Source organism: Phragmites australis, chromosome 8 (genome assembly GCF_958298935.1).
Source record: "Phragmites australis chromosome 8, lpPhrAust1.1, whole genome shotgun sequence".
Classification (NCBI taxonomy): Eukaryota; Viridiplantae; Streptophyta; class Magnoliopsida; order Poales; family Poaceae; genus Phragmites; species Phragmites australis.
Window position 1 is genome coordinate 8,678,216 of NC_084928.1, and position 143,303 is coordinate 8,821,518.

General features: G+C 43.0%; 8 protein-coding genes and 3 long non-coding RNA genes across 23 annotated transcripts; 4 read left to right on the forward strand and 7 right to left on the reverse strand.

The window, feature by feature from the left end:
• The first annotated feature begins 7,256 nt into the window (after positions 1-7,256).
• On the forward strand, positions 7,257-12,027 carry LOC133926534 (uncharacterized). 2 transcript variants are annotated; one of them, XM_062372518.1, is made up of 3 exons: positions 7,257-7,524; positions 11,026-11,399; positions 11,473-12,027. In XM_062372518.1, exons 2-3 carry the CDS (start codon positions 11,061-11,063, stop codon positions 12,025-12,027), a joined length of 894 nt encoding a protein of 297 aa, XP_062228502.1. In that variant the 5' UTR covers positions 7,257-7,524; positions 11,026-11,060. The 2 variants fall into 2 exon arrangements, with proteins under 2 accessions (XP_062228502.1, XP_062228501.1); XM_062372517.1 differs by lacking the exon at positions 7,257-7,524 and having other exon boundaries at positions 10,745-11,399.
• Positions 12,028-12,279: 252 nt separating this feature from the next.
• On the reverse strand, positions 12,280-15,808 carry LOC133926533 (protein MAIN-LIKE 1-like). Its single transcript, XM_062372515.1, has 6 exons — positions 15,544-15,808; positions 14,821-14,919; positions 14,401-14,741; positions 13,549-14,325; positions 13,227-13,470; positions 12,280-13,151 (listed from the first exon to the last, which is right to left on the reverse strand). Exons 2-6 carry the CDS (start codon positions 14,902-14,904, stop codon positions 12,294-12,296), a joined length of 2,304 nt encoding a protein of 767 aa, XP_062228499.1. The 5' UTR covers positions 14,905-14,919; positions 15,544-15,808; the 3' UTR covers positions 12,280-12,293.
• A 260-nt stretch (positions 15,809-16,068) lies between these two features.
• Positions 16,069-20,048, forward strand: LOC133926535 (protein mago nashi homolog 2-like). Its single transcript, XM_062372519.1, has 3 exons — positions 16,069-16,402; positions 16,792-16,968; positions 19,618-20,048. Exons 1-3 carry the CDS (start codon positions 16,160-16,162, stop codon positions 19,681-19,683), a joined length of 486 nt encoding a protein of 161 aa, XP_062228503.1. The 5' UTR covers positions 16,069-16,159; the 3' UTR covers positions 19,684-20,048.
• A 2,709-nt stretch (positions 20,049-22,757) lies between these two features.
• Positions 22,758-40,660, reverse strand: LOC133926536 (uncharacterized). Of its 2 annotated transcripts, none has more exons than XM_062372521.1 (24): positions 39,926-40,660; positions 39,715-39,839; positions 39,526-39,620; positions 39,268-39,450; positions 30,944-31,031; positions 30,324-30,375; positions 29,487-29,552; positions 28,677-28,831; positions 28,518-28,588; positions 28,161-28,361; positions 28,027-28,068; positions 26,815-26,922; positions 26,501-26,590; positions 26,289-26,364; positions 25,795-25,891; positions 25,658-25,727; positions 25,362-25,538; positions 24,888-25,010; positions 24,192-24,275; positions 23,864-24,048; positions 23,615-23,753; positions 23,446-23,505; positions 23,282-23,353; positions 22,758-23,190 (listed from the first exon to the last, which is right to left on the reverse strand). In XM_062372521.1, exons 1-24 carry the CDS (start codon positions 40,366-40,368, stop codon positions 23,077-23,079), a joined length of 2,916 nt encoding a protein of 971 aa, XP_062228505.1. In that variant the 5' UTR covers positions 40,369-40,660; the 3' UTR covers positions 22,758-23,076. The 2 variants fall into 2 exon arrangements, with proteins under 2 accessions (XP_062228505.1, XP_062228504.1); XM_062372520.1 differs by having other exon boundaries at positions 23,443-23,505.
• A 550-nt stretch (positions 40,661-41,210) lies between these two features.
• LOC133926538 (uncharacterized) lies at positions 41,211-47,951 on the forward strand. Its single transcript, XR_009911114.1, has 2 exons — positions 41,211-42,883; positions 47,574-47,951. It is a non-coding gene; the product is annotated as an uncharacterized LOC133926538 (long non-coding RNA).
• Positions 47,952-52,941: 4,990 nt separating this feature from the next.
• Positions 52,942-55,259, reverse strand: LOC133926537 (pentatricopeptide repeat-containing protein OGR1, mitochondrial). Its single transcript, XM_062372522.1, has one exon. It carries the CDS (start codon positions 55,208-55,210, stop codon positions 53,408-53,410), a length of 1,803 nt encoding a protein of 600 aa, XP_062228506.1. The 5' UTR covers positions 55,211-55,259; the 3' UTR covers positions 52,942-53,407.
• An 11,913-nt stretch (positions 55,260-67,172) lies between these two features.
• Positions 67,173-70,592, reverse strand: LOC133926540 (UMP-CMP kinase 1-like). Of its 4 annotated transcripts, none has more exons than XM_062372525.1 (11): positions 70,394-70,514; positions 69,849-70,181; positions 69,715-69,768; positions 69,133-69,187; positions 68,834-68,951; positions 68,553-68,709; positions 68,326-68,406; positions 68,119-68,226; positions 67,813-67,872; positions 67,606-67,680; positions 67,173-67,514 (listed from the first exon to the last, which is right to left on the reverse strand). In XM_062372525.1, the coding sequence occupies exons 3-10, from the start codon at positions 69,730-69,732 to the stop codon at positions 67,654-67,656; spliced, it is 624 nt and encodes a 207-aa protein (XP_062228509.1). In that variant the 5' UTR covers positions 69,733-69,768; positions 69,849-70,181; positions 70,394-70,514; the 3' UTR covers positions 67,173-67,514; positions 67,606-67,653. The 4 variants fall into 4 exon arrangements, with proteins under 4 accessions (XP_062228509.1, XP_062228510.1, XP_062228507.1 ...); XM_062372526.1 differs by having other exon boundaries at positions 70,359-70,499; XM_062372523.1 differs by lacking the exon at positions 69,849-70,181 and having other exon boundaries at positions 70,359-70,592.
• Positions 70,593-71,293: 701 nt separating this feature from the next.
• Positions 71,294-72,874, reverse strand: LOC133926542 (uncharacterized). Its single transcript, XR_009911117.1, has 3 exons — positions 72,788-72,874; positions 72,608-72,691; positions 71,294-72,520 (listed from the first exon to the last, which is right to left on the reverse strand). It is a non-coding gene; the product is annotated as an uncharacterized LOC133926542 (long non-coding RNA).
• Positions 72,875-72,971: 97 nt separating this feature from the next.
• On the reverse strand, positions 72,972-74,680 carry LOC133926541 (uncharacterized). 2 transcript variants are annotated; one of them, XR_009911115.1, is made up of 6 exons: positions 74,556-74,680; positions 74,395-74,476; positions 74,146-74,278; positions 73,309-73,988; positions 73,138-73,193; positions 72,972-73,050 (listed from the first exon to the last, which is right to left on the reverse strand). It is a non-coding gene; the product is annotated as an uncharacterized LOC133926541 (long non-coding RNA). The 2 variants fall into 2 exon arrangements; XR_009911116.1 differs by having other exon boundaries at positions 73,294-73,988.
• Positions 74,681-74,755: 75 nt separating this feature from the next.
• On the reverse strand, positions 74,756-84,466 carry LOC133926543 (uncharacterized). Of its 7 annotated transcripts, XR_009911121.1 has the most exons (9): positions 84,245-84,463; positions 84,045-84,120; positions 83,336-83,659; positions 82,756-83,205; positions 82,521-82,574; positions 82,330-82,437; positions 82,158-82,229; positions 74,996-75,573; positions 74,772-74,893 (listed from the first exon to the last, which is right to left on the reverse strand). XR_009911121.1 is itself a non-coding variant. In XM_062372528.1 (3 exons), exons 1-3 carry the CDS (start codon positions 75,562-75,564, stop codon positions 74,787-74,789), a joined length of 525 nt encoding a protein of 174 aa, XP_062228512.1. In that variant the 5' UTR covers positions 75,565-75,571; the 3' UTR covers positions 74,772-74,786. The 7 variants fall into 7 exon arrangements, 1 of the variants encoding a protein (XP_062228512.1); XR_009911120.1 differs by having other exon boundaries at positions 74,756-74,893; positions 82,756-83,659; positions 84,245-84,466; XR_009911119.1 differs by lacking the exon at positions 83,336-83,659 and having other exon boundaries at positions 74,775-74,893; positions 82,756-82,807; positions 84,245-84,432.
• Positions 84,467-93,503: 9,037 nt separating this feature from the next.
• On the forward strand, positions 93,504-94,930 carry LOC133927578 (uncharacterized protein At3g28850-like). The gene has a single exon (XM_062374038.1). The coding sequence runs from the start codon at positions 93,504-93,506 to the stop codon at positions 94,662-94,664; it is 1,161 nt and encodes a 386-aa protein (XP_062230022.1). The 3' UTR covers positions 94,665-94,930.
• The last annotated feature ends 48,373 nt before the right edge of the window (positions 94,931-143,303 follow it).

A 143,303-nucleotide genomic window follows, 5' to 3' on the forward strand; every position in this document is an offset into this window, starting at 1 on the left:
GTTGCAAAAGAACCATAACTGAAATAAGATATTTCATTTCTTCACATTCCTAGAGCTTGTTTGACATTTTGCTTCTTTTGTCCCCTTGGATCTTGTTGTCATGCTGCTCTGTGATGGCAGTTCAACTTCAGGCTGTGAAGTCCCCTTTGCCTTCTTGGACCTCTTCAGTGGTCTGCTACACTTATGAACTAGTAATTCAAACTGTGATGAGAGATGCAAGTTATTGTACTGGATCATACATGACAAATGCAGTTTATTATACCTCTCTAGCTCTCTCAAGAATGTTTCTTTTCCTATCAGTAGTATTCATTGGGCAACTCCTTATATTGTGATATATTTTCTGGAACATGCTACATCTCCCTTTAATGCTCACTCTTGAGATATTGGTGCCCTTTCTTGACTCCCCTAATTCCCTTCTTTTTTCTTTCCTTGGTCTGCCAAGCATCTTCACATAGGCAGGAGGATCGGGCTGATGGTGATCAGTTTATGGCCACTGCATCATGCCTTCCATTGGCATCATACAATGGTCCTTGATCCTATTGTACTGCCCAATTGAGTAACACTATGCTAAATAGTCCTCTAGCTGCTTAGAACTAACACCAAATAATTCAGTAATAGCATGTGGACAAGGAATACTTGCCAATTGCCAATACCTGCATGAGCACGTCCTTTTCTCAAAGTCAAATGTATACCTTTTGTCTTTCTCTTTGACTTCAAAGCTATCTTCTCCATTCCAAATGGCTTGACACTGTCCAGCTTGGTCAATGTATTTGTTGAGCTTCTTCAATACGTTTGGGCAGGTTCTAGATGACCATCTCACTAACTTGCTTCTATTATGCTGAATCCTCACATAAACCATAGTCATGATGCCCTCAAGCAAGGAGATGATTGTCTATGCTTTGATGTCCAGTATCCAATTGTTGAATCTTTCACATATATTGTTATCTACACTGTCACAGTTGGACCCTATCCTAAATCAGGCTCTACTCCATTTCATAGGTTCCTTGCTCATCATGTCCTTTGCATCATATGGAGTAAGTTAGGCTAACAGAGCTCTGTAGAAGTTAAAGTATAGGGTGCATGAAGTCTTGGCACATTTACAGAAAGGCTTTTGGAAGGTTTGATCCATGTATTTCTTCCTCTAGTTTGCATACATGTGCCTGGTGCACATTCTATGCTCCACCTGTGGCAACATCTCACCAACTGCACTTTTAAGTCTCTACAAAAGGTAGAAGCATAGTATGGTCACAACTTAGAGCATATGTATGGTTACAACATGCATATGCAACAAGAATTACCTTTTGTTGGTTAGAGATTAGAACATAACCATATCCTCTAGAAGGTATCTCCAAGTCTTTCTGCATAAATTCCAAAAACCATAACCATGTATCTTTGGTCTCTTTTTCTACCATAGCTCATGATACAAGATATATCTGAATATTTGAATCGCTGCCTAGTGCACACAACAATTCACCATTGCAAGTCGCCTTAAAGAAGCAACCATCTAATCATATCACTTTTCTGCAACCAGTTATGAATCCTCTCTTGCAAGCATCAAAGAAAACATATATCCTCTGGACAACAGGACAACTGTACTCTGGATCCAAGCACACTGCAAGAGTGCTACTAGGATTACTCCTAAGAATTTCAACCTGGTACTCAAACACCTCGACATATTCACCTTTGATAGCCTCGTATATCCTCAGCATCACAATTCCCTTGGACAGGGACACATCAACAAACAACTCAAGTTGAATAGTTTACTTGATGCTCCGTAGCTTCCAAGATGGATTACTGAAAGGATCTAATGGCCCTAGAGGAGGGGTGAATAAGGCACTAATTTAAAACTAAACCAACTACTGATTTCTAGAATAAGAAGCAACCTTAGCCTAAAAAACAACTAGACGATATAACAAGCTAGAAAGATAAGAACACACATGCAAGCATATAAAACATAAGTAAAGTGCGGAATTAAAAATTTCATGAAGGAAATGCTAGAAGCTAAATGCGGAATGTAATAAGAGTAGGGAAAGAGGACACCGAATTTTTTCCGATGTATCGAAGAGTTGGCACTCTCCACTAATTCTTATTGGAGCATCCACACAAGGATGTCGCTCCCCCTTGAGTTACCGAGACTCAAGTGCTCACTAGTGATTGCCACTTCTTCATCTTCGGATTGACGGGCATCAAACCAAGTACATGAGCTTCCGGAGGCTCCCACAAGACCTCCAAGAGCTCACCGAGAACACATCCAATCTCCACGACCGGCTAGGTGTAGCCAACCAACAAGAGTAACAAGCTAATTGGTTCACTTGATCCCAATCAAACCTAAAACAACAGCTAGATGCACACTCACTATTCTTGAAGCACTAATGGAGTCCTTAATCTTCAATTAAGAACTTGCAAATTACTTTAAGTGCTCTCCCTTACCTTTAGATGACACACAATATGTATGAACACTTCTGGGTTGCAAGAGAGACGAATGAAATCAAGTGAAGAGGTATATATAGGCTATAGGTCCAAATCTAGCCGTTGCCTAACCACTCACTTTTTTTAAACACCGGATGGTCCGGTGCACACGTCTCTGTTAACACCGGACAATCCGGTGAGTTAACTTTTTCAGACTGCTGATTTGATAGTTGTTAGTAGCCATTGTAAAATGCTCCGTTGTTCTTCCATATAGCATCACTGGATAGTCCGATGAGCTATACTCTATTTCCTCGAAAATACGAAGCTTCTGTTAAATAGTCCGGTGATGACTCCTTTAAGTCACCGGACAAGCCAGTCAGTTCAACTCTGATTTTCTTCAGAAATATCGAGCTTCTGTTAAATGGTTCGGTGTATGAACCCTTTAGATCACCGGACAATCCGACGCTTATAACTTCAATTTTCTCTGAAAAATAATTCTTCTGTTAAATGCTCCGGTGTATAGTTCCTTCCGTGACCGGACAGTCCGGTGAGTTCAATTTGAAGTTTTCTCAGAAATGACAGATAGTCTGGTGAGTAAAAATTCTTCTTACACCAGACAATCCGGTGAGAACAAACTTCCTCGAACTTGTCCAATTCAATCGACTTTGAGTTCTAACTTCTCAATTCCCCACTTATGAATTTATTTGAGCTACCTAGTACTAGATTTTTGCAAGTGTACATCCAACTATGTCTAGACTCAACTAGGTCAAGCTATAACACTTATCCCCCTTTATAGTACGGTCAAAAGACAAAAGACAACCTATAACTACTCCAAGTGTCCTTCATCACCTTGTGACACTTAGAACTAAAAGGTCCTTAATCTTGACATAAAAGTCCTTTGATCGATCAATAGAATCCATGAGGGATCAAGAAAACCATTCAATCATTGTGAATTAAAGAATTTGAATTCCTTCAAAACATACGCATTAGTCACACTGATATAGTTGTCATTAGTCACCGAAATACTTACCATTTACCTAGGAGCTTAGATGCTACAGTTAGCCCTGATGATATTCTCATACTTGTCCGCAATCCTCCTACCAGTTACTAATTTGTTATCTCTCCTCTTTGGGCATATGTGCACATCATGAAAAAATTTCACCTAAAACTAGTCACAAATTGCTTCTCTTGGCACCATATATGACCCAGGGACAACCCTTCCATGAGCATAGTGCTTTGATCCTATCCCTCTCATCATTGATGAATTTGAAGTGCTTCCTCATAATCTTCTTATGATGTGTCTTCATCTCCCTACACATAGTCATTGTCCTCTGATTCACTATCTTCTTCAACTCCAAAACCTCCATTATCTTCATGACCAAGAGATTCACTTCCTTTACTATCTGATGCATTGCCTTGTTGATCACTAGCAGATCCTATGGACTTGTACATTGAACTCTTCTCAGGTGATCTGTAAAATCCCCCAAACATCTGAAGATCTCTACGATTTTGCACCTTAGATGGACTGCTCGGAATAACAGACTTCATCTTTGGATCACTGCACATAACACTAGCAGGCTCAACACCTGACATAACCACCACATCATCACCTGGAGCACATTTGAATATCTCCACATATATGTCAGCAACTCTACCCTCAATTGTGCAATTAGACATATAAGTGCAGGTCTTGTCATCACTGAGATTCCTCAAACCAGAGCTCAAATAAGCACCAGGAAAAAGCCAGTGAAAAATAGCTTTATCTTCTTCAGTCAGAGCAATATCATCTGCAAGATAGCCTTTGAGCTCCAGCAAAGAAATCTTGTCCATCTCCAAGTATGACATATCAGTACGACCTCCGACATAATACAAAGAATGTCCATCGAAATTAAACTCCTCCCCCATAGTGAAATCTTATTGAAACAATGTCTAGATTATCCATTGCGTCTGAGAAAATACAGAGCCTAGGTCAATACATTGAAAATCTGTAAACCCTAAACGAAAAAACACAATATTTTTAGTTATTCGCAACATGTGGTCTTACATACTGTCATCCAAGGCACTAATCACAAACAACATCATGAAAGTCCTTGATGTCGACTAGAGGGGGGTGAATAGTCATTTCTGAAAATTAAAACTCAGCAGCAGATTAAACAGTGTCCAGAGACTCCAAGCAGGTCCGGATGCTCCGAGCACCGGAGTATCCGAATTAACTCGGATTATCCGGAGTACATAGAACCTTCGAAAACAAAGTAAGCTTAAGAGATTTTACTAGAGATTATGAGCTATCACAGTATTTCTAAGATGGATATTTTCTACTGAACAATAAAGGTACAATTAAATACTCACAAGCAATATAATTGAGGCAATTCCTTAAATAGCAATTTGAATGAATAACTTGCAAGAATTTAAATGGAGACAAGATTTAAATTCGAAGTTCGGCCACCTCACAAAGAAGTGACTACGTCTCCGTTGAGGAGCTCACAAAGAGCCGGATCTTTTCCAACCCTATCCTCTCTCAAGCGACCACAAAGATCGAGCTAGGGTTCTTACTCAAATCGAGGGTAATACAAACTCCCCATGTCACTCCACAGGGATTGGGTGCTATACGGGTGACATCTTGCCGTCTAGAAGCACAAAGCTTTAAGAGAAAAGATTGCAATTTGCAGCTAGGCAAGAACTCAAATGCTCAAAGGATTTCTTTTGCTCTCTTGCTCAAAATCTCACTCCCCAAACCAAACTCTCAAAACTTTGCAAAGATTGGACACTAGAGAGGTTGGGAAGTCTATTGAATGCACTAGAGAGAATAAATGAGTTGGTGGTTCAGCAAGCATTAAATGAGAGGGGGTGAAGAGGTATTTGTACTCTTTTCACAAAAAACTAGCCGTTACTATGCAAACCAGGCAGACTCGGAGTCTTCGGGTTCACCTGGAGTCTCCGGGTTGCACAAAAAACCGCGCACCTAACCTGTCAGAACTAGCCGTTACACTGACCCGAAGTATCCGGGTTCATCCGGAGTCTCTGGGTAACACTTAGAGAAAAATCGGCTGGAACTCAAGTTCGGAGGATGCCCGAAAGATCCGGAAGCATCAGACCTCGGAGACTCCAAACCAACTCGGAGATTTCGGGTAAAAAACTTAGCTAACCGAGAGCCTGTCTCGGAGTCTCACTCGGAGACTCCGGGACTTTAACAACATCCGGAGTATCTGAATGAACTCGGAGACTCCGAGATTTAAAAATAAATTGTAATCGAGAGCTCACGGAGACTCACTTGGAGTATCCGGGCCATCCCAGAGACTCCGGGCACAGAAATAAAGTCTAACTGAGAGCTCTTCTCGAAGTCTTACTCGGAGACTTCGGAACACCTATAGAGTTTGGAGTTTCCGGACCAATCCGGAGACTCTGGAACTAGATAAAACTGCCCTTTGATCCCGGTGTTCGTGAGTGATGGTGTTTCTCAAAAATTGATTTTCATAAAGCACTTTGAGCACTGAGACACTACCAAAACTAAAAAAGCAACTCTCTTAACAGTACGACATTCCTAAGACTCAAGATTCAAATTAAAAAACAGTAGAATTCTAAGAGTCTATTCATGTCACTTCTTCTTTCCTTTTGAGATGTATGGACATCTTTTATCCTTTTTCAACGAGACTAAAACCTATTCATATACTTGATAAAACTGTTAGTCCCTTAATCGTTTGTCATCAATTATCTAAAACCCACAAAAGACCTAGATGCATTTTCACATCATCATACCCAGATTTACGGATTTCAGATGAAGGAACCATATAAAACCTCTTCAAACAACAGAATCATCCACAAATACATGGCTATACATAAACATAAACAAATGCTCCGATCACATTCATCATTTGACCTAGATCACGAACCCAAGTTGACCGTACATAAACATAAACAAGGGGGACAGGAACGCACCTCTACTTACCCGTCGTTGCCGATCAACTTCTACGGCCACCGATCATTGCCAGCTTGATCCACCACAAGGAGAGGAGTGAGAGGAGGAGAAGCCGAGAAAAGGGGAAAAACACAGCGGACAAATCCCTAACCTGCAGGAGGGTGGGGGACGCGGGGTATTATGCACCGATTCGAGCGCTTCACGTCGGCGTGCTGACTTGGATAGGAGGGCGAAAACCAACTTCCATGTCAGCTAAACCGGATTTCAAAATAGCATAGGGTTAAAAATGATAAAAAATAATAATCTCGGGGGTTAAATAAACGGTTTTAAATTTCCGAAGGTTATTCGAACAACAAATATAGTTTAGTTGAGTAATTTGGACTTTTCTCTTATTATTAAAATGAGTCGAGGTGAGAAGGTTGGAGGACTTAGAGAGGATAGCAAAGTGGATAAATAATTCAAATTTAAGAGTTTTTATTAGACGAGAGAAGATCAGAGCACAGCAACTACAGAACGAGTCGACGTAAGAACCGATTCACGTTTTATACCGTAGAGACTAGCAACTACAGAAATAGGCCCCTGATCCGGCCCAACTAGCCCAATCAAAGCTCAACTTGACACGTAAGGGAAACGAGTCCAGCAAAAGGAGGCAAATTTGGGAATTTAGACAACATACGCGACCGTATTTGCGAAAATAGACAACATGTCGACGTATTTGCAAATCTAGCACTCGTATTCGGTATCTCAAATACCGAAATTTGAATTTCGGAAACTGAAAATCCGAATGGGCCGTATTCGGCACCTCAGTTGCCGAATACACCCTGTACTCTGCTGTATTCGGCAACTGAGGTGCCGAATACAGCCCACAGTGCCGTATTCGGCACCTCAGTTGCCGAATTCAGTACATCATGTCACTTTCACGTCTTGTCGATGCTTTCGGTGTGTGCGTACCAGCGGGATGCTGCTTTTGCGCTTAATAAAAGCCCTGGCTCGCAGAAGAGAGAAGGGAGAAGAGAAGAGAGCAGCAAAGGAGAGAAGGGAGAAGAGAAGAGAGCAGCAAAGGAGAGAAGGGAGAAGAAAAGAGAGCAGCAGTGGAGAGAAGAGAGTAGCAACGGAGCAACGCTAGGAGAAGCAGCTCGAGCAGAGGGGGCAGCCGGAGAGGATCAACGCGAGCAGCAGCCGCGCTCAATTTCCTTAAGGTAAGTTTTTAGATTACGTAGTTAATTAGTAATTATAATTAGATTTTTCTTAGTTCGTTCAGAAGTATATTAATCATTTTGTCAGTATATTGTTAAATTCATTCAAGTACATTTGATTAATTATATTATTTTGGTAAATTAGAGTATTTAAATTAATGATTTAGTTGGGTTATATAATTTTTATTAGTAAGTGTGATTAGATTCTTTACTTAATATAGTAACATGAATTTACGGGATTTAATCTAGGTAATTAGTTTTATTAAAGTAATATAATTACGTAGTTAATTAGTAATTATAATTAGAATTTTCTTAGTTCGTTCAGAAGTATATTAGTCATTTCGTCAGTATATTGTTAAATTCATTCAAGTACATTTGATTAATTATATTATTTTGGTAAATTAGAGTATTTAAATTAATGATTTAGTTGGGTTATATAAGTTTTATTAGTAAGTGTGATTAGATTCTTTACTTAATATAGTAACATGAATTTACGTGATTTAATCTAGGTAATTAGTTTTATTAAAGTAATATAATTAATTAATTAACTTGATTAATTAGTTTAATCACTTAGGTTTGGTAGAACCGTAGAAGATAGTGTCCAGTAGCAACAAAGATGCATATTAGTTGTATATTGCACTATTTAATTAGTATTATTTTTGTACTTATTATTTATTACATGTATATTTATTTAGGAGATACGGTATGATTTTCCATATTTATTATGGAGAACGTCCTACAGTTTTGCACGGGAGACTTGTAACAATTCAGAACTGCCAGCACATAGAGAGTTCGGTTGAGGTACCTATTGATCTAGATGGCCTGGAATCACATATTATGCGCCTTTTGCGTGTGAACCAGCAGTCCTATACTGTTGTCTTAGAGGGTGTACGGCCGCGGCTTGTTCCAAATAGCTCGGTCATTGTCCATACGTTGTTCGAGATGAGTAGGAACAACGCATGGGCTTTGTACTCACGCAAGGCATTGGAGGAGAACTTTGATATGGCGGTGTACGTAAACATAGTGTCACGACTGGTGCAAGGTGATGCAGTGACCACTGTGGAAGGCTCAAGCCAGGAGGTGATGCATGAAGAGGATGGAGGGCATGTCGGGGAGGGCAGTTCCAGTAGAGAGGGAGGTAGAGTGGACCCTGGTGAGGTCGATGCAGGATGCATGGATAATGAAGACGGTGGTAGCGGGGATGAAGAAGCTGCTGACAATGATGACCCGGTCCCGGCGATCCAGTACTTTCGTGGTACTGGGCTCCTGGAGTGTGTCGTCGTTGAGTATAACACCTTATCTAACTGGGGATACCAGAATAGCGACATTCAGGTCGGGCAACAGTTTCATAACAGAGGGGAGGTCATCCACTTTATTAGCAACTATGCTGTAATAACAAGAAGGGACCACAAGTGCGCCCAGTCTAACCCTACGGAGTATGAGGTCAAGTGTACGAAGCACCCGAATTGCCCTTACTTCGTACGAGCACATCAGCCGAAATATGAGAACTATTTTGTGATTAGTAGACACACCCCACATACATGCAGCGAAGAGGCTATTAGGAATGTGAGCCACGCCGTTGATGCGAGGTTCGTAGCCCAACTCCTCATCACGCTTATTGGCACAGAAATTTGTTTGTCGCCAAAATCGATTATGGGGGAGGTGCACACTAAGACTGGCATGCTTATCAATTACCACACCGCGTGGCGAGCGAAGCAGAAGGCGTTGAAGATGCTGTTTGGAAGCTTCGAAGAATCATACAACAATGCTCCGAGACTGCTGCAGAAGATTGCCATGACGAATCCAGGGACTCAGTGGGCCATGGCGGATGAGCCGATGAGGCTAGATGATGGGTCATATAGCACCACTGACCGATACCTCATTAGGTTATTCTGGTCCTTTGGACAATGCATCGAAGCATTCAGGCATTGTAGGCCGGTTGTATGCGTGGATGCCACATTTCTAAGCGGCAAGTTCCATGGTACCCTTATGACAGCAATGGCGGCGGATGCAAATAATCAGATCATTCCTCTCGCCTTTGCAATGGTTGAGAGTGAAAACAATGATAGTTGGCTGTGGTTCCTCACCTTGGTAAGGACACGTGTCGTGGGAAATAGGGAACGAGTTTGCGTCATCTCAGACCGCAACAAGGGTCTTCTGCATGCGTTGGACGTGCTGCATGATAGCACAAACTGCTCCATTGCATGGCCTGATGTGGAGAGAAGATGGTGCATGCGACACTTGGGTGCGAACCTGTACACAAGGTACCGCAGCAAGTCGCTTGTAAAGATATTCAAAGGGCTATGTCTTCAGAACCAGCAGGCGAAGTTCAATGAGATATGGAGAGAGTTAAATGAGACCACTCGCAAGATGATGGCAGACCAGCAAGCAGGGGAGGATCAACTGCGGGCGCAAATGGTTGGGGGCCAAACTATCGTTAGTCGTTCACGTGGTACATTTAGCCAGTGGATAGCGGGGAAGCCGGCGGAGCGTTGGGCCCTTATCCATGACACTCATGGTGCCAGGTTAGCGCATAGAATTGTAATGATCATATTGTACCGATTCTTATGCAAATAGCCATTCTAAAATTATTGTATCCCATGTTAGGTACTCCATCATGACAACGAACATAGCGGAGGCGTTCAACAATGTCTTGAAGGGAGTACGGGGCCTCCCGTTGTGTGCCATTATTGAGCTCACATTCTACAGAACGGCGGACTACTTTCGAGACCGTGGTAATGCTGCTATGAAGTGCAGCACACGGTTTTCACCTAAGGTGGAGCAAATCATATCAAGAAGGAGGAGCAAGGCACACTTTCATCGGTCGAGGATCTACGACTTGGCCAACAATGACTTTGAGGTCATGTGCCGCCGTAGGTATGCTTCAGGGTATAGCGCCGGGGACACCGTGCAGCAATGTCAACTTGGACCTAACGAGGTGAAGTGCACATGCAATAAGCCAAAACTGCACCATATCCCGTGCTCGCATGTCTTAGCCGCTTGCAGGGACATAGGTGGCAATGACGGATCACAGTACGTATCACCGTACTTCACGATCGATGCATTGAAGAGCACATGGCTTCCAAAGATGCGGTCCTTTAACATCGGAACCAACTACAAATCGATCGAGGGCCCTAAGTGGCTACCTTATCCACGAGCACGACGCACAGATCCTGGAAGGCCTAGATCTACGAGGCTGCAAGGTGACATGGATGAAGCAGATGCTATTGATGGCCTTCGCAGGTGCAAACTTTGCAAACAACCTGGACATGACAGGAGGACTTGCCCGACCCGTCAGTAAACTATCAGCCCACTGTCAAACTGAACTGTCTTAGAGACTTTGTATTGTAAAATGTTATTCACCTGTTAGTTGTACTACTTATTGTGCATTATGTGGTTTGCACTGTACCCCTTTAGACAAGAAATGACCATTGTATTGTAAATGTAATTTTATTTATTTATTTCGTGTTTCTTAAATATTCATGGATCCGTGTTTTGATGCAGAGACAGAGCGTAGGTAGTCAGTGAGCAAGAAATCTATGGCGGGATCCTCTAGTACAGGCTTTCCATGGACACCTGCAACGATCGCTATAGCACTTAATGCCTCCTTACAGGTTGTGCGCGAAGGAAACGATGATCCGTTAAAGGAGAACAACATAATTCAAGCCGTGGCGAAATTGCATGCAAGACCCATATGTTCTAGGTTAACCGCGCCACTCCAATGTGTAACCACCGAGGACCTTAGGGCCCTCTTGTATCACCGGCGTCAAATGTATCTGAGGGTCCGCGAACTGGCCGACCATCCTTCTGTGATAGGTTTCTCTAGGAGACAAAGAACGATAGTAATGTCGCCAGACCAGTATGCATCCCATATTCAGGTATGTCATATAAACATTTGGTCACCCTACTTATCTTATTTCCATTGATTCGAATGGTCCTCTTCTGCGTCAGGCTTTCCCGGAAGACGAACAGTTGATCAACAAAGAAATCTCACACTTCTTGACGATGTGTATGCTCTTCGGCGGGGGTGTGATGCCTGGTTCGCGTAGAAGACGACGACAGTCAGCGAATCAAAGGGGTACAGAGGCGACCTCTACGAATCATCCAGATAATGACGAGGACGAAGACGATGACGATTTCATGCCCCCCATGCCTAGACGTTCGAACAGAAATACAGGAGAAAGTTCTAGGAACACTGCAAGAAGACGTTCACGCACAACATCGAGATGCCATACAACTGATAGGGAAATAGGACGTGGTACCACCTCAGAGAAACCTCAAGATGATGACGACGACGACGATTTCATGCCACAACGACCCCGCCCTCCGAGGCTTCCATCTCCGGAGGACACCGATGACCCTGAAAATGATGATGGATTTGCTCGTACTCATTTTTACAACTTCCCAGAACCACCTCGGAGACGACAACCATCTTACCCGGATAGCTTTGACCATCGCACCTGGAATTCTTACGCTAATTTGCGTCGCCACTTTCCTTCGCCCTAAGCATCTATTGTAACCCTATATATTTTATTCCCTTAAGGCATGATATTATGTTCTTTAGGCGTATCGTACATGATAATGTTTGTTGTTGTTCGCTCTTTATGTGTAACCTCTGTACCGGGTTCCATGCTACTTATGCTTTACAACTACTATTGTTTCCTCTGTACTGAGAATTTCTTAAATTAACAATACAGTGAATAAGACATAATAGGGATGACCTCGACATTAAAATCAATAATACATGTGTCATGACAAATTGTCCTGGCTACTCAACGGCGACGATGCCTCACACAATCTCCAGGCGTGTAAGCGTCTGGCGGGTGTGTGGCTCTCATCCCAGCAGCCTGCGCAGGCCCCTGCCTTGCGTGCCCTTGGTCATCTTCATCATCATCTGCCTGCCCTGTGGGAACCCCACCGAACGTGTATCCCGCCCCGCTTACTCGGCTCTGCATGTACCATGCCGAAGGATCCTCGTGCGGAAGTGTGGACGGCCCTAGAACGTGCTCCGATGGAGTCCAGTGTGCCGAAGGCTCGCCATGCTGGTACCAATGTGAACTTCCAGGTTCATTGAGATCATAGGAGGACTGTCCGCCGAGTAGATCAGTGAAGGTGGCGGTCGCATGCATTGCAGCACCCCAGTCAAAAGCATTAGGGTCGCTCCAGCAAGGGGTCTGCTGCGTGTAGTCAACGACGTCCTCCTGATGAGTAGATGCTGCAGCCGGAGGTGTCATCGTAGCCGGAGGTGCTAGTGAACCCAGTGTAACCTGCTCGGGCGCAGGAGGCTGCGTGCACTCCTCGGCCTCAGCACCGGAACATGAGACATGACGCGCCGAAGCTGAAGATGTATGTCGTGATTCTGACCGGACGGGTTCCTCACGAGCACTGGATGACCTCCTGCTGTGGGAGGACCGCCTGCTGTGGGAGGCACGAGACGGGTCCATGGCATGTTGGTCGTACCCCCTCCATTGCGGGGCACACCCACCTAGACCACGTATAGCGTTTAGGAAGCGGGATCCTCTTGTCCTCATGTACTCCCGGAGAGGGTTACGATCCCTCTGCGATGATGACCTGCTTGGTTCCCCAAAAGGTTGATCCGCTTGCGTATGCATCTCATACGCCTCTTCAGTCTGTATAAGATGAGGGACATGTCAGTAATACACAGATTTTCCAAAGAAAACCAATATAAGTAACGCATCACTTACCACAACATGAAGTAGGCGGGCACGATCCTCGGGGAAGGGTCTGGGGCCCGGCTGTACAGGTCCGCTGAGTAAGGTGGCACGCGTGCGCGGACGGTACCAAGCAAGGTAGTCCCAGTACGTGGCCTCGTCGTATTGTCCAGCAGTAATGATGACATCCACCGCAGCTGATTCTGTCCACCTCCGTATGTACTCGGCATTCTTGGATGCCCAGTCCTGCGTGCCTCCGCCCCCCTTTGAGCTCCACCTGTACGTGACATAAACAGTTATAATTTGTTAACATGGATAACCAATGTACTAAGGCAACATACAATAACACACTTACTCATGCGCCCGTCCGGCGTCTCGTGGTGCTGGAACAGGCACCACCTGTCGGTACCCGAACTGCCTCTGTACACGTTCTGGAGAATATACTTCCACGCAGTTCATGTACAACAAGAAGCATGTGGTCAACCATAAGTCTGCGTCACGGCTACAAGAGGATGCCAGGAGTCCACCATCTGCAATTTCTTTTACTCGTGCCATACGCCATGGATCCCAATCCACTAGATCAGCGCTAAGGATGTCCAGGTCACTTATCACCCTGGAGTAGTTACCATGGTCTTGCTGCTGACTCCATCTTAGCCTGGTATGAATCCACCGATACCCCATCGTTGGCCTTATGTCATCTGCAATGCCATCAGAGATGTGAACTGGGTAGTAGCACTTGAGCACCCAAGGTCTGGAAATCGGGAGGTACTCCCAACTCCATAACTGTAAGAGATGTAAGCACCCTGTAATGGTTGCCTTCCTCTTTGTTCGCTGGGTTGCATCACACAATCCTCTGTAGGTTGCAGCCAACATTGCAGATCCCCAGCTGTAAGATGTAGGCTCATAAGGATGTGACGCGAGGTGGGCTGCTAACCATACAATATGTGGGACGACATAATCGCCTGCCGTGTTGCAGAACATGATGCCTCCGAGCAGGACGTATAAGTACACCTCATAGTGTTGCATAAGTGTATTCTCGTCCGCATCCAATGGGCATGGACCGAACTGTGTCAGCCCATGAACCCAGGACATGGAGAGGCCAGCATCCTTCCCGTCGTATTGCACACCAAACCTATAAGATGCAGATGGTCAATGACGCTTTAATAGCACTGTAATATTTTAAATGCATTACATAACAAATAATTACCTATCTGCAACATAACCCTTCCACTGCTCCCTTGCGGGTCGCGAAACTATTAACGGGGCACCCCTTATTGGCAGCCCGGTCAGCATGGCCACGTCCCGCAGTGTTACTGCCATCTCACCAAAAGGAAAGTGGAAAGTGTGTGTCTCAGGACGCCAGCGGTCGACGAGACCTGTGAGCAGTGCCTCATCAATTGCCGGGAGAGGTGTCCTACCACCGACCTCCATGGGAGCTCCGTCCATCATGAGAGCGAAAGGTAGTAGTCCCGCCCGTGCGAGTGGCTCGTGGAATCGAGGGTCCAACTCCTTAATCTTGTGCACACTCCGGGCTCGTAACGGACCCAACTGCATGAGTTATCCAATACATGTACAGCGTTAGTTCAAAATTCTCGTACCAATGAAATAGCACATATAAACGTGGTACCTGTTGTCCTGTGAATATTATCCTTCCCCTATGGTTCTCGTCGTACCGCTGCTGAAGAAGCTCGGAAAGACCACCATGAGCCATGATAATGATTTAAGGCTTCATGGTTCAACAAATAGGTGAACAACAAATTAGAATATATTACAAGCTTCATAATATTGTATCTGCTAAACAAAGGTACACGTAATTTTTTCTAATTTTACCGAATAAGGACATTCATATAATTATACTAAGGACACAATCTAATTACAATGTTAAAAGAAATTCATGATATCAAACTAATTAAATAATATAATTATATAGACTAATCAAATTCATATAATCAAACTAAGCATCGTAAATAATTAATCTAAGTACTCTAATTTATCAAATAATTTAATTCATTTAATCTAATTAAATAAACTAAGTACTCTAATTAATTAATCTAAGTAATCTAATAACGTAATTAAATAATCTAATTTGTATAATCTAAGTACTCTAATTAAATAAACTAAGTACTCTAATTAAACTCTAAGTACTCTAATAACGTAATTAAATAATCTAATTTATATAATCAAAGTACTCTAATTTATCAAATTAATATAATTAAAAAAATGTAATTGAACGGATTAAACAATCTACTCTTGAAAAACTAATCTACTTCGAAACGGACTAACCAAATAAGCTAATTACTCTAAATAATATTACTAACCTAAGTATTAAATAGGTAATATAAGGACTAACCGGTACGAAAGCTAATTAAGTGCTTGCGTTGCTCCTCTTCTGCTGATGCTTCTCGCGTTCCTCTGCTCCCTTCTCTTCTCCCTTCTCTGCTCTGCTGCTGCTGCGACCTCAATTTATTCAGCAGACCAGCGATCTCTCCGCGTGTGGCGCCAAAAAAACACATGCATGCACCGGCCGAAAGCATCACGGGAGGGAAGGGAAAATTGATTGATGTGACGTAAAAGAGATTGATGCGACGCAGCAAAAAGCGGTGGCAAATCGGTCGGCCGGCGTATTCGGCAACTGAGGTGCCGAATACGGCACTGTGGGCCGTATTCGGCACCTCAGTTGCCGAATACAGGGAGTGCCGTATTCGGCACCTCAGTTGCCGAATACGGTGTTTTCGGATTTTTAGTTTCCGAAATTCAAATTTCGGTATTTGAGATACCGAATACGAGTGCTAGATTTGCAAATACGTCGACATGTTGTCTATTTTCGCAAATACGGTCACGTATGTTGTCTAAATTCCCAAATTTGCCGCAAAAGGAGAAGAGTCGAGAGGAGCCGAGCAGCCGAAGCGAGCACGTTGCGGCTGGGCGGGCACCCCTCTCCAAAAGCAATCGTGCGTGCAACAGCAATGGCGACGGGCGGCGGCGGCGCGGGGGAGAACGGCGGTGGAGAGGGTGAGTTCTACTTGCGTTACTACGTGGGGCACAAGGGAAAGTTCGGGCACGAGTTCCTCGAGTTCGAGTTCCGCCCCGACGGCAAGCTCCGGTACGCCAACAACTCCAACTACAAGAACGACACGATGATCCGGAAGGAGGTCTTCGTCTCACCCTCCGTCCTCCGCGAGGCCCGCCGCATCATCCAGGAGTCAGAGGTGACGTCCGCTTAGGGTTTCGTCCCCCGCCGCCGCCCCCCCCCCCCTCTCCTCGATTCGATATGAATTGCGTTTTTTTCTTTCTGGTTGCGCTCTTTCCCCAGTAGCTAAGCTGTGAACTGGTTCAATAAAATTGAGCATTTTTGTTTCTTTGCAGAACTGCTGTTTTATTAGTTCAATCACTGATATTCAGTCAGGCATTATAACAATACTTAGCAGCTGCCCTTTCAGAGATCAACTATTTCCTTGCAATGTTAGCATGCACGATCTTTCAGTTATATCACTTTTAAGGATGTTTGATTTTGTGGGTGATTGGAAGTTATAGCATACCATTTTGTGTTGGGCTATGGAAAACAGGGTTTACTTACAAAGGAAGGCCTTGACCGCAGATTATGAAGGAGGACGACAACAACTGGCCCGAGCCCGACCGCATTGGCAGGCAGGAGCTCGAGATCGTCATGGGCAACGAGCACATCTCCTTCACCACCTCCAAGATCGGATCCCTCGTCGACGTCCAGACCAGCAAGGACCCTGAGGGCCTCCGCATCTTCTACTACCTCGTCCAGGTTGGTTTGTCCTTAACTTGATGCCCTTTGCAAATACTTGACTCCATTGTTGTTTTTGTTTGTTGTTGTGATCTAGAATTTACAATTTTATATGCTGCTAATCTCTAATTGATGATGCGCATATACCTTTTCACTGTAAAATAAATTAGTTGATGTGGCTGATGGCCTGATGCTAGAACGAGATGTTTCTTTTGTTTGTCCCGGAGAGCACATGATTTCTTAAACCACACAGAACAAGCGACGGGTTACAAATGTGTATGTTTGTGGCACAATCTTGTGGTGGCATTCAGAATTGTGATCTTGAATGTAGCATAGCCGAGCATAGGGTTCATATGTTTTAGTCTTGAAATCCTTTCTATTGTTTTGTCATCTATTTTTGCTGGCGTTGAGCACTCCTTGTCCTGAAGTGAAATCATGTGGAGCGTAGCAGTATTTGCTTCATTGAATTGATTAGCTGCTGAAGTTATTTGAGATTGTGGGCTTTGCGATAAATTCCTTTGCTCACATGTTCAGTCATGACATTCTACTGGCACAATCTAGTGGTGGCATTCAGAATTGTGATCTTGAATGTAGCATAGCCGAGCATAGGGTTTATATGTTTTAGTCTTGAAATCCTTTCTATTGTTTTGTCATCTATTTTCGCTGGCGTTGAGCACTCCTTGTCCTGAAGTGAAATCATGTGGAACATAGCAATATTTGCTTCATTGAATTGATTAGCTGCTGAAGTTATTTGAGATTGTGGGCATTGCGATAAATTCCTTTGCTCACATGTTTGAAGCAGTGGTGACTAGTGAGCACGAGAGGAGGGCTTAAATCAGTTCAATGATTCTGTCGTAAGAAACAAGTCTATGAATATTTTAAATGACTCTTATTTCTTTGGGGGAACAAGATATACATCTTAACAGTCATAAGATAATGCATTTATACTAAATGAATAAAACTGTAGAAAGTAAAGGCTGAACAAGAACAGAGTACTCCCTGAGGCGGACTGTATCTTGGCAACCATTAGCATGCCATACAGCCAGCAATCTGTGCTGATTACCTGAGATTTTTTTACTGTTTGGATGCCTGTATTTTGTTTAGAGTTTTAAGAGTAAAACATGTTCTCTTTTTCTTTTTTTAATAAAAAAGCTTGTTTCAGAAAACTGTGAACTGTTTGGATATGAATATTTGGTGGTTTAGAAATTGTTGTATCTTAGTGCCATGAGTTTTTTTCCTCGCATTTTGGGAAAACCACTCGGAAACCTTTTTTTCCCTGAGCCAAGTGGCTGTGTTATCCACACTCTGTTACGGTGTGATTGGTTGCCCGCATGGATGGATCCTGGCTCGGCGGATACCTATAATCTAAGGGAGAAGCGTGTTTGATTGCCTGCATGCACTGTTCTAGCATGATCCGGCAGATGCAAATGTACACGTGCAGCCTAGCCCAGGAGGGAAGCTCGATTCCCTCCACAAAGTGTGGATGCAGGCTCCCTCCGCAGCCTGGCCCGACGGATGCAGGCTCCTGCATTCACTTATGCAGGCAGGTCCACTTGTTAGTGTCATAAAATCATGTTCATACGAGCAACCAATCACAATTTTAACTCTTGCATCTGCTCATACAACCTCAGATTCATTCAACCAAACATAAATTCAGCTTAATCTGTCCAAACAGATACAACGAATCAAACACTCTTCTTTTCAACAAATATGGTTTCGCTCAACTTGCTTCCATTCAGCCTGTATATATGGTCCATGCAGACAAGACCTCATGCGGGCAACCAATCGCACCCTTAGTCACACTCTAAGCCTTTGGTATCCTTGAAAATTGAAATAACTGTCATTAATTAAGATACTATCTATCTGCTCTTCATCGACATACTCTGAATCGTATCCCCTAGTTCACTACCTGGGATCCTGCAAAATGTACACCAGATACAGGGGAAAAGACGGACATTGGTTCTATTGTTTTTTGAGTACCAAGTTCTCTTCAGAAACTTAGCCACTTTGCCATTCCTAACCTAACAACCAATTTAGTTTTGAAAGCGAGATTATTCTATTGCTGTAAATCAGTAGAGTTGATGGATGTATTACTGTTTCTTTGAAATTTGGCCAGATGCTCTGATTTTTGAACTGTAGACTTGATTGAGCTCGTAACAGCTTAAGCATTATTTACATTTCAATACTTGCTTGAGGAAAAGAAATCAGGTTAGGTAAACAGCTACTGGTTTTGTTGGATCTGAAATTTACCAGTAGGATATGTAAAGGACTTAGAACTGTGATGTGAGTAGCAAAGATTAAATATTCATTATGCTTCTGCTAATGACCATGCTATTTTCTTCACTGGTTTTGTTACGCTTCTCCTGGAAAATGACCAAGTCACCAAATACATCCCTCTGGTGTAGATGTGCTTATATCGATACATCCTTAAACCTCTGTTGGGCTTGCTTAGTGGATCTTTTTATGGTTGACTACATAATAAATTTTGGATCAGTCATGGGACTGTAGTTTGAACATGGCCCAAAAGTATGTAATGAGCTGGAGGTGTTAACCCATCCTTGCTATCTGGTCAAAATTCATTTGAGAACTTGTAATTTTTGTCGCGTGCATCACATGTCAGTGTAAATGAGATATATTCCTAATCTTCCCCCCAATGTTTTTTGTCTGCAGGATCTGAAGTGTTTTGTGTTTTCACTTATCAACCTCCACTTTAAGATCAAGCCTATCCAGTCTTGACCTCCATTCCATCACCTATTTGTGTTGTGATACTGCAAGTGTTAGGGAATCCTGCATCATGTAAGATCCTCTTGAGTTTCTCTTCATGCACTCAGGTTAGTGTGGAACACTGGGTGGAACCTTTTGAGTTTGCCTGGGATTGTTGTTTGATTGTGCAAACTGCGAGTAAGGTTATCTATGCTTATTAGTTTTCTGTTCGGTGGACTTCTTTTCATCAGTTAATTAAGGGGAAGAGAAGGGAGGGACCAACAGGAATCCCGGTCTTTGTATCTGTTCTGTGGAGTTCGTTTGAGAACATGTGACTATGCTTGTTGCTTTTATCGAACCCCAAATACTATTTGCTTGTGATAGCTTTCTTTTCGTCAGATCTCACATCTAAAGTTCAATGATCCAGACCATTTAGCGAAAGTCATCAACTCAGCCAGACCATTTCTACAAGAAAAATGGACTATTTACCTTGAAGTTTCTATGATTTTTCTGTGAAATTCATGTGTTCCAAATAGGCACTCAGCGGGACAGGTAGAGAAATCAATGGAGTGGATCTATAATTGTTATAACCTTTTCCAACTGTGGAAAAATGTTTCTATACTTTATTACAAGGAGGACATTCTTCAGCCTTACAAGGAGGACATGCTTCAGCCTATAACCCTCACAAGAATTTTCCTGTGAGATAGTTGTGGGCCTGCATGAAGGCAGGGAACGTAGAAAGGAGCGGTAGCAATGTTTCGAGGACAACGAATTTTGGGATGAGGCCGTGAATGAGTTAGACCAGGGCACATTCAGTAACAGGTTGATCACAATCGGTGAGGGTATTAGCAAGGGTTTGCAACTTGTCAGTAAGCATAGGCAGAAAGATCGTCTTGGCTGAGTGTGGAATTTTGCCTCAAGATGGACGGCGCGACTTGGTTTGTTGCCGGAGAAGATGTCGTGGAGGTGTGTCCAAATGCTATACACGGTGGTGGTGAGCTTCATCACCATGTCGAGGAGCTCGTTGGAGATTGTGGCATAGAGTCACATGAGAACCGCCAGGTTCTCTTTGACCCAATCGGTATCATCGTGATGAGGTTCATTCTTGTTAATGTGGTTGTGCACGTTGAATCTACCGAGCACAACCAAGATGTGTGCACGCCACTTTGTATAATTGTTGGACTGAATGTCGAGGGTGAATGGCACAAGAGATTTGGTGTTAATGTTGTGGATGATGTGAGAGATCGGTATGGTGGTGGATGTGCTAGTGGAAGAGGAGAACAACGCGTGCAATGTGGGTGTGCTCAGGGTTGAACAAGTAGGGGAGGTGTTGACCATGGTGAAGAGGGAGGTAGGGTTATGAGATCTAGGCTACTGATACCATGTGTCATAATGAGAATGCAATTACTTGTTGTATCAATCATGAGCAAGTATTGTATATATAGATTACAGGAGCGCAGAGCGCTAGTCAAAACATAGTTCAGTTGAGGTTGTTGATGATGCTGGGCATGCAGTGGTGGAGCAAACGAACGGGGCATGTGCAATGTTTTGAGGACAATTAATTTTGGGCTGAGGCCGTGAATGAGTTGATGGATGAGGGTGTGTTCAGGAACAAGTTGATCACAATTGGCGAGGGCATTGGCAAGGGTAAGCAACTTGTGGCAGTATGCAGTAAACAAAGGCAAAAAGATCGACTTGGCTAAATGCGTGGATTTCTGCCTCAAGATGGACGACACGACTTGGTTTGTTGCCAAAGAAGATGTTGTGGAGGTGTGTCTAGATGCCATATGCGGTGGTGGTGGACTTCATCACCATGTCGAGGAGCTTGTTGGAGCTTGTGGCATAGAGCCACATGAGTTCTCCTTGACCCAATCAGGATCATCGTGACGAGGTTCATTCTCGTCAATGTGGTAGCGCAAGTTGAATCTACCGAGCACAAGCAGAAAGAGTGTGTGCCACTTTGTATAATTGTTGGACTTAATGTCGAGGATGAATGGCACAAGAGATTTGATGTTATTATTGTGAATAGTGTGAGAGATCCACATGGTGGTGGATGCGTTGGTGAAAGAGGAGAACAACAAGGGATAGGTTGGTGTGCTCAGGGTTGAAATAGGGGAGCCGTTGGCCATGGTGAAGAGGGGAGGTAGGGTTTTGGGATCTAGGCTGCTGATACCATATGTGATAATGGGAATGCAATTGCTTGTTGTATTAATCATCAACAGGTGCTCTATATATAGATTACATGTGCGCTGAGCACTAGTCAAAACAGAATTCAGTTCAGGTTGTTGATGATGCCGTGCATGCAGTGGTGGAGCTAAGAACACGGCGACGTGCGCGGCCTGGTCACCTCGGTGAACTTTGAGCATGCAGTGGTGATCGTTGAGCGCCTGTAGATGCGGTCAGTAGCGTTGGAATAGGTCTTTAACAGTCCAAACAACAAAAAGGTTTAGATCTTGTGTCACTTTACTCAGCAGTCCAATAACTCACGTGCAACAGTCGTATAGGACCGCCATGTACACATGACAGACAGGCACTAACGACACCAACCCGGTTATCACGTCACCGCCTTCGATCCGCTGCAGAATCGTGCCGGTGAAACGTGTCAAATTACCGCGCAGACTGGTTCAACTCGTGAGCTATGCCCATGCGTGTATATTGCGCAGAAACACTTGCCGGAAGCTGCGTAGAGAGAGAGAGAGAGAGAGAGAGAGAGAGAGCATGCACACTGCACTACAAGCACAGAGGCAACATGGACAAGCTACTCGTCGGAGCATGACCATCTGGGACTGACGCGAGGAAGCCGAAGCGAACCAGCCAGCATCCGGGTAGAACTGACTGCACGGCTGATGTCTCCTTTGAGCGAAAGCTGATGCCAGCCCTCACGGGCATCGCTCAACTCATTTCTCAGCAGGGGTTTGTTTTCCTTCGGAGGTGTGATGCTCTGATGGTTTATTGAATGTTTCCATATGCTGGGAAACAGCTATGGTGTAAAATGAAGAAATGGCGCTGTAATAGCAGATTGCTTGCCTCTCTCGACGAGATCCTAGAGCAGTTGTAAACGGTTCATTATCCAACCATGTGTAAGACTAGTAAAAAACAATATGAAATTTATTGTAAATTAGTACGCTGTTAATAGCTCTGGGTCAAAATTTCTGGGGCTATTTACAGCTCGATCATGCTCGGCTGGAAGCCAGTAACATTACAACAGGAGGCAATACCAGGAAAAATTGGCATCTGATCAGGCATTTTGCTCTTGATACATGACAACAGCACTGCTTAAATAGGCTCTAGGTAAAAAAAAAAGGGGGGGGGGGGGGGGGATCACTACCAGAATATGGAGCCACTGCTGCTGATTTCCTATGACTAAATAGGCGCTCATTTAAGTTACGCATGATACAATGTGGAGAAACTTGCTACCGGAGTATGTTAGTTGCAGAACCCGAATGGTAACTTGCTTCTGTTGCCACCTTCCCCATACTGTTCGTTCCATTTTCTTAGCTCGTTCATGCTTGTAGCGTCAAAAGCAACAGATGGGCTTACCTGTACAGGGGAAACAACCAAAAAAAGAATTATATATCCGGGAGAGAACAGCGCAGTGGAAACAACCAGATATGAATGAAATATATAATACCTTGGCTTTTGCTTGGACAAAGTCATCCAATTTCAGTGGCCTTATAGAAGTTTTCATGCTACTCGCATCTCCCTAAGAAAAGATGCAACCGTATGAGCCCCATTCATGGTGATGAACAAGCTTAAGAATGCAAGTACTGGTATCTAAAAGCAAGAACAAACCACCATCTTTTCTTCTTCCAGAAGTTCATGAACTGGCCTATATGCTGCAGCTATGCATAGGTTCTGCAGAGAAGGCACCAAGTGAGTCCATACACGAACAAGAAAATAATGGCCAGTGAACCTTTCAGGATGAAAGGGGGAAGAATATGTATGGAGGGCTTAAGCATAATACCTTCAAGTCACTCCCAGAGTAACCTTCCGTCGCATTAGCAAGATCATCAAATCTAAAGTCAGATTCTAGTTTTTCTTTCACTAGTAAAATCTTTAGAATTTTCATTCGGTTCTGTGCATCCGGAAGATCAACATATATCCTATAGATCAATTGGATAATTGTCGTTTTATCAAGTCGACTAAGCAGTCCAATCTTAAAATATATTTTTGGAATGAAGAAGCAAAAAAAAAAAAAAAGAAGATTTTTTACCTCCTAGGCAAACGCCGTATTACTGCATCATCTAGATCAAATGGACGGTTTGTTGCCCCAAGAATAAGGATCCTTTGGTTCTCTTTGGACCTTAGACCATCCCAAGTTGCCATAAATTCATTCCGCATCCTTCTTGTTCCTTCGTGCTCACCCGCACCACCTCTTGCACCAAGTAAGCTGTCGACCTGTCATTTATAAAATTGAAGTTGCAATAGAATCAGGAGATTCTGGATGACCTAGGAAGTGGTAATTAAGTACCATTGAAACACTAAGGGTCCTCCATAATATCAATAACCATTCAACTGTGTTCAATTTAAGAAAAACATACCTCATCCACAAATATTATAACAGGGGCTAGTCGACTAGCAAAGGAGAAAAGTGCCTTGGTGAGCTTCTCAGCGTCTCCAAACCACTGTTAAGCAAGTGAATAGAGGTGAGTAATATCTTAGTAAACTCAAGTTCTATGATGAGAAGTTCATGAACATGAAAAATTCATATATGTGGCTTCATATTTCATGTAAAGAGACTGGTACACTCGCAAAAAACAGTGGGGTTGAAACTGTACATGACAGCACTGCCTGCAACTGATATTGGTCTAGGAGCCAGAGGAGATTACCCCTATAGCAGCAGCATACTTCACAAAAGATTAAGGCTATCTCCAGCAGCTACCTCAAATTTTTAACCTCAAAAACACTATTACAGCATCCTCTATCACTATTACAGCATCCCTTATTTTTTCATCTCCAGCAGCTACCCCATTTCCTACCTTCTACTCCTCTTTTTCTCTGGATACCTCATTACGATTACGTGCTTGATGAAGGGTGGTAAAAACTAAAAAGGCTAACCATGCAAGTATCTGTAAATTGCCAAAAAAAAAACATGAAACTGCACAAGACTGTATAGAACTCTATGGTGACATAAAGGACACTTCAGATAATATAGAAATGATTCATAATTACCATTCAGTTCAGCTGTCATGATAACATGACTCCAGTACAAATAAGGGAAAGTCTAATAGAAATACCTTCGATGTGAGAGTGGAACCAGTTATGCTTATAAAATTTGCTCCAGCTTCAGTTGCAAGTGCCTTAGCCAAAAGTGTTTTTCCTGTTCCTGGAGGCCCAAAAAGCAATATACCTTTGCAGGGCTGAACAAAAGTCCAAAAGAAAATGTCATGGTAATTGGTAAACATACAAAAGTGACTGTTAAGAAAATTTCACATAACATAACAATAAGGGAGTTCATCTACCAAAGCAAAACTGAAGATTTAGATTTTGCTTCAGAGATCTGATTCTTTTTTTAAAAAAAAATCATAAGTCTCCTAAGACTTGTTTACTAATGGGCGTAGCAACTTGGTTCATACAGTTCAGTTCAGTCATACAGCATAAAATGTATTCAAATTACCATCTCTGGGACTAAAGGCTTTGTTGTTATATGACAGAATTCAGAAGCCTAAAATGATATTGGTAAGCATAGTAAAGAAAATAGAAAAGCATACCCTTAACAAATTCCCACGCGAAAAAAGCTCTGGCCTCCTCATTGGGAGAATAACAAGTTCATCCAGTGTCTTCTTGACATCCTCGAGAGCACCAATATCATCAAATTTAACTCCAATTTCACTGGGAGGTACAACTGCTGAAATGAAATTGCGCTCATACTCATCTTTTGCCGAAATCTGCAGTAAAGACACCTTTTAACGTTGGACAATAACAAATTACAAGACTTGTCAGGGCGAACAAAATCTTCCCATTGATAGAAAAGCTGACTTTATAAAACACCTAAAACTAATAATACCTTCATGTTTTCAGATGGCTTCTTATTGGAAGCATCCTGCTCCTTCAGCCTCCCAATGGCTAGGTCCAGACTTGAAAAAAAGATTGGTTAGTGCCCAGCTAAGAAAGATGGCTGAATGCCATGACCACTGAGACTACCTTTCACGGGGAATGATCAGCCTGTCATCCTTTATGGAAGGATGAACTGCCAACGACAAATAGTGACTCCTAGCCCATCCAACAACCTTCTTTGCTCCTGCAATTGACAATACAAATACATAAGGTAAGCACTGGTCCTGCTTCTGGCTACACCTTCGGATTGGTGAGAGGAGTTGCATTCACTAGGAAGGAGAATAAATCTTTGATTTAGCATGAAGACCAATCTTAAGGGGCTGCAACTTCAAAATAATTGGGCTTATGCCCAATGACTGAGCACTGATTGGGTACTCGTTTGATGCAGTTCTGTTGTCCCCAGCGTGCACAGAGGGAATAACATTTCATTACCTCAACAAGCTCAATGCTTTAAGTTAAAAGATTGATTGGATCCGTCAAATAGAATGCATGCCACCAAAATAGTAAATAAAAACTCCACCAAGTCTTCAGAGTAAAATATAGCATAGGCATCATAATATGGATCCAGATACCAGCCTTACTTTGTTTTGTCAAAACAATGCCCTCTGACTTCACATGCAAAAGATCCTCACATGATAGCTCATGTTCTTCGAGCACCTGCATTTACCAATCATGATGAAAGCAAGTACTTGAGAAAGCAATATTCAAGCATATTATATATGTAAGCCAAGCAAAGAAACTCAACCGCAAGGACTAAAATTGGTAATTAAAACTAAAGAAGCAATTCCAATACCCTGTGCAACTCTACGAGGTTATGCCTTGAAATGATTATTTTTCTGTCCTCCTCGATCTGGTTATTGAAAACTCTCAGTTGCTCATCATCCTAAACATTGATGAGATAAATATAAGTATAAACACAGATAAAGAGACTAAGGCATTATCCTCGCAAGGGAGAGCTTGCAGTAAGTTATTGAGCAATGAGCACCAACTATTATTGATGCAACAACAGATAACTGAGATAAGAGATGTCAGCAGGAGAGAGAAGTCAACACTTGGTTTCACATATTAACACTTTGGAAACAGGTACATATAGGATGGTCAGCTTACCTTTGGAAGAGGAATAAAGATTCTATTTTTGAAAAGCTTTGATATGTTATTGGACCTTGAAGGTTTCTGCCCTTTTAGGCCCCCTACGAGTCGCTTCAAGGATGACGACTGAAAATATACATATCAGATTAATAGACAGTTTAGGCACTGCTGTTGCAATCCACCAAGGATAAAACAAACTCTATAATATAGCGATACAAAGAAAAGAGCTACTCAGACCAGTCTAAATTTTAAAAGAATCGGACCATAGAAAGTTGCAAAACAAAGCATGGAAGCACGCATAATCAAAGGATCCTTTTTTTTTACCCATTTTGCTTTTCTGGCAAAACTACAGTTCAGAAATTGCCAGGGCAAGCCATCGAGAAGCACTTATTGCTTTTAAGGTTGCATTTGGCATTACAGTGGCTTTTCAAAAGCACTTACTTTGCTCTTGTTTCAATATGAACTAACTGGTAACTCTTTTAATAGCTGTAACAGCATCAATTTGCTAGAATATGTAAATATTCTTTGTACTAACCACACCTCAGCACCATGCAGCGCAACAACAGCAAATTGGCAGAAGCAATCCTGCCTTAGGGAACTAGAAAGACCAGCCAACCTGTGGCAGCTAGGACAATTCATTTCCAGGCTAGGAAGAACCAGGCCCTGCCTGCTAGTGGACCTACAATGATAAAAGCTCAGCTTGGCCTAGCCCAGGGTGGAAGCATACTGCATACATGGGCATTACTTTTCTATTCTTTTCCAAAAACAAGCATGCCTTAGGCAAAGCATAAAGAATGTCGAGTTTAGAAACCAATCTGCATTAGCACTAAATTATCTAGTGGTTGTTTACTGTCATATATATCCCTTTATACCAATAATGTGACCACAAAACACAATGAACAGAGCTTATGGGACTATTCAGCAGATAAGGTTAGTAACACAAACGTGATGGCATTGTACTAATTTCATTCCCAATTTGAGTCACTATTGCTGCTAATATTAGGAAAATGTTTTAGTTTCCGCCAATGGGATAGCTACAAGTGGAAGCAATAGATGGAAAAAAAAATAGAAGAGACTTAGTCGCATGCTATGTTTTAGAAGAGACTTAGTCGCAAAAGATGAGACAAATATACAGCTGACTAGAAAAATAAACAGACTTAGTCGCGCGTTTCCTGGAACAGTTGCAACAGGGAAGAATCAGAAAACATAACAGGTTAGTAAGAAAATTACCAGTGGAGACAGGCGAGAGAGATTATGGAACAACAGTGTCTTCTGTATTTATGCAGAATCAAATATAAGGACCAATAATAAATATCAATAACTGAATGCAATCATGTAGGACTATGGGAGTTTATATGGCTTACCGGTTCTTTATCCTTGGGTGCTGCTGCTGCTGCCTCCACTACATTCTGCCCACATATCAAAACTAAAGGTCCAGTAAGCTGGTCAAGCATTTCCTCTACCTTTTCGACAAACTCTCTGCGATTTGATCTTGGAGCTGCCCTAGAGAGCCACTGGGAACTGTCTGGAAAGTAAACAATGGCTGGTTGTAGAGATGGCAGTACCTATTTTTGTAAACAAAAGCATCCCATTATAGGCAAGTTTATTGAGCGGATGACATGGGAGTAGGCTGAGTGGTCAAAGCTATGGAAACAGATGCAGAGATAGGAAATGTCAACACAGTACAAGTTATGTACAATTAGTATTGTTCGACAAAATACCTCAAAAAGTGCTTCAATTGCGATATGCCAATCTTCTGCCTGAATATCATTGTCATGGACGACATCCTGAGCTAGAAGTACAAAAAAATGTAATGTTAAAATTCAAGAGTTTTTCCAAACTGAATATCACACTTTGGATGCTTGGGACTAGAAGCATACTGTCAACCCAGTAAACTGCTGGTTTATCAAGTTGCTCTTTGTTTGCTTCATCTTTTTTACCATCACCCAGATTTTCCACAGGAGGGTCAAATATAACAGCCACTTGATCACCATTGATCTCATATACTTCTCCACGCTGTCCATTTGATAAAGCTCTGCAATTTAAACAGATAGAAGAATGTTCAATTACTAAACATTGATAAGAATGGTGTATTTTATGAATGTTTGGATATAACACTGCCTCCCCATTGGCAAAGGATAAGCATGCAATATAAGGAATTTCAAACATGAGATCAAATCATTCATCAGAAACAATGTTGAAAATCAGGCTAAACATGTGTAAATAAGATTCCGCTGCTACGTATCACCTATGAAACTAAGAACTCTAAGCACACAAACACTTCAACAACAGTTCCACAATGTTCAATGCACCCATTGCTTATGACAAGGTACAATCTCACCTTGAAAAGTCTAACAACTCATGTTAAAGTTACATACCTTACTTTGCTCATGCTCAAGTCCTTAACAACCTCCCAAGTCCCAACAGTCACCAGTATTGGTGATTAATGCCATGATAATGTGCTAAAAAAAGGTTGCATAATTTTAATTTTAAAGTATTTTTCGTCCATATTGCCATTTATTTTGATGATAAAAGTCAAAGCTAAATGTACTTGTGAAGGTAACTAAAAAAGTACTAATTATCTCAGGGCATATAAAGCTGAATTGCCATGGCAATAAAATGGAACGAAGCATGCCACAAAAGTCAAAACCTTGTAGCCCTATTTTAAATAAGAAAGACTATTCACCCACCTGCCACTAATAAATGTATAGACATTCTGTGAGCCATCTTGAGTAGGTATTTTCCCCAAAATGATCCTGTGATATGAAATACATGATATGCATCATGATTAGTGCAAGAAGCTCAACTAGTACCACAGCCCGTAAGACCAAAACCATGTTAAGGGGAAAAAAAAGCCGGATGAATAACATGCAGTACACACATGTGGCAACATGCCATCCTGACACCAGGAAACATTTATTCACCAATTTTACCAGCGTTACTGGGCATGCACACATAAACAACTAAGGACACTAACAGGCATGGGTTCCTATAGACACAAAAGATGACAAAGGTGCATGCACCTGCTCATCCTGCATACCCACATCTACGGTCACCCATGTTTCTGCCTGAGCCTGCTGCTCACAATGTCTCCACATGCATACACACACATCTCACATAAACACAGTCCATGCATTGAAATACCTATCGGATGGAAAATTTTGAGTTTATACAAGCTTACTTTATTACATATTACTATATTTATTTCAGGTGCCATAGATCCATTAATCAATGTATGTGAAATTTCTACCAGCAGCTTGCAGAAAGAGAATCACCTTTCGTACTAGACAACTAAGCTACATGAACAGGGTTACTGTACACCTAAGAAGAGAAACTCATCACATCATATAAAACTCAAGTACTTAACAATAATTTGCACGAGCAACCTTATTTGCCAAGGGGTAGCAAATGAAGTGAGTTGCCAAAACCATGTGGCTAATCAAACCCAATGAAATGCAATGCATAGGAATTCCAAAAGACATGGCCCATAAAACCAAAATGAGGAAAGTACAACTCCCAACAAGTACCTATGATCTGCTTCAAAAACTACTGACGCTCCAACATACTTGACCCTATCTCCTGAAAACAATAATCAGAAAAGTCTAAGAAGGCCATGCCTTCATTCAGAGTCCAGTAAGTTATGTAAGCACTAAAAAGGTCTAGCTTGAATTTCATGTTCAAAAACTAAGACAACAGACAGCTGCATTATATCTAATCATAAAATAAAATTCAATGCAAAAAATAAAACTTGGAAAGTGCAGGGAATAGTAAAATGTGACTGGGTATGTGCAGAGCTGCTTGTATGGGCTAACAAACTTTATCTAAAGCACAGAGCATTGGAAACGTATGAAACAAAGCCCGGACTTAATTTCCATGGCATGACATATTAGGTCACAGCGCTACAACAGAAATTAGCCTACCAAGTCCACTGAGTAGCTCCACCAGGAAAAATAAATACTTGTCAACTATGATCAAAGGCATCAATATCGCAAGATTAGCACATAACAAAGCACAAATACAGTAGTAAATTTTCTGCGGACCGCCAAATGCTTGTTCAAATTAAGGGAAACAGTTCATTGTTAAGAGTAATGTTACCCTTTTGGGAGAAACACTCAATACCAACAAAGAAAAAGTTAGGTCACGTTACCCTTTTGGAGAGGCTTCTCTTCTTCGGACGACTCAGCAGTGCCAGAGGATTCTGCTGCTGAAGAACTTTCCTGTACACCGACAACTCTCTAGAAGCACAAGTAGTGAAGGCACAAGTGTTAAGGCAGAAAGAGAAGAAAACAAAAGATGTGATGTCTTTTCTTCTTTGGTCTTGGTCGTTCAATCATCCTTTGTTCTAATGAATGCTTCAAATATATTAGTTTGGAATGTAAGAGGGCTTAACATGGTCGCCCGTCATGATGCAGTTCAGGATGTTGTTCTTTCTTCAAAGGTGGACATCGTTTGTTTTCAAGAGACCAAATTGTCTGTTGTTTCTTCTCGTTTGCTGTTGTCAGTTCTTGGTTCAGATTTCGATCAACATGTTGCTTTGCCTATGATGGCCTTTTGAAACCTTTGTCTGCTCGTGGTTTGCAGCATCGAGACTCATTATATGCCCATGATGTTGTGCTTTTCCTTAAGCTGGTTGCTGAAGACTTGGAGTTGATCAAAGGAATTCTTCAGATTTTTAGGGACATCTCGGGTCTTAAGACTAACCTTCGTAAATGTTCTGTAACTCGTATTCATTGTAAGGAATTGGAGTTGGTATTGTTCAGGACTTCTTGCCTTGTCAGTTAAAGATTTCCCTTGTCGTTACTTGGGTCTTCCTTTATCCGTCCGAAAGTTATCTAAAGCGGAGTTTTACCCTCTTGTTGATAAAGTGGCTGACCATCTCCCTAGTTAGAAAGCCTCTTTGATGAACCGAGCTGGGCGCTTAACTATGGTTCGCTCCGTTTTGTCGACTACCCCTATTTATCAGATGATTGCTATGGATTTACCTAGATGGGTTCTTAAGGCAATTGATAAGTTGTGATGGGGTTTTCTTTGGCAAGGTCAAGATCATACTAATGGTGGAAATTGTTTAGTTTCTTGGAAACGTGTTTGTCGGCCTCTTATGTATGGTGGCCTTGGAATTCAGGACCTTCCAACTCTTGGTTGGGCTCTTCGCATGCGATGGCTCTGGCTTCAGAAAACGGAACCCTCTAAACCATGGGCTGGACTGCAAGTTCAGGTTCATCCAAATTCTAGAGCATTATTCTCTATTGTCATGGTGACCTTAATTGGAGATGGCTTTAACACCTGTTTTTGGCTGGACCGTTGGCTTCATGGTCGGTCCCTTGGTGAGATTGCTCCACATCTTTCTGCTTTAATACCACGCAGAATTGTTAAGCAAAGGACTGTGGTTGAGGCCCTTATCGGGCTCACTTGGGTTTTGGATATCAAAGGCTTTCTCTCGGTCCATGCTATTACGGAGTATCTCCAAATCTAGGACTTGCTTGATGGTGTTTCGATGCAGCAAGATGTGCAAGATCAACATGTTTGATAGCTTTCTAGTTCTGGAATTTACCCTAGTAAGTCGGCTTATAATGCCTTCTTCGTGGACTCTATTAGGTTTGCGCCCTGGAAGTGTCTTTGAAGGTCATGGGCACCGCTGCGCTGCAAAGTCTTTCCTTTGGCTCGCCATTCTCAACCATTGTTGGACTGCGAACAGATTGGCCAAGCGTGGCCTCCCCCATCCTGCTTCTTGTCCTCTTTGTGATCAAGGCAATGAGACTATCCAGCACCTCCTGATCTCTTGTGTGTTCTCTAGGCAAGTTTGGTTCGGGTTCTCTCTCAGGTTGGTTTGCCAGCTCTTGCTCCTCAACTAGGCTGGTCATCGTTTGCTAGCTGGTGGTGTTTCGCGCTGAGGCAGGTCAATAAGAATCAAAGGAAGGGTTCAAAATTCCCTAATCATTCTTGTGGCTTGGGAAATTTGGAAGCTATGGAATGACTGTGTATTCAATAGGGCATCTCCCGTTATTGCTTTGGTGGAACAAGCTGTGGCTGTGCAAGGGCCGCTCTGGTGCACTGCCGATGCTAAGGAGCTCCAAGTTCTCTTAGCTAGTTCATTGGTTGTGTTGGGTATGTTTTTTTGGCTCTTTTTTAGCCCTTTTCTTTGTGTTTGTTCTTGTTCTCTGTTTTTTTTTTCTGTTCCTGTTCTCAGGGTGTTGTTCGTTTCTTTTTGCGAGTGTTTTGTGTGTTGTACTTTATCTTTTTTTTCTTATCCTATTAACGAAATGACACGTAGCTCTCCTACGCGTTTGAAAAATAAAATAAAAAAATCAGGAAATAACAGTTCAACATGGAATCGCGTTTGTAGTAGAAAAAAATGGAAACAAGTCCATCGCATAAGGCTGGCTTGAACAAAATTTCAATGCTACACTAAATTAATATTAGCTTTTACTAGTATTGTGTTGGTTGTCTAGAGGTCTCTCGCTCTTACAAATTAAAGAGTGAATTGCATAAAACTACAAGTATTATGTCATTTGTAACACAAAACTACAAGTATTATGCCTAGTAACACAAAACTACAAGTATTATGCATCAATTTCACACAAAACCTGATTTTAATTGAATTCATTCAAAAAATGGTCTTATGTTTCTCCAAAAATCCTAGAACTTTTTGTACATTAATGTGGGTAGTAATACTTTGCAGGATCTGAGGCACTAGCCGCCCTCCTCTAGGAGGCTCTGGCCGTGTTCTTCTCTCAAATTCTGCTTGCTTTATTTCATAATCGGTTGGAGATAATACATGGAAAGCCAAAACATAGAAAGCCTATTATATCTTTCCTAATCTAATAGAACTTGATTTATTTCAGCAGATCTTTCCTTTCCTAATTTGTTGCAGTCGAGTCCTCTGTTTCATTTGAATCCTTCTTCTTCCTTCGGTTGTACTTCTTTCCATAGAAGACGTCCATAACATTACCTCCCGCCTGGCGAAACAGCTCGTCCTCGAGCTGGAATGTTGGGTAACTGGACTTGAACTCCTCCAGGGGCTCCCATGTAGCATCTTCTTAATCTCTACCGACCCATTTGACTAAGACCTCCCAATTGCCATGATTAAGGCGAGCACGAGAGACTGAGGTCAGCGTGGGAACAACCCAGCCATGTACAATAGCACGAAGAGGAATTGGGCTTGTTGGAGGATCACCATGATGTTTCTTAAGAAAAACCACATGGAAGACATTGTGTAGACAGGCTGAAGGAGGCAAGTGAAGCCGATAGGCAACCGGACCAATCTTTGCGTCAATCTGAAAAGGACCATAGAAGCGAGCGGCAAGCTTGACATTGGTTTTAGGGGTCAAGGAAGAGGCAAGCCGCTGATACAGGCGCAACCAGACCCAATCACCTACTTCAAAATTCAGAACCCGATGATTGCCATCATAGTGAAGCTTCATGTGCTCTTGGGCTTGCAACAGGCGATCACGGATCTCCACAAGGAAAACATCTCGATCAGTCATATGGCGATCAACTGCAGCAATGCGGGAGCAACCCGGTTCATAAGAACTGATGAGGGGAGGATCACACCCATACACCACCTTAAAAGGGATTGTCTTGAGAGTAGTCTGGTAAGATGTGTTGTAGTAATATTCTGCCCAAGGCAGCCATCTCAACCAACTTCAAAGCCTATCACCTGCCAAACAACGGAGGTATACAACGATGATGCGGTTGGTAACTTCAGATTGGCCATCCGTTTGTGGATGAAAAACAGAGCTAAGTCGCAATTGAGTGCCTGAGAGACGGAAGAGCTCAGACCAAACAGTACTTGTGAAGACGGTGTCTCGATCACTAATGATGGAAGATGGAATCCAATGCAGTCTGACTATCTGTTCGAAGAAAGCCTGTGCAATAGTGAATGCTATATATGGATGGCCAAGAGGGATGAAGTGGCCATACTTTGAAAAGCAATCAACCACAGTTAGGATTACTAACTTGCCTCCAACTTTTGGAAAACCCTCAATGAAATCTAAAGCAATATCAGCCCATATGGGGTGAGAGACATCAAGAGGCTGCAGCAGACCAACCGGGTGAAGGTGTTCTGTCTTATTGCGCTAGCAGACAGCACAACTCTGGACGAAGTCACGAACCAACCTTGTGGCATTCTTGATGGAGGAGGCGCGAAGCCTATGAAGAGTCTTCTGAACCCCCTCATGGCCTGTGTCATGAACCATAGCCAAGATTTGCGGCAGCAAGGCCGAAGATGCTGGGACAAAAATGCGTTCAGCATGCAACAGGAGACCATCTTTTTCTGTCCAAGCCGGACCAGCTGACCCATCCAAGGAGGTTGCGTTGCTGGACTGCTTCTGGAAGAGTGGTTGCTTCTGTCCTGAGAAGATGGAATATCTCTAGATCTGGAATGAAGAGGGTGTGTATGATCATGGTATCTTTGTCTCGTCTAGACAGGGCATCTGCTGCTTTGTTGTGCTTGCCCAGTCGAAACTCAACGGTGAAGGAGTAACCGAAGAGTTTACTCACCCAATTGTGTTGAGGGATGGTTGAGAGTTGTTGATCCAGCAGGTACTTCAAATTGTAATGGTCAGTACGGACAATAAACGGCCGAGTCCAGAGATAATGTCTCCAGTGCCTCACTGCCTTCACGAGCCCGATGAGTTCACGCTCATAGGCAGCCAATTTGGCATGGTGCGACGCAATAGCACAACTGAAGAAAGCAATCGGCCCGGAGCCTTGACGAAGGACAGCACTGAATCCAGAGCCTGATGCGTCACAGTCGACGACAAAATCTTTGGTGAAATCCGGCAATTGGAGTACCGGTCGAGTGGTCAGCGCCTGCTTAAGGGTGGTGAAGGCTGATGCTGCTGAATCATCCCAAGCAAAAGCCTCACGCTTGAGAAGCTTGGTGAGGGGGGCTGCCAACTCGCCATATGACTTGATGAAGCGACGATAGTACCCAGTTAAGCCGAGAAAGCCCCGCACGGCGCGCGTGGAGTGTGGAGTAGGCCATGCTTGCACCGCATCAACCTTTGATGGATCCATGGAAACCACCTGCCCAAAGATGACATGACCAAGATAAGCCACTTCTGTTTCGCCAAAAAGGCATTTGGAGCGCTTCAAGGCTAACTGATGTGTCTGAAAGAGATGGAAGACTGCACGAACATGTTGAAGGTGGTCTGCCCACGTAGCGCTATAGATGAGAATGTCATCAAAGAATACTAAACAAAACGACGAATGAAAGGTTTAAGAATGTCGTTCATGAGAGCCTGGAAAGTTGTTGGGGCATTAGTAAGCCCAAATGGCATGGCCAAAAATTCATAATGGCCATGGTGAGTGCGGAAGGCTGTCTTCTCCACATCTGAAGGACACATGAGGACTTGGTGATAACCATTGCGCATATCAAGCTTAGTGAAGAATCTTGCGCCATGTAATTCATCAAGTAACTCCTCGGTGACAGGAATGGGAAACTTATCTTTAATGGTTTGGGTGTTGAGGGCGCGGTAGTCGACGCAGAAACACCAAGAATTATCGACCTTCTTGACCAAGAGGACAAGAGCAGCAAAAGGTGAAGAGCTAGCCCTTATGATCCCTTGCTGGAGCATATCTTCACATTGGCGCTCAATCTCATATTTGAGGAGTTGGGGATAGCAATAAGGCTGCACCACAATAGGTGTTGTTCCTGGTAGCAGATGAATTCGGTGCTCAAACTGCCTAGGAGGTGGCAAGCCCATTGGTGTGTCAAAAAGGCTGTTAAATTCCTCTAAAAGGAGTTGTAGCAAGTTCTGTCCTGTGATAGCATGAGCTTGTGGCATAGGAGTGGCAGAGAGTCCTTGCCAAGTCACCTTGTGATCGGTGCACCAGAATGACATGGTTAGGTGTTCAAAATCCCAAAGGATGGGACCAAGAGAGCAAAGCCACTGGACGCCAAGGACCACCTCATATCCGGCCAAAGGGATGATGTAGAAATCGACGAAGAAAGGCTCACCCTCGATGAAAACTTGAATTGCAGTATACAGGCCAGGGCACATCACCTTGTCACCGTTGGCAACACTGACCGAGATGCTCGGCAATAAGTGTGGCTTTAAGCCGAGCTGCTCTGCTGTGGAGGCTGACATGAATGAATGGGTGGAGTCTGAGTCGATGAGCGTGTGCCGCCAGGAAGCACCAAAGGTGATCGTGAGCTGCATAGTTGGTCCCGTCCGGATGTCAACTAAAGCAAATAGGGAGATCTACGGTTCATCGATGTCGCTGCTAGGATATTCGGTGGAATCCAACTCAAGGAGATAGATTCCTTTCATTGTACAGGTCTTCATGTGCTCAGGTGTGAACTTCTCAGGGCAGTTAAAACATAGCCCTTTCATGCGGCGCTCGGACATCTCTGCTGGAGAAAGACGCGAGAAGCATGTGCCCGGGCGAGGAATCGGGGGCCAGGGCAGTCTTGGTAGCCGGTGCTGCGGAAGAAAGCGAGCCCGCCGGTTTGGATGGTGGAGACGTCATGGTAGCTGGTACGGCTGTTGGTGCAGGCGCACGTGGAGAGGAACGCGCAAAAAGGGGGCGCGAACTAGAGCGGGTCAACCCTGTGGAGATGTTGTCTTCAGGATCAAGCTCCAAGCGGCGCTCATACGCCCTAGCCAAACTCATGGCTTCCTCGAGGCTATCAGGGCGTTAGAGTTCGACATCGGTGCGCAAGGGGTTGCGTAGCCCGACGGTGAAGAAGCCCCGCTATTGGCGCTCCGTGACGTCGTCGCAACAGGCCAAAAGATTGAGGAATTGTTCCTGGTATGTGGCCACAGTGCCCACACGGCGAAGCCGAATGAGTTCGCCCAAAGGATTGATGCGAATTGGAGGATCGAAGCGCATGTTGATGGCGTCCATGAAGTCCTTCCAGGATGGAACCCCACGGTTCTGCTCCAGACGATAGTACCACTGCTAGGCGGCACCAGTGAGATTGAAAGATGTAAGCCAAACGTTCTCGTCATCCGCAGTGTGTTGAGCCCGTAAGAACTGTTGACAACGGTTCAATCAAGGCAACATATCGTCTTGGCCGTCATACTCTGGAAAGCGGAGTTTATGAACTCGTGGAATAGGACGAGCAAGGGGTATTGCAGCTTCGGTTTTGAGGTAGAAGGGTTCGCCTGATGCCAAAGTCTGGGACTGGAGCCTATTGATAGCAACATTGAGACGCTGCTGGTCGCCTTGAATTGTTTCGTACTTAGACTCCAGAGAGGCAAAATCAGTCTTCAAGGAAGCAAACTCCTGTTTGATTACCTGGATGATCTGTTGAAGGAAATCTTGCGAGTTGGAAGCCATGGAGAAGGCTAGCACAGGGGGTTATGGTGGCGACTGCAGATGGATACGACAGGAAAGCGGTGGAGGGTAAGGCGCAGGATCAAGTCTGATACCAAATGATGTGGGTAGTAATACTTTGCAGGATCTGAGGCACTAACCGCCCTCCTCTAGGAGGCTCTGGCCGTATTCTTCTCTCAAATTCTGCTTGCTTTATTTCATAATCTTATCAGCCTTATATAATCGGCTGGAGATAATACATGGAAAGCCAAAACATAGAAAGACTATTTTATCTTTCCTAATCTAATAGAACTTGATTTATTTCAGCAGATCTTTCCTTTCCTAATTTGTTGCAGTCGAGTCCTCTGTTTCATCCAAATCCTTCTTCTTCCTTCTGTTGTACTTCTTTCCATAGAAGACGTCCATAACATACGTGTTCCATAATTCATGTGTCACCCATTTTAATTAGATTCACCAAAAAAAATGTGTAGAATTTAAACAAAAATTCTCCAAAAAGACTACTTTTATAACTCCTAACAATTGTTAGGGCCTCAAATAAAATCCCAAAAATCTAGAAAAAAACACTAATATTCTTCTTATATGATGGACTAATTTCTCAAATTATTTCCAGCCCTAGGTTATATGGTGAAAAGGTAAGTTCCTTTATAAGTATATAAATAGAGCATATAAATGGAACATTACAAAAGAAATTACTTTTTCACCATATAACATAGGGATGGAAATAATTTTAAAAATTAATACATCATATAATAAGAATATTAGCGAATTTTCCCAATTTTTTGGACTTCATTTGAGGTCCTAACAATTGTTAGGAGTTATAAAAGTAGACTTTTTTGGAGAATTTTAGTTTAATTTCTACACATACTTTTTGGGTGAATCCAATTAAAATGGGTTGCACATGTATTATGGAACACATACAAAAAGTTCTAGAATTTTTGGAGAAATATAAGACCACTTTTTAGTTAAATCCAATTAAAATCGGGTTTTGTATGAAATTGGTGCACAATACTTGTAGTTTTGTACAATTCACTCCAAATTAAATAAACGGGTAGGTGCAAGCCAAAGGTAAAAACATCACTTTAATATTCTACATAGAATGAAAAAAGGAAGACATATTGAAGCAAGACTTCAGTAAGAATTATCACTGGCCATTCTTTTATATGGTTTGGCAGCTTAATGGAAACAGACCTTGGCAAATTCCTCAAGAGTGCATGGAACTAGCTTCTTTAGGTCATCCACGGATTTAATAGCATCTTCATCATCCCTTTCACCAGATTCATCTTCGTCTTCCACATCTGATTCTGAACCTTCATCCTCTGACTCTACATGATTATCCTCTTCCTCGCTCTCTGAACAATCTTCACCAAAATCCTACAAGGTCAGACATTAGGTTCTGCCACAAAGTGAAGTCTTAAAACTTTTAATATACGGTGCATATTATCTTACATATGGAGCTAGAACACTGCTGTCCAGAACCAACAACTGCGCACGTAACTCATTTGCAAGTGCTCTCACCAATCTATCCCGATAAAGTTCAGTCCCTGCAGTGTAGCAACCAAAAGCAAAAACTCACCATCCATACAAGCAGAAATAATCACATATTGATGAAACATAGGCTCCGTTCCTGAACAACACCTGGCAAGCTCTGGAGCAAAATCCTCTCACTGGAGGAGTGCAGCCCGGAACCATACTCCGAGGCGACGTCCTTGTGCCGCAGGTGCGAAGCCACGCACTCGCTCAGCAGCTGCCTCGTATTCTCACTGGCAATCCAAAAGAGATATCATCAATGCAACCGAGTCAATCTCGTTGGACAAAACACCAAATGCGTGGTGTCTGCCATGCTTACTCAACATAGTACGGGAAGCTGTTCCACGAGACGCCGGTCTTATCCCAGGGCACCACGCGGCGCAGGAACTCGTTGCGGAAGCGCTCCCGCTTGGTGAGGAACGGGGACTCCCGCCGCTTGCAGCCGGTGAGGAACCGCTCGCCGCTAAGCCACTCCTGCTGGTCCCTCTGCCCGAGCCGCGTGTGCTCCTTCTCGCTGCCGCTACCGCCGCCGCCGCTCCCTACCACAGCCTCCTCCGCGTTGCCGACGCCCTCCTTCGAGCTGTAGAACCGGCACAGCCGCCTCCTCTCGCCGCTTGGCCGCGGCGGCGCGCCGAGCCTCCGCACCAGGGCGCTCCCGCCGAGGGCTCCCCCGCCGCCGCCGCTGGAGGCTACTGCGGGGTTGGCGAGCTCGTGCCAGAGCGGCGTGCGCAGGAGGCACCGCAGCCGCATCGCGCGATGCATCGCGGGGCGCGTCGAGGAGAGATCCACGGCCGCGAGCGAGTTAGACCTTGGATTCGCGCATGTGGCGGCGGGCGGGATGTGAACCCTGGGCTGTGCCGCGAGCGGCGGCGCAATGGCGGCGAGGCACGTCGTCAGGGTGGTGGAAGCTGGTGGTGCGCGGCTGAGACGCCAGGTGAGGGTGGAAAGGCCACGGCCGATGCACGGCTCGCCGATCTTGGTGACTGCTCCACCTTGTTGCGGCTTCTTGGGTTTGGCTCGCGTCGGAGCTTGTAGATTGGGCCGGTGTTGTGGAGTCGGGCCTCCGAAATGGGAGAATGGCGTTTCCCCCTCCAGAGACGTCACTCTTTTTTTGCGGTCGTCGGATTTGCATCTAGCGGTTGTTCGTGGCTTGGGTCGGTGTGGGCCAGGTGTTGGTCCCCGGTTCGCGGATCCGCTAGAGGGGACAGGTGTCGTTTCTCGGCTGTCGTCCGCTCTTCATCGCGCGCACTTGGCGGGGCGTCCGGTGGGGTGCCGCGGCGGTGCGAGCCACGTGCTACCTTCAGTTCGCGGCCTTCGCAGCGGGAGGCATGTGCCACTGCGTGGATGGTGCTCCCCTCGCCGGCTCTTCCAGTTGGTCGAAGTGGGCGTCGTGGGAGAGGTCGTCATTAGCTTCTATTCTTCCCCTTTCTCCTCTCCGCGTTTTGCTACTGCTTGGGGGTTGTTCTTCTGGTTGAGTTCTTCCTCTGATGGTGATTTGCCTTGGTCCTGGTGTGATTGCCTGCCTCTGCTGAGGGTTGCGTTCTTTATCCTTGTCCTTGCTGCACGTGCTGCTGGATTCGGGTTCCTCCTATGTAATTGCTCTTTCGGATTTTGACCATAATAAGTAGAATTCATGTAAACAGTGCTTTTGACAAGCGATTTAAATCTAAAAAGGGAGAAATATTTTTTATTTGCCTCATCAAACTGTGAATATCAAGTGAATGCCATCTAAATATGTAACATGTGTGTTTATTATGTAATTGGTTGAACATTTTTTTCAGCTTCGTAGAACTACCATGCTGCCAGATAGATCAATAATTGTTTTTTCCAATTGACACCCCCTATATTAAATTTTACTTGCGTAGTGTTAATTGTAGGTAAAATCTAAATTTCAAGTGTGCATGCTTTTGTCATGCGGCATACATGCTCGATCAATCGCCTGCTGGATATCCAACCACCCTCACGCGTTCACACAACGTTTTAATACTATTCATATTCATATGATGTTAGGCTAGCATCCTTCTCTCCTTATCCGTTTCTCACCCACACACACTGATGTTTTCTCTCTCCTTACCTGTTCCTTCTCATTTCCTCTATGTTCCCCTCTCCATTGGAATCTGAAGGTAGAAGGGCACGCGCTCTGCAGCGTTGGAAGCGGTAAGCACTGGGTCTGCAGCGATGTAGCCCTTGGGATGTCCAGATCTGGTGGAGTGGAGCTCAATCCGGGGAGAAGAGGGGCTCAATCTAGTTGAGACATGACATGACTCGATTTGCATATGAAGGAGTTCGATCTGGCGCATGTCCAAGGTGAGGACGTTGATTTGGGCAAGGATGGAGCTCAAGCTATTGCAGCTTCAAGGGGAGGAGCTCGATTATGACGGAGGAGCTCATCCGGTGCGCAAAACAACTCAACTTTGGCTACCATGGTTTGATTAGGCCACCATGCAAAACAACTCAGCTTTGTGCGGTGAGCAACTCGATCTAGCGATGTCGCAGGTGAGCTTGTGAGCAGCGATGGCCATGCAAGAAGGTGAGTGCATTGGTTGGATTTAACTTTGTAACCATGTCCAAATCATTTTGATATTTAAATAATTTTGATCGTGCTTTCGTGTATGTTTTATTTGATCTAGTGCATGCTGGAGGATCCACTAATCCCAAGTCTCTTGCTCCCTTCTCGGCTCCCTATCGAGTTGCTTTTACATTTTGTACTAAGTTGCCTATGTATCGTGTCAACATTGTCTAAGAAAATAAATCATATTGTTTTTCTCAAACAGATCTACCAATTTACCTGTACATGGCTTCAAATTTGCCTAGCAAAATACATCAAACTGCTTTTCCATTTTGTCTTGCAGCTGTCCTAATTGTGCTTCTGAGAATTAAGTTGTGCTACATGCAAACCTTATGTTAATTTGGTTTTTTTTTTCAATCTTAAACATGAGCTCTACTGTTTTATCTTGAAACAATTTTTTATTTGATTTGCTTTTATGATCTCTGGATTCATGGTAGTTTGCTTGCATATGGGTTCTAACTTGCTTCTATTCCATTCTGATTTGCTTACTAATTTGTCACACCCGGTTTTAAGATCAAATATAATGTAAATTATATATATACTATGATCAAATTTCATATATATAGTGACGTCATAAATGAATAACAGAAACATATCCTTAACTTAAATGTACCTTCGATCTTAAAAAAGGACCAGCGAGAGTCAAACAACAAAGACACTACAGCGGAACCAAGCGTAGCCTTCATCTTCAACTGGGCAACTCTACAGGTAATCAACGGAGAACGCACCCTAGAACGTGCCATCTTCTACGAAGTCTTCAAAAATTCTTCCCTAACTGAGCAACATTGTTTAGGTATAGCAAGTGTGAATGCATAGAATACTCATCAAGTGTGGAAAACTATGAAATATGGGTCAATATCAAGAATAGCTTAACTTCGGGATTTATTTGTATAAATATCATTTTAGTAGTAAAACAATTATGAAAGCAACCTATTTACTATGTGAAAGATCTTTAAAACCCAAGCCAAGGATCCAACCACCTTGCTCCACATCCAAAGTTCCAACCACTTCTTAACCAACAAAACCTCGAATCACAGTTTCTACCATTGTGATCCACCAGAACCAAACCAAACCAAATAATCATGTGAAGGGACCACACCACTCTTAACCGCAAGCACGACTGATATATCAGTTTACACTCTGCAGAGGTCGTCCAACTTTACCCATGAGTCGTGATCTCCATATGACTGTGTCATCACAACACTTACACACTTTCGAGGTGCGTGGTTAGGTTTCATTACAAGGCCGTTACAAAGCATCCTCCCAACAAGAATAAGTTCACTAAAGTTTCACAACTGTCAAAGTGGCATCGCACCACCCAGAAGCCCACTCTTGCGCCTTGTAGTTTCAGAAAGAATCACTCTTTCCTTACTACACCACCGTCAGCTTATACTATATCGAGGATTTGCTAATTAATTGGTCAGGTCATACTCATATAAGCCTCGTGGTTAAACTATTAATCGGGGTTACCCATTTCATGAACCGATCCTTAGGATACCGAGTAGACACTAACACCAACCATAGTGCTTTCTCACACTTGTGTATTTCCACACCATCATCATCTAACCTTCTGCTCGACATCCTTATATTCCTAGTTGCTACAACAATTACCAGCATTCCCAACTTATTATTGCATAAACCATTAATCATGTTTAACCAACAACCCAACCATACCCTTGTGCAAAGCTAAGCATAAGCCACCCAACATAACCACTACTGACACCTAGAGCGACAAGGGATATATGGAACAGGGTAACATAAGTAAATGGGATTCCAAATTATGAGCATGCATATTTGAAATAAATATCGCATTTGAAAAGCTAGGATCAGAATGTTTAGTGACACTTACCATCTTCCAATGTGTTGATCAGTGTTGTCAAAATCTGGGTCTTGAAGTCACTTGAACGGTTTCGGAACATTAACAATATCGCGGGAACTACCGACAAATAACACAAAGAAAACACTAAGAACAACATATCAAACATCTACAAAACACTTTAAAAACACTATGGTCGAATAGGTTATGATTTTAGAAGAATTTAGACGCAAGAATTACCTAAATCGGAATTAGGATGAAGGAGAACGAGCTTTCGGGAGATGGATTAGGCTGAAAAGGAAAGACTGGTATACCAAAATTATCTTCTTATGGAAAAAAGCTTTATTGTGCAATCATTGCATTAGGCCTGATAATATCTTGTGTAAGGTTCAAGAAGTATATGACTGACTAGACTTCGCTGACTAGGCTAAGGAGGATGATGTGACGCTGACTTGGCATGCTATGCAGGAGCAGACTTGGGGTTAAAGAATGGGTATGCTGAGGTCTAGTCTCAATCGCCCATGATGGATCAAATAGCTGAAGTTTGCACTTTTGGATTAAGGATACTATTGGTGACTCTACGTAGCGACGGCAGTGGCTCGGGTTTCGGCGAAGATGACGATTGGGCACGTGGCTACTGACATCGATGCTGGGCTTCGGTGGCATTTCAGCGAAACGAGGGAAGCATATCGTAGAACGTGAAAAGGTTAACTTAGCGGTATGGTTTTGGGAAGGGGTCCTCCGAGGTAGCGACAAAGCAACGACGACTACTCTCAGGTTTAACCGTTGTCACGTTGAGATGCAGCGATGAAGATGCGCATGTTGCCGAAGATTGGCTATGAAATTTGAGAAACCGTCTGAATAGGAACAACCATAATTTCTGGGAACACAATGCTATGGCATGGGTTTGGATAGATCATCCACTGAGAGAAAGATCGATAAGCAGAGATAAGATGGGTAACAGCTGATGCATGGTGCGGTTGGCAACCACGTTCTGGTTGTGTCGCTGCACTAACAAAGAAGTAGTCCTAGGGTCACATATAGGGCTTGATGGGACATGCTACAAGGTGTTTAGCGCATCGAGAAGGCTGCTGGATTGATAGGGAACACATATGCATTCTAGGTGCATGCGCTGAACACGCCCAAACATGGGGGAAGCGGCACAACGACCACAAAATCGTCGGCGTCGATGCTCTTCTGGCTGAACTACTTCTAGGGATTATTGAGGATAACCAGGGGCACATCTCAATTGAAGGGATTAGTGATTGGAACTCCGGTCCACTGGGGAACACGGCTGACGTTCCTGGTGCACTGGATGTGTGCAGGCATTGGCCATCAGACATTGCGACATCGACAATGGGTGCTCTGTTGCAGCTTTGGACAAACTGATTTGGGATGATATATAGGACTACCAGAGGAACATCTTGGACAAAGGACTCGTGGATTGGAGTGCCAGTTCGCCAGGAACGCAATCTAAACCCACGCTGCATGCGTAGAACTCGTCCAGACTGGAGCAACGAACATGACGATCGTGATCCTAGCGGCGGCGGCTCTCTAATAGCCGATCTGGTGGGTAAGGGCAAGGGAAACATCATGGGGCATGTTCTGGACAAAGGGTATGGCGATCCGACCTCTGGTACGCCGGGGAATGCCGATGCCATTCATGACGTTGCGGTTGTCCGCGACAAGCGATGACCGTGGCGGTGCAGATTGGGGTTTGGCCAGGGCTGGGGGTTCGGTTAGGGGCTCACAAATGGCATCCATAAAATGGAAAGGAGGAGGGGAAGGGGCTGGTCCGGGGTCCTCACCTTGCGACGACGTGTTGGCACGACGCCAACGTGGCGTGGCGCGGTAGCATGCGGGTAGGGCAACAACAGTGGCTAGGGTTTGGGGGAACGGGAAGGGGTAGGGAGAGCGTGCTGGTCCCTTTTATAGGGCTAGGGGTGTCAGGCTAGCAGGTCGAGGTGGGGTCGAAGCCGAGCAAGGTCTAGGTCCAGGTTTGGTTCCGGTTGCACATCGCTTGGTTACAACACAATCTTTCAAGTATGATATTTCCACCATATGACATCCAAATTAGATGTTATCAGACTCTATATTGTAGTACTCAAAAAGATCTACAACTTTGGTATTCATTCGAACTTCTAAAAACGCCATCTTGATTCCCAAAAATACGTCACAAGATAAATTGTTTGAACTCAAACTTTTTTGTGCAACACTAAGTTCGAGGACCATAACTCTCAGCTCCAATATCCAAATGGGGACTTTCAAGGTTCAAATCGAATTGCTTGACATGAGCTACAACTTTGGTATGATCAAGATTTGTATTTGAGGCTATCTTGAACTCTGAAACTGGGTGAGAAGATGAGGTTGTGAGGTGGCGCCGACTAGATGCTGCTGACTGCGCCGACACATAAGCTAAATAGGTGACGTGACGACCACATGGACAGTAGGGTGGTTGTTGACGTGGATGCTAACTAGGATGGTTTTCATTACATTTAGATCACATATCTTACATCGGACTGCTACAATATAATCCAATCGAAGAGGTATGTGTCTTCTAATCTAGATCATGAAATCAAGATCGGACGGCTAGACTTTTACCTAGCTTGTCTCTAGCATGGATGGCGAAAGAAGAAGGAGATTTCCCAAGGGAGAAGGCGATCCTAAGCAGTGGGGCCCGTGAGAGAGAGAGAGAGAGAGAGAGAGAGAGAGAGAGAGAGAGAGAGAGAGAGAGAGAGAGAGAGAGGGTAATCAACTGGGCTACGGGGTGAGGCCGGCTTGGGCCCAAGGGTGGGGAGTCTGGCCGGGCGAAATAGGCTCGACCTGGGTGGGAAAAATAGAGATGCTGAGGGAGAATGGGAAAGTAGGATGGGTTCGGCCCAAGGAAAAAGGAGGACGTGCTGCGAAAAATAAGAAAAAGATGGGCTGGGCCCAGGAAGAGGGAGATTGAATCTAGAAGATGATAGAGGGAGGGGAAACTGACTTTAAATAAGAATGGAAGCAGATAAAAAATTTGAATTTAAATTTAGATAGGATTTGAGAAAAAGCAAAGATGGACTTTAAACAAGAATTTGGATAAGATTTGAGTTGAACTAGAGAATGATCAGGTATGATAAAGATTTGAATAAATGATGAACTCAAGGATTTTGAATTTAAAAAATTCAAATTATTAACTTATTCATTATTGAATTTTGTAAAAATCTTTTCAAAATATTTTTCACTCAAAACACCAAAGAAAAAAAAAGAATTCTAATATATTTACTTGGATCCTAGCAAAATTCAGCATGTAATACATAAGAAACAGTAATCTAGGTTGCTTGTTTGTTTATAAAAATATATTTTAAACTACTCTACTGGTGAAGTTACTTACTAATGTTAAATTTTAAAAAAAGTTGTAAACTTTAGGGAAGTAGGATGTTACATAATTTTAACAAAAATGCTTATGTAGGTGGGTGAACTGGGGTAGAACATATGTATTTTTTTTCCAACTGTTTAGTTTATTTTTGTCGGATAGATGGGAGTATCTGATTCTTCTTCTTTATATTTTTTATGCCTTTTTGTGTGATACAATTCTTCAAATAGGCACAACAATGGGCGATAAGGCTGAAATTTCGTGCGTGGAAAACACATGGGCCCAGTGTTGCCACGCGCTTCGCGTGTACTGAACAGGCATGCAGGTTGGCTAGAAAAAGTGGCCTCTTAATCGAGTGCTTTTTCTAATCAGGATGCGAATGCAGACAGATTAATGCATGCACGACTGTGTATTAGTCGGCTCCATTAATTGTATCAATCAAACTTGGTGTTTTAGCTTACTTCGTATGTCGAACCTCAATCGATTATGCCGTTTTGAAAGGTCAGTGACATTGAAACAAATTGGATCCTTCGATACGAGCGGAATTATTGTACTTACACAGTCTTATGCTTGCACAATCAATTTAGAATGTTCTTATTTACAGAAAAGTTCCTCTTCTGTGTTTTTATTATTTAACCAGCTAACTACTACTCTCCTCTACCGATGGCGCGCCTCATAGTAGCACACATGTGATTGCGGGGTTTTATCTGAACCCTCGTTTTGCTTCTTTTTTCATGGGAACTGTGGACAGTAAACAAAGAGTGACTCTGCACCATGGATGCAATTGCAAGGAAAAAGTACCAAATTTTTTCCAGGGTTAACCCCAATTTCATTACGCATAGGTAACGAAATTATAACCTACCTCTTCCCCTGGCCCAGGATAATTACAGCAAAACAAACTAAGTTCAAAGATAGAGCGAACATCAATACTAACATAGCACCTAGGGCTGCCTTCAAACCACATCAGCCGCATCGAGAAGAAAATAAAAGCAACAGTGATCAAACAACGGCGCCAAACAAAGGACCAGCTACAGACTACACAAAAGCCATCACGCCAAGGAGCTGAAACAAAAGCCTTCATGCCAAGGAGCTGAAACCTCCAGAGACCCTCCTACTCTCCACGCCAACCCATTAGCTGCTCTCGATGACAGCATCGTTTGTGACATTCTCTGTTCTCTGTCCTCTGGCCGCCATAGTGGAGTCGTCTTGCTTCTTGGGGTGGAAGAAAAGCGCCGTTTCCTGCAGGGTCTGCGCTCCGCCTCCAACACAACTTTGTGCTGACCATCATGTAGACCTGCCCAATAGCGAAGAAAAGAACAAGTACAACACATGATCTCAGTAGGAGATCGAATATGTTTTTTATCGAGGTATTCCTCATTCTCCAGATGGCCCATACAACAGCAGCTAAGCTCATCATATAAATAGATTCCCCACCAGGGAGGAAATGCTTGACCTAAAGAAAGTATTGCTCAAAATTTTCTAAGCGGCAGTTAGCCCCAATGACCGAACCAATCAAACTCCAAAATATACCTAGCTATTGAGCACCCAAAGAACAAATGTTTGATGCTCTCAGACTCATAACAGAACATACAAGTTGGGTTCCCTGTCCATTTCCTTCTAATAAGGTTATCTTTGGTAAGGATGTCATTTTGATACACCAACCACATGAATATTTTAATTTTTAGAGGGATCTTTGCTTTCCAAATTATGCTATTATGCAAGCCAACCTGGGTCCTGCATAAGTGATTGTATATTGACCTCACAGAAAACTTTCCAGCCCTTCCCCAAAGCCAAATAGGCATGTCCTCCTCATGGGACAGAGCACGTGTCATCAGAACATCCCTCATCCTTCTCAGTTGGCATTGAAGCCCTTCATTAAGCCATCTTCTATATGAAAAATTCCAATGTTTATTTGCAGCAGCAGTTACAGACAAATTTTGGTCATTACATATCTCGAAAAGTTCTCTAAACTTATCAATGAAGGAAACTTCACCACACCATGCATCTCTCCAAAAATCAGTTTTTTCACCATTCCCAATTTTCATTTTTCTGCCGACCAAGTCAGGTGCTTCACCTTTAGTAAGTCATTCCACACAGGGGAATACTTAGGGTTTAGTTTTATTTGGGAGATGCATTTATCTGTGATGTACTTTTTTTTCACAATCTGTTGCCACATACCATTATCACTCTCCAGTTTCCACCACTATTTTCAAAGCAAGCTGGTATTAAGCTTTCTTAGATTCTGTATACCCAAACCCCCTTTTATTTTTGGACTACACACTTTATACCACTTAACCAGATGATATCTTTTTTTTAGTCCTGCCTCCTTGCCAAAAGAACTTTTTCCTAGTTTTATCCATTTTCTCATGAATAGTTTTAGGAAGGAGGTACATGGACATATGGTAAATGGGCACACTGCTTAGGCTAGAATTAACCAGGGTGGTTCTGCCACCAAGGGACAGAGAGCTACCCTGCCAACCATCAAGTCTTTTAACTAATTTTTCATCCAAGAGAAGCCAGTGTGACACAAGGAGTCTACTACTAGAAACTAGGACTCCCAGATACTTAATAGGCTACTCACCAGTGACACAGTTGAATATTTCAGCATAAAATTGCTTTTTTTCCTCCTCTGGGCCTATCATGAGAACTTCACTTTTTGAAAATTAATTTTGAGGCCAGACATAGCTTCATAATTGTAAAGGAGCAACTTCAAGTTAATTGTCATTCCTTCATTGTCTTTCAAGAGAATTATAGTGTCATCCGCATATTGCAGAATAGCTACCCCATCCTCAATATAATTAGGAATCAAACCCTTAATGAGGTGATTTTGTTTGGCCATAGCAATCATTTTAGCAAGTGTATCAGCATCTATATTGAAAAGGAAGGGGGATAAAGGATCCCCTTACCTAACACCTTTTTTGCTCTGAAAATAAGGCCCCAAGTTTCCATTAACTTTAACACAAAGGGTGCCATAAGTTACAATTGCTCTCATCCATTTGCACCACTTCTCACTGAACCCCCTTTGTTCAAGATAACTGAAGAGGAACTCCCAATTGACCTTATCATACGCTTTTTCAAAGTCAAGTTTCAGCATCAAGCCTTTCTTCTTTTTTATTCTAGTGTCATACAGGATCTCATGAAGACACATAATCCCCTCTATTATATTTCTGTCCTAGATAAATGCATTCTGACACTTGTCAATCAACCTGTGCATGCATTTTTCGAGTCTCAAGGTCAGCACCTTAGTGAATATCTTATAACTGACATTTAGGAGGCAAATGGGTCTATATTGTTGAATTTTATTAGCCTCTTTTAGTTTTGGAAGGAGAGTAATGGTCCCATAATTTAGTCTGCAGATGTCTAATTCATGTTCATAAAAAGCATGGAACAAATTCATGAGATCTAGCTCAATGATGTCCCAGCATTGTTGGTAGAACTCAATAGGTAAGTGGTCAAGCCCAGGAGCTGTATTTTTGTCCATAAAGATGACAGCAGCTTTAACTTCCTCCACTGTGAAAGGTTTGGTCAACACAATATTTTCCTTAACAGTTATTTTTTCATCATCACCTCAGAAATTTGCATCAAGATGGAAGAGAGGTTGATTGACAAGTGCCAAATTAATGGGTAACTTACAAAGTATATATGGATAGTCCACAATGCAATCAGCAGTCAAGTGAAATGATTGGAAGTACTTCAACAGAAACACTTATAATTTACACGAATGAATTAACTAGGAGAAAGATTCTTTAAGAATACAGAGATTGCAGAACAATGAACTCGAACTTCTTACACAGCGCAGCTTGTATACGAGGCATAGGAGCATTATCCTCTAACTTAGATACCCTCAAGTCTCAACTAACATGCTTCCTGCTCTCTTCCATGAAGCAGAGAAAATTATCTTTCAAACATACAACTGTTTCCAATAAGTGTAGTCTAGAAACATAAGATACATCTTCTGTAAGCACTAAACTAATGCAAGAACTCTCAATATTGAATGTTTACAAAGTATGGTCGTTCTCTGCTACATCTTTCATTTCTTGCTCCTTTGGTCCCTTCTTTGACAACGTTGGGCAGCTGCAATTCTGCATTTTTCTCCGGTGCCATTTCTAACAAACTTCAATCTTCCAAACACTATCTGAATCTGCATAGATGAACCCATCACACAGTAAGTCAGCAATTCTGCAATTTAGTACTACACAATTTGGCAGAAATAACTTTCTAGTTGAGTACTTAATTGATGATGCTTTTATAGTACCTACAAAACTCAGATGCATGATAATGTTCATTTATTTACCATAAAGCATGGACTCAATCCTATTTCACATGACAAATAAAACTATAAATTTGTTAACAGTGCTTTATTATAATTTTGGTATCCCATGTTTCCTAAGGTAATTTCCCATGCAGACAATGATACGACATGAATTGCTTCGCCATCAGCACCTTGCAATTGGACTAGTCATCCAGTTAGCATATTGTTTCTTTATGTGACAGTAGACCTAGAGAACTGTTAGGGTAAATACAGCCGAGAGGATAGCCGGGTGACGGCGGCTACTAGAAGAGAGATTAGACTATAGATTGAGAAGACTTCAAATTATAGGAAAGACATAGGAGAAGGGGACTGAGAACTAGATTAATTTCTCTTGCTTGATTAATTTCTTAATCACAGCTGACGCCGTGTATATATAGCTGGTCAATTGGCCTACAAAATCATAATTTAAATCCAACTCTAACTTATCTCTAACTTTTATTTGATTTAAACTAACAGATTGTAATCTTATTCTCTAACTATCATTAAGTCCCATTGTCATGGATGTTGCCATTGTCCTGGTTGGGACATACTGTCTAGCATCTGATGAGCATTGCCCTCTCTACTTGACGATGGCAAAAGGCAGCGTCGTGGAGATCAGCAAGGGCTCCATGGGCGTTGTCGCTGCGACTGCCATGGGCGTGATCGCCAAGGGCAGGAACACGAGCGAGACATGGATGTTGTCGTTGTTGGTGCCGTGGCTCGATGTTGAACTCCTGGCAGATGTCGCCATCAGCAGTAAGCACATTGTGATCGACGTCGGTGATGATCCCTAGTGGCAACGTGGTTGTTGCACTGCCCGACGTGCTGATTTGCATCTCTAACTTATCTCTAACTCTTATTCGATTTAAACTAACAGATCTCGAATATAATTCTCTAAATGAATCTAATTCAAACTAACAAACCAATCTGACTAATCTTATCTCTAACCAATCTCGTGCTACGTACCGCGTGACACTACAGTACCACGTGTGAACAGTATTTCCAGCACCTAACAAGTAGTGCAAATATCATGATTCCAAGTATGAAAATGACAATCTGTAAGCACTTGGAAGATAAGGATATTTAGGATATTTACTCTTAAGTGCATACCGAATGCTGTTGGAAAATAAATAGGAAATATGACAAGGAGATACGAAAAGAAGATATCTGCAATGTTCCCTGCACATCCTTGAATCTGAAGGATGATTCAAAGATAAGAACATCAAACTTTCAAACTACAATGATACCTCCACTTTGCATAGGAAATCTCATATCTACCACCAATACATTTGGCTAATACATTGTCAGGTTAGAAGCGTTGACCTCCTTTATTGTAATAGTTTATCTAATATATGTGAAAAAATGATACAGTTCTAGACGCAATAATTTTTTGTTATCACACACCTTGTAGGGCTGTGAACCACAGGCATGTTAGAGATATTATTTTATTCCCTAATCATAGGATATCTCTGTACAGCTGTGATTGCGATCCTAAAAGAACATCTTGTTAGCAGTAATTGGGAAACTTTGATTCCAAGCTAGTGCAAAGATTATGGGTTTCACTTCCAAAATGCTTCTCAAAATGACAGATCCCAGGAGTTTGTGCAAGTAAGATGGGCTTAAATCTGTTCAAACCCTTTTGATGTGGTGAGCCTGACTAGTCACATGGTCAAGATTCAGAGCTTGGCTCGTATCCATCGTAATCCACGCTTCAGACTTGAAATGATGTGGCCCCATATGATAGGTCTGTAGAAGACTCAGTGTGCCAGCATTTTACCAGTAATCGCTGCAGGAACACTGTCCGTCTTCAAATCGGTGGAACCTCGCCCTATCTCGAATGATGATCACCCGACCATAGGCTTTAGAGATAAGTTTTGCCACCACATGACAGTCCCCACAGATTCGGAGATTCTTGATCACTCGAAGGGTCTCCCCAGGTGGTGTAGCAATTAACCCAAATGCAATTGCCAGCTTCTCGCTATGGTAGCACAATGCATACTGCTTCTCCTCCTCCCCAATGTCATGTAACACATTGTTCGTTTCCGGCTCATATCCCAGCTCACTAATTCTTGACCGAATGTCATCTAGTGCTCTGTATATTTCCCGCCACCTCGGGTGCTCTTTGTCACCATTAATAAACTTATGCATTACACCATCTATTTCTGTGTAGCTGAAGCCAGGGACTTTCCTCACATCGTTGCTTCGCATGGTGTCACGGACTCGATCAACATCTGCCCACCGGGACTTGGATGCATATACGTTGGAGAGGAGCACATAGTCACCATCAACGTTGGAACCAAGTTCAGCGAGCTTCGTCGCAGCCAACTCTGCGAGCTCAACATCCCCATGCATTTTGGCAGCACCAAGAAGTGTCTGCCAGAGGACAATATCTGCTGGAAATGGCATAGACATAACTGTGTCATATGCCTCAGCAAGGCGGCCTGCACGACCAAGGAGGTCCACAATGGTGCCATAGTGCTTCACATTTGGAGGAACCCGCATGGCATTAAAAACCCTGTGCCCATCATCTACAAGCCCAGCATGGTTGCATCCACATAAGACGGCAAGGTAAGTTACTTCATCTGGCTCAATCCATGTCGGCATTTCATCAAACAACCTCAGTGCATCAGCCCCGTGCCCATGCATCGAAAGTGCCTGTATTGTGGCATTGTAGGACACAAGTGTGCGGTCTTCTAGCTTGATGGAATAGAACACTTCTAGTGCCCGGCTCAGCGACCCACACTTGGAGTACATGTCAATAAGTGCATTGCAGACACGAACGTTGTCTTCCACGCCAAGTGTACGAGCAAACTCATGCACACCCAACCCATCCTGTAATGCTCCAATCTGCGCACAAGCAGAAAGCGCCGCAACAATGGTCACCTCATTCGGCTCCTCCCTTGGCGGCAACCCCCTGAAGCTCCCTGCCAGCCTGTGGAACAGCCTGAGCGCGAGGTTCGGCTCCGTCCCTTGCGCCAGCCCCGCGAGCAGCGCATTCCATGTGGCCACATCCCGTACGGACATTTCATCAAACACCTTACGCGCGGACGCGAGGCCGCCGCACTTTGCGTAGGAGTCGAGCAGCGTGGTCATCAGGCGGACGTCGGCAGCCACACCGAGGCGGATGAGGAGCGCGTGGAGCTGGACCGTAGCGGCCGCATCGGAGCATCGGGCTGTGGCCTTGAGGGCGAAGGAGAGGGACAGCGCGTCAAGGCGGGGGCGCGGCTGGGGCGGAGCGGGGAGGAGGCGTCCGGCGAGGAGGAGGAGGGAGCGAGCGGGGTGCGGGGAGGCGGCGAGGCCGCGTAGCACGGCGTTGAGGTCGTTAGTGGCGGGGGACGGGAGGGAGCGGAGGAGGAGGAGCGCGTGCGGCAGCGCGGCGGGGTGTGACGAGAGCGCGAGGCGGTCGAGGAAGCGGGCTCGGAGGGAGGGGTGGGAATGGAGGTGGCCCGAGGCGAGGAGGCTCGCGTGGAACTGCTTGTAGTGGGAGAGCGTGGCCAGGCGCGGGAGGAGGGACTCCAGCTGCTGCGGTGCCGTCGCCGCCGCCGTGGCCGCGGCCGTGGATGGCAGCGGTGGCATTGGGCGGGCCTGGACCGGGTGGGTGTGGGATGGCGCCGATGCCTGCAATTTGATTGGGCCAACCAGAGGATTGTTTTTTTTTTCTTCTGGATTTTCTCCCGTATCAGTATTTGTGCGGGTAAATTGGAATTCATTGGTCATTTAGCCTTGTTAGAAATTGGAATTCTCATGGAATTCTTTTTTTGAAACGGGAATTCTCAGGGATTTGGTGGTGAGATTCATACGTATTTTGGAAGTTCCATTTAAGGCCTGTTTGGATCCCTAGAATTGAAAGTGATTCTATCAATTACATTTAATTCAGATTCTAAAATAGAATTGAATTGTCTAGAATTTGATTGAAATCTATTTTCTTTTTTGGATGTACATATAATTTTTTTTCTAAGAATCAAATTACAAATACTATTTGGATGTTTAAATAAGGAATTACAAATTATTTTCTTTTTTATATAAAAACAAACAAATATGCTCTCCCATAGCAGTGATTGCCCTCTAAAGTGACATCACACTCTAACGAGATGTCTAAGCTATCTTTAATAGTGTCCACTGGAGGGAAGTTTCTATTTGACACGTTGGTGATCACCTCGTGATTCACTAGTTGGAGGGTGACTTAACTGCTTCTATATAGGGATTCATTCGCAGTAGCAGGTTTAACACAAGGGATAATATCATCTAGTGCAGTGTGCTCTGTTGGATGAGTAATCTAGTCATCCATTGCAACACAAGTATTTGAAACAACACTATTATAAAAGAAAGAAAATATGTAGACATGACCCAAGTCCGAGATGACACTAGATAGACAGTTGTAATGCAACATAATGTCAAAGCTGTGAACATAGTCTATATCTGCATATGTTGTAATGCAACACTGGATGGGCATGCTGACAAACAGGCAAAGCACAATCAAATTCAAAAACAGATTGTACCAAACAACAATCAGGTACAAGATAACAATCTAGGGATCCAAACAAGCAAAGCACAATCTGATTATACCAAAATAACAAATGTAGTGGAGTTCACAATAATAGTTCACAAATATAGTGGAGTTAAAAAATAACTCACAATTTGTTGGCAATTTAAATGACAAATAACAGTTCACAATCTTGTTAAAAAACAATCACAATCACAATCACAATCTGATTTAAAGGCCTACATATCACGAATATAGCAGAGTTTTCAAGACAATAATTTCTTAAGTTGCTTCAAAAGTCAATTTTTCCTCTTATCCATTGGAAGTGCCAAGAAAGACTTAAATATGTGTGCATTAGAAGCAATTCATAACTTTTTTATGTTGCAACATTCTAGTTATATTGAAAGAACTATGTAGAGCCATGGGGACGAACCTGGGAGCCAACTTTCTAAGTGATTCAATTTCAAATAGAAACAACCAATCCAGTTGAAATAGTTGAGAATCAGGCAAAAGAAGTCAACTTGCCCACTAACTGAAACTCAATTTGACAATTTTATCAAACAAATGAAAGGTATCAGTGAAAAGTAATAGCCTTACAAGTTTATTCGACTTCGACACCTTCTATTTTGTTTTTCTCAATATTGCGAAATATAGTTTCGCAAATTTTTACAAGAGGTGTACAATCTGACATCCAAGAGCAACACCTATGACAGTCTCTGGGACAAACCTAAGAACTAATTTGCTAAAAGTGATTTACATGCAAAGACAACGGCTCCAGCTGAAATAGGGAGAATGCAAAAAAAGAAAGTTACAAACTGACCACTGATTGGAACTCCAATTCAGAGCCAACCTATATGATGTAGACAGGGGTTCCCAATCTTTCGATGAGAGGTGGGATAACTTCAATTTGGGGAGGAGTCAACGTTGGTGGTCCGACTACAACGATCACATGGGCATTGCACCTTAGCAACCGGTACACCAACTCCGGATTATTGTTGTTCTTGTCGTGCCAAGAACAATCTTGAACTTGCTAGCAATCGATGAACAAGTAAGAACAAGATGAACAAGCGGATAACTCACAAATCTAGCTGCGGGATTCAATCTGTTACACTAAGGTGGGGTTCTAATTCGAGTAAATCGGGTGGTCTAGTCGACATACGCGTTTACAAGTAAGAAGCAGAAGCTATCTTAGTCTAAAACAAAAATGTGGTGGCTGATGGTGGTATTTATAGGTAGCAAACTACCAGGAGGTGCAAACCCTAACTTAGGATGCACCCACATGGGCTCTACTGGATACAAGGCTCAAGGCCAATAGCTGGAGGGTCCGAACATATGGTCCAAAAATTCTTTGGCCTATTCCGAACAACTTCTGTGGAATTTTATGGTGAGGTCAGATCCATCTGAAAGTAGACGGGGAGATCTTTCCATCAAATACTCATGAGCCTCCACCATCCTCCGGAGTCAAAAGTTATGGCTGATTCAAAATGGCGTTGTCCAGTGGTCCGAACCAGCGGTCCGAACTTGCTCTTGGTTACTCCTGCTCCCATCTAGTTCTTCTCCCAAGTTTCAAAGCACAAGAAAAACATCACAAGACTTTAGTAGCATGCAATTCGGAGAAGAACTTGTATGAACAGCTAGAAATGACTTTTCCTAATAATTAAGTCGACGTGCTTGAGCTCGAGTCATTGGCCCATGCTGTGCACTAGGCGTGGTTGTTCCATTGGAAGGGATGTCCTCATCATCCTCCCTTTTTGCATTTGAGTCGTCCTCGACTCAAGCTCATCCTTTTCTCCCAAGTATGGTTTCAAATCTGCAATATTAAATATGGGACTGACCCTCAAATCTGCAGACAACTCAACTTTGTATGCATTATCATTAATCCTTTCTAGCACTTTGAAGGGACCATTAGCTAGTGTGACTCTCAATTAAGGAAACCTATCCTTTCTCAAATGTAGCCAAACCAAATCGCTAGGTTCAAAAGTGACATGTTTCTTTCCTTTACTACTAGCAAACTTATACTCGGCATTCATGCGCTCTATGTTTTCTTTGGTGGTTTCTTGCATTTGTAACATCAGTTTAGCATGTTGTTTAGCATAAAAATACAATCTCTCCGAAGTTGGCAGAGGCGACATATCAAAAGGGGCACAAGGTACAAAGCCATAAACAACCTCAAAAGGGCACATCTTAGTAGTAGAATGTTGTGAATGATTATAAGCAAACTCAACATGAGGCAAGCATTCTTCCCACATCTTTATGTTCCTTTTCAAAATAGCTCTAAGCATGGTAGATAAAGTTCTATTCACAACCTCAGTTTGTCCATCAGTTTAGGGATGACAAGTAGTTGAAAATAAAAGTTTAGTTCCCAACTTAGCCCACAAAGGAATTTTGTGTCACGATCAGAAACTATGGTGTTTGGTACTCCATGCAAGCGAACAACCTCACGACAGAACAAATCAGCAACATGTGTAGCATCATCACTTTTGTGGCAAGGTATGAAATGTGCCATTTTAAAAAATATGTACACCACAACAAAGACGCTATCCCTCCCCTTCTTTGTTCTCGGCAATCCTAAAACAAAGTCCATAGAAATATCCTCCCAAGACGCACAAGGAACACGTAGAGGCATATACAAACCTTGAGGATTCAGCCGTGACTTAGCTTTTTGGCATATCGTGCAACGAGTAATGAAACGCTCCACATCTCTTCTCATCTTGGGCCAAAAGAAATGATTAGCGAGGATGTTCTCCATCTTCTTCACGCCAAAGTGTCCCATCAGCCCACCTCCGTGTGCTTCTTGTAACAACAACAAACGAATGGAGCTAGCTAGAATGCACAAACTGTTAGCTCTAAACACAAACCCGTCAGTGAAGATGAATTTGTTCCAAGTGTTTCCCTCTTTACAATTCAACAAAACATCCTTAAAATCATCATCATGGGCATATTGTTCTTTAATTGTTTTTAGGCCAAATTTTTTGAAGTCAAGTTGTGAAAGCATGGTGTAACGTCTAGACAAAGCATCAACAATAAGATTATACTTCCCCTTTTTGTGTTTGATAACATAATGGAAAGACTCTATGAACTCAACCCACTTAGCATGTCAACGGTTCAATTTTGCTTGACTTCGAATGTGTTTCAAAGATTCATGATTAGAATGGATAACAAATTCTTTGGACCATAAATAATGTTGCCATGTCTCTAAAGTCTGAACTAGAGCATATGGTTCCTTGTCATAAGTAGAATAGTTTAGACTAGGTCCACTCAACTTCTCACTGAATTATGCTACATATTTTTCCTCTTGAAAACACCTCCTAATCTAATTCCACTAGCATCGCATTCAAGTTCAAAAGTCTTATTAAAATTAGGAAGTTGGAGCAAAGGTGCATGTGTTAACTTATCTTTCAGTGTGTGGAAGGCGTTCTCTTGTGCGTTGCCCCAAGTGAATGGCACACCCTTCTTAGTAAGCTCATGCAGCAGGGCAACAAGGATGCTAAAATCCTTCACAAAGCAGCGATAGAATCCAGTGAGTCCTAAAAACCTGCGCACTTGTGTGACCATTTCTGGGATTGACCAGCTGTATATTGCTTCAACCTTGGCTTGATCAACTTCAATTCCCTATGGTGTAACAATATAGCCAAGAAAAGAGACTCGATCTGTGCCAAAGGTGTACTTCTCAAGGTTACCAAATAATCGTGCAGTGTGCAAAGCATCAAAAACAGTACACAAGTGATCAAGATGTTCCTCTAAAGATTTGCTATATATCATGATATCATCAAAATAAACCACCATGAATCTACCAATGAAAGCACGCAAAACTTCATTCATTAATCTCATAAAAGTGTTGGATGCATTAGTTAAACCAAAAGGCATTACTAACCACTAACCGCAAGCAAAGTATATGTATCTTCATCCAAATCACCAGTAGAAGAGTACCCACCATCTGGCCGCACAATTAGCACACGTTTCTTGGATAGTCCTTGCGCACACGATCGTACCCCTTGCATTGTAGGCATTGAATGTCTCGTGTTCTTCCTGAAGATGCAACGGATGAGGAACTCTTAGCAGGTGCAGCCGCTGCTCCCTTTTGATGCTTCAGGTGTATATGGTGCTGAATTTGATGCAAAAAGATGTGGCTTATTGCTCGAGGAAGATGGTGCAGCTACTCAAGTTGATGAAACAACAGCAATGGATGGTGTCCAAGAGCTAGCATGACCTACATGAATGTTAATTCACGTTCTTGCTCGATATTCCTGCACTTTCTTTTCAGCTTTACAAGCAAGATGAAATAAATGAGTGACAAAATTGTACTCTTTATAGGCTAAAATGTCATGAATTTCTCGGTTCAAACCACCCATGAATCTAGCCATAGCAGCGTCCTCGTTTTCTACCAACCCACAACGAAGCATCTCGGGTTGCAATGCTTGATAATATTATTCTACAGATTTGTTGTCCTATCTTAATTGCTGCAATTTATGTAATAAATCACGTGCATGATATGAAGGCAAAAATCTAGCCTGCATGACCCTTTTCAAAGCATCTTAGGTTTGTGGAGTATTATTTGGATTCGTGCGACGATACTCACTCCACCAAATAGAAGAAAAATCGGTAAACTCACTGGTAGCAGCCCTAACATGTTTGTTCTCAGGAAAGTCATAACAAGAAAACTTAGGATCAACAGCTAGTTCCCAAGTAAGGTATGCATCTAGATCATACTTCCCATAAAAAGAGGGTACGGTGAACTTGATCTTACCTAAAGAATCATCAGTATCACATACCTCTCGCCGTGGTGGGTGAGCACCCATGCCATGGCGGTTGCGGCACTCCTATCGATGTAGATGACCATTTACCTTGTTCTCAAGCTCGGTGTCTGCAGAATATTCGACTTCATCCTCACTTGCGGCGTTGCCCAAGGTGTTGTGGCTATTGTTGTAGCATTGGGCTGAATCGTCATGACTGGACTGGTCCATCCTCTCATGGCGGCTCAGAATACTTGCAAGAGTGGTGTTGATAACTCCAAGGGAGTTCTTCATCAATGAGAGCTTGGCGTTTGTGTCAATCTGGGTTGCCTCCAACTGACCAAGGCGGTCATTGGTTACACGAACATCCTCATTGAGGCCTTTAGCGTGCAGCCTCACTTTGCACTCAAAGCGTTGTGTGATACCCCTCGTACATGTTGAATGTGGTGGAGGACCATCCACACCTTCTGACATGGTTAGTAAATAGCAAAAAAAATTCACAAGAAGATATGGCCTATCAACTAATGGGACTAGGTGATGGCAGATTCCATTTCTCTCAATCTCGTGCAACTGAGTTCTTACAAGTTCTCACCACGTTTTGCAGACGGTGTAGACAACCAGCAAGAATAGAAACAATCATGGAGTGTGTCAATGCCGATCACAAGCATAACCCGTGATGTGGTAATCAAATATGTGGAGCTATAGGTGGCTGCAAGTAAGAATCAAGGAACAACTAGAACCACATTAGTCAAAGCAAGTTGAATAAGCGCTCAACGATGGTACTGTGCTGGTCCTAGGCTAAACCGTGCTAGAGATACGAGCCTAGACACAAGGGTAATCACACAAGGTCACCAAAGTTGAGCACAAATAGAAGACAACAAATTTAGTCCCTTCTCCCCCTTCTTTTTTTTTCATTTTTTTGCAGGGGTCCCAAAATCCTCGAACTTTACATAGGCTACTTAAAAAAAACAAGCAACTCACAACATACACATTTTTGGCTAGGGGGCAAAAAAGATAAAAAGAAGAACTCTTTCTCTGAAATAAGAACCCTCGGATCAACTATTCATGAATGACTCTAAATCTAAGTGCTACACAAGAGACTTCTCAAATCAGTCCACCAAGTTGGAAAGGTGCTCGAAAGACTACTCGAGTCGAACCACAAATCTGAATCGGTGGGTGTTTGTGGTGACGGCGGATTTGGTGGTGATGGTGATGTGAACAAAACTCAAAACTCTAAAGGATTAGACACTAAGAACCATCACTTGACACAACGATGCAGTCCAAAAACTCAACAACCAAAGGACTAAGCAGAACAGCAAAGGCTCAACTTGTTTTGAAACTCGGAACTAACCTATTTTTGGGGTTTTTCTGGATTGTAGGTAAAAGCAAGATCTCTCACCGAACAACCTTGAGCTCCGGTACCACTTGATGTAGATGGGGGTTCCTGATCTTTCGATGAGAACTGGGAACACTTGGATTTGGGGAAGAGTCAACGTTGGCAGTCCGACTACAACGACCACAGGAGCGCTGCGCCTTAGCAACAGGTACACCAACTCTGGATTGTTGCTGTTCTTGACGTGCCAAGAACAACCTTGAACCTGCTAGCAATCAACGAACAAGCAAGAACAAAATGAACAAGCGAATAACTCACAAATCTAGCCGCAGGATTCAATCTGTTACACCAAGGTGGGGTTCTGACTCAAGTAAATCGGGTGGTCTAGCCGACACACGCGTTTACAAGTAAGAAGCAGAAGCTATCTTAGTCTAAAACAAAAACCCAAGTTCAAAGTGGTGGCTGCTGGTGATATTTATAGGTAGAAAACCACCAGGAGGTGCAAACCCTAACTTAGGATGCGCCCACATGGGCTCTACTGGATACAAGGCTCAAGGCCCATAGCTAGAGCGTCCGAACATATGGTCTGAACATTCGTTGACCAATTCTGAACAGTTTCTATGAAATTTGATGGTGAGGTTGGATCCATCTAAAAGTAGACGAGGAGATCTCTCCATCAAATACCCATGAGCCTTCACCATCCTCCGGAGTCAAGAGTTATGGCTGATTCAAAATGGCATTGTCCAGTGAGACGAACGAGCGGTCCGAACTTGCTCTTGGTTACTCCTGCTCCTATCTAGTTAAGAAAAACATCACATGACTTTAGTAGCATCAAATTCGAAGAAGAACTTGTATGGACAGCTAGAAACTACTTTACCTGATAATTAAGTCAATGTGCTCGAGCTCGAGTCATTGGCCCATGCTGTGCAATAGGCATGATTGTTCCATTGGAAGGGATGTCCTCATCACTATAGCCAGTTAACTAGATACAAAGGACTACCCCAGACAATTGCATAATGAAGAGGCGGAAGAAATTAATTTACTGTGATGTGGACAACAGTAGCAAAACAAATTCATTCTGCTCTGCAGTAATTGAATGATTGTCTAAAAGCTTGTAACAAAACAACTTCATTTCTGAAGAGAAGTGAAGATGGAGGAGATAGAGACATACTATTGATGAAGCTGAAAAGTGGCGAGTCCTGCATCCAGAAAGTAAACAATTAGATGGTTAACGATTCTATCACTGGCATTGACAAGGAGCCAAATTTCTAGTCCTGATTCCACACACAAACTAAAAACGAAAGAAAAACAACATTCCCTAATAATCTAAACATCCATTTAGCACAAGAGAAGTACTAATAACACAACACTAGTTAATTACGACTGAACAACATAAGTTGTAACCTGCAAGCAAATTTCTTTAGTCTTGTTCACAGCCATAGAAAAATCCATCATATTTTAGCATCTGACAGGTCAAGAGTAGCTCAAACCTATCAATAGATATGATTGGCTATCTAATCAGTTATTGTCGGAGGGTGAACTCCTATCGCACGGATCCCGAGAGACCCTTTTTTAGAGATTCGGTCAGGGGGATGATCCTGAATGAGTTCGCCGGAGAAATAAATGGAAGTGGAAATAAATGCAACGGCCGGTGGTGGGGGATGATCGACCTAGTGCAGGGAGAAATAAATGCACCGGAGTTTAGACAGGTTCGGGCCGCACGGGAGCGTAATACCCTACTCCTGTGTGGATGCAATATCCTTCCCTGAGGGGGATCCCTCAAGGATATGTCTGGTTACAAGAATATATTGTCTAACTGAGAGCTTGAGGCTCCATTGTTCTAGCTCTGCTCAAGCTTGCTTGCGGTGTTCTTCGTCTAAGTGTGGCACGGTCGATTGCTCCGAGTCAATCCGGTGTCTTTGTCTTTCTTCGTCTCTCTCCGTGATGTTTTCGATCGTGCTCTTCTTTCTGTATGCCCATCCTTTTATGCACTCGCCGGCCAAGACATACCCCAAACGGGAAAGAAGGGGCACAAGTTCCAAGACGCCACGACTGAGAAAGGCGTCATCATTTCCTCTGGGCGAAGTGACAGGGGCGGTGGAAAAATGCGGCGCGCGTCCGACCACCCGTCACTGTGGACGCCCTGGCGCCGGGCGCCGTTGAGAGGGCCCACCGGGCGGCCACAGAGGCACCCGGTGCGTCCACCCTGTCTTGTTTCTCTGCCAGGGCAGGGTGGCAGGCGGAACGCTTTGATCCTGACAACGTTATCCCGAGATACACCGGATGATACGGGACGGGACCCGTGCAATTAATGGCCCCACGCCCCTCTGCCAAAGTATGACAGGGACTGACACTGCGGCGGGAGCAGTTGGGGATGTCAGGATGTCAGGATGTCAGGCCGCGCATGCCCATTAAATGTGGCCTTGGACCTTTGGCTGGTTGACACCTCGTCGGCGGGCCCCTCGGGGGCCCTTCTGGGTCGTCGGGGCATCGGGTACTCTCGCGCGAACCTTCGGGGAACCGAGTGCTCGGGGGCTGCCACGTGCAACCCCGAGCACCCTCTCCCGAGCGCCTTTGCACGAACCTTCGGGGAACCGAGCGCTCGGGGGCTGCCACGTGCAACCCCGAGCACTCTCTCCCGAGCACTTTTGTAGAACCTTCGGGGAACCGAGTGCTCGGGGGCTGCCACGTGCACCCCCGAACACTCTCTCCCGGTACTTAGCTCTTCTGACCATCGGGGGACTAGGGTACTCGGGGGCGAGCGGGCACCTCCCGAGCACTTTCTTCCCGGTACTTGGACTCTGCGGGTCATCGGGGAACTGGGGTGCTCGGGGACCAGAGGCTGTGGCCCCAAGCACCTTCTCCCGGAACTTAGATTTTCCTCATCCCGCAGGAGGGACCTCGCAGGATGGTGACACGTGGCGGGCGGCTGGCCTGGCCTCGGGACTCAGGGACCCCTGATTCCTGATACACCGACAGTTATATATGCTACAAATCCTGTGATGGTTTAATCAATTAGATCTGGTAATTAGATATTTTACAAATCTGCTACCTCAAGGATTAGATATGCTACAAATCCTGAAGAACTTCTCCATATCTAGTTACACCAGCAGAGAGAGCAGCACAACACTATCACTCTTTGCCTTGCCACCGCACCAGCAAGAGAGAGCAGGAGGAGATCGGACAGGAGAAGTTGATGGCTTCTACTACCATCCCCGCCGCCACTGATGCAGCCGGAGCGGAGGGTGCTCATGGTGCCGTGGCCGACGAACGACGGGGGTGGCGACGGTCGGTCCAGGGGAGTGCGGCCGGGAGCGGGAGCATGGCGGGCATGTCATCAAGTATCATCATCATCGTGGTGGTGGTGATGCTGCTGGTGTCGCTGTCCATCCACTATGTCATCCAGATTGAATTGCGCTACGAGTTGAGGGAAGAAGGAGGAGGAGAAGGAGAAGGAAAGGAAGGTACCTTTGGTAGTATGTGAACTCTCGGCGACGGTGGGGAGCGATCGGTGGCAGCAGGGGGTGGTCGATGGCAGTGGGGAACACATAGAGATGGAGGAGAAGCGTCAAGAGTCGGGGACGAGAGGGCTCGATTTGGAGGCTAGTGGAATTGCGTTTTCCATTTTTTTACCATAGGAATCAGGCGTAGGCCACCGTTTGGGTTTTGGTATGGGTTGGAATGTTGATTTCCAATTCCACAGTGGAGCCAAACAAGCATTCCCAAGAATCAAAATCCAATTCAGCCCAAAAATCAGGGGATCCAAACAGGCCCTTAAAGAAAAATCGGGCCTATTTGTTTTAGTTTTAGATTGAGAATCCAGTTCAATCTATAAAATCTATGTAAAATTTTTTCTATCACATTATGGATCATGAGATTTTATAGTATAACTTAACTTGTGAATTGTAAAAATAAACTTTTATACTATAATCCTTTGTTTTTACTTTTGAAGCTAGAATTCATGATGAGAATAAAAAACAAACAAAAGCTAAGCGGAGCGGCAATGGAGCACGAGGTTGAAGAAAACGGTGGTGCAGTTGGGCAAGAGTCGAGGCTCGAGCACGCCGAGGAACGCAGAGCAGCCGACGGCTATAGCAGATGGCCGTAGGAGGGGAGCTGTGAATTTTTTTTATTACTTAGAAATTTCCATTTCTCCTTTTCTATTGGATTTTCCAGCGTTTTACCTCTTAGGAACCTACGATCACGTGGGCTCTGAACGATTAGATATATAAAGATAATAAAGATATCATAGACAGACAGACTATTCATTTCTTGTTCATGTTTAGGCTCATGCTTCATGCGACAGTGCATTCCTTTTCTTCATCACGTTCCGGCCTCAATTTCCAGATGACCATTCCCCATCCCAAAGGAACATGCATGAACCGGTATCCATGTGTTCATGTCATCATGCCTATATGGCCCTCAGTTCATCCCAAGTTCCCAACCAAATTCCATGGCCTGGTACAGTTGTATAATGGAGGCGATTAGTCTGTTACTGTATTTTCAGACACTCGATTTTCAGACCGTCCGATCTTCGATCCGACGGGTCACGTTCATCTTCTACCTCTGGTGTTTTTCTCCTACATCTTGTTCCTCCTCCTAATCTGCTTGCCAACGAGCATCTCCATCATGTGACGCCCCTGCTACGCCCTCTTGCTCCCGTCTCTGGCAGTGGGACCGTCGTTGGATCCTCCACTGCTACGCTAACCCGATGACACTGTGACACCCCCCGTCCTGATATCGCCTAACCGATGGTTCTCCATTCGCCACTCCGCCCCCACATCCATCATCACCTCTGGGCTAGCCTGTCATTGCGGCATCCCTTAGCTCGCCATTCTCCGGTGATCCCCATCCCATCCTATCCCGACCCAACCTCAAATCTTAACCCTAACCTCACTCGAAAAACTTCCACCCCAAACCTCACTGAAGCAGGAGGAGGAGCACAAAAACCACACATCTTGGCGTGGATCGGACCAACAAGAAATTGAGTGAGGAAGGGGAGAGAAACCCTGAGTCAAAAATAGTATCCCAGTTTGAAACATACGGAAACAAATGAAAGATACCTACAACTTTAGAGCAACCGAGCAACCTACAAATATAAAACAAGGTAACTGACAAACTCGATTAGCACAACACACCAAATATACCCACTTAAACCACACATGTCCAAATATACCCAATCAAACCACACATGTTTTATGCTTTCTCTACTTGCGTTGCTCCGACCTCCAGGACTGAAGGATACCACACACCAACCGCACGCAGTATCGCAGTAACCATTTTATTTACCTGTCTAAACTCATCTTGTTGTCTTTCACATTCCAAAGCAACCTGACAAACAGAAAACCAGCCACTGTGTCAATTCAAATGAGCTCGAAACAAACAAACACTGAAGGCTAAGCAGCTAACAATTGTTGCTTACCACAGCATAGGAGAAGGTACCGCTTGAATGAATTTGGTGATCCTCTGCTCATACTGCTAGTTTGATTGCCTTTGCCTGCCGAAGAAGCGGTATAAAGCTTAGAAACTATTACCATTCAAGCAGATGAAACACAAACGACGAACGCCGCCGCTTGTGTCATGTCTTTCGAACTAAATAAGCAGTTGAAAGAGGAAACATGAATGTTACCTTCGCGAATATGGCCTTCACATCTTCGAAAACCACATCCGCCGGTTTTGCACCATCAACCTGAAGATGCACCACAACCACAGCTGCTATTATCTCACCAAGCAAAATGGCATTGACCGCTATACTATTTTCGGTAGTAGATTTTTCGCATCATACGGAACTATGTGTAATATTAGTACATTACCACCTGCTAAAAAGTTAAGTTGCAGCTACAATCTTACAGTATAACATTATAGTATTGTTTCATCAAATGAGATTAGATTAGTTACTGCATGTTTCTTATAAGGTAGAGTACCCCCAAATTACCCTTCGGAGCTTCCCCCTTTTCTCATAATACTGAACAACAGGCAGAGTTGACTTCTGGAAAACTTCAAACCGGCTCCTAATAGTGTTGATGTTGTCATCATCTCTTCCCTGTACAAGTCCAAAATAAAGGCCAATATTTCACAAAAAAAGGTTTGTAATCTAACTTGGCATGCAGCAAGCTGGGAAAAGAAATCACAAGAACGAAACCTGATTTCGATTTAGAATGCGCCGCTCCATCTCTTTCTTTGGGCAGTCAATGAATAACACGAACTCAGGTTCAATGTTAATCTGGCAATAACAAGAACGATACTTATAGTGAAACACAGAACAAAACAAGGGGCCATTGCACTATTTTTTACCACAACTCATACACATGGTGCATGCACATTTGCACCTTTGGCTTTCAGTATCAGAATTTAGAGAAGAAGCCTTACTATACGCTCATATGCTTGGCGATTCTCTTCATTTCGCGGAAATCCATCAACAAGAAACTTATCATTTCCACTCTCAAGCATGGCCTTCAGTAGTAGCTTAACGATGATTTCAGCTGGCACAAGCTTTCCTTCATGCATGATATTCTTTATCATCGTGCTGATTAGAAAAGTCAGATGTCAGGAATATACCAAGATGATGCTTACAACACATGTGCTAATCAGATCAGCAGCAGATGAAACAATAAGCCAGAATACCGGAAGCAAGATCAGATCATTATTACCCTTGTTCGGAATCGGATTTAGCTTCTTCACGGAGAAGATCACCAGCACTCAGATGGGTAAACCCAAACTGGTTCACAATCTTAGCACACTGAGTGCCTTTGCCACTGCCAGGACCGCCTGCACAAGTGGTTCAACAATGGACTGATCACCTGATCAGCTCCTCAAAGAGTTAAAATTTTTTTTTTAAAAAAACGGAGCTGCTGAAAGGGTTATGCAGGACATATATCATAGACAATCGTGCGTGTCAACGTGTGGTAACATGGACGCTATTTGTTTATTAGCATAAAAGAAAGCATACCTATGACAAACACAACTGTTATCTTTTTCCTAGGAGGAAATGATCCATTGTCATTCTGCATCCAATCAGCAAAATAGCAAGTCATGGATAAATTTTACAAAATATATATTGTTTGATGGATAGATCATGAATTTGCTATAAAAAATCAAAACATTTGTGAAGACATCACAAATTCGCTACGGCCAATAGAACTCGTTTTTTAGGCAGTCACAACTCACAACCATAGAAGTCCATGACAGCTTATAGTTGTCAAATTGCAGGACTGAATTCAACAAGCATATTATTTACTCCTGATTATACACTGCTATATGCCAGTTTTGAACATATTTTGATTTGCACCATAATGTATACTATATCACAAGTTCCTCTTCGTACCAGGCACCATCACTGCTAATCTCGTTTTTGCATTTTCTTTTTCTTCTAAAAATCAACCATAAGTACACTTGCAGCAACATATTCGGATTGAGGAAGATATGATCATGTGAAGACGAAATTGCACGGCATAGGTATATGAATAGGACGGATTACTGGAGATCAATTGTTCGAGCATATGGAACTGTCACCGAGAAAATAGTTGATTACCTTGTTCGCTTCTGCCATCTGGGCTGTGAATTGCGTGGGAACTCCGATCCAACTCTGTGCAGGAACAGAGTTAGTGTACAGCTACGAGTAAACACATATTCAGACACTGAATGCAGAATGAGCAAAACAAGCACCAGTTGGAGCTTGTCATGCTGCTGCTAAGCACAGTGCAGATATAGCCCATTCTGTGAGGTAGCTGACACCAACTTTATATCTCCGTGACCATGTAATCACTTGAAAGAAATGGACATTGATGGCCCTTCTACTTCGAGAGGACGCGTAAGGTTCGTGCATTGAAATTTCATTAAACACGGCACCGTATTACAGGTCCATAGCAGCTTCAGTCATGTGACAGTAACATTACTTTTACCATGTATGTCAAAGAGAACGAACTTTAGCGTAGTAGCATGGTTAAGTAAGCAAGAATCATTCTTCTCTCAATACAAAAGTACTTGAAGGTTGCTCTTCTGGAGTTGAAAATGAAAGAAAAATATTTCTGTTAGTACGTCATGCTGCCAGAACCTCGAGGATTTGATAAAATGAAGTTTGTAAAAGAAAAATAAGAAAAGGCACGCAAACTCCAAGAATTAGGCGGGCGTAATATGCAAAAACAAGTCGGAGAGACAACGACGACGACGACGTACCAAAGAGGGACTAGTGAAGGAAGAAAAACGCGTACCACCGTCCACGGAGAGCGGCTGCCGTTGTTGGCAGGGAAGGGAAGGAGGCAATGGAGAGATTAGTCGGGGGATGGATGCAGCCGGGGTGGAGGCCTCGAGAAGAAGTTCCGAAAAAGTAAGGGCAATGGAAACAAAAGGAGGAAGAGAAAGTGGTATTCGGGTTCCGCACCGCATCCAGGGGCCAGGACCAGGGAACAAAACTGGAATCGGGGACCAGAGCTTGCGTACCACGGCAGCATCGTATGCACAACCAACTCGCGCGCGTCAACATCGTCTCCCCCCCCCCCCTCTATATCTACTAGTGTTTTGCGCGCGCCTAGCGCGCGAAGATTTTTGGTATACACTTATAGATTGTATTACAGTAAGGTTGTCTTGTTTTATTTTAAAACGGATGTAGAAGCGTTATGATGTATATCTTTGAGTGTATAGAAAGAGTAAGACTTTTTAATAGACGAAGCATTTGAAATATGAAGTGTATATATGTTGTTCTAAATGTGGACAGGAATATAGGAAGCGTGTTTTTTTTTTGAAAGATCCGTAGAAAGGACTTATGCTAATTAAGAGGGAAGAAAAGACTGTATGTAAGGCGTATACAGGCAGAGAGTGGTTTGAATATAGACACAATAATCAGTCGGAAAGAATAGGCTGTAAGAGTGATTATGTTCTAGGCAAAGCAACATGCTTACAAGAACAAAAGAATTAATAAGACACCAGGTATGGCTTTTTGGAAGTTTTTTTTCTTTTTGAAAGATCCATAGAAAGGAGTTATACTAATTAAGAGGGGAGAAAAGACAGTATGTAAGGCGTATATAGGCAGAGAGTGGTTTGAATATAGACACAATAACCAGTCCAAAATAATAGGCTGAAAGAGTGATTGGGTTCTAGGCAAAGTAACATGCTTACAACAAAAGAATTAATGAGACACTACCAGTCGGAAACAATAGGCTGAAAGAGCGATTGGGTTCCAGGCAAAGCAACATGCTTACAACAACAAAAGAATTAATAAGATATCAGGTCTGGCTTTTTGGAAGTTTTTTTGTTTTTGAAAGATCCATAGGAAGGAGTTATACTAATTAAGAGGGGGAGAAAAGACAGTATGTATGGCGTATACAGGCAGAGAGTGATTTGAATATAGACACAATAACCAGTCGAAAACAATAGGCTGAAAGAGCGATTGGGTTCCAGGCAAAGCAACATGCTTACAACAACAAAAGAATTAATAAGACACTAGGTCTGGCTTTTTTCAAGTGACCATAGATGGAAATGATGGCAGAATGAAATCTAGGTTCTTTGCACTGGCCATTATTTATGGTTGGGCATATTCCTGAAGAACATACAATACAGTGCTTAAAGGTTTTTCTTGGTTCTTGTAAATGTTGTTATTTTGCTCTTTCCAGATGAACCATAGGATAAGAAAGTGTGCTTTGTAAGGAGACTGCTTGAATATGTATGAGCAATAAGGCGATTCATAATATTTGTATGTCAACTATTGTATATTGGAATATAGAGACATTATGTTCTGGAAAAACTATATAGGATGTATTTGATCAAGTTTAGAGAACAGGTTGATAATACCTGTATGTCAATAATTGGCATGATGGAATATAGAAACTGTGCTGTGTAAAAATAATGTAGTATGTAGGTGATTAAGTCAATGGAACAGTTATGGTAGGGACCCAAAATATTGCTAAATGTGTATTTTTTGACAGATAATGTGGCAGTATAAAAAATAATGTGTTATATGTAAGATTGGTTTGATGCTTGAGTATGTGAAGATGAGTGTTGTATGAGTAATTTAAGAGAATTAATCGCTATATGCAACTCTAAATAAGCAAGTGTAGGTATGCAGGCAAGTTATATTGGTGGCTGCAAATGACATTTCTAATTTGCTACTGTACATATTTATTATTGTATTAGGAGAAGATCAGTAGCAGCTTCATCTGTTGTGATGACAGGATAAAAGTCTGAGGAACCAAGGTCCAAAAGCAACTTCAAAAGGGGCAAAAGGGAGGGGGGGGGGGGAGCAGAAGGCAAGAAAGGTGGAGGAGCAGATTTTTTCATGTGGCAAAAGACAGCAAAAGATGAGCGGTGCTTCACGGCTGAGCTGCGTTTGTTACTTTGTTCGCCTGTAAATAATAGGAGAAGCGGTTAGTATGTTTGGAGGATAACTGTCAAGATTGTGTGTCAAAAAGTGATATCTAAATAGAAGTGACCTTCATTAATTGTTTTTTTGTATATGAGGAGCTTTGGATTTAGACACCTTGGTAGAGCCATATGCGGTTTGCTGGGAAGAAGCTCTGCATGAGTTTAAGGTAGTGTAGGGTTGGTGTTACTAAGATTAATTGTAAGGAGCAACATGGAGATTCTGGGGTAGGAGGAGTGCTGTTTTATACCTTTGTCCTATTGTATGGAGCAGTGGGTTAGATGTTCCTGTGAGAGCTTCTTGCTTGCTTTTTTTTTCTGTGCATCAGTGTCTTCCTGGACAAGCAACCAAATGAGTGAAGCAAAATGGATTTGTAGAGTATGTTGTGATGTTGAAAATGCATGGTGGCCTGTACATATAAGAGAGGGAAGTGTGCTTGCCTTTCCAGGATCTATTATATCTTCAAACAATCTTTTTTGAGCACTTGTGTGTTTAGACAGGTCAGTGGCATCTCTGTGCGATACATATAAAAGGTTTTAACACAGTACATAATAGAGTGATGAGGATATAAGCTCTATGTGCATTCCTACTGGCACTTACGGATATTCAAGTTTTTTCAGAGGCGATTCATCATATTCCAGTGTAGGGGGAGGAGTCTGCAATAGAAGTTTAATGTATCATTGCTATGTTATGGTAGAGAAACATTGTAAGTTGCATATGTAGCTGAATTGTTGATAGGAAAGACTGTAATGTTACACTGTGTGTTTGTACATTTCTTGTGGCTGCTTTCTGAGTTTCTGGTTGCGAGGCAGATGTATCGCTTTTGAGTCCAGATGGAAGGGTAGCATCAGGCACAATAGCACCTGGATTGGTGGTGGAAATATGAGAGTGAAGTATTGGGTTAGCTATTTGTGAGGTTGTTGGTTCCTTGGGTTGGCTGAATCTTGTATGGGGCAGTGTTTGTTGTCTTCCATAAGAAGTGATGATGGAGATGATCTGATATGTTTTGTGGGGACTGTAGTAGCTCTGATCTGTTAGGGTTATTGCAAAGGTGAATTTTAGGGATACTATGGCTGCAATGTCAGGAGGGGTGTCATTTGCAGATCTTGCAAATCTTAAGACTTGCTGGACTGGTTTACCAATGATCCGGCGAGCAACTTCTCCGAAAGCTATCATCTCAGCTTCCGCAGTTCCGTCATTCCCAATGAAAGATAGCTTGTATCTATAGGAATATTATTATGTAATGCATAGGTCAATGTATATGTATATTAATGAAAAAGGAGGGTAAATGATTCTTACTTGAAGCAATAGCCAGTACACGAGCATGTGTTGCATTTGTAACTATCGCCACTTGGTGCACAGGCTCTGCTGCACCTGTTACATGATGGGAACCACCATGGTCTGTTTGAGTTTAGTCGTGTTATAGTGACGGTACAGCGGCAGCCACCTTGCTGTCATAAAAAAATATCAAGTTATTGTTAGAAAGTGTAGTTAGGGGTATAAAGGAAAGTAATTGTGATATATTGTTTGAGTATAGAGGGTAGTATTATTATTGGAAGTATGGTAGCTTTGATAGACAATAGCAGCTATGACATGTATTGTGCATACCGGAAAATCATATGGGTCCATTTCTTGTAAGTCAAGCAAATGCTTATCCTCGAGTTGTAGTGATGGTTGTGGCAGCGCTGCTTGATGCGCAGGAGGAGTGGAACACTTGATTGTGAGTCGCTGGTTGTGAGTGCTGTGTATATACACATATTTGTCAGGGTGTATATATTAATGGTTTGTGGGAAAATGGTCTGAACAATTACATAATAATGTCATATATTGGTAAGCAGCATGTAAAGTTCTGCGTACCTGTTATAAAAGTCTTCAACTTCTGGAATTACAGGATTAAAATACCAACGGCAGGCAGTGTTTCCACTCAGATATTCTTCACCTTTTTAAGATGGAGAATCAGTATTGAAGTTGTGTGACTATGGAGGAGGGAAATATGTTAGGAATAGTGTTTTATTTACCTGCGAAGCTTTTCATGAGGTTGCCGACGATCAGCATAACAATTGGTTTACTTTCTTCTTCATTGTAAACTTCATCTATGGTAAACTCAGCGGCACGTTGTCCCCATAGAGTCAGTTTCACCTCAGCATTGTTGTGGATAAAGAGAATTAATTTTCAATATGGATTTGTCTGGTGTATATATTATTGAATGAAGTGTATCTGGAAGTTATAATTGTAGGAAGATAACTTGTTTACCTCAGATCCTTCAGGATTATGTTTCTGTTTAGAGTGGCACTTGATTGGTTTGGGAGTTGCAGTAAGGTTGTCTCAGAGACTTCAGAGATTAGTCCAAGCACATCTGCAAGATGTTTGTGTGTATGTATGTATTCATTTTCTCTGTCAGTTTTGTACAATAGGAAAAGCAGAAAAGTGTTTAAGTTTGGACAGTGATTATACTGACCTAGGAAGTGTTTGTTTTCACCAGCGTATTTTGGTAGCTCAGCAAAAGGTGTGAGCTTATAGACGTATCTTGGGAATGTTTCAGCTACATGTCTTGCTGGAGATACTTTGGTGTAGCATGTGAATTCAATCATGTAAGGCGCGTCAACTGGCCTGTATAGAGACTTCACCCTTGATACTCTAAATCGACTGATAACATAGATGCCACCTTCTTGGATTAAAGTGCTGATAGCATCTATTTCGGAGCTTGGTATTTCAGCATATATGGCATCTCCCTAGTGTTTTATAATGGAAGTTAGAGGGTTCAAATCTTGAGATGATTATTGTAAAAGTATGTGTGCAAATGCAGTGGGAGTTATGGATAAAAGGTATGGAAAGAAACATTATAATGCAGTGTAGGGAAAGAATGAAGGGATATAACATAACCTTCTCATCGACGAGAACAAGGTCTATGTGGAGTATCGGTCCATCATCGGTGCCACCACGGTATTCCCATTTGCGCGATACACGGACACAAACTACTGAGTGCTTGGATTTTGGATGGAGTGTGGTGAGCGAATCGAATGTCATCTTCAAACTCTGCAGATTGAACATTGATTCAATATATAGTTTAGAGCAGTTATGCTATGGTGGTCAATAAACAGAAATGCAAAACATTGATTTAACATATACTTTAGAGCAGTCATGCTATGCTGGTTAATGAGCAGAAAATGAAACATTGATTCAGCATATGATTTAAAGGAACTATGTTATGCTGATGAATGAGGAGAAAATAGAAAACAGCAATGAACCATTGTTTTAATTTTTGATTGTTAAATATGGAGTTTCTGATAGCTAGCTTACCATATTAAGTAGAATGTAGAATTCTAAAATAGTGCAGTCATTGTTTTTGTTATAAGGATGGGCAGGTAAAGACAATAATTTTGCGATTCATAGTGTAAGTAAAACGTAAGAGGCATGTGTACAGAAATTGGGTTTTGTCAAAGGCTACTTTATTGTATTTTAATGTATAAGAAATTGATTTTGGAATTAGTATGAGAAGCAACGGTTAGCTCGAAACTTTGAAAATCCACAAAAGAATTTGGTAGCTAGTACATAGAGTAGTTTGGCAGGCAACATAGATTGTTATTGTTAAGAATACACCGATTTGGAAATTTGATAAGCAGAGGTAGGCTATGAATAATGGAAGATTATCCAATCAATAGGCTCACGGTACTATACTTTTTTTTGGTAACCAAGCTCATGCTATAATAGTTAGCTAACCGTATCATATATTTTGTTTTGTAAAAGAATAAGTTGATGCAGTATGTTTTAATAGAATAATTATCCAATTAACAGGTGGATTTGGTAAGATTTGATTAGCCATGTTGAGATATTGAGGTCTTTGGATAGCAAATGGGGCACGCAAAAAGGGGGGGGGGGAGAAGGAGAAGGGGAAAAATAGAGGGGAGAAAGGGAAAGGGGACACATCTAATTAGAAGATGTCAAGTTTGAAATGTTTGTGACTAATTTAGTGCAAATTTTGCCGAGGAGGTATGCTATGAAACACGGTGACAAACTTGCTGGAAAATTTGAAAATCAGGGGGCCTATTGCAGCATCGAATTAATTAATATCTAGGGCAAGGGTTTGATTTTGCCTTGATGTCTGAGATATGTTTTATTCGGTTATTTTCTTTGTGTAGAGCTGTGAAGTGTAGAATAATGCATAGTATTAAGGTGCGAAAAAGTAACAGTGCAAGGTAGTATGCTAAATAAACAATAGATAAATAACTAAATAACAATAGCATGATGAAGTGCTGACAGTAGATAATTAGATGCTAATAATATCAATGAATTTTAAGTACACTGATGTTAGTACTTATTGAGGGTATAGAAAGAGAAAGATAAAACATATGATTTGAGCAGGCTATGTAATCAAAATTCCGAACTAAGTTGGGTAACAAGATGTGCCTACATTAATAGAACGTATGGAAAATAATTAACGAGGAGGATCGGATAGCAAGTTAGCTGCTATGGATTGGTCAGTTTTTTTTTTCCTTTTCCTTTTTCTCTCTGGCCTTGTTTATCAAGGGTAAAGCAACTTGATATGATTCAATGCATAAGCTGCTATGGACTGATCCAATCAGTCTATATTCTATTAAATATAGATACAAAGTTAGAGTAAGCTAATATGGTATGAAACAGCTGAGCGCAGTGTGTCAAGCTAAGATAAGGTTGTACATAAGAATTTAGGCCAGCATGAGTAAGAGGGCAAACTGGCGGTATTTTAAACTGATACAAATGAAATTATTATTACTAACCTTGTGTTGTTATGGATTCATATAATAAATAAATACAGATGCTGTGAACATATGATGGTGAAGTTTCTCTGTCAGGATATAGATCCATTATTTGTGTGCGTGTTTCGGGGATTTGAAAAGGAAAGGAGTGTGAAATGATGTTTGAGTCTATAGACATGAAATATATATTTGGAGATAGTGATCTGATGGTGCTTTGATGCCGATGTAGAGCTTGTTTTTTGTGCACAGAATAGCAAAAGAAGGCATTTTTTTAATTGTGTTTTGTCACCTCTCGTCTTTTTTGTGAAAGAATTCGAATCTATTTCATGTGTTAGTATTTGGAGACAAGATAAATGGCAATACTTCTTTGTAAACTATGTTACGTGTTGTGTCGGTGCAAAGACCATCATCATCCTGTATCAATATCTTGAGTCCTTTTTTTGAAGTAATACGTGACACAGCAACATATAGTTGACCATGTGTGAAAACAGGTTTTTTTAAATATACACCTACCTTGTCAAGTGTTTGTCCTTGACTTTTATTTATAGTCATAGCGTAGCAAACTTTTATGGGAAATTGGCGGCGCTCAAGCACAAAAGGTAGTTTGGGGTTTTTTAATGTCAAACAAATACGAGGAACAAAGACAGTTTGACCTGTGTGGGTGCCGGTGATTATTTGTGCTTCAATGACCATGTCACCCATCGCTGTAATTATTAAACGTGTTTCATTACATAAGCCACCAGATTGGTTTAAATTGCGAAGCAACATTATTGGTACTCCTTTTTTAAGTTTCAGTTTGTGTTGAGGGAAGTTGTTTCCATTTAATGAGTTCAAGAATTCAATGGGATATAGTAGATCGTAGGAATCATGCACACTCTATGCCTTGGATATTCTGTCGCAACTTAAATATTCTCTTTCGTCACCAGGAATGAAAGATATTACATGTGAATTTATTTGATCGGCTAGTTCATTAGTTGGGGTTAGTATGGCTCTTGTTTGAAGGTATGAAGCATCAAAGTATCTAGTCTCTAAATCTGGGTATATGGCATTTACTAAGCAAACAATGGTATCATCGTTGGTCATTAGCAGCAAATCATGTGGTATTTTTATCCATGTTGGTTCTAGTTCATCACCATGCGCTGTTGCTTCTAGTTTTCCTTCACCTAGGTCTAGCACCCATTTGCTGAATTCAGCCATTTCTTGTTGAGCGTGTGAGTGCAGATTTGGTGAAAGGAGCCTCATGTTTTTAGTTAATGTTAAAACAGTAACATGCTTTCATAGAGGTGAGTTTATTATTGCCGCATTTACAATTTGTGCCCTGGAACCACCTTCAATAACTAGAAGGATTTGCCTTATATCACCACCTAGGACAATGGTTTTGCCACCAAAGGGAATGTGCTGTGTATTAGGTGTTTGGAATGATAATAGGTCACGTAATGTCCTGTCTAGAGCTTCAAATGCACATCTATGTGTCATAAGAGCCTCATCCCAAATAACCAATGAAGTCGCTTCTATAAGCTCAGCAAGCATAGTTCCTCGCTTGATATCGCAGATAGTGGCATCGTCTATGTCACAAGGAATATTGAATCGAGAGTGAGCCGTTCTGCCACCCGACAATAGCAATGATGCTACACCAGAAGAAGCAACTGTGAGCACTATTTTTTTACGCGCTCGCAGGTATGTTACTATGGTGTTCCATAAATATGTCTTACCAGTACCTCCATAGCCAGAAACAAAGAAGAATGCAGGGGTATTGTTAAGCACTGCATTTGTTATGGATTCAAAAGCAGAATGTTGCTCATCATTAAGTTTTGAGATTAGGTGATCAGATTCAAGCAGTAGCTGTTCTATATTGTATGATAATTCTTCGTCTATGAGTCTATTAGTGCTGGCTGCTTCAATAGTACCTATTTTATGTGGCAAATTGTAGTCTCTTATTCTTCCTCCGCTTTTTGCAATCAAAGCTGAAAGATCATCAAGTAAATAATCTCTTAATTCAGGTTCAGTCATTTGATAATATTGGTTACCAATAGCCTCTCTAAATCTATATTGGATATCATCCGCTAACATTCTCCAAACTTTTTCAAAGAACGTGTATTCATCGTTGACTTCACAAAATAGGAGCATTGTTACAAATAGCTGTCTAAGTTGTGTTGAAGTAGCCCAGGTTGCTGCCTCATCAAAAGCATTGTACCATTCTTGATCGTTACCAAGGAGTCCACGTGTGTTGCATGCTTCTTTAAATGTCGCATGTGTAATACCGTTGTATGTCTTGACATCATTATAGCTTTGCGCACCTTTGACAACCATTAGTAACATTCTAAGGTAATATCGCTCGCCAACAGATGGGTGTACGTAATATAAGCGACCTATGCTTGATCCTATTTGTCTAGGTTGCCATTTTCGTGATGTCTCATCCCATCGCCACATTGAAGGGAATTCACAATATGTTAGAGTTCTTGCTTGAGAGTATGTTTGGTTGGCTACGAACCATTCAGTCAACATGGTTCTACGCAGGAAATCTTGAGAGATGATATTGGCTAAATTAGTATCAGCATTATATGTTATGTTGTTTTCGTTTGGCAAATGAACCGAAAGTCTTTGCACAGGTGGGAAATGTCGATGGATATCAAATTCAAAGATGCGCCAACATGCATCTTGTTCGCAAATGTAGCGACAATCTAGGTATTCTCTAACTTCATTTATAGTTTGAGTCTCATTGTCGTATGGCGCGTCTTGACCATTTCTTATTCTTTCAATGTAAACTTTGCCACAATCTGGGCCCTTTGTCACATACTTGAACAGATATTTGATAAAAATGCTTTTATTACACCACTCAACATTGATATGTGCTTGGAATTTTTTTAGCAAATATATATTATAAGGCACAATCCACCGGTTGTCTAGTTTTGTGTTTCCTTTTTGAATGTATCGACCATTATCAGGTCTCTTGTATATTGCAAACCCATTTTCATCGATGATGGTCTCAGGCTAAAAAGATTTAGGATATCCCTTTGAACATTTGCCATTTTTCATGCATGGACTATCTCGGTGACTTTGGCCACATGGACCATGTGTCATATGTTCGGCAACTAATGCGTATCGCAAGGCATCAATTTTTGGGTCTGGAATCTCTGCGCTTACGTATGAATCAACAAATTCAGCAGTTGGTTGTGAAGTGTCGTGCGAAACCCATGTAATGATGTGTGCATGAGGAAGGCCACGCTTTTGAAATTCGACAGTGTGCAGTGCTGGAGATATAGGGATAAATTGCATATGTTAGGATGTATCAATAGAGGGGAATCATGTGAAACATAGTATGGTAAATAGCAGTGTGCACCTGCAGTAATAGGTCCAAATACTACACCACTCTTTATATCTTCTAGAAGTTCTTCAAGTTTCATATTGTACACTCTAACTATAATATCAGCTCTATCTGTTGGTTTTTGGCCTGGCTCAAAGTTTAGTGCTTCAGAAATTTCTAGCCATTTTGAATCACATGTAAATGTTGTAAAGAAATCTGGTGGACCATATACTCTACATATTGCTATGCCATCATGATAATTTTGGATCATGTAGCGTCTACCGCCAGTGTATGAAGCTGGCAATATAGTTTTGCCAATTTTATTACCATCTATACAACCTCGACTAACAGCATCAGATATTCCTTGCAAGTTTTCTATTCGAAGTTTAGCTTGGTTCTTTAGTATGTACCATAATCTACCTTCATCTATGCAAGCACGAGCATCAACCTTGACCTGGCTGGATAGAGTACCGTAGCATAGATATGGATTTGGCTGATTTTTCCTATAATGCAACATATAGCGATAGTAATCCTGCATTGTGATTTTAGAACGGGCTGTTGTAGAAGATGAAATTACACCACTATATGGTACTCCAATCTGGAAACCGCATTCACCATAGGGAAAGAGAAGAGGGTATTGAAGTGGCATATAGGCAGGATGCAACGCGGATATTTGCTCGAGCTGGCCACTATGAGTTTGTATCACTATATCTCGTTTGAATGTCTCCAATGTAAAGTCACCAACAACAAGCATAGCAAGTTGATCGGTTGTAGGTAAGTTATATTGCACTGGATCACCTTCTTTCGCGTCTATAATCCTGATAACGAATTCTTTGTCAGCATCTTCTCTCAATCTATCTCTTGCAAGCCTAAATTTCTTTGCAAATGGATTGTGGGTATCTAGCATTTTTATTAGATTTTCAGTTATTCTTCTGTCTAAAGGATCATCAGGTCTTTCATCTGCATTCAAAGCATGCAATCTATTTTTAACTTCATTAGTAGTATCATATATATATATATAATTGAATGAATTTAGGAGGATTTCTATCATCTGGGAGCAATGATCCAATACGGTGGTAAATTTGCCCACTTATTTTAAAAACAGGTGGGCCTCGACCATCATTCATAGAACGGTCTATATGTGCTCCCATTGATGTGAAGGCAAATAGGCAATTGTATTGGCGTATATTTTTTAAGAACTTTTTGGCATGAGTATCACCATCGAATTTAGTCAAGCTATTCAATGGCTCGGGTCGATTTCTAAATGGTGGTATGGATATTTTGCCTCCTTTACAGCAAGAATTATAAATGATTCTATTGTTTCTTATAGATGAATCAGATTTTACTCTTTCTCCAAGCCAGAATATAGCATGGCAATACCTACATTTATAATCGGGTGCACCAAAATAGGAGCGATGAGCATAAGAAGCTATATATCCATATATTTTGGATTATATTATAGCATATGGTCGAACATAGTTGGCCGCCATTATGATAAGGAACAAAGAAAGAGTAGAAGCGATTAGTCATCGTATGAGCACGATATAAATATGAATAACTAATCATATAGGCACACATACCTTTTAGTGCATCAATGTAATGTTGGCTGAATCGTCCACATTCTAATAATTGACTGGTGCTATCTAATGATCCTAGAATAGCATGGCAGCAGATATGGCTTAGATGGTGAGGGAAGGTACTGGTATAAAGAGTAAGGGAAACATGATGATGTTAGGGATTTATAGTGGTTACCTGTTATAGCCAATCTTTGTTGGTCCAATAATTTTCGGCGTCTACGACGGCATTCAGTTGGGTTTAGAATTAAGGGGCAGTGCTGTGCAGCGTCTTCTGCAAGTTCATCTATGCACCAACAGCAGCTTGTTATATCTAACCACATGATAAGCCTTGTGGCAAATTTTGAGTTATGTGGTTGAAGTACATACTTCGCTTTCTACGAGCTCTACTCCTGGACTGTGTGGAGTGCGAAGACGAAGATGCTGAATGCCATGGAAATAGAAGTTTTTGGGGGGCAGGCAAAGAAGAAAAGGGAGAGGGAGCAGGAGGGCAAATAACAACGAGAAAAGCAGACAGCAGTATCAAATCGGTAAGTTTAGAAGCAGCACAGGCTCGATCTATCAAAGTAGAGATAGGATCTGAGGATAGGGACGATAAACGCACGTGCCGCAGCGTCAACGTTGTTGTATGATCGAATTGTATGCGGCTCCATTAGCTATCAGTAGGAGGATCATGGGTTTACATAGGGACCAATCGTGAGCAGAGCGTGAAAAAGAAATAGACAATGCGAAAAAAGGTTGCGCCAAGTCAAGACAGCGATAGAAAAGGAAATGTGAATAGGCAAAAAAAAAAATTTAATTTTCCTTATTTATTTTTTCGCCTCATCTAAAATCAATGGCAAGGAACAAATAAGTAGCATCCATTAAGCAACAGCGTGGTGTTTAACAATGCAAACTATTCACAACACAGCAGGCGATCATGTGCAAAACGACATTTGAATTGAAAACTGAACAAATAATTTAAGCGGTATAGGCTGCCTGAAGCAATGCTGGCATTGTGCGTCATGTTGATTATAGAACTACAAAGCATCGTCCCTAACACTTGTACTGAGACCTGGCAAATATAAAGAGTCAGGAGCTATGTTCAACCTAGCAAAGGAAGGGGGGGGTTGGGGTTTTCTTCTGTTCTTTCTTTGCCCCCCTCCCCTCACCTCCACCTGTGTAAATTATTTGAAAGAGCTAACCTCTGAAAACTGTAATCAACCACAATGAAACCGTATATGCTTTGAAGGCAGGTGACAGCCTGAAGAGCAGCCTCCTCATAAGCGGCTGTACACCCTATGTCAGCACATGACCAGAAAAAGAGCTGCCGTGGGCTGGTCTGAAAACTCAAGAGGGGCAATTCAATTTCTACTCCACAAAGTACGGTTCCATCGTCGACTACTTCACAGAGTAACGAAGCGTATGGCAAGCAGCATTTAACCGTGACAGCTTGTAAAAGGGAGATATAAGAAGCTCCAACCGTAAACATGTAGTTATTCTAGATTACTTTGTCCGACAGTGCCTTTCTATGTTTTTCATTCCCCGCCAACGATTATTTTTGTCATTATTATTATTGTTAGCAATTTTTCCCGCGGCATGGAGCAGTGGAAGGAGAAAACAGAAAATAGGGAAAACATTGTGATTAAAAATGTAACCAGAGTGGACGGGAAAGGAAGAAAAAGGAGCAAAACAAGCAAAAGGGGAGGCGAGGAAAAATTTTAATAAAAAAAGAGGGGAAAAAAAGGAAAATCTGTCAGTAATAGTTATGCGCATAGCAGGGCAATGTAATATAGATAACTATTTAAATAGGGACAATAATAGAATGCACACAACAATAAATATTAAGATCTTCAAATAATATGACTCTAAATAAATTGCCTGTCAACACTAAAAGGAGAACACATCACTTACCAAAAGCAAAGAAGATGAACTCTGTGTCAGAATCGTTGCAGACTCAATAACAGAAAGATCCACAACACAAAGGAACCTGTATAGAAAATAAAGGTTTTCCATTAATTTAATGAGAATACATTAGAATTTCATTTAGCTAATTTACTTAGCTACACACGCCTCAGAAACAACGAATGATTAAGATATCAAAAGCGCCATACCAGAACTAATGAGCAGAACCAAACTTCAACAAATTTCCTTGTGTTATGCCGTCGCTGTAATAGATAATGGAGCACACCTCACACCGAGAACAGAAGGAGGAGCAGAGGAGAATAGGAATTCAAGTTACATTCATTCCACAGGTAAACAAGACCAAAATCTAAAATCTACATGGTCAACTGACAAAGCATATCTTACCAAAAGTAGGGAAAATGGCCTCTGTGCGCCACAATCCTTGCAGACCCAATATGAGAGAGACCCACAACACAAAGGAACCTGCATGGAAAACAATGGTTTCCCATTAGTTTAATGAGCATGTATTACAATTTGTTTAGCTAAGTTACCTAATTACAAACATTCAAGAAACAACAAATGTTTAGAACATCAAAAGCAGCATACCAGCACTAACGAGCAGAAGCAAACCAGAACAAATCTTCTTGTGCTGCAATAGATAATAAAGCACGCCTTATTATAATGGAAATTCAGTCTACATTCATTCTACATGTAAAAAAGGCTAAAATTTATATGCTTAACTAACAAAATATACCTGATGCGATGAGCAAGAGCATATCAGAATGGATCCTCTTCCAGTACTTCGTAACTGCAGCACACAGAGCACCACAGGCAAAGAAGAAGAAAAAAGGTGAAAAAAAAAGATTTAACTTATGCTCCATCTGGTATATTCCTTCTCTCCTTCCCTGTCCACAGATACAAACTGGAAGAAAGGGGGACGGGGGCGGGGAATCCAACACACACACACACACAAAAAGGAAAAGAGGAGGAAAAAAGGGAGTAGGGAAGAAAGGGAAGCGGGGAAGAGGAAAAAGAAGGCATATATCCAAGCAGAGGAAAAAAAAGAGAGAGCAACATCACATTACAGAGTTTTTTTAATCGCTAGGAGCAACGGACAGACACACGCTGTAATAAACATCAAGAAATAAGCAACCACAACAAATATAGTCGAACAAATCATGAGGAGAGGGCCTGAGCTAAAAAGAGGGAGCAACATCTCCTGTCGATTCCATTGGCATAGAAAGCGACTGGCCAAAAAGAAACAACAAATCAAAAAAAGATCATCCGGAGAGGGTCTGAGTTAAAAAGAGGGAGCAACATCTCCTATCGATTCTATTGGCATAGAAAGCGACTGGCCAAAAAGAAACAACAAATGAAAAAAATGCTCCGGAGAGGGTCTGAGAAAAAAAGAGGCACAACATCTCCTATTGGTTCCACTGTCATAGAAAGCGACTGCGCAAAAAGGAACAACAAATCAAAAGAAAAAGCACAGCCAATGTAACTGGAGATGACTCAAAAGGAAGCAACCAAACTTCCCAGGACACGAAGATTCAACCCGGACCAGGAGCGCAGCCAAGACCAGAGCCGCCGACCAAAGCAAGCAAGAGCAAGGTACCAATGGCGGAGGCACGGGCAAGCACGAACCGTACCTCAGAAGCAACAGAGAGGCGAAAAGCAAAGAGAAGAAAGAGGACCAGGCAATCTAGATCCAATCGACTGCAAGCCAAAACAGGAAGCAAGGGGGAGAGGGGAAGGGGGGGGGGGCAGTTTGTCCAGGTGCCCACACTCCCGACATGTAGAGGCACCAGAAGCATCTAGGCACGAGGACGCCAGCGAGTGCGCATGGAACGCGCCGGAGACACGCGGATGGCCCAGCACGAGGACGCCAGCGAGCGCACGTGGAACGGGCAGAAGACAGTGGCGGAAGGACCAACGCCCGATCGAAATCCGATGGCGGGGAAAATTCGAGCGGCGTGGATGGCCCGGCTGGCCGCCGACCCCGCGCGGTTTCATAGTATCTAATCTATCTATATATACTATATGCATATTATGTGTCTACCCATACTCTAGTTCATATTACGTCTAACCACTCAACGACCCATTGTTTTCTCCCCGCACGACATCCAACTCGCCATGGACGTGGGCGTGCGTAACTGTTACTTTTATTTCATCTACCGTAATCGTACTTTTTTTTATCTTTTCCTGTTTCATTCTTGCCCATTCCATTCTCGCTGACTCTATCGTCCTCACCATCGCCAGACTGATTTTTTTCACCGTCGCAAGCCGCCTTCCAACTCATCGCGCTATTGCCTCCTCGTCACTCTCTCTCTCCTATCGGATCTATTTCTCGCACACTGGGATTCGGTGGTGGGGATTCGCGCGGGTTCGTGGTATTTCATTGCGAGAGTTAGCGCCGGTGGTGACATCGTCTTCTCCACTCCCGGCACCACCGTTGTCTCCATGCATGGGTGCTTCTCATCGACGTCATCAATCGATGAAGGCACCCGCAACTCCTGATGTGTTCATTCGTTGCGATTTTGTTTGAGGACCTAGGTTTCTCTGGGTAGGTGTGTTTAGCGTCGGTATTCGATATTTTTGTGCCCGATTAATGATAGATTTTGTGGGTTTACAATGAAAAATTAGCGGTAGTTGCATTTTGACTTGTTAGGGTTAGGTATTACTAGCGAATTTGGGGACAAATTTGTATGTATGAGTAGACACAAAGTATTAGTTAGAAGGGAGATCTCAATGCAATTGTTTTGTAGGTCGTAATTACATATGAATTTTTTTAATTGAGTTAGTATTGCTAGCTGTTGTTGATACATGTGATTTGTTTGAGTCATGATGAATTGAAACTCTAGTTGCGATATGCTATGTGATGATTGGTATTTTAACATGTGATTTATTTTTTTCTCTTGCTTGTTCTGCGTGCATGTATTAATTTGACATATTATCTCGGTATAATCTAACTAGTTACTAGATTTATTGTTGTTACTTGTATGATGATTTTGATATGGTAACTGATATGAGACACATGTAATAATCGGTTTGTTGTTGTTACTAGTTACTAGATTTGTTATTGTTGTAGACATGATATCTGTGTAGTGACCATTGTTACTCTCTGATATTTTTTTATTACTATTATATATCATGACATGACAAATGATATGTCACTAATTGACATGTCATATGTATAGAAATTATGGTGTGAACTCTTGTTATTTCTAGGTGTAGTAATCCTTGGTTAATGTAATTGTAACTATGCAGTAGCCTAGTAGTAATTGTTATGTAGATCATCTTATAGTTACTGATACACTAACATTTTTGTGACCTTGTAATTACTGATACACGACCTCATAGTAGTAACTGATATACCGTGCTGGTAATAACTGCACTGCCTTGAATGTTGTAACTGCTCTGCCCTAAATATTTTCAAAATTCCGAATCCACCGAATTTGTCGACGTCCCGATGTGTACTTCATCTTCTCTTTATCTACAATGTAGATTCGTGAGGGACCTCGATCACTTGTAAACGTATCAACAATGCCGTAACCATAAAGCTCATGATTCTATGTGTTCAATATCTGATCCTTCATAAAGTAAGGGGAAACATATTATCGGGGTAGCATATTGTGCTCTCCACATGCAACTATGACGTGTGTACATGGCCTGTGTAGCAATTGTGACTTCTGACACGTACAGATGTGAAAAACCAAGTTGAGATGTATCTGGTTTATCTTTTGTGATGAGTGATTGACGTTGTGTGGCTTTTGTTGGTTAGCATATGCATGATTATATACTGCAATATTAATTTTGTTTAACCAAAGTTGAAAAGAATTGGAGTCTGTATCGTTGTCTTGGTGCATGAAGCTTACACTCACTGGATAGTCCAGTGTGAGGGTTTTTGACCTCATCGGATAGTCCAGTGTGTGGCAGATGTGAGCACCAGAGCTTTTTAGCGCAGAGGTAGAGAAAAATTTATTCACTAAAAGGTTCGATGTGGGTGAGAGGTGATCACCGGACTAATTTTTTAAAGAAGGATGAAAATGTGATGTCTAGTAAAATGGTCTCACCGGATGGTCCGGTGTGTGCAATGTTGAGCACCAGAGCTTTTTTAGCGCAGAGGAAAAGTTGAAGGTGCCGGATGATCCGGTGATGGGCATGTGAATATCGGAGAGTATCACTAAAGCTTTTCAGTTCTGAGGCAAATATTGAGGTGTTCACTGGATTGTTCGGTGTTGGGATTTTGTGATCACCGGACTAATTTTTTCAGAGAGGAATGCAAACCGGGTTCCAGTGGAGTTGTACTCACCATATGGTTCGGTGTTGCACTGGTGTGAACGTCAGACCATCCGGTGTTCATATTTTTGTTACGTATGACCTTTTTTAACTTGATTTCGTTTTAGACTAACATGTGATGATGTTATATGGTTCTAGAGATGCATGTTTGCTGGTCTTATGGTGTACAGGTGATGGATGCAACTTGACGGTCAATAGTGGGTGATCAAGGCTAAGTGAGGTGCTCAGTGCCAGACGATCAAGGAGGCCAGACAAAGTCAAAAATAATCCTAACAGTACACTTAGAGGTCAAACAAAAGAATTTTACTGCGACCACTGAAACGATCTTTACCAAGCGCTCATCTCTGGACTCGAGTTCACCCATGCGTAATCAGAGTATGCACTAGTAAAGTAATCCTAAATTAATTATTGCACTAATAATCTCTACTACATAAAACATCTCTTTCTTATACTCTCCTCCCATCTAAAAAAACCCTTAAAATCCAAATATTTTATCCACTTTTGATATCTACACTTCTCATCTAGCCTCCCTATCTCGTTACCGACTACAGATATAAGATTCATTTTACTAATAAAAAAATATAAGAAAAATTAGCAGACAATATTATCTTCTTTTGGATACCATCTAAAATCAAACTACGACATCGTTCCTGATGTATTTATTTGGCAGTGCTCCCATAACGCATCTACATTTTTATACCTTGAGTTTGTGCTTAATATTACCGTATTTAATGTTTATTTTTCTGCAATGCATGAACACTTAGATAGTGCTAGAGTAATATGTTAACTTAACACGGTTATACTTATTGTAGTAGACAAACGGATAGCTCTAGTAGTGTCAGATCAAAGACGAATGCCATTGTGCATTCTTGGACCTGAAACGGCTGGAGGGCTAGCCTCAAGTTCATGCTGCAATTGTATCGGCATCGATCGCTTTATTCACGCGCAACTTCAGTGCCACTTCATGGGGTCCCTTTATATATATTCCCGTTAGGCTCAGGCATCTTACCTGCTGGTAATTTCCGGATGTGTGTAACTGGATTCAGCTCAGCAGGGATGTTTAGGCTCAGGCATCTCACCTGCGATATTAATTTCAGACCTTTTTCTTTCGAAAGGAATATTAATTTCAGACCTCAATTTGAGTACTGCCTCTCTCAAACCTCAAGCTGCCGCGGTGTAGTGGACGGCTGTGGTGGCATTGGATATTTGAGAGAACTTAAAAAATTAGCATCCCCTCCTTGATTTCAAACAGACGCTCACTACATAGGTACGTAATTGTATGTTCAATTGCTAGTTAGAAATTTAAATTCATTGCGTAGATAGAAAACATAATTTTCATGGATTCTTTTTCTGATTGGGAACTCTCTTGGATTTTCTGGTGAGACAGTGCTGTACATATTTATTTGTAAGTTTTTCAAAAGCAACGTTGCCGTTTCCCAGCATTTTCCAGCTTCCACTCCAATGCTGTTTTTTTAGGAGAAGCTCCAATGCTGTTGGAAACCTGACCTGAGAAAGGTCAACTACCAAAACTTGTTGGATCAACTGAGCCTGGGCCATACTATCTGGCTAAAGAATGATTCGTTGCCTCACTAGCCAGCCCACACTACTTTCAGGCTGAAAATGACTTCAGTGGCAGGCACAGTCGTCCTTATCTCCTTAACCATCAACTAGCACAAACCAAAAAATGCGGCCCATTCTTCTCTCGAAAAAAACAATGAAAAGCAGTGACCTATTTCTAAATGGACTCTGAATCTGAATGACAATCGGCCCACTGCCACTTCTCAGAGAGTTTGGAACGGAACGGACAGAGGAATTTTTTATTTTTATATTTTGAAAATCAAAACAGTGCAAAAATATATGTCCGTTTGAAAAAAATTGTAATTGTAAAACTATGCTACTGTCATATGTTGGAAGAGCAGCATAGGGCGACATGTTTAAAAATCAAATAAATATTATATTCTATTACTCTCAAAATTCAAAACAATATCAAAATAGTCATGATTTTTTTTAAAAAAAATAGCGCAGAGGATGCTATAATTTTTTATTTTCGAAACACTATTGAAAATAAAAAAAATTATTTTCGAGATATAGAAATAAAATGGTCACGGACAGAGTTCATGACCATCCCCACACCTAACACCCCACCCAAAACCAAATCACCGTGATCCCGCCTCCGTTCGCGTACTTCAGTGGGAGCAGCGGCATCTTTGAAGTGCATCGCGTTTCGACGCTTCACCGCCGCAACGACCGCCCACCCACCCACCCACTGCAACCGTTGTCAGCATCAGACGTAAAATTCGGAGGATCCGACGCCGGAAAAGCGAGGAACGTGCGGACCAGCACCGGCCCGGCCGTCGCCGAGACGGACCGTGGAGGGCTGGAGAGCACGTCGTGCCAGCCACCACCAAAACCCAGTACCACTCTACGCCGCCCTGCTCCGCCAGTCTGCATCGTCCGTTTCCCATTCTCGTGTGTGACTTGCTGCTGTCAAAAAGGTCAATAACTAACGTCGCATTAAGCCGAGATCGATGCACGATTCCCGGACACGAGTGACCGGGTTCGGAGTAGGATTTAGAGACGGGACACACGTCACGTACCTAAAACGCTTTTTGGGCGCTTTAAGTTGCGGATTACAGGAAAGCCGTGTCATGCGCTTGTACTGCTACCTAGTCAAGCTCTGTACCCTCGATACAACTTAAGAAGTCGAACAAAAACATGCCGTGGAGCTTTCCGTTATGCACGTTCGATCCCATGATTAAAGAGAGGGTTAACCTACTGAAATGATCCACGGACGCAACGAGTGCTCCGTAAACCCGTCGTAAGCGTCTCCTTTTTGACGATGGCACACGTCAGTTGCTGCAACTGTCTTAAAGACTTCGAATGCGATATCACTAGGCTGACTCGTAACATATATTCCACACCAGTCGATATCGATTGAACTAGCCAGTGGTTCTCTACTGTCAGACACACATCATCGTGCAAACCTTGGTGGGCCCATCACACCTCTCTGTTCGTTCTGAACTTCGAGTAATAACAAATCGTCGAATTCAAAAACAAGAACTAATGGTGATTAAGTAGTGCGAGGCACTAATTAGCACGGCAACGCAAAGCAAACGGCGTTTCGAAAAGAAAGCAAAGCGAACCAAGAGGTGGACCAGCGACCGACAAGACGAGAAGCAGGTGAGACGCCACCACGTATTCTGTATGTTTTAATACCGGTTGGTACTTTTCCTCTCCGTCTCTCACTCAATGGAGCCCTGATCTCCGGTCCTAATGGTGAATTCACTTATTAGGGAAACGAAAATGGAAGTTTTTTTCCATAAAAATATAAATGGGGAGTAATCACTCCCCTAGCCGGGTATGGCGAGGCCGGGATGATAGCCCATCCTTATCTATCCACAAGCATGTTTATATCATATATAGATTAATATACATGTATTAAATATACTTAAGCCTCGTACATTCGTTATACAATCTATCCTAGAGCCTAATTAGCATAAAACCTTAATATTATTGTAGCAGAACAGAAACACCATCAAATAAATCTGTCTTAGAGCCTAGTATAAAACCCTAATGTTATTATAGCGGAAACAGAAACACCATCAAATACAATTCCCTCACGAGGATGAAAAATTATCCTCCAAACGAAAATGAGGATGGTTGCCTATTTCTGCAGGAATTTTCCTCCTGCTATCTCTGCTCTCACCCAGCGACGAAGTTAGTTAGAGCTAGGGTAAATCAAAACCACGTCTCATGGAGTCTTGTGGTTTAAGCGGACCGTAAACGCCTGCCTCATTGCTCCATCGCTGTCGATGCGTTCGAAGTAAAACAAGTCCAACAAAAGCTCTGAACGGGCGTCCGGCTCTGGACAAAAGTTGTCGAACAGCTTTTTTTATTAAAGGGTTCCAGTGACTTTGCTGGGTTTCAGTTGAATTTCGATGCCGGATGTTCGAGCGTACTGCCAAACAAGCGTCGTGTAACTTGTCAGGGTATCAGTTGTCACATCCAACGCGATTGCCGTGCTTTTAGTTACTGCTAGAATGACAGACTGCCTACGCTCATTCTGTGTACTGGCGTACTGCTCCCTGCCTGAATTCCTCACCAACGGAACGGAAACTTCTGATGTGCAGAGAGGTTAAGGTAACCGATAAAGCAAAAGGTCCTCAACAAAACCGGTGTACGATGGCTGCTCAAATACTAATTGCTAAACGGTTAGCGAGTTCAAATCAAAGAAGCACATGGCAGTTAACGTATACACATCACAGCGCGAATGTTCCCTCAACAAATATGCATACCTCGACGCCGTTCAATTCAATGGTGAGAGTCATCTGGCCAAGCTGACTCACGCATGTCGATTATTATTCTTCCTCTCAGAGAAGAAGTCGAGTCTCGTCCCAACAGAACATGTCAAATACTAAACCCGACCGGCTGATCAATCGCAAGATATCCAATGCAAGAACTGGTCGCCGTTGCTGCTGAAACATTTCTGCGTCTCAGGCTATCTGTCATCCGCCCCCGCTGCAACTGCTACCGAACCGGCCGTGACTGCCGGCCACTGCTGACACGGAAAGGTAATGAGCAGCGCCGTACAGTACCACACCGAGGAGATGGCGAATGCAACTCGGTATGGACTTGTGTATGCATGGTATATCTTGACCATGTATCTTACCTGATACTTATTTATTTAGCTATTTTCTTATTTATCTTATAATTTTATATTTATTTCTTTAATATAAATCTTAACATAAATTAACAATACTGATAAGCTATGTCTCCACGTATCTATTAGAATTTTCGTGTTCAATTATGATCCTTCGACGCATCCACCTGACCTGACCCAACGCGGGCGAGAATTCCACAGCCACGGCGCACGTACGTTTTCGTACCACACCCGACGTGCTTGCTCGCACGGGTGGCACGGCTCTCGCACCCGCGACCCTAAACACGACGCGGCCCTTGCCCCTTTCTTTATGCGTTTCCAGCCCGAGCTCCCACCGCGATTCTCGCCAGCGCCGTTGCCTCTCCACACTCCACTTCCCAGCCAAGTTTCCCAGCCGTTTGACTCCCGCGCGCCGAGAGGTTTTAGCCGTTTTCTCCTGCTCGGTGGTTCGTGGCCGTTCCTTCCCTTCCCTTCCCTTCCCTTCCCTTCCCGCGGCGCGCGGTGCGTGAATGGGCTGCAACGGGTCGAAGCACGCGCTGCATGGAGGAGGAGGTGTGGCGGCGCGGGCGCCAGGGTCGCGGAGGTACTCGGGCCTGGTGGGGCGGCACTCTGTCGCGCTGAGGTCGTCCACGCTAGGCACGCTCAGCCTCGACCGTGCGGCGGCGGCAGCCGCGGCCGCGGGCGTTTCTTTCGCCGCGGGCGGGGACGAGGGGATGATGAAGGCCGGCAACGACGGCGGCGGGTGGTGCCCGGCCACGCCGCCGGTGGTACTGCCGCCGAAGAGGCAGAGGCGTGTGGCGCCGCGGACGCCGAACAAGACGCCGATGCGTGAGCCCGAGGAGATCAACGTCTGGGAGCTCATGGAAGGGCTCGAGAGCGACGACGAGAGCGATCCTGAGAAGGAGCAGGAGGAAGAGGGCCACCACGTGGAGCGGAAGGTGCACTCGGCGCCCGGATCGCCGGTGTTCGATCCGGACATCGTTGACGCGTTCCGCAAGGCGCTCGATGAGCTGTCACCTAAGTCACCTTCTTGTGACGTCGTTGCACGCAACGGAGCCGATGCCAAGAAGGTTGAAATCCAAATGTTCCCGGGCATCGTGCGGGAACGGGTCAGCGTGCTCCAAGAAAATATCGATGCCAAGCTAGCGAAGATGGCAACACCGCGGCCGCCGCCGCCACCACCGCCGCCGGAGAGCACGCGGCGGATCGTGGTGTACCTCACCAGCCTCCGCGGCATCCGTCGGACGTACGAGGACTGCTGGTCCACGAGCGCCATCCTGCGTAGCTACGGCGTGCGCGTCGACGAGCGCGACCTGTCGATGCACGCCGGGTACAAGGACGAGCTCCGCGCCGTGCTGGGCGGCACCGTCCACGGCGGGCTCCCGCAGGTTTTCGCGAACGGCCGGCACCTGGGCGGCGCCGGGGAGGTCCGCCGCATGCACGAGACCGGGGAACTGGCAAGCGCCCTCGAGGCTTGCGAGATGGCACCGGGCGGCGCCGGCGCCGCGCTGGAGGCGTGCGTCGGCTGTGGCGGCTTACGGTTCATGCCATGCGACGTCTGCTCGGGAAGCTGCAAGGTGTTCGTCGTGGAGGGCGAGGAGGGTGCCGGCGCGTTCAGGAGGTGCCCCGAGTGCAACGAGAACGGGCTAGTGAGGTGTCCCGTTTGCTAGCGGAGTTGTGAAACATTCGAATTTGTACGAAATTTTTGTGTGCCGGCCCTTTCCTCGAGGTGTTCCAGAATTTTTTTTCTCATTGACCACTTGTACAGATGAAGAGAAAACGCAAATCTGCAGCTCTCTTTGGATTGCAGTGACACATTCCTCGTTTAGGCCAGAAGCAGAAGGAATCGATTATTTCAGCGTGAAGCAGAATAGAAATTCTGATCACCAGCTAGTAAACTACTCACATTACTGCACGGAGATCGGCCATTTTGTGCCAGTGTCAGTGTGAAACCCATCAGTCCTACGACTTGCTGATCAAGTTCTCAATGGGCGGTACCATCACGCATGAGCACATGACTGCAAGTCAACACCACCTGACACTGGCAATCTGAGAAATGGCAAGGCCTGTCGCCATGGATATGCTAGTCTAGATGTCAAACAACAGGCCAAAATTTTCTACGAGTTGTGCCTACGTTCTGTATCTGTACACGAGGCCGTTCGTATAGGGAAATAAATGACCTGGTCAGGGCCGCCCTGGGGGCGAGCGGGGTGGCCGCTCCGGGTCCCTAAAATCAGGGGTTCATATGTATATATATATATATTGTGTATGTGTTTTGTCCGATCTAAGAGTAAACTGAGAAGTATGTCTTTATTTTATCCTCTTATATAGTTATATGTTTCGTCTGTATCTTATTTTTTCTGTTTATATTATTATGTACTAAGGTATATTATTTTTTTCATATGATACATACACCTGTTATTTATTTAATATAAAAATAATACTATTACTTTAAATAACTGTGCTATATAAATATTTTAAAATATATATTTAATAAAAATTTATTTTTAATCTCGTTTTGGATCACCAAATATCAGGATCGGTCCTGGACGTGGGTCTGCTAACAGAGACAACGGTTGGCCGGTTGCCGCTGGCGATTGCAAAATCAGATCTTGTGCTGTCCTGTGTACCGACCGTGTCATACGGTCCATGACCGCATCGTGGCGAAATGAATTGCGATGCACCGCGAGTCCGTAAGGTGATCGATCATATACCCTTTACTTTCTTTTATCCGACAGAAATAAGAAAGCGGAGTAAGCTACACAATAACACCTGCAGGCAAGTTCGTAACAATAATAATAATAATAACACTTTCAGGCAGCGCAATGCAGAAGATACATTATACATGACCCAAGGTAGGATGGGTATTCTTTTATTAGGAGATGGGTATGAAAAAATTTGATCCTTAATAACTTAAATGAGGATAGGAATGAGAGGATTTTTTCTGTCTCCGCTCTCCGCTATATTTCGATATCACACATATACATATTTTTAATATATAAATGTACAAATATTACATTATATAGAAAAATAATAAATTGCTTTTATTTTTTATCTAACCTATAATATTTAATCTATCTTATATTAATTACCCTCGTATGCATTAATAAATTACTAATTTATATTACGGACACATTATTAAAATATAGATATAATCATAGTTGATTTAATTTTATATCTCCATTAGATATACGATACCTGTAAAATTCATGCAGGGATGGAGATTAGGATGGGAGAAAACTTCCCCTAGTAGTTAAATAGGGACGAGGATGGGAAAGCATTCCCCGGTGAGAATTGACTCTGTTGCTATCCCTAGTCTAAGATCGATCTATGCAGATGCATGTCCTCTTAAAAAATTTATTTTTATTTTTAATATTTACAAAAGTACATGTTCAATTCAAAATATTGAACATCTATACTACCATCGTCCGTTGGAGGGACGATAATTTAAATAAAATAAAGATATTATCTTTCCAACGAGCAACAACTTAAAAAAATAAGAAATATTGTGTTTATTGCTTTCAAAATTTAAAACACTCTCAAAATAGTCATGAAAAATACTAAACAAATTATGTTGTAGAGGATGCTATAACCTATCTCTCTGAAAAATTCAACTCAAAAAGTTACTTTTACAATGAGAAACAAAAAAGATAAATTTCATTACACATAGTCGGTGTGTACAATGAAATTTATCTTTATTTTCTCAATGTATAATTCATATTTTTGTCTGAATTTTTTCTAAGAACTAAATCATAGTATCCTCTATAATAGACATTTTTTTAGAATTTTTTCATGACTATTATCCTCTATAATGTTTTAAATATTAAGAGCAATAAAACACAATGTTTTTATTCTTTCAACGAACAATACCTTGTTGTAGCCCTACCAATAGACGACAGTAGCCTCAATATGCAATATAAACGGGTATGTACTTTTACAAATATCAAAAAGTAAAAAAAAGGATGAATATTTGCAAAAATAAAGGATATTTTAAAATGTCCTTTATTTTTTTTATTTTTAATATTTACGAAATTACATGTCCATTTCAAAATATTAAACATGTAGACTGCCATCACCCGTTGGGATGTCGCCCTTCCAACGGGTGACACCTTTTAAAAAAATAAAGATGTCGTCTAGTGCTGTCCAAGTAGGCCATGCCTACTGGGCCGGTCTGAGGCACGATACGACCCAAGCATAGACAGGCCTGGCCGGCACGGCACGATCCAGCACGGGCACAGCCCCCCCGGCTACTCGCATCGCCTCCCGGCCTCGTCACCCCCGTCTCCGTCTTGCCTCGGATGCCCCCACCGCCCCTCCCCGCCTGCCCGACCACGCTGCCCCCACCACGGCCGGCCGCGCAGCCACCGCCCCGCCTTGCCGCCTCGCCCCAACAGCCCGCCCAGCCGCTCCCCGCCCCGCCTGGCCACGCCGTCTCCTGGCCGCTCCGCCCTGGCCACGCCACCACCCGGCCTCGCTGCCACGCCTCCGTCCCGCACCGGACGGTCATGCCGCTGCCTCCACGCCTCCCCACCCAGCCGGCCCGACAGGCCCATTTCGACAGGTTTGATGTCGCCCTTCCAAGAGGCGACAACTTAAAAATAAAAAACACTATGTTTCATTACCCTTGAAAATCAAAACACCATCGAGAACAACACCTTTTAAAAAATAAAGATGTCACTCTTCCAATGAACAATTACTTAAAAATTAAAAATAAACAATGCGTTTTGTTACTTTCAAAATCCAAAACACTATCAAAATTGTCATTAAAAGTTTGAAAAAAAGGAAGTTGTAGAGGATGCTATAATATATTTTTCCAAAAATTCAACTTAAACCAATACATTTACAATGAGAATAAAAACAAATTTCATTGTACACAAACAATCTATGTATTTTGATCTGAATTTATTTTGAAATCTTGATCATAGTATACTCTGCAACATATTTTTTTAAAATTTGTTCTAACTATTTTGATTATATTTTAAATTTTGAGAGCAATAGAACATAATAATTTTTGATTTTTTTATTTTTTGAAAAAAATGTTGCTCATCCAATAAGTGACACCTTGCTGTTGCCTAATCAAGAAGTGATGATAGACTAAATTTTTAATATTTTGAAATGGGTATGTACTTGTGCAAATATTGAAAATAAAAATAAAAAATAAAAAGATTCGTCCATTAGCAGTGGTGGTGGTGGTGTTATTGGGCCGTTAATGGATCAAGTTGACATGGGACAGTATAGTGTAATGGGCTGGAGCAGATGCAGTCATGCAGGCCGATTTCTCGTACCGCCCGACGCAAATTTGGATGGGCCTGATTTGGAGACACGTCGCGTTTTAATGGACTGCCGATGGATCATGGATCACACAAAACCCAGCCACCTCTCAGAAAAGGGAGGCGACATCGAACTGTGTTCAGTGTGGACCGTCTTGTAGGTAGGTACGGCGGAGTCGAGTCAGTAGATAGAGCAACGAGCGAGCGGCTAGTTGCCTGGGTGGTTTGAGGCTTCCGATCGATGAGACCCAGGTTCGATTCCGTGACGGGGAGTGTGTGGCAGCGTCCCTGCTCGCCCTGGTCCGAGTTTTAGGAGACTCGGGGTGCACCTATAGTGGAGCTACTGCGTGAGTTCATGTATTTGGTGATGCAAGTGTATGTATGTGTCTGTGTTGTATTAGGATTTTTTTTTAAAAAAGATTTCTGTTAGGAAATTTGAAGTTTGCGGACCCATCTTGATCTTTAAAATATTTAATTATATCTCAATTTTATTTACACTATATATAAGGGATAAAATCTCTCAATGTAACACATAAGTAGTTTTTTTCCTACATTATGTCTTTTTTTTAATTGTTCTCTCGAGTGATCGCTGGATTACACTTGGTAACAGTGGTTTACTAACACGTTATCAGTACGAAGCTCTGCTAGAGATCAAACTAGCAGAACGAATCAGCCTACGACCGATCTGCATTGCATCAACATCGTCGTCAAGCGGGCAGGTCATGGCCTAGCCTATATGCCATACTCGGCATGAATCTGTTCGTGAGAATTGGAAGGTACAATCGATTTAGTACGTATTCTTGCAACTATTATTTTTGCTTCTAGAATTAGAGTAATTATCCATTTACTTAGTTGCTAAATTTAGGAGGATTAAATGAATAAATGAAAGCTCTAGAAGAGCAAACTTTGTTATAAAAAATATTTTTCGGTATTTATAGAATATATGTGGTGCCCGTATAGAGAAAGTGTGTATTATGGATAGTAGAATCACAAACACTATCTTAAGAGAAAAGATGTATTTTCATTTTATTAGAAATAACTCTGAAAATGTGATGACTGTCACTGATAGTAATAATTACATAGTAGATTCTGTAAGAGCCATAGTCATACTACCTATAAGAACTAGGTTGCATATTGAAGAAATACTATTGTACCCTAAATCTACAAAAAATCTCTTAAGTTTTAAAGATCTTTGCGCTAATGGTTTCCATGTAGAAATTGGTGAAGAAGATGGTAGGGAATACCTACTCATCACTAAGTTGCTAAATTTAGGAGGATTGAATGAATAAATGAAAGCTCTAGAAGAGCAAACTTTGTTGTAAAAAATATTTTTTGGGTATTTATAGAATATATGTGGTGCCCGCATAGAGAAAATGTATATTATGGATACCACAAATACTATCTTAAGAGAAAAGATATATTTTCAGTCTATTAGAAATAACTCTGAAAATGTGATGACTGTCACTGATAGTGATAATTGTATAGTAGATTATGTAGGAGCTATAGTCATACTACCTATGAGAACTAGGTTGCATATTGAAGAAATATTATTGTACCCTAAATCTATAAGAAATCTCTTAAGTTTTAAAGATCTTTGCGCTAATGGTTTCCATGTAGAAATTGGTGAAGAAGATAGTAGTGAACACCTACTCATCACTAAGCATGATAATGAAGTACGAATACTAGAAAAACTTCACTCTATAAGTAGTGACTTGTACTACACTCGTATTAAAGTATATGGAGTGTTCACTACCTTGAAGACTGTGCTTCACAGTGCAAAATTATTCTCCCTATGATATGATAAATTTGGTCACTTTGGTCTTAAAATGATGAGAAATATAATTACTAACTCAAAAGGTCATAGTATAAATGTGTAGAATTTTTTGAATTATGAAGATTTTGTATGCCCCTGCATGTGCTATCGAGAAATGAATAATAAGATCGTCTACCTTCAAGGTACAAGATGAAATCCCTGCATTCTTAGACCGAATCTAGGAGGATATTTGTGGTCCTATTCAGCCGTTATGTGACATGTTTTGGTATTTTATGGTATTGATATACACATAATGAAGTGGTCGCATGTATGTCTATTATTTACCCATAATCATGCCTTTGTAAAGTTGATCTCGCAGATCATACAAATCAGGAATAATTTTTCAGATCATCAGGTGAAATCCATTAGAATGGACAATACTGGAGAATTTACTTTTAAAGCGTTCGATGATTATTGCACTGGTATGGAAATTAAAATTGAACATTCTATACTTCAAATCCACACTCAGAATGGACTAGCCGAAGCACTGATAAAAAGAATAAAATTTATTGCTAGACCTTTGTTGCAGTACTGTAATTTTCTTACTACATATTGGGGATGTGCAGTTTTACATGCGATAGCTCTCATTAATTATATACCATCCCCTATAACATCTATTCATCTTTGAAACTAGTGCAAGAGGTAATTCTGAAAATTTTTCATTTACACAAATTTAGATGTATGATTTATGTACCAATATAGCCACCACAATAAACAACTATGAGCCATTTGCGAAAAGTTGGAATATATGTCGGTTATGAGACTACATCCATAATCCAATATTTAGAACCAATAACTGAAAATTTGTATACGGCCTACTTCGCTAACTACATATTTGATGAAAATAATTTTGCGTCATTAGAGGAAGGAAATATACCATTAGATAAAAAATATCAGAAAATTATTTGGCAGGTTAAAGGAATTATGGCACATGATCCACGCACTAGTAAAACAAAATGATGAAGTATAGAAAATTATCGATTTGCAGAAATTAGCAAACAATATGCCAAATCACTTTTGTGATTTGAAGAGTTTGACTAAGTCACATGCGCATGCACGCAATGCATCGGAGAGGGTGGAAGTACCAAAGGAAGGTACACCTCATCTTGTCCTAGGAGCTCAGAAAAATAATAAAATGATAAGAAATTTGGTTCCTTAAGTCCTAAATAGCCGGAGATGTTTGACAAAAATGGGGAATGAGAGTTTACCACAGTCGATAAAAAAATGCCCCAAAAAAAGAAGAAGGGAGATCCCGGTGATGGTATGAAACCTAAGGAAATAGGTATACCAGATTTGAACCTTCCCACGCAGAAAGAAATTGACGAAAATGCATGTACTGAAATTGACACTGGTAAACTAAATGACCTTGCACCTAACAATAAACAATAACGAAGAGCAAGATGTAGATGCACATGAAAGTGCAACCCATGATGAAATAGTAATAAACTATGTGAATTCAGGAAAATCCTGAAATAGAGCAACCATAATAGTTGAGTTATACTTCGCAAATAAAATTACCACAGTTATAGATCATGACCTTGATCCTGCATCGCTCACTAGCAAAAGGCAATAACAATTAACTATTGTCCCTAAACAAAAGAGGGGTTTTTGGACCAGTATGACATACACCTCCCCTATATCAAACCAGTAGGATACAAGTGTGTTTGTGTTCGTAAGAGGAATGAAAGAAATGAAATTGTGAGGTACAAAATATGACTAGTGGCACAAGGTTTCACTCAATGACTAGGCGTTTATTATGAAGAAACCTATTCCCCGATGATGGGTGGTATTACCTTTAGATATTTAATCTCAATGGCAATTAACCTGGAATTGAAAATAAAATTGATGGATATTGTGATCGCATATCTTTATGTGAGCCTTGATTTAGACATTTATATGAAGATACCTGAAGGAATATCATTTCCGAATTAGGATAGCAGAAATAGACATCTTTATAGTGTATAATTGAAGAAATCGCTATATGGGTTGAAACAGTTAGTCTCAGAATGGATTTTTACATATGAAGATGATCTGAATATTATTGGTACTGAAGAAGTAAGCTTGTACTTGAATTCTGAATTTGAAATGAAAGATTAGGGTAAAATCAATTTTTTCTTGGACCCGCAGCCAGAATATGTGGCAAATAAAATCTTTGTACATCACACAAACTATTCTCGAAAGGTGTTAGAGCGGTTTGATTTTGAAAAGTCATTTCCCACTAAAACCCCTATGGTTGGAAGGTCATTGTAAGCAAGTCAAGATCCCTATATACATAGAGAAGATGAGGAGAAAGTATTGGGACCGGAATTCCCATACTTAAGTGCAATAGGTGCGCTGATATATCTGGCTAATTGCATTAGGCCAGACATAGCGTTTACAGTAAAGCTACTTGCACGATACAGTGCAAAGCCCACTAAAAGATATTGAAAGGGCTTGAAGGATATTCTACGTTACTTGCAAGGTAGCAAAGATATGTGTTTATTTTACAGAAAGAATCAGGATCTAAGTCTGATTGGATACACAAATGTTGGATATCTATCAGATCCGCATACAATGAAATCATAGACTGTCTATATTTTCCTATGTGGTGAAGCTGCAATTTTATGAAAATCATTAAAACAAAGTACTGTATCTACTTCGATGAATCACTCGAAAATAATAGCTTTATATGAAGCCACATAGGAATGCGCATGGCTTACAAGAGTGATCAATCATATCTAGCAGTCACGTGGTTTGGATACTACTAACACTCCTACCATTATCTATGAAGATAATGCTGCATGTGTTGTACAAGTGTAATCGAGATATGTAATTCTGCTTCATACACAACCAATGAGGAAGTTTGTAGATACATAGAGTCACAGACCAAGTGCTATGACTACTGCTCATGTTGCCAAATGGATTCATCCCATCCGTACTCAACCAAATCTTATATTCCTCACATCTTCTGCAAACGGCTCCTTATATTTTCTATCGATGTTTCTCCACTGTGTAGAACTAGAGAGGTGTCTTAGCATTCCATCATCCTTGTACTCCTCGGTGTGCCACCGCATCAGTTCGGCATGCCTTTTGTTCGTGAATAAACGTTCTAAAGAGGGGACTATAGGAAAAACCACATCACCTTGATGGGAGGCCTTTTATTCTTTCCTTCACTATCGATATCATCATGGTCATGCTTGTACCGTGATGCACCACAGACAAGACACGCTTCTAAGTCTGCATGCTCTCCGCGATACAACATGCAATCGTTTGGACATGCATGTATTTTTTGCACTTCCAATCTTAATGGGCACACAACCTTCTTGACCTGGTACGTGTTTTCTGGTAGCACATTTCTCTTTGGAAGCAATTTCTGTAAGAATAGTAACAACTCGATGAAGGTTGTACCATACCACCCGTTGTTTGCCTTTAATTGTAGCAATGAAAGCACGTTACGCAACTTTGTATGCTCTTTCTCATAGCCCGGGAACAACGGTGTTTTAGAGTCCTCTATCATACACTGGAACTTTTGAAACTCTCTTTCATTGGTGAAGTTCCCCTCCCCATCGTGCAACATCTGCTCCAGATCATCGGTGTCGGCATCGGCCAACATCTCCTCTAGATCATTATTAACCAACATATCTCTGGCAGGCAGCATATTGGTTATTTGTCAACCGATATATCAGTGCACAAGTCTTTATCTTCTTTGCCAATGTATTGCCCTTCCTATACGATCTCAGTTTCACCGTGCATGGTCCATTGAGTATAGCCAAGCATAAAGCCCCTTAGCATCAAATGAGAATGTATCTATTGGGTGGTGAAAAACTGTTTCTTTTTCTCACAATCGATGCATGTACAACACATGTATTGAGACTGTGTATTTGAATTGTGCGCCGTGACTTGTACCAAGAAACAATCTACGCCGTTCTTGTACTCCGCGCTCACACGGTTCGCATCGTACATCCATCTTCCGTCCATCTACAATTATATTATTATTGTAAATCTAAATTCATAACATCTAGAGGATTTTGCGACCACCAAACAATAAATTACCTCGTCATCTCCTAGCGGCAATTGGCTTGGGTTGGAGGAGCCACCTTTTGCATGCTTTTGTGTTCGCTTCCGATGAGTATTTGTTAGTGTCATCCTTAGAAATTTTCTTTATTATTCAACCCATTATCTATGAATCATTAAGGAAACATGAAAAATATTTATGCTCATACATAAAGTTTCTATACTGGAGCTTTCTAATTAAATAAAATATCAAAACTACAATTGGATCTTGCTACATACCTAAATATCATGGCAAAATTTTCTAATTCATTAAAAATCAAAATAAGGGATAAGATCAACTTTGGTTTTTTAAGGTAATATTTTGAGTTAAAATGCTAAATATAGGATTTAACTTGAGGATTTAACTTACTTGAGCTCAAGAGGCTCCTAGAAGCTTGCTTGCTGTTTGTGAAAAATCCAAGGTTCACTTGCCCAAAAGATAAAGAAAAGGTAAATGAGCAAATGGAGAGGAAAGAAGAGATTTTGTTTGGATAGCTAGAGAGAGCTCATCGACCTTCTTCTTGAATAACAATAAGCTTGATTGGTGGGAGAATCAAAAGGGGGGAAGGAATAAAATAGGTGTTGCCATGTGAGAGTTTGTGAGGGGAAGAGAAAGTTCTGATTGAACTGCCTGTTAACTCGAGCTTGGAGAAGGTGGGGAAGAGGGCATCACTGCCGGCTCATTTAACCAGCCAACAATGATGTTATACTATCACTTCTGGTTGGTGGATTTAACCGACAGTGATGAGGGAGCAGGCATTACTGCTGACTCAATCCATCAACCGACAGTGATGACACTTATCACTGCCGGTAGTGATACCACATCACTGCCGGCTCATTAGGAACCAACAGTGATATGCCGATATATAAGCCTGGTTTTGTAGTAGTGAAAAAAAACTTAACGAAGCATATTAACCCCAAATTCATTTATACTCATGAATTACATAAGATGAATGAAATAAAGGTAATGCATACCAAGCTTTGTGAGAATCTTGCAGATTTATTCACTAAGTCTATCCTGGCATCTAGTTTTGAAAGATATGTTCGTGACATTAGGATGATGAGGCTTAGAGAGTTGCATATTTCAAGGGAAGAATTTTCATATAATATCGATATGAAGAATTAAATCTTAGTTAAGAAGATTAAGTGCTTAAAAGTTGATCATGAAGATTATAGAAAACATTTTGGGTGAATTGTACTATTTTTTTCTTTGTATGAGTTTTTATGAAGTTTCTCATGTTAATATTTTTAACGAGGCAATTTGTGTGACTATGTCGTGAGCTATGTACTCTTTCTTCTAATTTTTCTCACTGGATTTTTGAGTAGTTTTAATGAGACTATGCATTTCGTAAAAAGTGCCTCAGAGTTAGGAAACCTGAAATTTGCAACCGAATGTGGATCCGTCTCGATCTCTTGAAATATTTGATTCTATCTATTTGGGGGTTTTTTTAACACTATATATACGTAGCAGAACCCATCATTATAAACACTGATGAATAAAGAATAAATAGTTTTTCCCTACATTATGTCTCCTTTACAATTATTTTCTCGAGTGATCGTTGGACTACACCCGATGGTAACGGTTTCTCAACACTCTCAAATTAAAATGAAGTGGTATTTTTTTTTGAAAGAAAGTAGTAGGGCCAAGGTACTGCAAGCGTTTCAACTTGAAGCGTCCTACCGTCGCGGTTTGGATCACGTTCCAAATTGGCATGCATGCATGCATGCTGATTTCTGAAGTCCAACAGTTCAGTACACGCGTTGTACATGGGGTAGTACATGGTGCCGATCGACGAAACAAGAGTACTCCAAAAGAGCTGGATGGATCCGACGACACATCTCCTTTTCTGAAACACCAACATGCATGCACTGCACACACGTCAACATGTGCGACTATTCACGGTCCGTCAACGGCGGATGAGTTCCATCAACTGTATATCTAGGCCGCAACCCAGTTCGTCGTTGTCAATAGCTTTTGCGCAGGTGAATGTACATCCCAACCTTAGCCTGCAGTAGCCGGTACGTACATCCATCCCAAACCAGCTCAATAATGGGGCGCCAGCTTTTTGTTGCAATTGCGGCAGACTTGCCCCTACACCTTTCCATCATCCGGTCGATCATCATCCATTCATGGCTCCCGGCGGCCCCAGAACGTACTCCAACGGCAGCGACCACTGGCCAGTGGGCAACGCTGCCACCCACCAACCCCGGGGCCGCGCGACCCTGAGATCTATCGATGATCGAAGTCATCTCGGATCAAATCGATCAATCCAGGCATGGATGCATGCACACGCAGATGCCTGCCTGGACGCCACACATGCAGTTGTCGCGCGGCAGGCAGCGTGTGCGCCACACCGTTAGGTGACTGCCCTGCCCGGAGGCAGGTCGACACCGTGCACGCGCGCGGCCTGGTCCACGTTTCCAGCTCTCTGCATGCTACTGGCTCCACGGACCACCGCGTCCCGGGCTACCGGTCCAATGCACCACGTACGCATGGTCCCTGGGCATGTCGCGCGTAACAGCCCGGCCCGGCAAACGTTGCGGCCACCACCTCCTGGACGCAGCGCGCGCACATGACGCATGTCTCAGACGGCCTCGCCTGGAACAAGTTGTAGTACGTAAACAAGGCGTCCACGAAAGCGGGAATCTGTGAACTTGGGGCTGCAATATCGTGGTAGAAATATATCGGTTAGATCATGTGTTGGTCCAGGCCGCAAGGTGTTCATCACATAATATTCCGGTCCAGACCAATCGAACGGTTAGGATATCGCAAATTCTCTCTAGCGTTAGATCGGATGTGCCTAACTACCTTGATAAGAACGTCTCCAACGGTGGAGTCAACCACTATCTATAAGCAAGCGTCATATCGTCTGCATACTACATTATAGCTAACATCTTCAATAGCGTGTCTATATGGTTGCCTATAGATGTTTTTAATGCTTGCAGTTACATATGAATAATAGGGATCCGTACTAAATATTTGTGTGCAGGGGCCAAACTAGCACCGAAATGAAGGTGATGTTGAAAAATAAGGTACATTTAGATTTAATTTAATTTATAAATAATTCATGAGTAAACTGATATGATTATATCATCAGAACATAATCTAGATATATGTACGAAAGCACAACATATGACTAGATCTAATATACTCAAAATTAGGAATCACAGAAAATAAAGTACATGTAACATGGTTTTTATGTACTAGTCCTGCGTTGTGGAGGTTGCTGAAGATGCTGATTGCACTGTGTTAACGACATGATTTATCCTGCTGATGACGCACCAAATTTGTTGACGATGACAGCGGGTAGCACCCAAGCGACTAGGAAGACGAGTCGTAGTGAAGAATTTGAGCAGTTGCGCGGAGTGCTTTCCAAAAACCTTATTTGCCCTCTCATGGTGCAAGATCTCAAGAGTGAGGGTTTCAGAGATCTGCTCTCCCGTTCGTCGGTGCACATTGACGCTGGGATAGAATAGACTATAGCGACAGCACAATCGAGAGAGAAATAGGCAAAACTGTAACTCTTATATGGACTCATGTAATGAGAGCGTTCCCAATTTTAGAGCTTTCAATTAGCAGTCTATGTTGTACGTGTACCCAATGAGGCGATGGTCCTTGAATGTATAGGGAGAAAACCCCTCATCTCTACCTCCATTAGCTATATGGTACTAATAGAGGGTACCTCAACATGGGCCACCCCTCCACAATATGTGGATCTTTGAGATTTATTATGAATTATTACATGAGCCGACCCCAATAATTCTAACAATTTCCTACCAGATCTCAAAGTTCCATAGAGAATTGCCAGTTTTCCACTGTTATTTGATATACCAGTGTTTCAGTGGAGACTGTTAAGTTGAACATCCACCTAGAGCATCAAGCTACACTCATTTACAACTTCAATAATGGACTATGCCTTGAATTGCAAGTTTTGTGCAAATAAGTTTTACTTAAAGTTATAACAGATACTTGGCTGCCAGTAGGCTACTCCGCGGGTGGAGCATATAAGTTCTATTCCATGGTCTCTTCATGAGTTTAATATAGATCATCCAAATCTCATAGACTGCGATCAACAATCAGACTCATATAGGTGTGTTTTTTCAAGAATGCCCTGTAGGTCAGCATCTTAGCTACTTAAAGCTAACAGAACACATTAAGAAAATAGCCAACCTGCCTTACAGATCTCTGAGAGTATTGCATCTTCACTCGAGTGGGTCAAACAACAAAGGTACTCTCCTCCAGTTTGATCAATAGCTTGTTCTTCCCAGATCCTAATTCATGGAATCTCTGATCATATAGGTTGGGTTATCACTATGGTATAACTCACATGTGTCTCATACCCATCTCTTTCGATGCATTATCTATCACACTCCGTGATAATACCTTTGTAAAGGGATCTGCCAGGTTCTTAGCTGTTTGAATATAATCCAAGGTTATTACTTCAGAGTTTCTCAATTTCTTGACAGACTTTAATCGTCTCTTTACGTGCCTTGAGGATTTGTCATTATCCTTAGAACTGTTTACTTTGATAATAACTGTCTGATTATCACATTTTATAAGGATAGTTGGTACCGGTTTCTCTACCATATGTAAGTCCATTAACAACTCACGCAACCATTCTGCCTTAATAGTGGCTGAGTCTAATGCAGTGAGTTCTGCTTCCATAGTTGACCTCGTCAAGATGGTCTGTTTGCAAGACCTCCATAACACAGCAGCACTACCTAGAGTGAATACATATCCACTTATGGTGTAAATCTCATCAGCATCAGATATCCAGTTTGAATCACTATAACCCTCCAGTACCGATGGGTACCCAGAATAGTGAAGACCATAACTCATAGTACCAAGCAAATAGCGCATTACTCGCTCAAGCGCACACTAATGTTCATCACCCGGGTTAGAAGTAAAGCGACTCAATTTGCTCACAACAAAGGAGATGCCAAGCCTTGTAGCACCAGCTAGGTACATGAGTGATCCAATAATCTGAGAGTATCTCAGTTGGTTCCTGCTACTTTTATTATTCTTTCGAAGTATCACATTAGGATCATAAGGTGTTGGAGAAGACTTGCCATCCTAGTAGCCAAAGCGGCTTAAGACCTTCTCAACATAATGAGATTATGTAAGTGTAATCCCATTCTCTCCTTTGATTAACTTGATTTTTAAGATTACATCAGCGTCACCTAGATCTTTCATATCAAAGCTTTGAGATAAGAAATACTTGACCTCATTAACCACATCAAGGTTTATCTCAAATATCAGTATGTCATCAACATAAAAGCAGATGTTAAAGTTTTGTCGAACTTCTCATGCCATTGTTTAGGAGCTTATTTAAGGCCATACAAGAACTTCAACAACTTACACACCATGCCTTCTTGACCCTTTACTACAAACCTATCAGGCTGTTCCATATAAATTTCCTCGTCCAACTCTTCATTAAGGAAAGCTATCTTAACGTCCATCTAATGAACGATGAGACCATGTGAGGCAGCCAAAAAAAGTAGAACTCAGATAGTAGTCAATCTCACAACAGGTGAATAAGTGTCAAAGAAGTCTTCACCTTCCTTTTAGGGATAACCCTTGATCACAAGCTGAGCCTTGTACTTTTTAATAGTACCGTCGGGCCTAAGATTCTTCTTGAACACCCACTTGCATCCCACATGTTTGCAACCATATGGTCGTTCTATGACCTCCCAAGTCCCATTTGTGATGATGGAATCCATTTCGCTCCGAACAACCTCCTTCCAGTTGTCTGCATTTGGATATGCAAACGCTTTTGAAATAGACATAGGAGTGTCATTCACAAGGTACACAGTGAAATTATCACCAAAAGAATTTGCAGTCCTTTGTCTCTTACTCCTCACAGGAGCATCATTGTCATCCTCCTTAGGATCTTGCTCATGTATTTGTTCAATAAACTCAAGAGGTGAAGTAGGTTCAGAAATTATCTCAGAAGATAGTCTAAGACATGCTATGCAAATCTTTCATACGAAATATGTGCTAAAAAACGTTGCATCATGAGACTCCATCATTGTATTGACATGCATGTCGTGTACCTCAGATTTAACCACTAAAAACCTATAAGCAATGCTCTGATAAGCATATCCTAGAAAGACACAATCCACTATTTTAGGTCCGAGCTTGCGCTTTTTAGTTATTGGTACATTGACTTTCGCTAAGCATCCCTAAGTGCGCAAATAAGAAAGTGATGACTTTCTCCCTTCTCATTCTTTAAATGGGGTTTTCTCCTTATCCTTGAGAGAAACTCTATTTAGGACATGATATAAAATCAACAGGGCCTCCCCCACCATACCTTAGATAATCCCGCAGTGTCTAACATGGCATTAACCAAGTCAGTCAATGTGCGGTTCTTCCTTTTGACAACCCCGTTTGATTAGGGTGAATAGGGAGGTGTCCTTTCATGAATAATCCTATGTTTCTCACAGAATAAGTTGAAATTACTAGAGAAATACTCTCCACCATGATCCGACCGAATTCTTTTGATCTTTCTATCTAGTTGATTCTTGACTTCTGCCTTATAGATTTTAAAGTGATCTAGAGCCCTATCTTTTGTTTTTAACAAATAGATATAGCAATATCTAGTCGCATCATCAATCAAAGTCATGAAATACCTTTTTTTCACCCTTCATCAACACACCATTCATTTTACATAGATCTGAATGAATGAGTTGTACAGGTGCCAAATTTCTCTCCTCAACTGCATTGTGGGGCTTACGAGGTTGTTTTGATTACATACAACTATGACACTTAGAACCTTTGACCATAGAAAAATTTGGAATTAAACTCATGCTAGAAATTCGAGTCATAGAACAAAATACAAATGACATAACCATGAATGCCAAACACTAGTATCATCATTAATATTGCCACAAATATGGTTCACAGACTTATTGCTGAAATCAGAAAGGAAAAATGGAATTGGCCTCCGCACTCATAGCCTTCACCAATAAATTATCTATGCTTTGACACTACTACTTTATTGGACTCTAACACCACCTCAAACCCGTCTCTACAAAGAAGGGAGCCGCTAACTAGATTCTTGTTCATTGTACAGATATGCTGCACGTTACTCAGCTGCACAATCTTTCCCGAAAGTAAACTTCAAAACTATCGTGCCAACACCATGAACAGAAGCATGTGACTCATTCCCCATTAGGATGGAAGAATCATAGACAACCTGATAAGAAGAGAACATTGATATATCAGCACACACATGAACATTAGCCCCTGTATCAATCTACCAATTAGTAGACTGAAATACTGAAGGTAAATTTTCATACCCTGCAGCTCCATTTCCAGCTTCACCAATGGTCACCACATTAGCAGTCTTTGAGTTTTGCTTTTGTGGAGCCTTTCTTCCCTTGCGGTCTGGATAATCCTTAGCGAAATGTCCAATCTCACCGCACACAAAGCAAGACAGTTTTGATGTGTTCATCTTCTTCTTCATGAAGGTGGTAGTTTTATTTAGCTTATTATCTTTCCCTTTGTTCTTGTTGTGGAAGGCCTTTTGTACCATATTAGCACTAGTCTATCTCTCGCCTCCTTTTAGACTCACATCCTTAGCCCAAGCTTTCTCCTCAATATCAAGAGACACGATCAAACTCTCAAAAGTAATCTCTTGTCACTTGTGCTTTAGAACAGTGGTAAAGTTTCTCCACTAAGGAGGTAACTTGGTAATGGTATCTCCAACCACAAACTTATCGGGTACATTGATCTTGAGGAGTTCGAGTTCCTTCACGATGCATTGAACCTCTTGAGCCTACTCGACTACAGAGCGATTTTCAACTATCTTGTAGTCATGATACTGCTCCATGATATAAAATTCACTTCCTACATTTGATGCACCAAATTTAGCATTCAGTGAATCCCACAGCTCCTTCACGCTTTGTATATGCATATACACATCACAAAGATGGTCATCAAGAATGCTAAGAATGCATCATACAAAGAGTGTATTAGCATCTGTGAACACCTTTTCCTGCTCAGCAATAAGGATTCCTTCCGGCTTTCCATTAACCACCCAGTAGACATTCATAGCTATCAGCCATAGAGTGACCTTAACTTGCCATCTCTTAAAGTGCACACTAGAAAACTTGTCTGGCCTCAGTGCGTCGACAAAACCAGTCATTAAACCTAAGTGCATACAATAAGGTTTTTGCTTGTTAGAAATAAGCACATTTAGGTTTAATTTAATCTATAAATAATTCATGAGTAAACTGATATGATCATATTATCAGAGCATAATCTAGATATATATACGAAAGTACAACATATGATTAGATCTACTATACTCAAAATTAGGAATCGCAAAAAATAAAGTACGAGTAACATGGTTTTTACGTATTAGTCCTACGTTCTGGAGGTTGCTGAAGATGCTGGTTGCATTGTGTTGATGGCACGATTAATTCTGCTGATGACACACCAAATTTGTTGACGATGACAGCGGGCAGCACCCAAGTGACTAGGAAGACGAGCTGTGGTGAAGAACTTGAGCAGTTGTGCAGAGCGCTTCCCAAAAATCTTATTCTCCCTCGGTGCAAGATCTCAAGAGCGAGAGTTTCGAAGACCTGCTCTTCCGTTCGCCAGTGCATACTGACGCCATGATGGAGTAGAAAGAGGCAAAACCCTAACTCTTATATAGACTCACGTAATGAGAGCATTTCTAATTATAGGACTGCTCTCAATTAAAAGTCTATGTTGTACATGTACCTAATGAGATGGAGGTCCTTACTCTAACTCTACCTGCATTAGCAATATGATACTAATAGAGGGTGGATCTTGACATGGATCACCTCTCTCCAATATCAACCTTTGAAATTTATTAAAAATTATTACATGGACTGATCCTAATATCTTTAGAAAACATGGCCACATGACAAAATTCATCAGCAAACTTGGAAATAGCTAATTATTGCATGGCAGCGTTTAACAAGAGCAGGAAGCGCAACTCCAGTAGAACTGGAGGCAATAGATCGTATAGCATCACAACAGAAAGAAAGGTCCTCTCTCTCACCACGATTTTTACAAGACTTTAATAAGCAGATTGCTACTTAGAAGTCCATTTCACTAAATAAACTAGTTAACGTGATCTGCAGATCACTACTATTAAGAAACCACACTAATTTCATTCACAAAACAGGTAGAAGATGCATTTCTTGCACAAGAACCACCAAAAGTCCAAAACCATATCGCATCAGGGACCACCTTCAAAACTTGTTAGAAAAAAAAACAGTCAAACCTGATTAATTGTAAGCCGAACAAAATGGCCAGGAACAAGGTGCCATTTTGCGAGTGCCAAACTTAAAAAAGATTTTGCAAGTACTAAATCATATCAACACAAAGGAAAACCAATCAGATTGTGCAAAATCTAAACAAGAAACTGATAAAGATAGTGTCAATACCTCAACTAGTGTTGCCGAACAACTTCTCCCTCAGAATCTTCAATCCTATCACGTGCTTAGGTTCGTCGCCAAGCCTCTTCCAGTAGTGCATAACTGTGAATTTTCCTTCCTTATAGTCATCCAATTAAAATTTCAAAGCTTTATCTCTCAACTGGTCGTCTGATTGTCCGCTAGCATAAACTGAGCTAGCCTTCTTCCGAGAGCCATAGATTTTTTTTTGAAAACAATCTTTGAGCTGTTTTATTTCTCTTTTCCGACTTATAGATGTAGTGTTATTGTATACTGCAGTTACATCTGTCCAGTACCTCTCATTTTTCTTGCAATTCCCATTGATCAGGTCATTCGAGTTGTTCAACCAGGTGCTCACTTACAATGAGCATACAAGATTAGTGGGGGCTTCATATATCGATGAAGGTGCAAGAAGAAGTCACAAATCAATGCCAAAATCGTGATTTTACTTACCAATCGCACGTCCTCATCTTCTGTCTATGTCAGACGCTTGGCAGTCCTAACATCATCGACATCATCTATGTTGATGAAGGGTTTGGCTTTCTAACCTGGTGCAGCATGTTGAGATGCGATATCTGGTGCCGACAGAGTCTCTTTGAAAGCAGGTGGCCGTGGTGCCGACAGAGTCTATTTGAAAGCAGGTGGCCATGGTGCCGGGAACGAAGCATGACCATTTTGGAAATAGCTTAGAAAACTATCGGGCGGAGGGTAGTCCACACCACTGCAAAATAAGGCAATCAAGGAGTGGCATTTTCAAACAGTATTAAAAATGATGTTCAAACAATATTATTTCCAAAAGAAAGTAAACTAACAGTATATTCCCAAAGACTAAATTCCGAGCGTGTATGTCCTCGTCATACAGCATGCACGCTCAAATGAGCCGTTCGTTCAGCATCAGATGTCATTGGCTACATGCATGGAGAAGGAAAATATGACAAAATTGCTGACGTCATTCACATGCAAATCCATTTCAAAACTTTTAAAAACTATTGTTTTCAAACCGAGCATCTAAATTAAAATCCGATCGCACCATTATGTTTCGTGCGATAAGAGCTTCAAAACTAGACCCCAGTTGAGTATATTTTGATGATATTTTTTTTCTAACATCAACTTTGTATAAAAAAGTGCTTCTGTGTGTATTATAATTTGCTTATGATTTTTGAAAACTTGATCATGACTATACAAAAACTTGCTTATTCGTCAAAATATTTTTCTCAAATCTGTATCCAGTTATGCTAATTGTGCTTTTCAAATTCACATAATATGCTTTTCTGGTTCACATGAATTGCTTGTAATTTGGAACTAATATGTTTTTTATGAGTTTACATGGATTTGAGTTTTTCAAATTGAAACAATTTGCTTTCTGGATTTTCTGAACTGCTTGGGTGCGCATCTCTTCTTTGCTGCTATGCCATGCTAGTCTTTGTTAGGATTACTAAAAATAGAAAAGATGGTTAGATGAAATGCTTTTTTCACAGCATATGAAATGCTTTTTCATAGTATATAAAATACTTTTTTCAATACATATGATTTTTGCATGTGGACAGACAAATTCACTTTTTCCCAGGTATTGTCGCGGGCGTGCTCTGCGTGTGTCATGCTAATTTGCCCTAATTAGGAAATCAATTAATTAAATATTTTCTTAATTAAGAGTGTGTATGCTATCCTCTTATAGCATGCACAGCCAGTATTTAGTCGTGTCCCAGTATATTAGGGTATATATATGTTCATTAATTACTTAAACAATCCCTTCTCTACAAATTTGGCCTCCTTTTGTGTGCGTGCGAACGTGTTTTTAAAACCGGCCTAACTGAAACTACGATTAGTATTTTCATGTATGCACTAAATAGACAAACACAAGCTAGGAGCAGTACAGGTGAATCACTGAAATACTAGTATTGCACAAGTGATAAAGTGATAGACCTATCACTATTGATTCATATTACAATCTGACGATAATAAGAAAACTATCACTGTCAGTTTTTATCTATGAACCGACAATAATACATGGATGCCCCCTATTCAGTGATAGCTCCACCTACAACAACTCTCACGATCTGGGCGCTATCTCACGTGAAACCGATTCGCGTGACACTGGAATCTCATGCGAACTGAGGAAGAAGATTAACAGTAGAAGAGATTGATTTTGAGCTGCTCCGCCTCTCATCTTGCAGCGGGTTTTCCCTTCTATTTATATGCGATCAAAACAAACAGAGAGGTGCGCCATGATCCCGATTCTACTACACCATCCCACAGACTCGCGATCATGGCGATATCCCATGCAGCTGCACGAGCGCACAAGTCGCACAACATGTAGCGACTCTAACAAACTCTGACAGACTCTAATTGCCTAATTGAACTACTCTATGGAATCGGCCGCACAAACGCACGCTCTGACCCGCGACTAACTCCGGCCTCACCACGAACGCAGCATGACTCGGGCCACATGCAATAACAGACTCAACCGGGCAACATGATTACAACTAACAAATCACCCCCTAATCATGATGCCCTGACTCGACCTAGACGACGCCAATCTTCGGGCGGAGCTCCTCTACTCAGCTCAATAAGAGGCCTCAAACACATGCATGGCTAGTTTCAATGACATATACGTGCACTCACCTCCTGGCTGCCGATCCGCTATGTACTCACTGCCAATCCGGGCACTACACCATGTTGCAAAACTTCGCTATCTTGAACTCTAGCCCTCTCAATGCTACAATGACATGTGAATACACCTAACATGTAACTAATGGACGAGAACAACAAAAATTAAGCACCCCCAATCTCCTTAAACTTGTTGCCATTATTTCAGCATCTTCTCATCAGCTTCAAAGTAGCACCGGGTCATCGTCGGCATCCGCCATAATGAGATGTGCCTCATTCTTCTTCTTCGACGCATCACATTTCTTTTCCCAAGAGTAGTGCCCATACTCTTGACAATTGTAGCAGCATACCTTCGCCTTGTCGAAAGTGCTCTTCTTCTTGCCATAACGCTTGGATGTGCCTTCTCCTTATCGTGCCTTCTACTCGGCCTTGGTGAGCAGCAAGTGTTCATCACCATCTTCACCATGGCGCTTGCAAACCTGTCCCTCAAAAACTTTGAGGCGCCCAATCATCTCCTCAATCGGCATGGTCTCCAAGTCGGCGAACTGCTCAATTGCAGCCACGACCTTCAAGGACCTATCTGGGACGGACATTAACAACTTCTTGACAACAACCGCTTCCTCCAATTGTTCACCTAATCCATGGATTTTGTTCATGAGAGATGTCAATTTCCCCGCAAACTCGTCCAAGGATTCTATGTCCTTCATGCGCATGGCCTGGAAGTCACACTTCAAGGTCATCGCCCGCGCTTTCTTGACACGGTCGGAGCTGAGGTACATGGTCTTCAAGGTGCTCCATGTCTCCTTTGCCGTCTTCTTCCCAGAAACCTGCAACAAGGTTTGTTCTAGAATCGCCTAGATGATAGCCGCCATTGCCATCTTATCCTTCTTCTCATCCACGGTCGCACCTTCCGCGGGATCGACAGCATCCCAAATACCTTGGGCCTCCATGAACACCTCCATCTTGATTGCCCAAGCAGAGTAGTTGTTGCTGAACAACATCAGGTACTGGAGGGAAATGGATCCCTCCTTGGTTGATGTCCGCTCCACGATCGACATAATGTTGCGGTATGAGCACTTGGGCATACACCTTGCAACCTAAGCTCTGATGCCAATTGATGCCTCCACCTACAGCAACTCTCACGATCTGGGCGCTATCTCACGCAAAACCGACTCATGCGACACTGGAAGCTCACGCGAACTGAGGAAGAAGATGTACAATAGAAGAGATTGATTTTGCGCTGCTCTGCCTCTCATCTTGCAGCGGGTTTTCCCTTCTATTTATATGCAATCAAAACAAACAGAGAGGTGCGCCATGATCCCGATTCTACCGCGCCATCCCACGGACTCGCGATCATGGCGATATCCCATGCAGCTGCACGAGCGCACAAGTCGCACAACGTTCAATGACTCTAACAAACTCTGACAGACTCTAATTGCCTAACTGAACTACTTTATGGAATCGTCCGCACAAACGCATGCTCTGACCCATGACTAACTCCGACCTCGCCACGAACGCAGCGTGACTCGGGCCACATGCAATAACAGACTCAACCGGGCAACATGATTACAACTAACATTCAGAACCTGAAACCTGCTGACAGATCACAGATATCATAGACCTCAGATATTCACATACATCACATACACTTCTTCATTCACATATATATCACATATAGTTCACATACAGTTCACCATTCATGTATGTTCATCATTTATTCATACACCATAGTTTTACAATAAGTTTGCAATAAGGATCTACAAGACTACCGAACAGTTCAAGTTTCATTTATATTTCTACTTATTAGAAGGTTTCGAACTATCTAAGTCATGAGTCTCGAACGAAAGAACTAGGAGCTGGACGGTTAAGTTGTTTATGGAGCTCTACATCGAAGTATTCCGGGTCATGAAATTTGCCATGGATTGATAATAACCTGGTCATTGATGAACCCATCAAGTTGTTCTTGAATGGCTACAATTCCATAGAGTAGTAGTCAACTTGTGTTCAGCTTCAAGTGATATCATTAACAAATTAAAAAGATTAATCCGTGAACAAATATAGAAATTAAAAATGTAGGCATTAATATATAATTACAAACCTCAAAATCATTTCCTTCGACACTAGAACTGGTGCATTATTGCATGAATGTACATACAAAAACTCACATAAATTGTTGCCTTGGTTTTGCCTATGACATTGAAAAAGTAAATGAAACTTTCATGTCATGGAACGAGTCATTTACAATGAATTGTAATATATGAATATTCTGTACATATTGAAAAGTAAGTTTTGACAAAGAAATACTTCTTGAATGAGGCGTACCACACACACTTTTTACGGTATCATGCGAACACCCTCCGCATGATTTCGAATAGTAAATAAACATAGATGCAATCGAATGGAATATTACTATAGCATAGATGAAATGATTGAGATTACCTTCTTATCATGTCTACGAGCTCTTGGTAATCTGTCTGTGGTTAGGGCTGTCAACGAGTTGAGCTCTAGAAAGCTTACCCTGTCAGGCTCGAGCTCAATCAAAGATCCAGTTGAGCTCGAACAAGCCTATGATGATGGCTGAGCTTAGGGATGAGCTAAAGCTCGGCTAGAGTCAAGCTCGAGTAGGCTCGAGTTTGGCTCGCCTAAGCTCGATAATGGGAGAAACCTCGAGTAGGTTTTATCGTCTTGGTTGTTTGTTGTGACATGGTCATCTAGATAGGCTTGAGGATGACCCCTATCTTCCGGTCCTTACAATGTCTCTTTGGGCATTGGAGATACATAAGGAAAATTAAGGCTGTATAGACTTGGTAGGGTGATACACTTAAATACAAATCACAATATTCATTAACTCGATCCTTATTGAGCCTTATAGAGTTGGAGCTTGTGAGGCTTGTGAGCCTTGGCCCAGGCTCAAGTTTGGCTTGTTTTGAGATCAAGCCAAGCTCGAATTGAGTGTATAACGAGTCAAACTCAAGTAGTTCATGAGCTTCGAGCTTGATAGCCCTATTTGTGGTGTCCTTAGTGAGTCTACGAAAACAATCTTGCTTTTGTTTAGCTCAATGGCAAGCAGGATTCAGTGAAACCTACAAATATATGTCACCATAGCCAATTAGTCCTAACACCGTGTTGTGCAAAAAGAGTAAAATGAGCAAGTAACAAAACACATACTAAAAGTTGTAGGATAATAGTATAAAGCTCTTGTATTCTTGCTTGAGCATAGCCTAGATAAGTACTCATCGGTAGCTTTCAGATTCTTTTTTACAAGTTCATCCTTTACAAGTCCCATGTCGAGGAATCTCATCGCTTGATCACCATTATTTCTGCATGTCTATATCTTCATTATATATAGGAATGAAGTTATACATGAAATTTAGTGGTACAAGAATGTATACCATAAATTAAATATAAGACACAATGTTCAACATTTCATTAGAGAAATGTCCATGGCATGTTGATGGAACAATTGATACAAGTCAAATTCCAGCCAGAATTTGTCGCTCGTATGGTGAAAATGCTCCTCTTTGAATTTTTGGTAGTGTAGCCTGGTTGGACCGCTACATGTACCACTCATGTAAATGCTGCATTTGATATGGTAGGTCTTGTACCTGCTATGGGGGGGAGCAACATGTTCCTGATTTAGAATGTTCATCTTATGAAATCACCATCATCTCTTTGTCCTGCTTATTAGTGTGGAAATGCTTCCACACTAACCTTCTTCATGTAAGCCTTCTTGGAGATACCCTCTTTGGGCCATGGTAATGAAAAACCATTGCCTCTCAGGTGAGATTACACTGTTCTTGTGACTTTTATCTGGACGATTGAGAAATGATGCTATACTAGCATTGACAACATTTTTAGGCTTCTTAGGTGGTGGTGACTTCTGAGATGGTAGCAACTGATGAGATGGTAGTGACTTATGTGGTGGTGGTGCTGACTTCTGAGATGGCAAAGGCTTTTGTGGTGGTGATAGCTAACTTCTGAGATGGTATTGACTTTCGTGGTGGTGGTAGCAACTTCTTGGGTGCTGCTGGAGGAGTTGGACGCATCGACAACGACAACATGATGTCTCTTGGTGGATGAATCTTCTCTGTTTAAGATTATATGATGCTTGTGCCACGTGATGTAAGTGTGGATGTAAGGTCCTATAGTTGTTACCCCTATCCTCCGGGGATTTCTAGCTCAATGTCAATGAATTTATCATGTACCATGCCCCCTTGGACCTTGGCGTAGCCCAGTGGCACTAGTAGGTGCGCAAAACTTGCCCTTCCTCTCATGGAAAAGCCATGCCCATAGCCACCTCGAGGGAAATGTTCAAAACACACACAAGCAGCTTGCACGGTGTCCATACTCTAATCTCATCGACCGGATAGTGGGCTAAGTCCTCTTCTAGAAGTCCTGTGGATGCACAGCTACTCTTATGACCAGCATGGCTTGTGATTAAAGCATTTTTGGTTTGCACTTTGTTGAGGGATATTTGTAGCTATTGTTCTACTTGTTGTAGCACTCGCTGCTCTATGCGGGCATCCACTTGTCTCATCATTTCATCTTGTTTAGCTTTGCTTCTCTTGTGACTCTAATAAGTGTCGGTATGCTTTGGGAATGAATGACCCATGGAACCCCACCAATGTGTCGCGTGCGACTAGGGTGCTCCTTTGTTCCTAGGGCCAAGATTAGTTCATCCTTATCCCCATCTACCTTGAAAGAACCTTGGAAAAACTAGATGTGAGCATTTGAAATCTTTTGGGTAACTTCGTTGTCCTATGGGCTATTGAAGGATTAGCTCCTATCAGCTGAGAAAGTAGCCCCCCGCTAGTACCTGGTGCACTGATTGTGGGGCCAACCTGGCCATCATAAATGTGATACCGCTATGAGTTATTCTTCTTACCTCTTCCATAGTGGTATTTTCTTTCAAGTACCCACTTGTGTCAATTTTGTGATGGTAAATGTTCTTATTTGAGATCTCCTTGTGGTCTTGCCTTTACTTCAGAGCTTCCTCGATTCTTGTACTCCATAAAGTCATCTCAATACTATTGTAATTTTGGATACATGTCCTAGTCTGGTGTTAGACCCTTATTCACATACTTGTAGTTCAATTTGGTCTTCCAATTCTTCCACAGAGTGCCCATGGTCTGTAATGCAACTTTCTTCATGAGGACTTTGCACCCTTTAGGGAATTGGAATGTTTACTTCAGCTCCACCCACATCATGTTCCTGAGGTCATTGGAACCATACTTGTGTCTTCTTCAACTCCACTCCAGATAACCCCTTAGCATGTCTTGTATTGTGCCACTGCTCCCTTGGTGCAAGAGACACCCAAGTCCGTGAGAGCTCTGTGATGACATATCGGCCCATAGGCTTCTTGTTGGGACCTCACCTATCATGCCACTTTTGTTCATCGATTGCCCAACCCTCCTATTGAAAATTGAAATATTCAACATTATACATTGGCACATGCATTCATATATCAATGAATTGCCTTACCGACGTCAACGGTGTTAGGTTGGTTCATGTTAAGGTAGCCACTTGGGCTATTGCTCTTGTTGGAGGTCTCATATCTATCCGGCACCGAGCTTGAGTTGAAGGTACCTTTAGGATGTTTTCACGTCCGCGGGCAATGAGCGGAAGTTGGAGGTTACATCCCTAGGAATTTCTCTGCTCAGTGCCGAAGGCTTGGGAAACCTTGGCTTTGTTCTCAATGAGGAGTTGGCAGAGGGCGTCGAGAGTCATGTAACAACTCTGAATGGCCCAACAAGAAAAGGGGAACAATGAAGATAAAGACAGGGTACTATAGACACATCCCTAAGCAAGGAGAACTTACTTGGAGGCCGGTCAGGCAAGTGAGTGGTACTGCCAAGGCAATGCTCATTGACCTGAATAACAAAACCTGGCTCCATGTGATGACGGTGGTGTTCTTGGCTTTGGCCAGGGGATTTTGGGTGCTGGTCCTTTAGGTACCATCTGGCAGACATTGCTCAAAAGTGCCCACCAAAACCTCTCTTTCCTTGCCCGAGGGTAGCCACTCGGTGGTGGGTGTTGTGTTGGCTGAGGTGGGGGCAACAATGGTTTTACGAGTTACCGTGGACTCCAAGTCCCCCGATGCCTCTTGGGTCTTCATCCCCGGTCATGGAATTGCTGCCTTGTAAAATCTAGGTAAGAGGAAAAGAGCAACACAATAAATTCCCAAGGAACTTTTGTGAAACTACCTTGGAGGAGACTCAACCTCTGGCACCATCTACGTTAGTGGAGCTACTGGCGAGGGAATCATGACATGTCCTGTTGCCTCCATGGTCTGCACTCGAGGGATGAATAAAGGGGCAAAGGAACTCCTGGATGTGTCCTCCGACCCCGTTGTTTCTCGCTTGTGGCAAAATACAGTATGTGTCGGGGGATGATCCCTGACAATGAATCCGTGGTGTACTGAATGCCAGGTGTTTTGATCGGTGTTTCTTTGTGGTGGGATCAGATGGACACAAGAACACGGGGATTTATCTAGGTTCAGGCCTCTCATGGGATAATAGCACTACGTTCTGTGTATTTTCTTCTAGATTGGATGAACTTGTTACAGAATGTTCCCCCCTTTACAAGTCGGGTCCTCCCCCTTTATATAACAAGGGAAAAAGAGTACATATAAATGGATCGTACCAAACTCGGTAGGAAACCTACTCTTAATGAAGACAACTACTCTTAGCTCATTATGATGGGGGGTAGGCACGCTCGACCTGCTCTGGTCGTCCTGCATGCCCTATCCCGTCCGCTGAACACCGTCACACTCATTTGACAAGCCACATCTGCCCACAACCTGGCTCACCGAAAGAGAGTGCATGGTGAAGGAAAATACTTGAGTAGACGACATTAAATGCGATTTGACTAGTTATGTGAGTATCTACCTTGCAACCAGTATGGGCTGGTCGTAGGGTCTTGTCCTTCGACAAGGGGGCTAGTCGACTAAGTCCTGCTCTGTTTGCAAGGTGAGGCCATGGTCTTGAAAATATCTACCGTTGGCTGACATTTGGCAGTGGGCCGCCCACCTGGTGGGGCATCCCCTTATCTATTACACCGATAGTAGCCCCAAGCTCCATCATGGGTGTAGTGGACTGAGTGGTTCTCCATAGTGGTTTGTGGCTATTGTGCGTCTGGTGCCTGTGGTCAGGTATGATTACTCCACTTGGGCCCCAAGTGAGCGCATGTTCGCCTTGGGAATGGTCATCGACATAGCCCGCTTTCATGGTTGACTCAGGAAACTGCATCCTGAGGGGAGGTTAAACGTCCAGAGAGAGAGTGTGTGTGTGTGGGAGGAACAAAACAGTTCCGAACCTGAGGGAATTTCAATTCACCAAGCGTGGCCTTTTGAAATTTGAAAGGACCAGACCCCACGACAGTTGAGATACTGCAACAAACCTTTAAATTGGAGCACTGAGGTCCCTCATGAACCTTTCTGTCATCTCCCTTAGCTTCAAGCTTACGTGCTCAGAGCCCTTCATCTCCACCTCCATTGTTGCCACCGATGCATCTTCCTCAATAGTCCGATGGCGCGCAACAGCAGTGAGCCTGCCTTCCCCAAATCCAAGTGCGATGCAGCGAGGCTGAAGAAAATGCACGACACTTGCATGCTCAGCTGCCACCAGTCCTCTGGGTACAGCTTCATGGAGAGTGCGCTCTCTCCCCACTAGGGGGAGATTGTGATGTTTGTCTCTTTCGTCTTGGCTGACCTCGTGCCACCCTTCTTTGAGTTCTTCACCACCGTCATCTCCTTCTACAACATCTGCCACCTCCATCTCAACCCCAATTCAATTCTCATGCTGAGCATATTTGGTCATCTGTGTGAGAACTTTGCCAGGGTTGAACTGTGCCTAGACCTCTTCTAACATGTCGGTCGATGATCAGGCTAGCCATTGGAAGCTGTGGGTTCCATCTCTGCGATGGCATCACAAACTCCTACATCGAGGTGGGCCTCAAGTCATCACAATCAGGCTGGAGGGAGGAGTGGTTCTACCTCATGACAGACAACTCCTTGGACAACCTCCGCGTGCTGAACGAGACAGTGCAGGTCATTGACAACTGGGGGAGAGCCCACACGACAACTACGGAGATGCTAACCCGCGCCAAATGGATCGGTCAGCTCTGAGAGGCCATACTCACGGTATCAGACACAATCCACGACTTCATCAAGCACCGATTGCGTCCCTTGTGGAGGCGAGCACATTCGGCATTCCAGTACGCCGGGCCAAACAACATCACTCGAGAGAGCTTCTTAGGTAATATCGTAGCCGTTTCCCTGGTGTTTTTCATTATGTGTGCAACCTCTCACGTCTTCCCTTTTATCTAGATCTTACTGACGATGCCGTCGACTTGTGGGTTTGAAACCTAATGTCAGCTGCTCCGAGGATAAATGGTCCTCCGGTCGATGCCCCTCCGGTGTGCGATCTTCCTTCATCTAAAGGAGGGTAAGTTTGGTATTTCCAAAATTCCCTCCCCTAAGCCATTTCTTGGGTTAGGGTTACATGGTTTGCATTGAAGCAGTGTCTTCCTAAGGTCGATGTCATGCGCCCAATAATCGATGAGGTCATGGAGGTAATTCGAGACATCCATCTAGGTGCCCAAACGATCTCTGCCTCGCATAGGACCCATCTAGTTGTGGTGATGACCAAACTGCTTGGAGTTTATCATTGACCACAGGTGGAGATCCTACAAGCGATGCTAGCTAGCAAAGGGGCGACCAGCCCCGCACCGAAGCAGCCGGGGACGATTAGTCTGCTCGGAGTCGACCATCGACAACAGGTGGAGGTTCTGCGAGTGATCCCGGCCAGCAAAGGAGTGACCAGCCTCGCACCAAAGCAGCCAAGGATGCCCAGGCTGCTGCTCGTCAATCCTCTGGGAAAGGGGGGAAGAGATCGGCAGCGGATCTGATTTCCCCCAAAATTTCCAAACACGCATGTGAGACACCGACGACAAGCGACTCTCTGGCAGCCACAACCTCCTCTTCGCCTATTCTCAGTGGCTTCGTGAGGACAAGAGTTGTGCTCACCATTCTAACCATGTGGTAACCTCTTTGGTTAGGCGCATCATTTAGAGTTCTTTCCTTGAATCTACGATTCACTTGTCATTGAAGGTCCTAGACCCCTACAACAACTTTGGATGCAACTCCTCCTCCACCCCCAACAGGATGCTCTAGCCCTCGGGAAAACCGTAACTCCAACGTCAGGATCACTTGTCGTGGCCTTCGTAGATACAGAGCCATCCGCAACATTTTCTCACGACGCCTGCTCCCTGCCTCTTACCCGCTCTCCCTAGTCGCCAACCTCTTTGCCTCCATCATCACACTGATCGTCCGTAGATGCCTACTCCAACCTCTGACCTGCTCTCCCTGGTCACCAGCCTCTCTGCCTCCATCGCACACTGATTGCTGAGAAAGAGGCAGCAGACTGTAGATGTGCCGAGCTAGAGAGGCTAGTGGCCAATGAGAAGGAAGCAAGGCATGCGCTTCAGCAGGAGCAAGCTGAGCGGACAGCTTACGGTTATCTTTGGGATGCCTTCCAGGCAATGCAGGGCCCCTTGAGGAGCATCGTTCTGGAAGTCATCGGGCCAAAGGAAGAAACAGCGCATGGCTGGGCCTACAACATCAGTGTCTTGGGAGAGAAGTTCACCCATCTCCCAGGCATCCTGGCGGCGAGGACCGTGCAGGACGTGGCCAAGGTGGAGAAAGCCTCGACAGAGTACGTTCTCTAGTGCTACCACTGTCACGATCCAACCTTCAACCTCGAGATTGTTCAGGAGGGAGTTATGACCACTGGTCCTAAAGCCGAGGTGAGGCTATAGGCGGAGTGCCAAGGGTTGGTGGAGTATGTAGAGTCTCTCTTTCGGAGGGTAAATACCGCCCTGTAAGTTAGGCTTGTATCATATTTGAATGAAGTTTTTTATTTCTTTAATGGGCTTGTGTCGCTGCAGTGGTCATAGAGCTCTTGCGCAGACTAACCCTCCTGTTCGCTCCACACCCACGACCACCTCCATCAATGACTCCATCAACTAGCACAATCGAGAAGCAGTGGTCGAGTGTGAACTTATGTTCACGACCGAGTGAGAGACCTTGTAGAGCGATCTTCATTGCCATAGACTAAGCCACGTGTAGTCTTAGGCTAGCCAAGTAAGACTCGACCAGCTAAATCCTACTTGTTTTGTGACATGTTTCTTCGACCAGCTTGTTAGGAGGAGTTGCTGGCGGCGTAATGGGACTTGGAGCGTATGGTGAGGGAAAACGACTAGGGGCAGGCATATTTCTATGATTGCCTTAGTCGGATGTTTTCTCCCTTCAACTCGTTGCTTTAGTCCACCGATGTTTAAGTTCGTCCAACACGCCTGTGTCACCTTTTTAAGGCTAGCGTCTACGACCACCTTATTGAGGTTTCATGAGACCGTTGGTGACCACCTTTTTGAGGTCAGAGTCTATGGAACCTACCTTGCTTTTGCCTGCATCAACGAGAATTTTCCTCATCTTGACCTTTCTCCGGCAGCCTCTGAAGGCTTCACTGGTACCTAGAAGACCACGGTAGAGCTTCACGACCTTGCCAACTAATTTCTATTCGCAGCTGCTCTCTTCTTTGGACCGTCCAGTTTGAACCACTGAGAAGCGTCTTTGGATCCTGGAGATCCTAAATAGAGTTTTAGAACCAGCCCCCGGGCGCTACCCGGGTGATCATTTTGTAACCTAAGGACTTTCCCTGCACTCATGTGGTGAGTAGACTCTGATTGCTCACTACTCCTAGATGGGGCCAAGGTTTTCCGTACCGCTTACTTGTTAGGTTTGTGGTGCCTAGGATAACTTTTAGCACGACAAGCCCTTCTATGGTGACCAACGCTCGATCCGAATTGGCACTTGCGACCTCTTGGTTGTTTTCCTTCAGCCGTCCACATCCCTAACAATGCGCGAGCAGCAATTTTCTTTCCCCCCAAAGTGACTTGATACTCACAATATGTGTGAACATGCAAAATAATCTAGCAGCATAAAATAATCTATGAGCATAAAAAGGAACACAAATCCAACATTACTCTAGCCTCTGACCTTTGAATGGAGGGTGGTCTGCTCTTGTCGCGGAGATCCTGCAAAATAGAAAAATGGGCACACATTCGAGCAGCCTTACACATAGAACTTATGCAACTGGTTTATATTCCATGAATTGTGTAATTCCCGGCTATCCTCTATGGCTAGTTTGATCGCACCAGGTCAGGTAACCTCTACCAGGCTATGGTCCTTCCCACTTAGGGGAGAGATTGTTTCGGCCTGCCTTATTCTGGATTTTTCTTAGGAAGAGATCACCTACAACTAGGGTTCGCTCCTGTACCCTGCGATCGTGGTAACACCTGAGGCTTTGCTGGTATCGGGCTGCTCGAATTAGAGCGCGATTGCGGAACTCTTCGGTCATGTTTATGTCATCCTCCCATCAAGTCACCTGGTCTTCGTCTGAGTAGCTGGTTACTCTAGGAGACTAGAGGGTGATATCAGAGGGGAGCATTGCTTCAGTACCAAAAACTAGGAAGAATGGAGTTTTGTCCATGTCTCTATTGGGGTCCTTCGCAACGACTAGAGTATCGTGGGGAGTTTGTCCACCCAATGCCTAGAATAACTCTAAAGACAATTGTAGACTCGGGTTTTGACCCCTTGTAGTATCATCCTATTTTCCCTTTTGACCCGACCATTGCTCTGGGGTGTGCCACCGATGTAATACCCGATTTTAAAGGGACAAAACTAGGCACAACCACATGTATGCCAGGATCAAGTTTCATACATGCGTTTACATCATCAGTGTATCATTACAGTGTCAAATTACAAAAGGACCCGAGGATCTAAAAGAAAACACAACGGAAAAGAAAGTTTCAGCACCAGAGGGTCTTCCATCTTCCATAGGTGTCGACTGGGGGCACACCAGCCTAGAACAGGAACTCCGGGTTGAAGTCGTCTTCATCAAAGATTGCAGCTTCATTGACGGCTTCTGAACAGCGGAAGAATGCAAGAAAGAAAGGGAGCAACGGGTCTGAGTACATAATGTACTCCGCAAGTGTGGGAAAAACATGATATGCGGCTTAAGCCAAGGAAAGGATAGACACCAGTTAACTGTACTAAGCAATTATGACCTATGACTTCAACAATAGGCATCCTATTCACTAATTGTGTAGACACAACTATAACAAGAAGGAACAACTCATCGGATTCCATCCGACTACCAAGACTCACCAGATATCCCATATCTGACTACCAAAACTCATCAGGTAATCCCATTACCTGGTTACCCGACCAACTATACCAAAACCCTGATCCCATCTAATTCTGAAGAAGTCCAAGCTTGCTCTTTACTGTGAGCACGGCTGATTGATCAGATTTATACTCTGCAGAGTTTGCCCATCTTTCCCCACGGGTCATGATTTCATCACCCGCATTACCAGGTGACAGTCTCCATGTTGCCGTGCTAATCGAGCACTTACACACTTCCGAGGTGTGCGCCAAGAGATCACTACAAGGTCCTTACAAAGCTCCCACCGACCTGCAAGCACCCACTGAGGTTTCACCGCTAACAGACGACTAAATCGCTGCAGAAGCCCCCTCTTGTGCCACTTAATCCGTCCGACAGTGCTTGCAGAACCGAAGGGTGGATAATTAATTGGCCAGATCGTACCCATAGAGGCCCCATGGATGGTTTCGATTTTAGCTTGGTTACATGTTCAAGAACTGGTCCTTAGGACCCCACACAGAAACAACCACAAACATGCTGTATAGCACCACCTCAAACCAACCATCCTGTTAGGATCCCTATACCATGTTGCTACACAATTACTATACCTGATTCTTGTTGCATAGACATTAGTCAAGATTAACATATAACCCAATCACGATAGCGACTAGCATATCTACCCTCCATTTCCCATGACTCGATCAATGGCAACAAGGATAATCATACAAAATTATAGTAAACCCTAACATAGGATTCCATTTTTGACAAGCATGCAATGAAGGATAAACAACTACATGTAATCCCTAAAAATAGGATCAAGATGTTCAAGGACACTTGCCTTCAGCTGAGGGTTGCTCGAAGTCTTCAAACACTTGATCTTGCAGAATCCTGAACTGAACACCTCCTAATCGATATATCAAAAAAGCACACAAGGGAAAACTCTAAGAACAGTACACCAAACATTACTAAAACTAGATAAAAAACCTATAAAAAGATTCTACACGATGCTACGAACATTTGGGGGCGAAAATCGTCCAAATCAGAGCTACAAGCAAAACGTATTGAGCTTTTGAAGTTCCAGGGGCTAATCTGCAAGTTTTAGTTGATTTTCAGAGAAATACCTGAATTGTTTTTTTTACTGAAAACATTATTTATGATGTCATAAAGCAAAAATTGAATTATCTTTGTGTTGAAAAACCCACAGACCGTGTCCATGGACCATGGACCGAAGAGAAGGCCCTTGGTCCACCGGTCCACGGTGGACCAGAGGTGCTGGGCACAAGCACAAGGTGGCAGGGTGGCCGGAGAGCGGCCGGATCGGCGTTCCAGCGACCGAACCACACTGGCGAGCGGCAGAAAGGAGAGGGAGGGGTGCGACGAGCTCACCCCGAGAGCAAGCGGCGCCGGAGGGGTTTCGAGGCGGCCAGGCGACGTGGCAGATGGCGACGGTGGCGGTAAAGCGTCAGGAACATGGCTCTAGTGGCTCAACGACAACGACGAGCCCCAGGTTCGACGACAGGGAGTCCTGTTGGGCCGGAGAACATGTTAGAATGGGCGGAGGTGGCTCGGAATCAGAGAAAAAGGGGCGGCGGTGCGCTTCACCAGAGTCGAAGAAGAAGCTTTGGCGGCGGTGTTTTCCGGCGAAAGGAGGGAGGGAAAGGGGTAGATCGGGTGTGGAAAATTGCGAAGAAGAGAATGATCGGCTTAAATAGACAAGAGAGAGGGAGGAAGGGGACCGGCCGGGGAGGTTTCCAATCGGGGAGCTAATGTCCATTACTCGGATTGATTAGAGAGTGAAAGAGGGGAGGAAATGGTGGGCGGTTTCCATGCAGCGCGTAAAGGAAAGGAGGGGATCGCGGCACTGTTGGATTTGGTGAGGGAAATGGCTCGGGGGGGGGGGGGGGGCGGTGGTTTTGAAACAGGGGGGCGGGACATGGGTCGATTCCGCCGGGAGGGAGGTGGAAGAAACGGAGCCGCGGCTCGGGCGCTCGGGAGGCTCGACTGCGGGTGGCTCGGCTTGGGGCGGGCCCCGCTTGGCAGCGAGAGGAAGGGTTGTTGCCAGCTCGGGCACAAAGGGAATCCGGCTCGGGTGTGGCCCAGCGTGGGAAAGAGGCCGGCGGCCCGCTCTGGATGGAGAAAAAGAGAGAGGGGGAAGGGAGAAATTGGGCCGGGGAAGAAAGGATTCGGCCCGGGAAGCTTTATCAATTTTGAAACTGCTTTTCTTTTAAATTTTGAACTATTTTCAAAAGAGTAATTAAACGAGTGACTTCTAGCGAACTTTTGCAAATCTTTTCCACGCATAAAAACCCTATTGCATCTACAACGGCATGAATGCAACAATCTTATATAACCTATGCCAATTTAAATTTAGAAATTAATTTCCTCTATTGAACAAAATTGCAACTCTGATTTTAAATTCTAGCAAAATTTTAAACTATTGCAAAAATTGAAATTTAGGATGTTACAACTGACGCGTAGCATACTTTGGTCTCGATCCATTTGCAGTAGTCTTTAAAAGCACTATTGACGAACTGAATCCCATTGTTCGTAATTATGCAATTTGGAATGCCAAACCGCACTACCAGCCTCCGTATGAACTTAATCGCTGCTGCGGTGGAGATCTTCCTCACCAGCTCAGCTTCAATCCACTTAGTGAATTTTTTTACTGACACAAATAGGAACTCAAAACCGCCAGGGGCCTTAGGGAATGGTCCCACAATATCGAGCCCCCAAATAGCAGAAGGCCAAGAGAGTGGTATGGTTTGTAGTGCTTGGGCTAGTAGGTTGGTCTGTGAGCCATGGTACTGACATGACTCGCATCATTTCACTGGCTTGCAAGCATCTTGGAGAGTTGTGGGCCAATAGAATCCTTGCTGGAACGCTTTTCCAACCAGAGTGTTGTATGAAGCATGACTACCACATATGCTTCCCTTGGATACCGGGGAGGAGGGCGCTCCCATCTTTCTGAGTGATGCATTTCAGTAAAAGACCATTGCTCCCATCTTTCTAAGTGATGCATTTCAGTAAAAGACCATTACCTCCAGTCCTCCACAAGGGATTATCTGTGGGCTTGCAGCATGACCTTTTCTGCTGACGCATCATCGTCAGGGATTGCTCAATTCTGAAGGTATACCAAGATCTGATCCATCTAGGTCATACTCGAATCAAGCAAGGCAACAACATTATGGCCACCCGAGGACTGCACCAAATGTGGTGTTGCCTCCAAAGGTGTTACCTCGGGTGCTCCATTTTTGAGCGGAGCATCCCCTTCATCTTGGCTCGAGATCGAGGTGGATGGTTGTGTGAGTATTTCTTCAAAGACTCTGACTGGGATAGGTGTGCGAGAAGAAGCTATACATGCCAACTCATCAGAAAGGAAGTTGTCCCTGTGCAGGACATGCTTAATCTCGAAACCGATAAAATGTCGCTCCAGCTTTCTCACTTTAGCGAGGTATGCCACCATTGTCTGGTCCAAGCACAAGAACTCCTTTTGCACTTAGTTTACGACTAGTAGAGAGTCCCCATTTGCTAGCAGATATTTTATACCAAGTGCGAAGGCTGCTCTTATTTCGGACAAGAGGCCCTCATATTTGCAATATTGTTAGTGGCAAGAAAACATAATTGAACTATGTACATGAGGGTGTCGTCGGTCGGTGAGGTCAAGACCACTCTATCCCCCGCTCCCTTCAGTGTGAATGACCCATCGAAGTGCATGGTCCAGTGCTCTTTCGCCTCTGGCTATTGTTCCTGCTCTAGCTCTAAGGACGACCACTTGGCAAAAAAATCAACTAGCATCTGGGACTTGATAGCCGTCTAGGGGATGAACTGAATATCAAACTCCCCAAGCTCCATTGCCCACTACGTCATTCTCCCTGCTACATCCCTATTGTGGAGGATCTCCCTAATCAGGAGTGAAGAAACTACCTTGATTTTGTGGGCCTGAAAGTAGTGCCTGAGCTTACGAGAGGTCATCAACATGGTGTACAACAACTTCTGTGCCTACGGGTACCAACACTTCGCATCGTGTAGGACTTCGCTAATGTAGGAGACTAGTCGATGAAGACCTTTACACTTGACAACCAGGATCGCGCTCGTGACTTGTGGGGTAGCTTCAACATAGAGCAAGAGCTCCTCATCTGGTTGATGAGCAGTTAGTATAGGAGGCGAAGAGAGGTACTTTTTGAGATCTCATAACGCCGCCTTCACTTTTGGCATCCACAGGAAACTATCGTTTTTCTTCAGTAGCTTGAAAAGTGGTAGCCCCTTCTCTCCTATCCTTGAGATGAGCTTGCTCAGCGCTGCCATGCATCCCGTCAGCTTCTAGACTTCCTTCAACATGGTCGGTTTACATCATCTGGTTGATGGTTTTGATCTTTTTGGGGTTTTCTTCTATCCCCCAGCTGGACACGAGGAAACCAAGCAACTTCCCTGACGGTACTCCGAATGTGCACTTCTCTGGGTTCAACTTCATGCGGTACTTTTAGCGTTTGTCGAACGTCCCTTGGAGGTCCTCGATCAGGGCATTCTTGGTCCTGCTTTTGATGACTATGTCATCAACATAGGCCTCGATATTTCTACCGAGCTGTGGTGGAAGGATGAGCTGAATGCATGTTGGTAAGTAGCACTTGTGCTTTTTAACCCAAAAGACATCTTTACATAGCAAAAGACCCCGTAGGCCGTTACAAAAGTGTGGTTTTTTCCTCATCTACCCCACACATGCTAATCTGATGGTACCCTGAATGGGCGTCTAAGAAGCATAGCAAGTCACTGCTGGTTGTCGATTCAACAAGCTTTGTTGCCCAACTTGTGCTCGATTACCTCCCTAGGGAAGAGATCTTTTGGGCACACTTTGTTGAGGTCGGTGAAGTTGACGCATATCCTCCACTTACCATTGGGTTTTTGGACCATAATGGGGTTAGCTAGCCAGTCTAGGTACAACACCTCTCAGATGAATCTTGCTTCCAAGAGCATATCGATCTCCTCAAGAAGTGCTTCCTTTCGGTCATGTATGAACCAGCACGCATTTTGCTTTATAGGTCACACGTCAGGTCGTACTGATAACTTGTGCTCAATCACCTCCATAGGGACTCCAGCCATATCAGACGGAATCTAAGAAAAGATGTTTGTGTTTGCCCGGAGGAAAGTGACGACTGCGAGCACCTATTTTGGACCATTTTGGATGGGTCGGCGTCATCTTTGCGCACTGCCTTGAGACTATTGTTGGGATTGGGGACGACGTGGACCTTCTAGATGGCTGCTTGGCCCAACATTCTCGAGCTGAGCCAAGAGTCAGCTCGACCATGTTGAGGCTACTCTTGCCGCAGTGCAGGACCATCTTTTGGTTTACCAAAATGGTGATGGCTCCCTTAGGACCAGAGATCTCGATTGCCTGGTATGCATAGTGGGTGACAACCATGAACTAGGTTGTCATTGGTCACCCTAGGATCACGTTGTACATGGTTCCGAAGTCTACTACATCAAACAGGACCCTCTCGATCCTGCAGTTATTTGGCAAACTGAAAGTGATGGGTAGCTGAATATGCCCCAATGGTTTGGCCAAAGAGCTGGGGGTGATCCGAAAGAAGGGAGGAGATGGTTTCAATGCACTCCTCGAGATGGGCGTCTAGTGCATCGGCAAAGAGGAGGTTGATGGAACTCCCTCCATCGACCAACACACACCCTATTCGGATATTGTGTACTGTGGGCTCAACCACGATGGGGTAACGTCCGGGGTGCTTGATGCATGCAGGGTGGTTCGCCTGGCTATAGGTGAGGGGTACCTCTGACCACTTCAATCGCAGACTCGGGTTCGACATGGTTGAGCATACCTCGTGGACCACCGACTTGTACTTCCTGTTTGAGTATTATGTCACGGCACCCCCAAAGATATGGTGGACCATGTGCTTGGTCTGGTGGAAACCCAGAGCCGAGTGATCGGGATTGGCTCATCTTCACCATCGTCGTCGCGCTCAGGTTTGCGGCCCCAAGCTCTTTGTTCATGATGCCTCACATGACCTTGCATTTGGTCTAGTCGTGTGCGTTGGTACAATGGATTGGTCAGTAGCCTCTTCCCTTCTTCCCATCCTAGAAGCATTGGCATAGTTGGCCAGCATGCTCGACCGCCATGACATCAGGTTGTCTAGCCTTGCTTGTTCTTCTTTTTCTCCTTCTCGCTTGCCCCTTTGGAAATGACGGGCTGGTCGAAGATCGGCTACTACCTCGTGCTGATCTGGTGCTCACGGGCCTCGGTGGCCTACGCACACTTGTTCGCGAGCTCAAAGAGCTCGATGGTGCTATAGACCTCTTTGGTAGCCAGCTTTTCGACCATCTTCTAGTCTTTGAACCCCCTTTGGAACACGATGACCACAAACTCGCCCGTGATCTATGGAGTGGTATTCTGATATTCGGTTAAATGTCAGATGTAATTTCACAGGGACTCACCATGATGCTGCTTGACCTGGGTACAGGTCATCCTCGACCCTTGGTTGGGTGTAGGTTCCTTGAAAGTTAGCAACAAATTGATTGCACAAGTCTTCCCAGGAATGGACAGACCCACTGAGGAGGTTCATGAGTCAGGACCGAGGTGAACCGGTAAGGGTGGTCAGGAAATAGTTCACCATGACCTTCTCGTTGTCACCTGCGGCTTGCACCATGGTGATATAGATTTGCAGGAACTGCTCCAAGTTGCTCGAGCCATCGTACTTTTCGTCTAGGACCGGTCAGAACTTGTTCGACCAATGCACCTTTCGCAACAAAGAAAAGAAAGCATTGCACCCTATCCCGTAATAGGGAGGCACTCACCGATGTGAAACTTCGCTTGTCCAGGGAGAGAGCCGACAGTCTCATGGCCCTAGCTTATATGGGATGGAGGAGTCCGATGTCTCCCTGTGAGGGAAAGGCGAATGACAGGGCCATTTATCTTTTTCCTGCTCTCACCGGGTGCGGTTCTCCTGCTTTTGGGTTGCCCTCTGGCCCTGGATTACATCGCAGAGGTTGAAGAGGTGAAGAGAGTCACGCAGGTTAGTGGGTGGACTGTCCCGATACGGTGGGGGTCTCCGCACACTCCCTGTTACTGAGGGAGCATGGGTCCTCTCCTAAACTCGGTGCACTGCAAACCCTGTCGACCGTGACCTTGACCACTCCTTGTGATGGACGGGGTGACTATTGTCACGGTCTAGCGCCGGATAGTCTCTACCAAGCGGCGAGGTCGCACAACCATGGCACTACTGGTGAACTCTCTGGTACCACCACCGACAGGTGGCTAAGAAACACTTATGTGGTCTGCAGGTTTTGTGCGGGTGTCATGGCTTCGTAGTCAAGCCGCTGACCACAGAGCGGTGAGACATCCCAAGGGAGGGGAGCCTGAAGGTTTATCTAGCCTCTAAGTTTGGTTTTGATAATTAATGACAATACCTATGGATTAATAATTGTGTTGATAATTTTTAGTAGGTTGTTCCATAGGAGATGCATGGAAGATTGAGCATGGATTCATTGAGGAATGCCATGTGACCAAGATAGATGCATCAAGATAAATGAGCTCTAAGTGATGCTCATGAGATGAAGGAGAAGCTCAAGAAGATTGAAGATAAGCGTGAAGGCTAAGTCACTTGTGGAGATTAAGTGACTAAAGGTATAAACTTGTCAATTTGGTTTTATGGACTAACCCATGTGATTTGTGCTTGAGAGTGAGTTGGAGTTAGATTCACTATAAGACATGAGTTAAATTGAGATATTCAATATGCCAAGTTGGTAGAGCAAGATTAAGACATGCTTAGTGGACAACTTATATGCTTTATGCTTGCGGTTCATGCCTTGGTGGAGAACAAATGAAGATGAAATGAAAAGTGAAGTCTTCCACGCTTGGTGTATGGGAAGCAATCAAGTGAACTTCATCAAGTTTCCAAAAGATCAAGAGAGGATCAAGATGAGAAGCAATGATGATCATCATTATGAAGATAAGAGGAGTTGATGATGAGCCTTGAATATTTATGAGAAGCTTCGAGGCTTGGATGAGGTGTTCATAAAGTCCAATGGGATTGCTCAAGGCAAAGGTATAACTAGAATATGTTTTCTAGTTTTACCGGTCTCAAGGAGTTTGGTGGGAGACCGCATTATTGGATCGATAGTCGTACTATCAAGAGGGACTGCTAAAAATATTGCTCGATTGTTGTGTTGAGTACTCAAACCATATGCTTAGTGCGGGATAGGTTTGTGTTGAGAATTTGCTCTAGGAGTCTGGAGTATCTAAAATGTGTTTTAATTTAACCCTTTGTTGTTGTTGGTCATTGTGGCAAAAAGTGGTTGTGGCTAAGCCTTTATGGCATGTGGTGTGTCATGTGGCATCTAGTTTAATCTCTAGTGATTAAACTTATTGAAGTGTGTGGAAGTATCGTAAGTGTGTTTCCGAATGTTCCTAGAGTGCCTTTGTTGTGCAAAAGTAAGTGTGCTTCGAAAGTTCTGATTTTTAGGGTTGAATGTTCCGATCTGGGTCGGATAGTCCAATTTTTTAGAACCTAGTGTTCTCTGTTAGCTGTGTGAAAAAAATCGGATGTTCCAATGTGGTGATCAAAAGTTCCAATGTTGTTCAGATTGGTCCGAACATCTCTCTTATGGGTTCTCGAGTTCCTAGTTTTAGCTGATGGGAAGTTCCGATCCAGGGATCGGAAGTTCCAATGGTAGTCGGAATGTTTAGTTTCTAGAAGTATGGGGTTCCCGGGTTTGAGTTGTTTTTTGGATCAGAAGTTCCTATCCTAGCATCAAAAGTAACGATGTGTGTTTTTCATTAGATCTGGGTTGGTCTTGGAAGTTCAAATCTGTTGTTTTGAACTAATCGATATATGATGGAAAAGTATCCAATGACTAGTTTTTGAACAGTTGGGAATTTAAGGATCGAATGTTCTGATTTGGGGATCGAATATTCAGGTCTGTGCAGTCTGAGTCCAATGGCTAGTTTTTTAGAGTATGGTATAAATACCCCTTGGCTCATTGTGTGGGGCATTCTTTTTGGCTAGCTTTGTGGTGCTAAGAAGTGGTGTTAGATTTTGGTGTTCCACCTTTGAGTGCTCCCCTCCCCTCTATATCAAGAATTTGTGAGATTCAAGCCTTTTGTGGCTTAGTGAGGATATAGTGAGGTGTGTGGAGCTTGGGTTGCTCACATGTGTCGCATTAGTTGTGTGTGTTTGAGCACTTGGCGTTGGTCGTGCATGAGTTCGGGAGGTTGTTACTCTTGGAGAGCACCGTCTCCTAGAGGGCTCGGTGGTGGATTGCTGGTGATCTCTTCAAGTGAAGATTGTGAGGAGGCCTGGAAGTGGTTACGGAACTCACCATCTCCAGAGTGGAGGAAGGCTATAGTGGAGGTGAGGAGTGTATGTGTGCAACCTCATGAGAAAAAGGGTTGAAAAAGACACGGCTCAAGTGTGACCGAGCTTTCTCAATGAAGACGTAGGATATCGGTGGATATCCGAACTTCGGTAACAAATCATTTGTCTTCGTATTTCCTTACTCTTGTGCATTACATTGATATCCATGTTTGTATGCTTATTTGTGTACACATTGAGTTAATTTTGTGAGATTCTATCTAGCTGTTTTTACATATATCGGAATATCCGATCAGTAGGATCGGAACATCCGGTTGTCTTTAATTGGAATATCCGATCAATAGGATCAAAACTTCTGATTGGGTTTCTTACATACCTTGCTAAAATTGAATAATCTTTGTCACCATAGGATTGTAACATTCACATTTGTTTAGGGTGATTGTGTACTAGTTGAGCCTAGCATATTTAGGTTTTTCATTTGTGAACAATCCGTTAGTTTGTCTTCCACTGCAAGTTTAGGCCAACTATCAATAGGCGATGAACTTTTGTAAATCACCTATTGACCCCCCTCTATGCGACGTCATTGTCCTTTCAGAGCCCCCGGCACTCACTTTCTATGTACAACACGAGTCCGTGGTGTGGCATGACGGCCTTGAAAATGACACCGCCAAGGGTTCCACCGCAAGAGGGATCTCCTTCGGATGGCGTTGTAGTCACAGGGGCAGTATAGGACCGCCTCCATGCGTAGCGTTAGGTTGGTTTCCCTCTAGGCCAATGGCCTAGGGCTCACCTCCGGTTCCTAAGACACGAGCATCTCTACTACCCCTCGTTGCATGGCCCACCATGCAAACTTCACATTCGGTCTCTAAATCCTTGGACTCCATCACAGTGTCCCATGCTTGGAGTGCATCGGGCTCGTCTGGGTTGTAGTCATGACGAAAACCTCATGACGGTCGGGGTCCTCGAAATAGGACTCAGTGTCTATCACAGATCTGGACATGGGTAGCCCAACCATAGCCTCAACACCTGAAATGCAAAAAGCGCACACCTACCTAGCACACCAAGTGTTGGAGGATGATCCCTGACAATGAATCCAAGGTGTACCGGATGACGAGCGTGTTGATTGGCATTTCGTTGTTGTGGGATCAGATGGACACAAGAATGCAGGGATTTATCTAGGTTCAGTCCTCCCGTGGGATAATAACCCTACGTCCTATGTATTTTCTTATGGGTTGATTGAACTTGTTATAGAATATTCCCCCTTTTACAACTTGGGTCGTCCCCCTTTATATAACATGAGAAAAGGAGTACAGACAAATGGACCATGCCAAACTCGATAGGAGACCTACTCTTGACGAAACCAACTGCTCCTAGCTCATCATGATGGGGTTAGGCACGCTCAACCTACTCTGGTCGTCTTGCATGCCCTGTTTCGTCCGCTGAACGCCGTTATGCTCGCCTACAAAGCCATCCTATAGCATTAAATTCTACAGGATAGGTCACTACATCATCATGCCTACCCACGACCTGCTTGCCGAAAGGGAGTGCCTAGGGAAGGAAAACACTTGAGTGGATGACATTAAATGTGATTTTATTTGTTAGGTGAGTACCTATCTTATGACCAGTATTGACTGATCGCAATGTCTTGTCCTTCGACAAGGGGGTTGGTCTACTGAGTCCTGCCCTGGTTGTGATGTGAGGACGTGGTCTTGAAAATATATATCGTCGGCTGATATTTGGCAGTGGGGTGCTCGCTTGGTGGAGCATCCCCTTACCTATTACGCCAACAATATGCTTCCTCATCTTCTCCCTACACCTAGTAGGGAGGGGGGAGCTGGTGCCAAGGCCTTCGGACCCGGTCTGGGGTCTTGACAAGCTAGGCATGTGTGGAAGCATGGTATGCAAAGGCTAGAATTCCATCAAATAGCCAGTAATCACTAGTAGATAATGAGTGGAGTCATAGAAGATACTTACTTGGAGTGGTCACCCCGTCATTTGAGGAGATGTCACAAAGAGGGGTGGATACTCGTTCTAGGTTTTCTGCTGGGGGCTTATCAAGGATAGTTCTCGCCCTCTTGCTGATGGTCTCTGATAATAAGTTTGTAGAAGATATTACTCACACCTATATTTACGGGTAAGAAATATATGGGAGAAAGAAATATGACGAGGTTTACCATCGGAGTAATCCTTGGTTGGGTCTAACAAGCCAGAATACAGGAAGGTTGGGTGGACCTGCACCTTCAGGGGCTTTTAACTGATGATGGATGAAATCCGTCACCACGTCCCAAGCGGTTAGACTGTCATACCCCAAGTCCTCAATCCTCTTGATTGGGATCTTGATCTAAGGGTCCAGCTCCATCGGATCTTGCCAGCAAGGTTGTTTCTCAACTCTGGCAAGTCGGTACTCAAGAGGCCTAGGGTTGATGCACTCGTAGTAAAAATATTGTGAGTGCCAGGAGCCCCATGATGACTTGGTGTTGATGTTGAGATACTAACTCACGCGGTCTTCATGGAGGCAAAAATCAGCACACCTAACCACTTTGTTGGCCGGGATTTGCTTGAGCAAGTAAAAATGACAAAACATGGGAAGAGGCAGTCTAATGCCTAGGTAGGCCTCACAGAGATGAACGAAAATACAAAGCATTGTGGTGGAGTTTGGGTTGAGATTTACCAACTCAAGATCATAGAAGGGATGGATTGAAGCCAAAAAGTGGAAGCTAACAGATGAAACCTGCACTAGGTGAAGGCCTAAAACACCACGATCTCATTGGTTTTAGGGGATGGTATGTCCTCCTTGTTTGATGCCCTCCACGGGATGAGATCCCGTGTTGGGATCAGCTCTTCCTTTTGACATCTCTGACGTATCCCACATACCTTTTCTTGAGGGGACTAGGATGGAGGATGAAGAAGAAGGTTATTTGATGGTTGGAGGTTGAAGGGGCAAGAGGCTCAAATGCTTAGGGGCTCAAGGATCACGAGGCCATGCTACATGTGCTATCCTCCCTCCTTAATTCCTCGGTCAGAGGAACACAATGTACGTGATGTCTATCGGAAGTAGGAACACAAATGGTAGCGTCAAAACCTAGTCGTTAGCTACCATTCCGTTCACTCTGAGGTTTTTCTTGAATAGGAGGAACTTGGTTGGGCTGACAAGTTCATTTTTCGATTAGGAATATTCCATGAGAAATATCAAAAATGAGTTTAGAAGCATAAAAAGTCATATAAAGAGTTTACTTTATGATAAATTCATTATATCTACAACAAGAGGGATGCCTTGGACATCTTACAAAATTCTTTGAGTCGACATAATGACTCAGAAAGACCTAACTACCCTAGAATAAGCTATGCATTAGGTTCCTTCCTCCTAGCGAGGCATCACGATTGGGCAATGAAGTTGCTCATTGCCCAATCATCGTTAGAAAAAGAGGAGGAGGAGAAGGTGGAGTCAGATTATTTCTTGACTCCCTGCTCTTCTCTTTCTTCTTCTTCCCCCTCCTTGAGCAGGGTCCAATCGACCTTCTTCATGTTGGAAGCTGGGTTCCTGATATTTGAGAATTCATTCGGCCAAGCTGATGAGGAAATGGCTCCTTTGGATATGAGTGACACTGCTAATAATCCTCAAATCATACAAGGGTCAATTAATAGAGCACGTACGCGATAATTAAACCACCAGGTGAACTCGTTCCTCGCTGTTCATACCTTCTTGGATGGATTACTACTAAATTCTTGTGATGTTGTATTACTTAGGAATATGGGAGAGGCATCACAAGCTCACCTGGACAGAATCACTCGAGTGCTAAGTCTACTCTAACAACAAGTTGAGCTCAAATTGGACTCCAAATTGGACTCAGAATCTCAAGACAACACATTAGTAAAACAGGCATAACTCTCGCATACGGAGTCCAATTGAGGTAATCTTGGACTTGTTAGAAATCTTATGACTATCCCTTTACAATGGATCTAGGCTCGACCAAATATTCCTTATAGTTTAGTCAAAGTTAAAGGAATAAGGTGATTCTCGTTTTGGACCTTGTCGGGTCTTGTAAGCGTGTCGAGGTCGGAGTCCTAGTTGCGTACGCCTCTTCTCAAGTCCACCCAACCCTACAGCGACATATTCATGTCTCCCCTATATATATACATAGTAGCCATCCTAGTTTAAGCTTGGGTTTTGCTTAGATTATTCTGTTTTAGACAGTTTCATTGTATATCGGTTTGTGGAACCCCAACTCAAGTACTTCATTGGTAATTAGTAATATTTAGATTGCATCTATATGTTCTTGCTTGTGTTCTTGGTTCGCTTGCAGGAAAGGCCTTCTTAGTGAGTTCAACCGTGTCTTGACACGGTTGATAACCACAGAGTATTGGTGTAGTGCTTACGATGGTTCTCGATTTGTTCTGGTCGGAACATTTGAATCATCAACGTCGAAACTCCACCAAATCAACTTATCATATTACATTCAGAAGATTAGGCATCCCCACATCAGTTGGTATTAGATCTTTAGTTCTTGTTAGGTAATCTCAATTATCCCATTTCGTCGTGTTCTATTACCTAGAGTCCAGAAAATTACCCTATAAAAAGATTTAGATCTTAGTTTTTCTGCTGTCCAAACCACTTTGTGCCTGTCACAGTTTTGTTTTCAGTTTTCGTATTGTTGAATTTGAGTCCATTGTTGGTGTCTGCTGGTTGAGTCATCATGTTCTAGTTTCTAGCGTTGAGTCTTAGCTGTTTTAGTTGTCGAGTATCTCGGTATGCCCTTGTCTACTATAGTTGAAATTGTGTCTATAGTCGAGTCAATCATCTACTCAGGTTTGACCACTAGTCACTTCAACCATCTACTTGAGTTCGACCACTAGTCGAGTCGACCATCTACTCGGGTTCGATTACTAGTCGTTTTTACCACCTCCTCGGATTCGACCATCCTTTCGGGTTCGACCACCTAGTCGGATTTGATTATCCACTCAATTTTACTTCCACAACCTAGTTGGAGTCTATCTATTTCTGGCTGCTCTCAGACACCCACACGCACCCTTCATATCGAGCATTGTCCAACAAAGTTCGAGTAATAACTCCTTAGCTAAACAGAGCAAGCCAAAGTTCAAAGAGAGAGAGAGAGAGAGAGAGAGAGAGAGAGAGAGAGTTGTGACCCACAAACTATCTTTTTATTACCTTTATACCCCTGCTCTCTTGAAAAAGTTGTGACCCACATACCTCTCTGGTCCTAGAAAAGGTAGTAGAGGAGTTTTGAGTTTGTGTCACATTCGCAAAAAAGAAAAAGAAAAAAGAAAGCAAGAAGCAAAGAGTGCTAAAAAAAGGAAGCAAAGAGTGCAAAAAAAAAGAAAGAGAATTTAGTTGGTATTGCGAATTTTGTTCCGTTGTGCTTATTTTGATCCTATTTTGTTTGGCTTGCTTGAGCTAGTTCTAGAACGTGTTCGGGCTAGCAACTGGTGATGAGTACTGTGAACTTTTATTCAGCTTTGCTAATCTGATTTCATCAATTGCCATTCCTTGCTACTAAATATTACCTGTCCAAGCTCCACTTTCTATCGATCAGAACAGTTCTTCCTTTTGCAACCGTCTCGCTCGCACCCGATAAGGTATCACGAACCAATCACTGGTTGT

Bases quoted from the DNA above. Each gene is read 5' to 3' on its own strand.
- LOC133926534 (XM_062372518.1), top strand. From the start codon at position 11,061: ATGGCGGGATCCTCTAGTACAGGCTTTCCATGGACACCTGCAACGATC. The intron at 11,400-11,472 runs GTATGTCATATA...CTTCTGCGTCAG, and splicing joins AGTATGCATCCCATATTCAG to GCTTTCCCGGAAGACGAACA.
- LOC133926533 (XM_062372515.1), bottom strand. From the start codon at position 14,904: ATGGCTCATGGTGGTCTTTCCGAGCTTCTTCAGCAGCGGTACGACGAG. The intron at 14,742-14,820 runs GTACCACGTTTA...TAACTCATGCAG, and splicing joins TAATATTCACAGGACAACAG to TTGGGTCCGTTACGAGCCCG. The intron at 13,152-13,226 runs GTAAGTGATGCG...CATCTTATACAG, and splicing joins CCCGCCTACTTCATGTTGTG to ACTGAAGAGGCGTATGAGAT.
- LOC133926535 (XM_062372519.1), top strand. From the start codon at position 16,160: ATGGCGACGGGCGGCGGCGGCGCGGGGGAGAACGGCGGTGGAGAGGGT. The intron at 16,403-16,791 runs GTGACGTCCGCT...CCTTGACCGCAG, and splicing joins GCATCATCCAGGAGTCAGAG to ATTATGAAGGAGGACGACAA. The intron at 16,969-19,617 runs GTTGGTTTGTCC...TTTTGTCTGCAG, and splicing joins TCTTCTACTACCTCGTCCAG to GATCTGAAGTGTTTTGTGTT.
- LOC133926536 (XM_062372520.1), bottom strand. From the start codon at position 40,368: ATGCATCGCGCGATGCGGCTGCGGTGCCTCCTGCGCACGCCGCTCTGG. The intron at 26,923-28,026 runs GTAATTTTCTTA...GTATATTTTCAG, and splicing joins TCTCTCGCCTGTCTCCACTG to TCGTCATCCTTGAAGCGACT. The intron at 26,365-26,500 runs GTATTGGAATTG...TGGTAAATGCAG, and splicing joins ACCTCGTAGAGTTGCACAGG to GTGCTCGAAGAACATGAGCT.
- LOC133926537 (XM_062372522.1), bottom strand. From the start codon at position 55,210: ATGCCACCGCTGCCATCCACGGCCGCGGCCACGGCGGCGGCGACGGCA.
- LOC133926540 (XM_062372523.1), bottom strand. From the start codon at position 70,568: ATGCGGTGCGGAACCCGAATACCACTTTCTCTTCCTCCTTTTGTTTCC. The intron at 68,952-69,132 runs GTATGCTTTCTT...CCACTTGTGCAG, and splicing joins AACAGTTGTGTTTGTCATAG to GCGGTCCTGGCAGTGGCAAA. The intron at 67,873-68,118 runs GTAATTTGGGGG...GTGCATCTTCAG, and splicing joins AAAGGGGGAAGCTCCGAAGG to GTTGATGGTGCAAAACCGGC.
- LOC133926543 (XM_062372528.1), bottom strand. From the start codon at position 75,564: ATGACATTCGATTCGCTCACCACACTCCATCCAAAATCCAAGCACTCA. The intron at 75,270-75,420 runs GTTATGTTATAT...ATAAAACACTAG, and splicing joins TTGTTCTCGTCGATGAGAAG to GGAGATGCCATATATGCTGA. The intron at 74,894-74,995 runs GTCAGTATAATC...AACATCTTGCAG, and splicing joins TGAAAACAAACACTTCCTAG to ATGTGCTTGGACTAATCTCT.
- LOC133927578 (XM_062374038.1), top strand. From the start codon at position 93,504: ATGGGCTGCAACGGGTCGAAGCACGCGCTGCATGGAGGAGGAGGTGTG.